General features: G+C 38.5%; 1 protein-coding gene across 3 annotated transcripts; it reads left to right on the top strand.

Annotated features, from left to right (window-relative positions):
* Positions 1-41,131: 41,131 nt before the first annotated feature.
* On the top strand, positions 41,132-129,529 carry MID2 (midline 2). 3 transcript variants are annotated; one of them, XM_016198494.2, is made up of 10 exons: positions 41,132-41,186; positions 53,544-54,259; positions 67,394-67,489; positions 107,342-107,449; positions 108,847-108,995; positions 117,952-118,079; positions 119,151-119,294; positions 124,502-124,663; positions 126,435-126,642; positions 127,014-129,529. In XM_016198494.2, exons 2-10 carry the CDS (start codon positions 53,600-53,602, stop codon positions 127,414-127,416), a joined length of 2,058 nt encoding a protein of 685 aa, XP_016053980.2. In that variant the 5' UTR covers positions 41,132-41,186; positions 53,544-53,599; the 3' UTR covers positions 127,417-129,529. The 3 variants fall into 3 exon arrangements, with proteins under 3 accessions (XP_016053980.2, XP_016053961.2, XP_016053988.2); XM_016198475.2 differs by having other exon boundaries at positions 119,151-119,384; XM_016198502.2 differs by lacking the exon at positions 67,394-67,489 and having other exon boundaries at positions 119,151-119,384.
* The last annotated feature ends 5,796 nt before the right edge of the window (positions 129,530-135,325 follow it).

The following is a 135,325-nucleotide window of genomic DNA, read 5'->3' as shown; positions in this document are numbered from 1 at the left end:
AACACTGGCTCTTGACAGGATTCCAAGATCAGAGATGAAAGAGGCATTTGGAGTTCACTATCCAGACCAGCAGAACTAAGTACAGTACCTGTGTTTTCAACAGACCACTGAAGATTCTTCAGTTTGATCTCTCAAAAGCCAGTCCTTTAGATGTGTTAATTTTCCTTTTCTCCTTTTTCAATGTATTTTCTTTTTTAATGATGCATTAATTTTCCCATTTCTTCTTCATTGTCTTTTTTTTTTTAATGTTCTTGGATAAAAGCCAGAAGAGGTAGTAGAATATGAAATTCCCTATGCATTGTGTAGACTTACAGCCTATTGAATTGTTTTTTAATTACAGTTTTTATGAATTCTCCTCTTGTTAATAATTATTTTATGTTAAACTTTATAACAAAATATATCAGCTCCATAAATATTTATTTAAGTTGTGTTTTGCTGGGGCCTTTTGCTTTTATATTTGCCTTAAGTCTCTTATCTTGATGCATAACCTTGGGACGAGGCCCTGGTGGAAGTATTTTCTTCTTGGCATTTGGCACCATTAAACTCAAGATTTTGTCCCCTTGACATTTCTCTTGTAGCCCTTGCTCTCAAATAGCATTGTTAATAATTCAGTACAACTTTGCATACTATATCCAGGTATTTGTATACAAAAGTGTGTGAAATGGCACTTTTATCAAGTTTCTTAATCTCGGGTGAGGGTCACTTTACTTTCCCCCATAGAGATTAATAAATGATTACCATTTTAATATATATATATATTAAAAGTAGTAGTAGTAATAGTATAAGACCCTGATACTTAAGAATCTCTAGCTTTTAGATCTTTAAATACTGATATATTTTACTATTGTTTGGTTTTCCATCCTCCTATTACAACTTGGATTTACTGTATTCAGAATTGACACATTTTTCTCTTAAATTCAAATACATCCCCTTGTGGAAGGATTCCAACTAAAATTGTTGACAGTGGTTACTTCTAAGGAGGGGGTGGGATTAAGTGTGGGGGAAAGAAGTGAAGGAGAGGGATTTTCTAATTTTTTAAAATTTATTTTATCTTTAACAGTATTACAGATGTCTCCCATTTCCCCCCCTTTGCCCTCCTCCACCCATCTCCTACCTCACCCCAAGCCTTCACCTGTCTATTGTCTGTGTTCATGGACTATTCATATAGGTGCATAAGTTCTTTGGTTGATCTCTTTCTGCCCTCCTACCCACCTTCTCTCTGAGATCTGTCTATCTATTTCATGCTTTCATGTCTGTGGTCCTGTCTTGTACATCAATTTATTTTGTTCCTTAGATTCCACATATAAGTGAGATCATGTGATATTTGTCTTTCTCTGACTGGCTTATTTCGCTTAGCATAATATTCTCCAGGTTGAGGAGAGAGATTTTCTAATTTTTTAATAAAAATTTTTTATTCGTTTTGAGAGAAAGAGGGGGAGAGAAACATCTATGTGATAGCAAAACATCTATCGGCTACCTCCTGCATGCCCCCACTGGGGATTGAACCAAAACTGGACCATGTACCCTGACCAGGAATCGAACCAGCAAGGAATCAAACCCCGCAACCTTTCAGTGCACAGGGCAATGCTCAACCAACTGAGCCACACGAGCCAGAGTGGGACTTTCTAGTTTTATCATCTGCCAAAAAATTAGTATGTTTTGCTTATATAAATTAAATGTCTTTATTACAAAAGTAATACAAGGTTGCTTTAGAAAATTGCTAATGCAGGATGTTATTATTATCCTCTGAATTTTTAAGAGTCTTTATTCTAGACCAAACACTTTGTAATACTGATGACAATAGCTAACATGAATGAATCTTTACTATATGCAAGGCACTATACTAAGGGGCTTTACAACTGTTTACCACTTATTCCTCATAGTAAGCCCATGAGTTGAACTTGTTTGACAGGTATTGAAGAAGCCTCAAAATTTACCTACAATTCTACCATTCAAGAGCAACTTTTATCTTAGTCTCTCTATAGAACCATTTCATAGAGGTCATATATTATTACACCCTAACTTCTACAGTGTTTTTTTCTGGAACTCATAGTCTGATATTTGAGTGAGTGAGTGTGTGTGTACGTGTGTTATGAGATAAAAGTTGTGATAGAAGGAAGCACAGGGTGGTGATAGGAGAAATGAAGAGTGAGCATACCTAACCCAGGTTAGAAGAGTCTAGGAAGGCTTCCTGGAAGAGGTGATGCTTAAACTGAGCCTTAAAAGATGAATTTGGAAGGCTGAGCCCATTTTCTAGTGCTTAGTAGGCATTCATCTAATGAGATGGTGGACATAAAACATTTAGTGTTTAACAGATAGTAGGAACTCAATAAATGATAGCTATCATTATTATTACCTACCACTTTCAAACAAGCTTGAATGACAATTTGTGTTTGCTATGAAGAATAAATGTGATATTGCATGTAAGGTACTTAAGATAGTGTCTGGCACATAAGTGCACAGTAAATAGGGCAGTTGATAGTGTTGTTGGTGGTGGTTTTATTTTTATTTTTTTAGATTTTACTGCACTGAGATAGAATATTCTGTTTCTGATTTTCTGGGTTGCCTGTTTCATTATTTCAGATATGATGTCTCCAAGTACGCTTGTGTTTGGAGCATCTTTTTATAATAACCATTGGCTCAATCATCACTACCACTATCACTCACCATGTGGTATACTCAAGTTGTAGTCTCCAAAAGCATATAGAAAGTAGAGAAGCTGATGGTAGAAGACATTAAGCAGAATCCTGGTTGCTTTTGAAAATAATTTCTGTGTAATGATGGGATAGACTCCGGCTTTTGAATCAGTACAGCTCCTGTATTGCTAAGCTGAAGACAGCTAGTAGAAGTGAATCAAAAGTTTCCCCAACTTTCTTGGCCAGGGTGGCTCAGCTGGATGGGCATCAACCTGTGCACCAAAAGGTTGCTGGTTCCATTCCTGGTCAGGGCCCATGCCTGGGTTTCAGGCTCCATCCCTCGTCGAGAGGCATGCAGCCCATATATCTCAATCTTTCTCTCTCCCTCTCCCTTCATCTCTCACTAAAAATCAATAAAGATATTTTTTAAAAAGCTTTCCCGACCTTTTTTTTAGCACTTTTATTGTCTGGATCATAGGGTATAGTGTATGTCGGCCACAAGTATGCTCCTTAGCCCAACCTCATCTCCCCACAAGAACCAGCAGAAACTCCTTCCCCACTAGCAGTTGGCAGTCATTTCCCTCCAGTTTCCCTAACTAGTGAACTCTGAGTCTTTGCAGAGCTTCATGGATATTTTATTATTTTTTTTATTTTTATTTTTAAAATATCTTTATTGATTTCAGAGAGAGGAAAGAAGAGGGAGAGAGAGAGATAGAAACATCAATGATGAGATAGTCATTGATTGAGCCCGCAACCCGGGCATGTGCCCAGACCGGGAATTGAACCTCCATTGCCTGGATCCTAGGTTGATGCTCAACCGCTAAGCCACACCCTGCCGGGCTTCATGGATATTTTAATGAGCATTTGGTGGGTATCAGACATTGCTAGCTTCCTGCCCTATAACCCAGAATTCCCTTGGATATAATTGATCTTCTCACTAAAAACTTCAGTGAGAAGGCACAAAAGTCCTTGGCTTTTCCATTGTCCTTTGTTACTAGCTTTGCATCCCTCTCTACCCTGGGGATCTTGTTTTCACTAGTCATCTCATTTTACCCAACAGAAGTCCTGTTCCTTTTTGTAAGAAAAAAACTGCATTGTACTTTCCCAAAGCCTTGATCTCCTCTGGAAAGATGGCAGGTAAAGGCAGAGGGAAGCTGACTGAACCTGGGGTCTGGCTATCAGAGTGTGAGGGTGAGGAAGATTGAGGGGTGGGGACGTTGCTTTCTGTTTTACTATCTGAGCTTAGAATTGAAGCAAATTGCAGAGAGATGGGCAGGAGGAAGGCAACCATCTTGCAGAGATCTCTTGTAAGGTCTTGATACTCTTTGTAGAACCCAGGCTGATTTACCTAATAAAATTAAAAAAATGGTCTGTGTTGTTGCTGCTGCTATTTTTAACACACGTATTGAGGTATATCTCCCTTCTTGTATTAACTTTTGAAATCTTGATGCTGAGCACTCAGATTGATCTATTTGCCCTAATTTCCATTCCTTGGAGCATTCTTATTTACCTTTCTGTCATCTCTGGAATTCTGGACTTGGTTTATCTATCCCTTTGTCACCACTCCAGTATGTTGACATCAGGCAGCCTCCAACTTGTACACAGGGTGAGATCTCAAAGTTCATTCTGAAGTCAATTGTTTGGAAGGTGACATGCATTTTTCCAAAGGAGAAAAAATTGTTATTAATGGTTGTTATATTTCCAGGCCAGCCCACAAAAGATTCCTTTTTAGCTTTGATGTACTAGAACTGTGGTCTATTTGCAATGAAAAAGTAAAAATCTTACTAATTCAGCAAAAACTGGAAGATAGGCCAATGGAATAAGAAATACTTTAGCTTCACTGCTGGCTGGCCCTGGAATTAAGGAAGCAGAATTGGATGAGGTAGATGGGGCTTTCATGGAGGCTCTCAAGGGGACTTTCATGGACTTCGGAAGGTTGGAGAGTCTCATAACACTAGTTCTTTATTATTTCTAACTTTACTTCAAAACTGATGGCTTTCATGAATAACAACTACTATATACTGAGCACTTACTGTGTATTAGGCATTGTGCCTGGCAGTTGACATACATGCTCCTCATTTCATCCTCACAACAGCACTATGAGGTAAGTACTGTAATGACCTTTATTTTTAGGATGAGGAGACGGAAGTTCAGAAAGTTAATGAGCTTGATGAAGTTTACTCTGATAGCACAATTGGAGACCAAGTCAGTGGTTTCCCACTCGCCTAACCCTTGCTTTACAATATGTACCCAGCCACATTTTCCTTTCTTTATCTGAGTATATCATGAGCAGTACTCATGGCTATCAGCCATAATTAGAGTTGTTTATTATTTCACAAAGGAAACAGATCAGAGAAATCAAGAGCAGTGGAAGGAGGGAGAAAAGGAAGGAGGGACAAAAAGGGTTTTGCTAGGCAAAAGTTCAACTAAGAAACCAGGTACAGCAGTGCTTCTCAGCTGTACTGTGCATACAAATCGCCAGATGTTTGTTAACATGCAGATTATTACTTGGCAGGTCTGGGGAGGGGCCCGAGATTCTGCATTCCTAACAAGCTCCCAGGTGGTGTTGCTCCTGTTGTTTCATGGCCAACCTTTTGAATAGCAAGGCCATGTGGTGCAAATGATAAATAGACAAAATATTTAAGCATCATTAACACCTCACTTCTAATTTAATCAGGATCAGCTTTTACACTAAATAGTCACTAATTATTCTCTTTTTTCCTGTAGGCTATCTCTAGGCCATTGCCTCTGCTTTGGGTCTGCCTATCTGCTTCAGCTTATGCTCAACTGCTCTTTTAAATATAGATGTTAAAGACATATGAGCATCTTCTATCACTCTGAGCTCTAAGCAGTCTCAATCAAACATTAGTTTCTCTTGGCACAAGCTAAATCTCTGGCCTTTGGATTCCAGGTCTCAACAGCTGTTCTCAGCTCTCTCTTTCTACCACTAGGAACATTCTTACGACATATAACACTGCTGTCTCAGCTCTTTTTAATTTCCTTTCTCAGAGCTACTGCCTTCATCTGGAGCAGGAAACAGCCGGCTTTTTAAAGAGTCCAGATCTTTATTTTTTCTGCATAGTTGAAATAATACCAAGCGTTAGTTTAAGGCAACCATTGAAAAGGTTCTTTGCAGAGTCCTCCTGTCAATTCTAGAGGGCCAGTAAAATTTGTTTCCTAGAAGGTTATTTGCTTTATCTTGCTACTTTCCTTTCTTCCTCCCCTTAAGATTTTGATTGTGATCATTTTGAGCCATTGGAGTTTTTCTTCTATTTTTAGATTTTCTGACTCATTCTTCCCCAATAACAAGAGTCAGGGAGGGCCTTCTATTCTAGCCAAGCTCTGCTTTTTAAAGTAGGAAATAGTCTCTCATAGTATCTAAGAATCAACTTGATTATCTGTAGCCCACAATGACTCGATTGCTTTTTCATTTTCTCTCTCTCTGTGGCCTTTCTAACTCCCTTCACAGGTAAGTGTTCATCCAGTCTCCTCTTGAATACGCTAGATAGATTCACATTTCATTATTGGATAAATAAAATACTGTGCTGAAAAACACTTGCAATCTTCTCTTTGTAACTTCTTTCCATTTATCTAATTTTTACCATATGGAGCAGAAGTAACTCTATAAATGTTTCACAACAGCTGTCATATCCTCCTTTAACCATCTCTTTGCTAGACCAAACACACCCAATTTCTGATCAGTACTTGGTAGTTTCTTGACCCTTATTTAGATGCACTATAGTTTGTAAATGTTCACTTTAAAATAAGGTCCTTAGAAATGGGCATCCTGCTCCACGTGTGGTTTGACCAACACTGAGTCCATCAAGACTGTTCCTTCCCGTGATCTTCTAATGCAATTTTATGATCATGTTGGCTTAAAGAGTAAGTCACTTCTTAACATTTATCCAGCATGTACTTTGGGTCAGATACTTAGTATCTACTAAGCAACCTCTCCAGAGGTTCAGTGGTAGAGGTTGTCTATTCTCTTACCCCGTGGGGCCAGGGGATGGTACAGTTACCCTCTTCCATTATTCCTAATGTTATCTGCTGTCCTCCAAGTCTCTCACTTATTGAGGACCTCAGCACCTCACTTATAGTCTCCCGAGCTCTGACCACCATCTTGAGTGACTTTAATGTTCTTGTAAATGAGCCATCTACAAGCTTCACCCCTTCAATCATTTTCACCTCCATTCCACTTCACCAACTTATTCCCATGATCCGATTTATTCTTGGCAGATGACCTCACCTCTTATTTCATTATGCAAATCTAGGCCATCAAATGCTAACTTTCATTTTCCTGCCCTCACCCCACCCTGCCACAGAGCTGTGTCCATACATGTCCTAACCTCCTTTCTCTTCATCTTGCAGGGGTAGGTATAACTTCTGTTCAAGGCTAATCCATGTATTTATGCTTTGGAGCTCATTGTCTCCCACCTCCTGTGGACCTTTCTCCATCGGTTATTCCCTCTCACTTGTATCTTCAACCACTCATTTAGTATGCTCAACTTTCTCCCATTAAAAAAAAAATTCTCTTGATTCTGTCCCCAACTGGTGCTCACCCTATTTGTTCCCTTCCATTATCAAGAAAGCTATTCAGAAGACTAGTCTATAATCACTGTCTCCATTTCCTCACTCTCCATTAAAAACTATAAGCCCTGCCCCACCCCCAGTCTGGCTTTTCTGACCCCAGAACACCACTGTTACTTATCTTGTTAAGGAAGCCAATGACATCCTGATTGCCAATCCAACTAACAAATTTAAGTGTTTTGTTACTGGACCTTTCTCTGCTTCATTGAACATAATTGATTACTTTTACTCTACTTCTGTCTTCATGCCTCTCTTGAAAGTGCCTACTCCTTGGCTTTGGTGATGCTGCTTCTCTCCTGGTTCTCTTCCTTCCTCTCTGGTTATTCCTTATTATGTTTCTTCGTGGATTTTCCTCTGACACCCCTTAAATGCTGGTCTTTCCTAGGATTTTTCTCATTCTATGCCTTTCCCCTAAGTTGTCTTATCTATTTCCATGGTTTTATCTATTACGTTTTTGATTCCCTAATATATATATATATATATATATATCCACAGTATGTATATATACACACACACACACACACACACACACACACACACATATATGTCCACAGACGTCTCTTGTGAGCTCCAAACCTGAATACTCAATTGCCACTAAACATGTGGGACATGGTATGTCTCATAGGTACCTCAAAAACAAACTCAGTATATCACAAATACATCTTCGTTACTCAAATCTGCCACTAGTCCTCTATCCACCTCAAAAATCTCTATTTTGGTGACTCAGACCTCTATCCACACAGTTGTCCAAGCCTGAAACTTGGGAATCATCCTAGACTCTTTGTACAACCAGTCACCCAGACCTGTTAAGTTGGTCTTCTTAGTATCTATCTGATATGTCTTTTCTTTGTGTTGCTGTAATGCATTAGCCCAGACTCTTCATCATGTCTTTTTTTTTTTTTTTTACTACTTAAATGGCTTCTCAAGTGGTCTCCCTGCCTCTTGTCTTACTCCCATTTAATCTATTCTCCCCACTCACGCTACAATTTTTCTGTAATGCAGATCAGATCACAGCACTCCTATGCTTTAAGCCCTATCTCCCCACTGCTTACTGGCAGAGTCCAAGCTGCTCCGCATGCCTTACAAGGGCCCTGCTTTCCCTTTCAGTCTTATCTCCTATTATCTTTTCCTAATCCTCTTATCTAAATAATATCAGACTGAACATACCCCATCAAGCCTCCATGCCTTTGTACACACAATCCTTTCTGCCTAGAATTACCCCTTGTCTTCTAACCAAACCTTAATTCAGCTTTTAAAATTGGACTTGGAGTAGGCATTGAAATCAGTATAGTTAAGCACTTTGCTCAGGGTCACATTGCAAGTAAGTGGTGAAGCTGAGATTTGAACTGAGGTCTTTTGACTTCAAAATTCATGCTTGATTCCTAACACTGATTAAAGGAGGCCTCTCCAGTGTTTGACAACTGGACAAGGGATACTCCAGGGTTGGCTTCAACCCCTTAGTGTCTAGTGCTCATTGTATCTCAAGGCAACCCATTCCATCTTTGGACTGCTCTGACCAGCTTAAAAGCTCTTGTTTGTAGTAAACCAAATTATAAAGGAGCTGAACAAGACACAGTTAAGAATAGAAACTTTTGGCTCACTGCTAGAACTTCCGCTCTAGTCTGACAACAAATCATTTGTTTAACTAGTTAGTTACAAACTCATCTCAACACACAGCTGAAGCATCTAGCTTATATTTTGCCATCTCAACTACAAGGAAATTATGGAAAACTTTGTGCAACGCCTGGATGAACTGATATCCACTATAGCTATCATATTCTCTGATCTGCCAATCTAGTAACTAGATTTTTTTAAAAAGGAAGTAAAGTCTGGGAGGGATATTTAATTTTTAATGGGACAATTTGTCAATGATTCAAAGTAATGAGTTTCCAGTGGTAGACTTTCAGACATCATTGACAGGCTGTCAGGAAGATCAGTTTTGGGCACTGGTCTTCCCATTGCTCTTCAAATGACATCTAAATAGACAGGGGCTTCCATTTTCGTTGCTATGAATTGCATAGCACTGTTGTTGGCACCTGGTTTTATTTAGGCTTCCACTTAAGTTTTCTATGCTTTTATTTTTCTTTGACTATGTTCTGCCCTTGCACATATTTTCTCTGTCTGGTCCATTCCCTAAATTTCTACACCCACCCCCAACACACACACACACACACACACACACACACACACACACACACACACACACACACACAATGTGTTTTGAGAATCAGTGCATGCACCACACTCTAGAAGCCTTCTCTGATGTCCCCAAGCTGAGTAATTGCTCCTCTGCCTGTAGGATGTAGTAGAAAATACCCACAGTGTCCATCATGAAGTAGATCCCCAGAAAATGTTAGTTCCCCTCTCCCTTTCCTCTATGTATATCTCTAAAATAGTGCTGATCATACCTTATTGTGTTTACTTGAACATCACCAATTCTGAACTCATGTGTTCATTCATTTAGCAGATATTTATTGGATATTTACTGTGTGCACAAGTCATTATTAATGTGAGGTACTGGGGATACAACGTTTTCTGAAAATTTTACTTTCAGTGTCTTTTTCATTGATATATTCATAGCACCTAGCATAGTGACTGGCAAATAAAGAGTGCTCATTAAATGTCTCTTAAGAGAAGTCTCCAAGTGTTGTCCTTGGGCAACTTGCAACTGGATCACTGAAGGGTGCAGGTTAAATTTTAAATGTAAGTTCTTGGGTCTTGCTCTAAAACTACTGAGTCAGAATCACTTAAGGGTGGTCTGAAAGAACCTGCACTTTTTCTAGTTCTGCAGGATTTTCTTTCACACTAAAATTTGGGAATCATTTCAAAATAGGAGAGGTGGGGGGGGGTAATGCCAATTTTTGAAAACTGTAGCTAAAACCAACTGAATCATTTTTAATGTCTCTGACCATAGTAGGAAAATTTAGTGATGGAAGTAAAGGACATTAGGTAAAATTCTCAGGAAGGTTTTTATTTTTATTTATTTTCCCAATTTATTTAATTTTTTAAAATTTATCTTTAATGTTGAAAGTATTACAGATGTCCCTTTTTTACCCCCATTGATCCCCTCCACCCTGCATCCACCCCACCCCCAGGCCTTCTGCAGACCAATGTTTGTGTCCATGGGTTATGCTTATAAACATGTAAGTTCTCTGATTAATCTCTCCCCACCCACTCCCCCATCCCCACCTTCCCTCTGAGATCCCTCCGTCTGTTTCATGATTCTATATCTCTGGATCTATTTTGTTCATCAGTTTATTTGTACTACATTCCACATATAAGTAAGATCATGTGGTACTTCTCTTTCTCTGACTGGCTTATTTCACTTAGCATAATACTCTCCAGTTCCCTCCATGCTATCCCAAAGGATGAGATCCTTTTCTATAGCTGTGTAGTATTCCACAGTGTGAATGTCCCACAGCTCTTTTATCCAGTCATCTACTGATGGGCAGTTGGGCTCTTTCCAGATCTTAGCTATTGTAAATTAAGCTGCTATGAACATAGGGGTGCATAAGTTCTTTCTGATTGGTGTTTTGGGTTTCTTAGGATATATTCCTAGAAGTGGGATCACTGGGTCAAATGGCAGTTCCACATTTAATTTTTTGAGGAAACTCCATAATGTTTTCCGTAGTGGCTGCACCAGTATGCATTCCCACCAGCAGTGTACTAGGATTCCCTTTTCTTCACATACTCGCCAGCACTTGTCATTTTGTTGATTTGTTGATGGTAGACATTCTGGAAGGTGTGAGGTGATACCTCATTGTGGTTTTAATTTGCATCCCTCTGATGATTAGTGACTTGAGCATTTCTTCACATGTCTCTTTGCCATCTGTATGTTCTCTTTAGAGAAGTGTTTATTTAGGTCCTTTGCCCATTTTTAATTGGATTGTTTGTCTTCCTTTTGTTAAGTTGTATGAGTTCCTTATATATCTCAAATATTAACCCTTTGTCAGATGTGTCATTGGCAAATATGTTCTCCCATACAGTGGGCTCCCTTTTTGTTTTGTTGATGGTTTCTTTTGCTGTACAGAAGCTTTTAATTTTGATGCAGTCCCTTCTGTCTAATTTCTCTTGCCCTAGGAGATGTATGGGCAAACATGTCCCTACAAGAGATGTCTGAGATTTTGCTACCTGTTTTCTTCTAGGATTTTTATAATTTCACATCTTATGTTTAAGTCTTTTATCCATCTTCAGTTTATTTTTGTGCATGGTGTAAGTTGGTGGTCTAGTTTCATTTTTTTGCATGTACGTGTCCAATTTTCCCAACACCATTTATTGAAGAGACTGTCTTTACTTCATTGTATGTCCTTGCCTCCTTTGTCAAATATTAATCGAGTGTAATGGCTTGAGTTGATTTCTAGGTTCTCTGTTTGGTTCCATTGATCTATATGTCTGTTCTTGTGTCAGTACCAGGCTGTTTTGATTATAGTGGCTTTGTAGTATAACTTGATATCTGGTATTGTGATCCTTCCAACTTTGTTCTTCTTTCTAGATTGCCATGGCTATTTGGGGTCTTTTTTGGTTCCATACAAATTTTTGAAGTGTCTGTTCTAGATCTGTGAAATACACTGGTGGTATTTTAATAGGGATTGCATTGAATTTATAGATTGCTTTGGGTAGTATGGACATTTTACTGATGTTAATTCTTCCAATCCATGAACACATATATTCTTCCATTTGTTTATATCTTCCTCTACCTCTTTTTTGCAACATCCTGCACTTTTCTGAGTACAAGTCTTTTACCTCCTTGGTTAAGTTTATTCCTAAGTATCTTAATTTTTTTGTTGCAATGGTAAATGGGATTTTTTATTTTATTTTTTATTTTCTCTTTCTGAGAGTACATTATTGGTGTATAAAAATGCCATTGATTTCTGGGTGTTAATTTTGTATCCTGCTACCTTGTCAAATTCATTTATTAAATCTAGTAATTTTTTTGGTGGAATCTTTAAGATTTTCTATGTACAATATCATGTCGTCTGCAAATAATGACAGTTTTACTTCCTCCTTTCCAATTTGGATGCCTTTTATGTTTTCTTCTTGTCTGATCGCTGTGACTAGGACTTCCAGTAGTACGTTAAATAAGAGTGGTGAAAGTGGACACCCCTGTCTTGTTCCTATTCTTAGGGGGGAAATGGTTTTAGTTTTTGCCCATTGAGTATGATGTTGGCTGTAGTTTGTCATATATGGCCTTTATTATGTTGAGGTATGATCCCTCTATTCCCACTTTGCTGAGAGTTTCTATCAAAAATGAGTGTTGGATTTTGTCAAATGCTTTTTCTGCATCTATTGATATGATCATGTTATTTTTGTCTTTCAGTTTGTTTGTGATGTATCACATTTATTGATTTGTGAATATTGTACCAGCCTTGCATTTCTGGAATAAATCTCACTTGGTTGTGGTGTATGAGCTTTTTAATATATTGCTGGATCCAATTTACTAATATTTTTATGAGGATTTTAGCATCTAAGTTCATCAGGGATATTGGCCTGTAATTCTCTTTCTTTGTAGTGCCTTTATTTAGTTTTGGAATTAGGATAATGCTGGCCTCATAAAAAGAGCTTGGAAGTGTTCCTTCCTCTTGGATTTTTTTGGAATAGTTTGAGGAGGATAGGTATTCTTATGTGGATGTTTGGTAAAACTCCCCTGTGAAGCCATCTGGACCAGGGCTTTTGTGTGCTCGGAGTTTTTCTTATTACTGCTTTAACTTCATCAGCAGTTATCAGCCTATTCAGGTTTTCTTACTCTTCCTGATTGAGTTTTAGAAGGTTGTATTTTTCTAGGAATTTGTACATTTTATCCAGGTTGTCCAGCTTGGTGGCGTATAGTTGTTCATAGTATTTTCTTACAGTCCTTTGTATTTCTGCTGGGACAGTTGTTACTTCACCTCTTTCATTTCTGTTTTTGTTTATTTGTGTCCTCTTTGTTTCTTCATGAGTCTGGCTAAAGGTCCATCAATCTCGTTTATCTTTCTTAAGAACAAGCTCTTGGTTTTGTTGATCATTTGTATTATTTTTTTTAGTCTCTATGTCATTTATTTCTGCTTTGATCTTTATTATTTCTTTCCTTCTACTTACCATGGGCTTTTCTTGTTGTTCTCTTTCTAAGTCATTAAGTTGTAGGGTTAGAGAGTCTATTAGAAGTTTTTCTTGTTTTTTTCTATAAGCCTGTAGTACTATGAACTTCCCTCTTAGGACTTTCCCTCTTAAGGCTTTCACTGTGCCCCATATATTTGGAGCTGTGTGTTCATTTTTATTTGTTTCCAGGAAGTTTTAAAATTTCTTTCTTGATCTTATTTGTGACCCATTCATTGTTTAAAAACATGCTACTTAGCCTCCATGTGTTTGAATGTTTTTGAGTCTTTTTATTATAGTTGATTTCTAATTTCATGCCATTGTGGTCTGAGAAGATGCTTGATATGATTTCAATCTTCTTGAACTTGTAGAGATTTGTTTTGTGTCCTAACACATGGTCTATCTTTGCGAATATCCTGTGTGCATTTGAGAATGTATATTCTTTAGCTTTGGGGTAGAATGTTCTGTAAATGTCAATTAAATCCATCTGATCTAGTGTGTCATTTAGGGACACTTTTTCCTTGTTGACTTTTTGTCTGGAAGACCTATCCAGTGAAGTCAGTGGAGTGTTCAAGTCCCCTAATATTACTGTATTGCTGTCAATCTCTCCCTTAAAGTCACCTAGAAGTTTTTTTTATGAACTTAGGTGCTCTTATATTGGGTGTATATATGTTTATCAGGGTTATATCTACTTGCTAAATAGATCCCTTTTGTATTATGTAATGACTTTCTTTGTCTCTCATTATGATCTTCATTTTGAAGTCTATTTTGTCCAATATGAGTACTGTAACCCCAGTTTTTTGTTGTGTTTTTTTTTTTTCATTTCCATTTGCCTGAAACATTTTTTCCATCCCTTCACTCTCATCCTGTGTGAGTCTTTTGTTCTGAGTTGGGTCTCTTGTAGACAGTATATATTTGAGTCATGTTTTCTTATCCATTCAGCTACCCTATGTCTTTTTATTGGAATGCTTAATTCATTTACATTTAAGGTTATTATTGATAGATACTTATCTTTTGCCATTTTAATTCCTTATGCCTATGTTCTTTTCTCTATTTCTACTTCTAATTACAGCAGTTGCTTTAGCATTTCCTGCAATGCTGGTTTGGTGTTGATAAAGTCCTTTAGCCTTTTTTTTTTTTTTTTTACTGGGAAGTTCTTTATTTCATCATCTATTTTGAAGAATAGTCTTGCTAGATAGAGTAGTCTTGGTTTCAGATCCTTGTTTTGTTTTACCTTGAACACTTCATGCCATTCCCTTCTGGCCTGTAGGATTTCTGATGAGAAGTCATCTGACAGCCTTATGGGAGCTCCTTTGTAGGCAACAGATTGTTTTTCTCCCCATTTTGGCTGCCTTTAAGATTCTCTTTGTCTTGCATTTTTGACATTTTAATTATGATGTGTCTGGGTGTGAGCCTCTTTGGATTCTTCTTGCTTGGGACTCTCTGTGCCTCTTGAACTTGTGTGAATTTTTCCTTCATCAGGTTAGGGAAGTTCTCTGCCACTACTTCTTCAAACAAATATTTCATCCCTTGCTTATTCTCTTCCCCTTCTGGCATTTCTATAATGTGAATATTGTTATGTTTCATGATGTCCCACAGCTCCCTTAAACTGTCCTCCTGTTTTTTAATTGTTTTTTCTTTCTTTTTGGATCTTTGATTGAGTGATTTTTTTCTACCTTGTCTTCTAATTCTTTGACCCAATCCTCTGCTTCCTCTAATCTGCTGTTTATTCCTTCCAATGTATTCTTTATTTCTGCTATGTTATTCTTAATTCCTTTCATAGTTTTCATATCTTTTTTCATGCTGTTGAGCATACCTACAATTAGTATTCTGAACTCTATATCTGGTAGATTGCTTATTTCCATTTCATTTAGCTCTTTTTCTGGAGACTTCTCTTTTTCTTTCATTTGGGGCATGGTTTTTTTATGTCTCCCCATTTTGGCTGTCTGTTTGGGTTTGCTTCTATGTATTAGGCAGATCTGCTAGGACTCTCAGTCTTTTTGGAGGGTCTCTTGTGTAGGCCAATTTCAGATGCAGGTTGTGACTGGCCCTGAGTACCTTGTTTGGAGCTATCAACAACCCTCGGCTTGAGGTCCCCCTTGATGGGTCCGGGTGTGTTTGGACAGGACCAAGATGCACACCAAAGTCTGCTTTTCCAAGGCCTGGGTCCAGAAGCAGATCAGGCAAAGACTCAAAGCACTCTGAGTTCTGCCGCTACCTGCTGGGTGATTAATCTGATCCTCTTAATGAGCCTCAGGCTGTAAAACTCTATGGGGTAGGATGAGAGGTTTTCCAGTAGGGTGGGGCAATTTCTTCCTGCCTCCTCCCAGGCAAAAGCTGCTTGGAAGGTAAATGTCTGCCTGAGAAAGATGTCCTCTGAACTATGGGGGAATGACTCAGCACAGAAATCCAGACGGGCACCTTCTGAGCTATATCTCCATAGCCCACAACCTTAGATTCTCCTCACACAGCTCCAGCCCACTCTTCCGTCCCTCTGCTGAAGCCCAAGGTGAGTGGCTGCACTTGAAACTTTGTGTGTTGGCTCTTTAAGAGGGTACCTGCATTTACAGTCTTCTCTCCCTGGCAGACAGAAACCCAGCTGCTTTTCACATCCATATGTTATGTAGGCAACTTTCTCAGTTCTGGTGCTCTTGGTTGGGATGTCTAGCCTGGGATTTAGACCCCAGAGTTCTCAGTGGGAATCCCTGACAGCTTAGATATCCCTCTGGACCTTCAGCTGCTGCCTGTGGGAGCCTAGCCAGCCATCTTGCATCTCCACGCTTTCTACCAGTCTCTACGTGGCCTCCACTTTTCTTCCTTGGTTGTGAAGGTGCTCTCCAGCTCATCTTCAGTTGCAGTTGACTATTCAGGATTTTTTTTTCTATATTTTAGTTGTAATTTCAGTTTGGTTCCAGGACAGTGTCAGTGTAGCTTCCACTCAGTCCATTGCCATCTTTAACCTCAGGTTTTTAAAGACAGGCTTGGAATATTCAAGTAATTAAATAAGAGTCCTTCTAATGTCTCATATGACAACTGGAATTCTTGCTAATAAAATCTAATCTTAATTTAGGTCAACTTTATGGTTCCAGAGAGTTTTCATTTTTATAGAGCTATTTGTATGCTTGATAGTATATTTAGGGATAGTATATGATTCCCATATTATAGACTTGAATTACAAATTTGTTATTTTAAATTATGAGAGAGTATGTCACAACTATATTTATATTTTGATCCTGATTATATATGTGACTTATCTGATGTCTAGTTCTTGATCAGAAATGATAGTAGTAGTCATTCTTCATGAACATTTGATCCATTTTTACTGTTTTCTGCCATATTTTCCAACAGCATCTTGTTATTAAATATATTCTTTGGTGATAGATTAGGTAAGTAAGATCTGAGTCAACCAAAGACAGCATAACTTCCCTTTCAGGAAGACTTGCAAAGCTGGATTTTATGACCATGTTACTGGGACCTGGAACTTTCCATTTGGGGTTTGCCTTAGCATGATCCTCCTGGTCAGGAGTTGAGGTGCCTATGCATTTTGACACAAACCTCTTAAGTATCAATGAGTTTTTATTGCTTCTTCTCTCTTTGTAACTTTATTTTTTTTTTAATTTTATTTTAGGGTTTTGTTGGTGTCACTGCTGCTTAGCTGAATCACGACCTGCTGCCCTCACAGGGCTTGCCAAGCACCATGTCCAAGGACCTGAAGATTTTGTGCAGTGACTCTTACCTGGAGCTGAGCAAAGACAGGAGCCAGTATTTCAGTGGCAATAATAGAGAGCATGAAAAATTATTGAAGGAAAGTTGCACTCTGTATGTGGGGAATCTTTCCATTTATACAACTGAGGAGCAAATATTTGAGCTCTTCAGTAGATGTGGTGATGTCAGGAATGTATATATGGGCTTGGATAAATTAAAGAAAACAGCATGTGGTTTCTGTTTTGTAGAATACTACAACAGAGCTGATGCTGAAAATGCCATGCGGTTCCTAAATGGGACCATCTTAGATGACCGTATCATCCACACAGATTGGGATCTAGGCTTTAAAGAGGGTAGACAGTATGAGTGTCGTGAAGACTTTGATGCTGGTAGAGGAGACTGAAAAAGAGGCTCAGACCCATGATTAGAGAGAAACCCCCTAATGAAAAACCTACAGCTCTAGCCCTTCAAAAAGTCTTTTAAAAAATAACCCCAGGTGAGCAAATACCTCATCACCTCACAAGTTTAAATTACTTTATTTGCTGACCAGAAACCCTTTTGATGTATTTTTCTCTCTGAAAAGTTAATAAATGGCATAAACATTCTTTTATTCTTGTAATTTTGAGGGTGGCTGTCAGATTACCAGTTTGACCATCAGGTAGACAAAAGTAAAATGTTATTCAGGAATAAATTAGGTATATAATATCTGAGTCAGCCAAAGCACAAATTCACTTTCAGGAAGACATCAGTTGGATTTAATGACCATGTTCCCAGGACCCAAAAATGATCATTTTTTAGAGCTTGCATAAAATAAAGGCAAATAAACAGAAATTCAAAAATATATATCAAAGGAATACAAGCACATTACTTTTAAACATAAACAATTTCAGGAGAGTTTATAATGAAAGCCAAAATCCTCCTGCCACCTTCCTACCCTAGACTTATTCCCTGGGCAATAACTTTCAATTTTTTAGCAGGTTTTTTGTTTGTTTGTTTGTTTGTTTCCTCATAGTTTCCTTTAAATTTCTAAATAACATGACTTTCTGTACTACTTATTTTCATTTTAAACATCAGCTATTGAATTCCTGCTTTCATAAGTAAGGATTTAGCTCATTTACACCTCCATTTGCACAACTCCATCATAATATAGTTTACAATACTTTACTTAGTCTATTGTTATATAATATAGCAAATGTTATGTTACAATAACAAACAACCCTTAAAGCCTCAATGGCTTAAAATCACTAAAGTCTGTTCTTCGAACTATATTTCCATTATCAATTGCCTGGGAGCTCTGTTCCATGCCACAATCATCCTACTTCTGGGGCCCAGTATAAATAGGTTATTGTAATTCCCTCCTTTTTGCTGGTGATTGTTTTCGGAATCCAGGCTTAAGCCAATTAGAGGTTGACAATCCCATGATTAGTTATTAATAAGTTCAGGGTGGACAATGACCAATGGGGACCCAGAAGGACTAAAATGAAGGATTTTTATTTTATCCTTGAAGTAGAGGTTGTCTCTCTCCTTCCCTGCATATGACTAAGTATGTATATAGTGACTGCTATAAGCAGCCTTCTTACAACTGGAGAAACCAGCGCTAGGATGAATTGAACACTTCAGATGGTGAAAAAAGAGACCAAAGAAACTGTGTCCTTCACAAAATTATCCAGCTGCTTAATCAACTAACCTTACAGCACACACTATGCCTGGATGTCCTATTATGTAAGATAATACAGTATTTGGTATCGGAGTGCTTTAATACAACTTAAAGCACTCCGATACCAAATACTTTTTCTTAATTTCATCCTTGTGTAAAGGATTTAAATTGCTCCCTTGTGAACCCAATCATACATCTCTAGGGTTCATGACTTTCCATCTGAAAAGTTAGATAAAGTCACCTTTTTACTCCTCACTCTTTCACCATGTGACCTGAAGTCTCTGCTCAATAAAAATCTTTCCTGGATAGGGGAGGAAAGGACATGCCAAATTTTATGGAGTGACTATTAGGTGCTGGGCACTTTGCTGGAGACTTTAAAACACAATCTCTGATGCACTGGATGTCTGTAGCTCTTGCCCCAGCAGGTGGTTCAGTTGGTTAGAGCATAGTCCAGAACACCAAAAAGGTTGTGGGTTCAACCCCCAGTCGGGGCACATATGGGAGGCAGATGTTTCTCACATCAATGTTTCTCTCTCTCTCTCCCTTCCTCTCTCTAAAATCAATAAAAACACATCTTCTGGTGAGGATTAAAATAATAATAATAAATAAATAAAACAGCCCTGGCCAGTGTGGCTCAGTAGTTAGAGTGCCAGCCTGCACACAAAGGGTTTTGGGTTCCATTCCCAGGCAAGGGCACATACTTGGGTTGCAAGTTCGTTCCCCAACCCTGGTTGGGGTGCATGGAGAAAGCAACCAATCGATGTGTCTCTCTCACATCAATGTTCTTTTTTCTCTCTCCTCTCTCCCTTTCTCCCATCCACTCTTTAAAAATCAATGGAGATCCTTCTTCTTTACAGCTGCATAGTATTCCATGAGGTAAATGTCCCACAACTTTTTTATCCTCTCATCTACTGATGGGCACTTGGGCTGTTTCCAGATCTTAGCTATTATAAATTTCGTTGTTATGAACATAGGGGTGCATAAGTTCTTTCTGGTAAGTGTTTCCGGACAACATGGATGGACCTGGAGAATATTATGCTAAGAGAAATAAGCCAGGCAGAGAAAGACAAATATCACATGATCTCACTTATATGTGGGATCTAAAGAACAAAGTAAACTGATGAACAAAATAGATCCACTAACATAGAAACATAGAACAGACTGACGAATCTCAGAGGGAAGGTGGGGGTGGGCGTAGGGGTGGGGGAAAGATTAAGCAAAGAGTTTATATGCATAAATGCATAACCCATGGACACAGACAATAGTGTGGTGAAGACTTGGAGCAGGAGGTGGGTGCAGGATAGAAGGGGTCAATAGGGGGGAAAAGGGGGACATCTGTAATTCTTTCAACAATAAAGATAAATTTTTAAAAAAATCAATGGAAAAAATATCCTTGGGTGAGGATTAACCAAAAATAAATAAGATTAAATAAATAAAACACCATCTCATTTATTCTTAAAAACTCTGTGCCCATTACCTAGGTGAGGTAACTAAGGATTAGATAGGTAAAGTCACCAACTAGTAAGTGGCAGAGCTGGGGGTCAAATCAAGGGAGTCTCTGTCAAAGTTGGTGCCCTTAATCGTGGTACTCCATCATCTCTTTCCCTTACCTTCAGCCAGGCCACTAGGTCTAAACCTAAGAGTTTTCTTTTTCTCAGGAAATTATCCCACTGACTATGTCACATTTGAACTCTCTCTCCTCCAGGAAAGTTTCTCAAGTATGTTTTCCTTTCTGCTTGGCCATTCAGGACCACTCAAGCTTCATATCTAATGTAACCCAGCCATATTTATCTTTACTCATTGAAAGAAACAAGAGCATCTGGCATGTATTTCTGGCCAATTTAGCTTACTAAATTAGAGCAATAGAGTTTACTAATTTCTTAGCATTTTCCCTTTGCAAATTCCCTAAAATAGAAGAAAATAGACTTTAAAAGTCATGGAATTAAAGTGTGTTTTTACCATAGGATGTTTCTGAAGGAGTACCTTGACATTCTCTCAACCACTCCTTTGATTAAGCTAATTGATAAGGAAAACAAGGACATGAGAATAGAATTTTGGATTTCTTTAGTTCTTAGCAAAGCAGTAAACAAGGTCTTTCCCAGAAACCTTATTTTACTGACCTTTCAGTGTCATTTAATACTGCTGTTCTTTTTTTTTTTTTTCCCCATGACACCACACTTTCCTAGTTCCCTTCACACCTCTATGACTATTGTTACTTTGCTCTTCATGAGATCCTCCTCCCCCATCAACATGTGGTTGTTGACAAAGATTTCATCCTAAGTCCTTGGTTCTTCCTATTTTCTTTTTTTTAATCCTCACCTGAGGATATTTTTTTCCATTGCCTTTCAGAGAGAGCAAAAGGAAAAGGGAGAGAGAGCAATAGAAACATCAATGTGAGATAGACACATAAATTAGTGCTTCCCACAGGCACCCCAACCGGGACCAGGGATTGAGCTTACAACTGAGGTACGTGCCCTTGGCCGGAATCAAACCCGGGACCCTTCAGTCCTCGAGTCAAACTGGCTAAGGCTCTTCTCACTTTCAAATTCTCCCAAATGGTCCCATTCATTCTCATTGTGTCCATTTTACATCTTTACTCCGAAGGCATCAAAAACTATATCTCCAGGCAGAACTTTACCCCAAACCTGAAAAATCCCACAGGTACCTCAAATTCAACATATCCAAAACCAAACTCATTATCTCCTCCCCAAACCTATTCCTTTTCTTATGTTTCCTGTCTCAGATAGCATCATCCAGTCATCCCCACACCAGAGACCTGCTAGTCATTTTGCCTCCCTATTCTTTTACTTCCCTCATAGCTAAACACTGACCCAATATTGATGATTTTACTTCTCAAATATTTCTCCATTCATGACATACCTAGTACCTGTAACCAACTCTTAGCTGGCCTCCCTGTTTCCAGTTTTGACCCTATCCAACTCTCCACACAGCCATCAGAATTAGCTTTTTAAAGAGCAAATATGATCATGTAACACCCCATTGTCTACAAGATGGAGTTCAAGCTTTGTCAGGACCATACAGATCTTCTCAAACTTCCCAGCTTCATCTCCCAGCTTCACGTCTCACTCACAGCTAATGTTTTAGGAATACCAAACTGCTTGCAGCCTTGCATTTCTCTAAACACTTCTATTCATTTAATCATGCTGCAGCCTCAGCTTTGAAGCACATACCCTTTGCCACTGTTTACTCCTCCATCTTTGCCTGGCTGACTACCTATCATCCTCTCAGACTTAGCCCCAAGCATCATCTCCTCAAGGAAGGTTTCCCTTAACACCCCATCCTGGACTGGGTTCGATGCCTCTCTTCTATGCTTTCAAAGCATCCTGAACTTGCCTTTATCACAGCACTCGTTACCATATTTTTCTTGTCTCTTCACATGCATGTATCCCTCATTAGACTATGAGTTTCCAGAGGACTATGCAGTGCCTGGAACATAGTAAAACTCTAATTAGTGTTTGATAAATTGGTTATTTTGTGGCCATAACACACTGTCAGCTCATTGAGTTTAGCACTGGTAACACCATTATTACATTTTTCATACAAACAATTATTAGATAGTGTGGTAAGTGCAACGATAGAGGTAAAACAGAAGAATAGAAATGAGACTTCTAACGTGGTCTGAGATAAGGGGAGACAGAGAAAGTGTACTAATTCAAACTTAAGCTTCAGTGATAGAAATAGAGTATGTGGAACCAGAGAGGAGATAGCTTGGATGTATTTTGCATGGTCAAACTACGCCTGCACAACATTTCAACCAGTGAGCTAAGTTAGATTATTCAATAAATGCCAGTGGTTTCGAAAAAAAAAATAAAGCTAAACCTCAGGAATGGTTGAAGGAACAGGAAAAGTTTAGGCAGGATAAAGAAAGACTATAAGGGTTTAATGGTTTTCTCCAAGTATTTGAACGGCTGTGTTATGGATGGAATTGTGTCCGCAAAAAGATATGTTGAAGTCCTAACCCCTGGAACATCAGAGTGTGACCTTATTTGAGTATGGAGTCTTTGCAGATGCAATAAGTTCAGATGAGGTCATATTGGCATAAGGTGGGCCCTTGATCCAATATGACTGGTATTCTTATAAGAAAAGGGAAATTTGGTCACAAAGAGGGAAGACTGCCATGTGAAGACAGGGGCAGAGATTAGGATTGTGCTGCCACAAGCCAAGGAACAGGAGCCCCTAGAAGCTAGAGTAAGGACAGATTCTCCTCTAGAAACTTCAAATGAAACAGCCCTGCCAACACATTGATTTCAGCCTCCAGAACTGTGAGACAATAAATTTCTGTTGTTGTAAACTACCCAATTTGTGATACTTTGTTCCAGCAGCTACAGGAAACTAACACAGGCTGTTGTGGAGTAGAAGCAACAGATTTGTTCTGTGTAAGACCCAATGGGTGGAAGACACAGAGAGACAGAAATGCTTCATATTGAATAGAAACCTCATAGTCATGCTATCCAAAGATAAAATGAGCTGCCATGGGTGCTAGCAAGCTCCCCATCACTGGGGGTCCAAGATGAAGATTTGTCTGACAAAAATACATAATAATAATAATAATAATATTATAACTTCCACCCTTATCCTGATTTTAACAAGCCAACTTCAAAAAGATGTTTAGCCCGGCCGGGCATGGCTCAGCGGTTGAGCGTCGACCTAACGTCCAGGCGATCGGGGTTTGATTCCTGGTCAGGGCACATGCGCGGGGTGCGGGCTCAATCAATGACTCTCTCATCATTGATGTTTCTATCTCTCTCTCTCCCTCTCTTTTCCTCTCTCTGAAATCAATAAAGATATATTTTTTAAAAAAAGATGTTTATGAAACAATTGGAGATATGTGAATGCTGATTGGATATTTGATTATATTATGGATTTACTGAAAAAATTTAGGTGAAAATAATGTCATAATATTTATTAAGAGAGAGAGAGAGATTGAGAGAGAGAAGGAGACACCTTATCTTTTAAAAATTCACACACAATAAATGATATGGTGTCTAGGATTTGCTTTAAAATAACCTGGAAGAGGGAGAGATGAGTTGGTGTACAAATGAAACATGATTGGCCATGTGTTGATAATTGTTGAAACTAAATGATGAATACATGGAGGTTCACTTATACTATCCTCTCTACTTTGTGTGTGTTTGAAATTTTCCATAATCAAATATTTTTTTTAAAAAAAAATAGCTATTGGCTATCATGTATTGAGTACTTATGATGTCCAGAAACCATGCTAAGTGCTTTTAAAGCATTATTTCATTTAATTTAATCATAGTACATAATACAGACAAATAAAAAGTGACATAATATATTCTTGTATAGGAAGGCACAGTGTTGTAAAGATGTTATCTTTGAATTATTCTGCATAATCAAGATGAAGAGAGTTTAATTTGTTTGGATTGCTTGAATTTTTGAGAGAATATATCTGTATCAATTTGTTCAATTAAAAGAAATCTCCACAATTGTCCAATGAGACACTAATGTTTCAATTTTATGAATGAGGAAACTGATGATCAGAATGTGAAATAAATTGCCTAAGTAGGATTTAAACTCAGATTTCTCTGACACCACTGTTGTGTGTTTTTAATGCCCGTGTTATTCAAAGTGTTGCCCAAGAACCAGTAGTATCTTATCATAGGAGGGTTTCCTAGAAATGCAGACTCTCAGCCCCCTACCCAGGCCTACCAAATGAAATTCCACAATAAAGTTTTAAAAGAATTGTGTATACTACACTGCTATCCAGGGCATTTAAGCACTGGCAGGATGATTAGACTCAATCAAAGGTTCTAAACCCTAGCTGTTCATCTGCACTAATTTAGGAAAATTTTAGAAATGCTGTTCTCAGATTGTACTATATTGTATCTCTGAATGGGGCCTGAAAAATCTATATTTATAAGCACCCACAGATGAGATATCAGGGTTGGTAAACACTGGAAAATGAGACCTATAAAGATCTTTTTCAACTCTTAGATTATCTCATTCCTGATAAGTTTGCAAAGGAGAATGAAGAACTCAATTATGTGCAACTGTGGAAAATTACTTACCAGTTCACTGAAGATACTCATTTATAAGGGACTTTAAGTTTTCTTCTAAGGAAATACGAACTTCAAGGAGTGAAATGGAGTCCAGATGGACAGAATGATGATTAACAAATCTATAAAAATACTTGACACTTAATATATAAATCTTATATTTTATTTCAATGAATTGTCAATGTATACATATACAATGATATAAGGTAGAAACCTGTGACTACAAAGCAAATAGGTTGGTTTTCATTTGTGCCTTATGTAAATCAAATTCATTATACTAGAGTTTAGTTTTTCAGTGTATCTTGAGCCCCTATCATCCAGGAGTCCATAGTCTAGTAAGGGAAACATAAGTGAACAATTACAATAAAGTATTATAAAGTACTGAGCTATGATAAATCCAAGCTGCTGCAGAGCATGTAGGATAAGATCCTAATAGGTAGTGGAAGTGGGAGAATGATAGACAGGAAAAGATGAGTCTTAAAAGAAGAGTAGAATTTATTGAGGAGAAGGTGGGTACTTGAAATATCAGGGGGATCACTTTGCAAAGTATATGATTGTTTAACCACCATGCTGTGCACCTGAAGCTAAAACAAAATAATATTGAATGTAAACTGTATTTTAAAGATAAAATTAAAAAGAGAAAAAAGAAAGATGACACAGAAGCCAAAGGGAATATGGTAACTTCAAAGAACATATAATATTGTACGCACATAGGCTCAGTGTGGAGTAGAAGGAAGAGTCTGATGAGGTAGTCTGAGGAAAGATCACAAAGGACTCTATATGACATTCCAAGGAGTATGGACATTATCCATAAGCTATAAGCAATCTTTGAATGGTTTTAAATAGGGGAATGACACAATGAAATTTGTATTTTAGAAAAATTACTCAGGTAGCTATGGAAAGGGTGGATTTGAAAAGGTTGAGAGGGAAGTAGAAACGTTGTTGGGAAACAATTCAATATGTTAGGCACAGAATAACAAGGAGAGCACATATGTGAGAGATTTGGAAAGCTGAATGGAACTTTGTGACAAAAGAACTAAAGGAGAAGGAAGAGTCAGGTTTCTGGTTAAACTTTGCCCTCAAGAAGCCCAGTCTAATGCATAAGGAGGAACAAGCTTCAGGGGAGTAATGGGGATAGAGAAACTTGGGAAAAGAATAATGAGATCAACTGAGACATGTTAAGTTTGAGGAGTCTATGGAACAACTAGGTGGAACTGGTGAATAGACAAATGAATATGTGGATGATGAGCTCAGAAGAAAGATAAGGACTGAAGACCTAAATGTGGAAATCATGAGATGCACATTGGAATTGTGACAGCAGGTATATTCACCTAGGAAAGGACTCCAGAGTGAGGTGAGACATGGGCTGAGGATAAAATCCTGTGGACCATTAACATTTAAGAAGTTGCAGAAGAAGAGAAATCTTGGAAGGAAGAAAGAGGATCAGCCAGAGGCAGGAAAAGCAGGACAGTTCAGCATCATGGAGCCAAGTGTATTCGTTTTACATTGCTGCTGTGTCAAATTACCACAAACTTAGTGGCTTAAATCAACACAAATTGATCTTATATGTCTGAATGTTAGAAATAAAAAATCAGTCTAATTGGGCTAAAGTCAAGGTGTCAACAGGGCTGGTTCTTTCTGGAGGCTCTAGGGAATAATCCATTTGCTCACCTTTGCCACCTTCTAGAGACAGCCTGCCTTGCTTGGCTCATGGCTTCTTCCTTCATCTTCAAAGCTAGCTGCATAGTATTGTCACATCTTCACTGTCTCTGCCTTTGTTGTCACATCACCTTCTCTGACTGCTCTCCTGACTCCCTCTTATAAAAGACCATTGTGATTACATTGGGTCCACCTGAATAATACAGGATAATCTCCCCATCTCAAGATCCTTAACTCAATCATATTTGCAAAGTCTCTTTTTCCATATAAGACAACATATTCATAAATTCCAGGAGTTAGAATCTGCATATCTTTGGGGAGCATTATTCTCCCTGTGGCACTAACATAGTGGGGATTTGCAAGGAGGGTTTTCAGCAGAGTCAAACACAGAGGAGACATCAAGAAAGAAAAGGGCCAGAGTAGCCTTTGGATTTAGCAAGTACAAAAGACTGAGGTCTTGGAGAGAATAATATTGGTGAATTTGTAGAACTAGAGCTAGAGTATAGTAGATTAAAAAGTGAAAATAACATATTGTGGATACTGGTAGTCAGATTTCTCACTGTTGGTGAAGAGACTTAAACTATGAAAAAGGGTAAGGGCAGAATAAATCCTGTGGCGTTGAATTAGAAATGGAGGATCAGTGCGAATTCATCAGTTTTAATATAAATATAGAGAGAGACAGATACATAAGTAGATATAGATGTATGTGGGTGTTCTTTTATGCATATATGTATATGTACCTATTCACATGTGTGTAAGTGCATATACATACACCTATTTCATAGCTTTGTCCACTGAGAGATTCTACAGGCAATGACCACCATAAGAACATGGTTTCTAAATGCCATTCACCACTACAAGGAACACAATTCTTGGAGAAATGGTTGATGCTTGCACCAGGTCAAGGAAAGTACAAGATGAGTCTGGGATATCTTGTTTGTGCAAGAAAGTAATAAACTATTCAAAGAATGATTGGGACATATCAAATGGATATAAGAGCCAGCATGAAGAGACTTCCACTGGACAAATCTGGAAAGTTTGAGCATTAAAATAAAGAATCATAATAAAAGATGATAACCCTTTCAGTAATATAAAAATCTATAAGTAAACACTGATAGAAATCAACAAATGGAAGAGAAGGGAAAGCTCATCTTTACAGTAATAATAAATACAGAAAAGCTGGTGAAATTAGAAAAAAACATTGGCCACCATCCTAATAATAATTGAGATAGGCAGGAATCATCAGTAGATGCTAAAACTAGTGAATGAAAGTTTGAGGGGTAAAAAGACATTTATATAGTCTCAGTCTTGGATATCTATTAGTAAAAGAGGAAAAAAATAATAACTTCATAGTGGAGAAACAGAGCAAACAGAATCTTAACCAAGTGATCAAAGTTAGAATAGCCAGTAATGGGAAAAATCAACATCATGTACCTACTGAGAACGCAGTACTTTTGTGATGTTCCTTCCAAAAGTGCATATATGAATTTAATCATAAGGAAAACTCAGAAACACTTGAATTTAAGGGCATTCTACAAAATAGCTGGCCAGTACTCCTCAAAATTATCAGTGCCATTAAACACAAGGACTATAAAAATTATTCCAGATTAAAGGAGATATAAAAGCTGAGTGCTATTCATGAACCAAAATTTTCTTCTGCTATAGGGAATACCATAGTGACAATGAATTCAATGAAATCTGAATTAGGAATTAGATCTGTAGATTAGTTAATACTGTATCAAATGTTAATTTCCTGATTTTGATCATTGTGCTAGGGTTATGTAAGACAGTGTCCTTATTTTTAGGAAATACACTCTGAAGTATCTAAGGGTAAATGGCTTCATGTCTGCAACTTACTCTCAAATGTTTGAAAATGAGAAAGAGAGCAAGTGCTAGTATTTGGGGAATTTGGGTGAAGGGAAAATTGGATTTTTGAAAACTCCTTTATTTTAATTCATTCACAACTTCAAGCTCTAACTGTATTCGTAAGATCCAGTTATTAAAGGCTGGAGAGGGCCAGTTGGCCAAGAATAAACAAAATAAGCATTAAAAAACTCTTATTGGAAGTTTTCTGTAAGCCTGAAATTATGTCAAAATAAAAAGTTAAAGAAAAAAGTGATTCTGAGATGAAGTGGAACAGAAACTTCTTTTCAACCAGTTTACTTTCAACTTCTTTCAACAAATTTGCTTGTGAAGGCAAGTTCAGAGGAAGGACAGTGGTAGTAATGGTTGTATCTGTACCTATTGTACAGATGGTACAGATTTGTACCAATTTATAGCCTCAGAGGGATCATCAAGTAGAAATAGGGTAAAGATACAGGAGAGAGGGAATATTGCTGGCATGGAGCACATTGGTGAAGCTCCACATTGATGGAGCATTAACCTTAGAAGAAAGGATACATTCCCACATAAGAAGGAAGAAAACATGGAAGTGTGCATATGTAGGTAAGTTTGTATGTAAGGGGCTGCTGAGAAAGATTTCACTCCTGATGGCCTATTTTCTTGTGAGTAGGAGGCAAAATCACCTATGAAGTGTGAAGAGAGAGGTATGTAATTTGGAAAATAGTACATAGCCAAATAGTATACAGTTCTGAGAAATAGAGGAGGGAGCTAATGAGGAAATTTTGAGTTACCTAGTATTGTTGAGAGCACAGCTGAGGTTTGGGGGAGTTAAAATCTAAGCACTAAACTGGCCTCTTGGCAGAACAACAAACACACTGATTGACACACTGTAGATGACTTTGCCTTCTGCTCCACAAAGTTAGTGCTTCAGCATTTAGATGCATTCACCACTGGATTCTCAGTTGCTTGACCTATTTATCTCCTATGATCTTTTACCTCCACTCCAACTCAGCCCCCTACTCCCTTGGTTACATTCTGGACTTGATCATCACCAAAATTCTATGCCATTTTTATTTGAAACATTCTACTCTTCTGACACCCACCCTTATTGCCAGCTACACACACACACACACACACACACACACACACACACACACACCTCCAATCCATTGATTATCACTTTTCTCACTATCCAGCAGCCTCTTTTCTGACTTCATTTAATTCCTTAACCAGCCCTGAATCAATGCTTTATCTTTGCAAATACACCCAATTTTTTTGGCCCTCTCTCTCTCTCTCTCTCTCCCCCCCCCTCTGCTCTACTGGCAAAACTACAACCCTTAATAAACTCTGCCACTTGCTTCCTTGGTGCCTGTACCCAAGCGACTGAATAATGCAGGAAAGTATCACAATATGAAACTAATTGGTTGCACTTTTAGTTCATGAACTTAAACCTCAAGAGGGCACTCAGTCCCTCCATTGTGCTCTGAATCCAATTCCTTTTCCTCAGGGACTCTTCTTCAGTTATCTCCTTTCTCTTCTGAAAGATCAATCTCTCCATCTCATTTGTCATTTTTATCAGAGTTCAAACATGCTCTGGTACTGCTGATCTTAAAAAAACAAACACTCTACCTTGATCATATATTTACTTCCAACTTTCATCCCATTTATCATTCCCCTTTATAGCCAATTTTTCATATCTAGAGCTCTTTACATATGATGTCTCCACTTCCTGCTTTCCCATTCAATTTTTGATCTATTGCAAGCAGACCTCTACCTCTACCATTCTACCAAAACAGCTCTTGTCACCAATGACTTGGATGTTGGCAGATCTAATGGGCACGTATCTGTCCTCATTTTACTCACCGCTCAGCAGCATTCAGCACTGTTGACCACTCCTTCCTTTTTCCCCCCAGGTTTTATTTTTTTAATTATTTTTTTCTTTTTTTGTGTGTGTTTATTTTTGTTTAAAATATTACAGATGTCCCTTTTTCTCCCTAATGACCCATTCCACCCTTTCCCAACCCCCTTCCCAGTCCCTCTCCACACCATTGTCTGTGTCCTTGGGTTGTGCATATATGCATATGAATTCTTTGGTTAATCTCTCCCCTTCCACCCACCCACCCTCCTCTGTCCCTCTGAGATTCGTCAGTCTGATCCATGCTTCCAAGTCTTTGAATCTATTCTGTTCATCAGTTTATTAAGTTCTTTAGATTCCACATATAAGTGAGATCATGTGATGTTTGTCTTTCTCTGCCTGGCTTATTTTGCTTAGCATAATATTCTCCAGGTCCATCCATACTGTCCCAAAGGGTACAAGATTCTTCTTCTTTACAGCTGTGTAGTATTCCACTGTGTAAATGTCCCACAGCTTTTTTATCCACTCATCTACTGATGGGCACTTGGGCTGTTTCCAGATCTTAGCTATTGTAAATTGTGCTGCTATGAACATAGGGGTGCATATATTCTCTCTGATTAGTGTTTCAGGATTCTTAGGGTATATTCCTAGAAGTGGGATCACTGGGTCAAAAGGCAGCTCCATTTTTAATTTTTTGAGGAACCTCCATACTCTTTTCCATAGTGGTTGCACCAGTCTGCATTCCCATCAGCAGTGTACTAGGGTTCCCCTTTCTCCAGCCGGGTATTGGTACAACTACAGATATATAGATCAATGGAACAGAACAGAGACCCCAGAAATAGACTCATGCCACAATGGTCAGTTAATATTTGACAAAGGAGGCAAGAACATACAATGGAGTAAAGACAGTCTCTTCAATAAGTGGTGCAGGGAAAACTGGACAGATACATGGAAAAAAATGAAACTAGACCACGAACTTTCACCATACAGAAAAATAAACTCAAAATGGATAAAAGACTTAAATGTAAGTTGCGAAACCATAAAAATTCTGGAAGAAAACATAGGCAGTAAAGTCACAGACATCCCACATAGTGGACTTTTCACTGATGTATCTCCTAGGGCAAAAGAGACAAAAGAAAAAATGAACATATGGGACTACATCAAACTAAAAAGCTTCTGCACAGCCAAAGAAAACAGCCTCAAAATACAAAGGAACCCCATGGTCTGGGAAAACATATTTGCCAAGGATGTATCTGATAAGGGGCTAATTTCCAAAGTGTAAAAAGAACTAATACTACTCAGCAAGAGGAAGACAAACAACCCAATTAAGAAATGGGCAAAGAACCTGAATAGACACTTCTCCAAAGAGGACATAGAGGTGGCCAAGAGACACAGGAGAAAATGCTCAACATTGCTAATCATCAGAGAGATGCAAATTAAAACCACAATGAGGTATCACTTCACACTGGTAAGAATGGCTGCCATCAACAAATCAACAAATGACATGTACTCCTTCCAGTTTGAAATACACATTTCTTTTGGCCTTTCTTGACACCACAATCTCATTGTTTTCCCCTTAATTTCTTAGCCATTACTCATTCTCCTTTGCTATCTGCTCTCCCTTTAGCTAATTTTAAAATATTGGTGTTCTTCAGTGGTCTACCCTATATCCTCTTCTCTTTTCATTCTATATTCTCTCATTGGGTGATCTCATCCAGTCTCATAGATTTAAATACCATTTTTATTCTGATGAGCCCCAAATTAAATCTCCATATCAGAATTCTCCTGTGAATTCCAGTTGTCCTTGACACCTATAAAGAGATATATCACAAAGATATCTCACTTTATATACCCCAAACTGAATTCTGAATTCACCTCATCATCTCCTTACTTTCAGTAGAGAGCACCACCATCAATCTTATTGCTTAAGCCAGAAATCTAGGTGTCACCTTTGATTCTTCCTTTTGTCTTATCTAGTCCATATCCTACTTATCGGCTTGCTATATCTTCATAACATAACTTCAAGCTAATCATTCTTCTCCATCTTCATTGTCATCACTCTGACTTTGCTACTTTCAACTCTAACCTAGATTGCAATATGACCTAATTTCTCCACTTGCATTCTTGCCCCCTCTAATCCATTGTCCCACAGCAATAAAAATTACCCTTTTAAAATGAAAGATTATGTCACTACACTGCTTAAAACCCTTCAGTATATCTAGAAAAAAATACAATTTCTTTACCAATTGGCTAGAGCTGGTATAATCTAATCTATCTATCTCTCTGGCTTCATCTCCTTTGTTTTAACCCCCACCCAAGGTCTCCTTTAAGTGCTTGAAACACACTAAGCTCTCTTGAATCAGGGTCTTTGCACTTGCTCTTCCCTTTGCTTAGTACACTCTTACCACCATTCCTTTATATCCTTTAAGTCTGAACTCAAATGTCAGCTCCTTAGAGGTGCCTTCCCTGGCCAGTCCACCTAAAATATATTCCCTATGCTATTCTCCTTCCTAGCTTCTTGGCTTGTTTCCTTCATAGAACTTTCTATAATTCATAATTATTCTATTTATTTACTTTTTTGATCTGTCTTCTTTTGGGGCAGAGTTCAGTGGAGATGGCTCATCTCTGCTCCACATAGTATCAGATGAGGCAGCTTGACTGATTCTAGAGGATCCAAGATGGCCTCACCCACATGACTGGGGCTTTGGTGCTGGCTGTCAACTGGGACACCTTAATTCTTCCCCTTGTGGCCTTTTTCTCCAGCAGGAAAGCTTGTACTATATATAGCAGCTGTGTTCCAAGAGGGTGAAAACAGAAGCTGCAAGACCTCTGAAGGCTTAGCTTTGACGGTTATAAAGATCATTCCTTCCCATTCTACTGGTCAAAGCAAGTGACAGGGCCAGCCCAGATTCAAGGAAGGGGGGAGCGCCACCTGTTGATAGGAAGAGTAATAGCAGTCACATTATAAAAAGGGTATACTAAATGGGAGGAATTATAGTCATACAATCACCTCAAATATTCAAATGGCTCACTGCTTAACCTCTTAAAGATTTTTGTTCAAGTGCCATTTTCTCAGTGAGGTCTTTCATGACCACTTTATATTACACTATAATTCCACCTGCACATTCCTTATCTCTTTTCTTTGTTTTATTTTAACATTATGGATATTATCACCATCCAAAATATATATTTTGCTCATTTATTGTCTGCCTTTTCTTTCTAGAATACAAAGTCCCAAGAAGGCAGGAATTTTTATCCATTTTTTTCATTGCTATATTCCCAGAACTTATGGAGTGGCTGGCACATAGCAGGCACTAAAGTGAAACCACCTTTTTTCAAAATATTTAGATATCTACTACGAGCATAAAAAGGATTTCCAACTCATTAGTTTTCCCTCCTTTTCATTTTCGTGATTTCTTGGTGAGCCTTGAATAACTTGTTATCTGCATTTCCTTTCTTCCCAACAGCAAATAAACCTGTATGATAAAGCAATGAGCTATCTCATTAAGGGAGTTTTGGGGGAATCCTATGAGGTGAGATGCAAGGCCACTTTCAGCTCATTATTTTGTACCTTGTGCCCAATTAACACCCACTGGGAACAGCTAGTTGAAGTTTCGCTGGGATTTTTTTTTAATCCGGGAAATTGGTGAAGATGAAAATTTCATTGGCTAAATGCATAACATAAATCCAAAAACATCAAGAGGACAGAGAAACTGTCTTTCAGAGAGGAGGTAATCTAAAGGTAGCATTATATAGCCAGTCCAGTTATCCCTGAATTAAGATCAGAGATTTGTCCAATGCCGTAACCTTACCCAAACACAGAGACAGCTCCTCTAGGAAAGAACACAGCAAAGAATACAAATATCTGAATAAGTGCAATGGAAATAATTAAAAGTGGGAGATTTGAAAGCAAGTAAATTCAAAGTTACTTTAATTTGGATGGTGTACTCAAGACAATAATGTTGGAGTTGAATGCTGAACAAAAAGGAATGAGCTATGTGACTATCTTGGCAAGTACCCTTCAGGTCAGCCAGTTATGGCCCTTGGACCAAATCCTGTCCACAGCCTGTGTTTGTAAATAAAGTTTTATTGTTTATGCATTGTCTATGGCTGCTTTTGCAAAGAGCTGAGTAGTTGAGACAGAAACCATATGGCTCACAAAGCCTAAAATATTTACTGTTTGGCTAGTTACAGTAAAAGGTTGCCCACCCCTGCCCTAAGCAGAGGGAACAGCAAATGCAAAGGTTTTATGCAGATATGAGCTTGGAGAATTCGAAGAACAGAAAAAAGTACTGAAATGGGTAAAAGGAAGAGTGCTATGAGTCTTGCCTCAGATCAACATTAAGCCCACTGGTCTGTAGTGTGCAGAATCTACCTTCTTTATTCTTTTGAAGACCATTTATCTCAATCCTTTGGGGATCTGATACTGGTACTTCTCCCATGTGTACAATTTCCCAGGATCACTGACAGTGGTTCATTGATCTTATTTGCAGGTTCTCAGTAGCCTAGGGAGTAAGTAATTCAAGCCAAAAGATTTGAACTAATTTAAAGCAGCACTGTAAACCCATCACAGGCCATTATCCTCCTAATAGGATGATATTAATTGAAGGTGCTATCTCCAATGAACGTCTTATTTTAAACTTGAATCTCACTTGACATCATTTCACTAATATCTTTTAGTCAGAATTTATTATCATGGATCTTAAGTTAAACCTGATTAATGTCCATTATATAGATATATATCTAGCCATACATATCTATATATATGACAGTGTTTCCAAAACTATATTTTGAGAGACACACTAGTATCCTGTTAGATATTAATAAGAGTAGAATATGAAAGTTCCATGGTCAAATATATTTGGGGAAATGCCAAACAAGGCTAACATTGGTTTTGTTTCTGGCAAGACTTCTTAAAGCCTTAATATGCTAATGAGTGCTGTGCTGAGAGGGAGATCCATGTGCAGCATTTCCTAAACTTATTTGATCAATTATTTTTTTCTCAAAATACCAGTAAATATTTCGAGGGACACTAGTGTTTCTTGAGTCAGCTTGAAAATTGCTAGCATATAGGCAGTTGAGTCCCTGAGTAATGTGTCTGGTCTCCCAACATGAATCTGCTATAAATACACTAGTTATGCCAAGAGGTTCTTTTCTATGTGTATTATTCTCATTTTAGAGTGAAGACTGGGGTAAACCATTCATTCAGGAAATATTGGTACCCACTTTGAGCCAGGCACTATTCTAAGTGTTAGAGATACACCACTGACAGAGACAGACAAAGTTCTTGCCCTCGTGGAATGTATATGCTAGCATGTGTGTGCATAGTGGGGCATATAATAAACATATATAGTAATTTTGGCTAATAGTAAGTGCCCTAAAGAATGTTATGTTAGAGAATACTGTGAACGGGTTAGTTTAGATGGGATGGTTAGGGAAAGCTTCTCCAAGTAGGTGATGTATAACCTGAGGGAGTTAACAGCTATGTGAAGAGTGAAAGGACAAGCACTCTTACAGAGAGAAGAGAACATGCAAAGTTTCTGGGGTGGCCAAGAATTTCTGGTTCAAGTGGTATCAGAAGTCCAGTATGTTTGGATTGCAGTGAGCAAGGAACAAGTGATCAAGTACAGCAAGAATGAAACAGGATGAGATTGAAGAGGCAAGCAGGGGCCAGATATTGTTACGTCTTATAGAACAGTTTAAGTAATTATTTGAATTTTACTTTAATGGCACTGAGAGAAGGGAGTAAAATGATCATTTCCATATTGAAAAAAATCACTCTGGCAGCAGTATTGGTTGCAAGGGAGAAAAAGTAGAAGTGGAGAGACCAAAATAAGACTCGATAATGGACTAAATGTAGCACTTTGGGGAGAGGAAGGTGTCAAGGATGACATCCCAGTGTCCGGTATAAGCAGTGGATGGTGCCAGTTAATGAAATTGGGAGGAGTAGAAACCAAGAGCTCTCTTTGGTCACATGATCTTAGCGCTGTCTGCAAAACACCCAGTTGGAGATATTAAACATTCAGGTAAATATGCAAGTCTGGACTCAGCATGGGGAGTGCAGAGGAGGTCTGAACTGGAAAGATAAAATAGGAATTGTACTTAAAACCATGGAACTGGAGGAGGTCACCTAGGGAGTGAGTGTAGATAGAGAAGACAGACAAAGATGGAGCCTGGGGCACCCCAACCTTGGGAGTTAGAAAAGTAGTAGCAGGAAACAAGAGTCTGAATAACAGGTAGTGATTTGGGAGAAAAACCAGGAGGATGTGGTGCCTCAGCAGCCAGACTCTAAGTGACCTGATGTGCTGGTTAGGAAGGCATGGCCAACAGGTAGGTTAGGCTTGGATCTGAAGACTAGTCAAAACTCCAAGAAAATATTTACCAATGTAATATAGATATCCAACATACGTGTTTATTGTAACAAACAGAGCAATTCAGATAAATTATAAAATAAGTAAAAGCAATACCAAAACATAATCAAAGGAGAATAAAAAGTACCTGGGTATACCATTTCTCCATACTGGGAGCATATTTATTTTGAACCACTGTCTCTTAAGTAGCCCACATAGCCTGTTTAGAGCAATGTCTTATTGATGAGCCCACGCCAAAAGTACTTCTCACCATCTTGCTAAGAGCCCCCTGGTTAGAAAAGACTTCAGGTCAACCTCTGCATTTCAGACAACTAACTGCTTCTTTTAAGAGCAGTATGAAGATTCCCTTCTGCAGACTGAACAATTCTCTTGTGCAATAAAATATCCCTTCTGTGATTTTTCCCCTCTGAAACAGACTGGGCTCTGTGCTTCCCTCTGTAGAAAGTATCTGGAGCCGTCCCCCCTCTCCCTCCCCTCTTCTTAGCTGGAAAAAAAAAAAAAAAAAAAAAAAAAGAGCTCATGAGCTATCCCTTTCATACCCTAGGACTATGCTGTGGTGAGCCTGCCTCAGATTAATTCAATTAAACACCTCAAACTGAAGCTGTCAAACGTCTTTTTTTCATGGGCCAGATTTATTTTGTTAATAGGATCAAAACATGTTATATACAAAGGTAACCATTAAATAATTACAAACAAATAATTTCATCATGGACTCCAGGCCCATTTTGCATCTCCTGCCAGATACAAAACATTTACTTTCATACATTTACAGCAATAATTTGCATAAAACCACTGAAAGTGAGGATGAGTTCAAAGCAGCTGCTTATGTGATGTGATTATAAAAATCTTGCCACCCCCCATCCCCACCCACACAATTATTCATTCCTACCAGTTAATATATTGAAGGCCTCTGTAAAATTAAAACATTATCTACTAATATAGAGAAAAACAAAGCTATTAACATTAAGCTCAAATTAACTAATCCTTAATCAGTAAAGTCCTTTGTGAAAAGGACCCAGAAGCAGTTAAGTTTTGAGGAGGGAAAGGAAAGGTCCAGAATATGGGTTGCTGCCTGGGGAAGGAAGGTGGTGTACAGCATGCTGTAGTGCTCTGGTAAGCCAGGGACTTGTTTAAAAAGATAAAATAGGAATTGTACTTAAAATCGTGGGACTGGAGGAGGTCACCTAGGGAGTGAGTGTAGATAGAGAAGACAGCACTGGCAACTCAGGTGGAGGGGACACTGCTAAAAAACTGAAAACAAACAAACAAAAATAGGTAGTTTTTAAAGGACAATAAACGCCATTAAAAGAAAATCTCTAAGTGCCAGTTCTGCCAAGAGCTAGCTACCTTGGTTTGGGTGTGTCTGTGATGAAAGTGGTCACTTCTTTATAGTTTAGAAAATTCTCCAGCTCATATCAAATGAGCTTAAAGAATTCTCAGGGATCAATTGACTCAACTTTGTGGGGGTTTTTGAGACATAACTTTTTCTACAAAAGAAAGTCTCACTGTAGAATATTCAAACAATTATAAAATGTATAGGATCAAACCTGAAAGATCCCCCTCAACACCCACCAAAATTCCAGGCTCAAACTATTTACAGTGTGCCTGCTCCCCCAGGTTCTTTTCTAAGCATTTACCGGCATATACATATATCTAACATCTTACACAAAAACAAAAATCTCTACCAGTTTTGTAAACCTCCTCATTCTATTTCCTTAAAATTTGTTTTATTGTAGAAACTGTACATACAGTAGCCTCCCCTTATCTATAGAAGATATGTTCCATATATGCCTGAAACTGCAGACGGTACTGAATCCTATATATACTGTGTTTTTTTCCTATACACACCTACCTATGATAAAGCTTAATTTTTAAATTAAGCAGAGTAAGAGATTAACAACAAAAACCAGTAATAAAATAGAACAATTATAACAATATACTGTAATAAAAGTTATGTGAATGTGGCCTCTCTCTCAAAATGCCTTAATGTATTGTACTTAACCTTTTTCTTGTGATGATGTGAGAAGATACAATTCTTAAGTCATGAGATGAAGTGAGGTGGAATTTTCCATTTAATATTTTTAGACTGTGATTAACCTTGGGTAACTGAAACCATGGAAAGCTAAACCATGGATAGGGATGAGATCTACCCTAAAATTTACCATTTTAGCCATTTTTGAGTGTACAGTTCAGTGGCATTAAGTACATTCACAATGTTGTGTGACCATTCCCTTTATTTCCAGAACTTTTAAATCATTCCAAATAGAAATTCTGTATCCGTTAAACAATTAAGTCCCCATTCTGTCCTCCTTTCAGTCCCTGGTAACATCTATTCTACCTTGTTTCTATGTTCTTCCTTCTTTCAAAATTGTTTTTGAAAAGGTAATACACAGACATTATAAAAAATTCTAACAATAAGAAAGGACATGTACAATGTTAAATACTTTTCTTTTCTATGCTTGAACCCCAGGCAGCCAGTGTAATCAATTTCTTGGGTATCTTTACTGAAGAGTCTATGTATATAGAAGCATAAATGGACATATACCATTCTCCCTTTTTTTTTTACAAAGTAGTAGCAAAGCACACACAGCTTACTTTTTTCACTTAACAGTATCTGACATGTACATGTATATATAATGCATATTTATAATATGTATATATAATATGTATAATTCTTATTTATCCACTTTTCTGTTAGCTAGGATCAACTTACTTCTGCCTCATTAACATTTAAAAAAATTTTATTTTTGCAAAAATCACATAACATAAAACTCACCTTCCCAACAATTTAAAGTGTACAGTGCAATATTGTCGACCACATGCACATTGTTGTGCAACAGATTCTCCAGGACTGCCCACCCCCCAACTCAATCCTGCATAACTGAAACTCTACACCCACAGAAAACAAGTCCCTGCCTCCCCTCCCCCTAGCTCCTGGCAAACACCATTCTACATTCTGTTTTTTATGAGTTAGACTACTTTAAATATGTCCTATAAGTGAGATCATGCAGTGTTTATTCTTCTGTGACTGGCTTATTTCACTTAGTATATTATCCTCAAGCTTCATCCATGTCATAGCATATGGCAGGACCGACTTTTTTAAGGCTGAGGCCACATTTTCTTTATCCACTCATTTGTCAGTGGACATTTAAGTTGCTTCCAACTCTTGGCTATTGTGAATAATGTTGCAATGGACATGGGGGTGCAAATATCTCTTTAAGAGTCTGCTTTCAATTCTTTCAAATATATTTCCAGAATTGAGATTACTGAATCCTATGTTAGTTCTATTTTTAATTTTTTTGAGGAAACTCCAGACTCCTGACTTTTTTCCATAGTGGCTGCATCATTTTACATTCCCATCAACAGTGTACAAGTGTTCCAATTTTTCCACATCATCACCAAAACATTTTGTTTCTGTTTTGTTTCATTTCTTAACAATCACTACTCTGACAGGTGTGAGCTGATATCTCATTGTGGTTTTGATTTGCATTTCCCTGATGATCAGTGATATTGAACATCATTTCACATGCTTCTTGGCTATCTATATCTTCTATGGATAAATGTCTATTCAACTCCTTTGCCTATTTTTAAATTGGGTTATTTATTGTTTTGTTATTGGGTTGTAGGAGTTCTTTATATATTCTGGATATTAACCCCTTATCAGATATAAGGTTTACAAATATTTTCTCTCCATTCTTGACTTTTTAGTCTATTCTTTTGTTGCTCAGTTTTCAAGTTTGATGTAGACCCATTTACCTATTTTTGTTTTCCTTGACTGTGTTTTTGGTCTGACTCATTAACTTTTATTTCTCTTAGGGCCAGACTTTCATCAGGATAGCCTGGTTGTGATTTTTGCCTTACTTTCCATCTCAGTGCTCTCTAGCATATTGTTTAACAGGGGTGTTGCCTAATTACTACTGGTTGCCTGATGGGATACACCCAGAGGTACCTTTACTTTTCTGGACTTGTTCACATGCACAGTAATGGGAAGCTTATGTGAGGGGGGGATGTTTCCTCCCACCTTCTACATTCTTTCCCCTTCATCTCTCCTTTTCCCTCAAGTTTGGAAAAGAATCTCCTCGGGGCCTTCTGTGAGTGGGGCAGTGATCTCTGAGCCAATGACAGGTCAGCCAAGAGACTGACTTCAGATTACTGAAGGTTGGGGGTTTCCCGATGAACCAATTAGTTTATTAGGGGCATTGGATATCTGGATAGCTGGCACCTGTTCTATTTTCCTCTTAGTAAGGGCACACTTGTTTTGCCCATCAAGGATTTGAATGTGCACTAGAAACCCTACTTTGTTTTTTAAATTTTGATGGCTTTAATCCATCCCCACAGCTTTTGACCAAGGCCAATAAAACACAGCCATTCTCCCTTTGTAAAAAGAAAGAGGGGTTGGGTTTCCTTCAATTGTCTGCCCTTTTCTGTCTCCTCCACTATTTTTGTTTTACTCTATAGTTAACTTTGCATAGAGCAGCTTCATCGAAGGACCTGTGAGGTGGACCTGGGCTCTCATCTTACTGACGGTTGCAAGGGCCTTTTCCTTGTTCTAACCTGGGGGTTTGCGGGACCTGGGGATTGGTGGGTGGGAGAAGAGTTTGGCCATAACCTGCTTTCTGCATTTCACACATATTCTTCCCCCAGTCCCCCTCCCCCCCCCTCACTCGCACGCGCGCGCACACACACGCCCGCTCGGCCCCTCTCGGTGTGTCTTCCTTCAAGATGACTGGGCGTTGGAGAAAAGGCTGCTGGAATCAGCTGGTAGGTACAGTAGTAATCCGAACCCCACCCACCCGCTGCCTTTGCTTGCTCAGGTTTCTTGGGTCACTACTGCCCAGGGAGAAAACAAGTAAACGCGCCTCCAGAGGAGGAGCTGGGGGAGCTGGGAGCCGCAGAGGCGGCGGAAGGTGAGGCCGGGAAGGTGGCTGAGTGTCCGTGCTACTGGGGCCCTTCCCTGTGCTCCCTCGGGGCCTCAGCCCCAGCCCTGTTTGTCCCCACCCCACCCCCCTTTTCAAAGGGATTGCCTTTTTTCCCATCTGCGGCGGCGGAAATGACAGTGTGGTGCTGCTTTGGTGTCATGGTGCTGCTCCTGGATTGAGGGGGTGAAAACTCTTAAGTTTGGCTCTGGGGACCCAGGCGCGGGAGCGTCGCGGCTGCCTTGCTGTCCCTGGCAGGGCGCGCAGGCGGGCGGATCCCGGCTGCTGCGCGGCTGCAGCGGCGAAGGCGAAGGCGAAGGCGAAGGCGAAGGCGAAGGCGAAGGCGAAGGCGAAGGCGAAGGCGAAGGCGAAGGCGGGCGGCGGCCTAGAGGGGCGGCGGTAGCGGCGGCGGCCCGGGATCTCGCGCAGGAGCCGGAGCCAGCTCGCGGCGGAAGCAGGCGAGCACCCTGCGCTCTAGGGAGCGCTCAGGAGATGGCTGGCACCTGGGAACACTCTGGGTAAAACGCGCCCCTTCGCCACGGTCCCTGTGGGCCGAGCTCCCCCGCACGCGCAGGGCTGGATCCCAGCTCTGGCCGCCTCTCAGGTGTCGCCGGGGCCCGGCGCGGGCTCCCGGGTTCGGCGGGGCAGGGTGATGGGGCCCGCGAGGCTCGAGGCGGCGGCTGGGGTCCTGGCCCAGCCCTGCCACCCCGTTGCGCCATTGGGGGCCCAGGGGCTTGTCACTGCTGCCCTCATGGGACAGAGTTTGCACTCCCGGGCGCGGGCGGGGGCGGCCCGAGGCCTCCCACACAACCCGGCCGGGCCCAGTGGCCAGCAGAGCGGCTCCTGCCCGTGAGTGGCTTCCCACGCTTCAGCGGCCGGCAGCCTTGGCCCCGGGCGGCGCCCCTCGACCGGCAGTCTGCTGGGGGGTGACTGCTGTGGCAGCCAGAGATGCTGCGGACACCCTGCCCACAGGGAGGGCAGGCAAAACTTAATCCCTTTTCTGCCAGGGGAGTGATCTTTGAGTCTCTGTCTGGGCGGTTCCTTATTTCTGGCCTACCTCTGAGACCAGCTCAGTGGGGGAGAGGGGAAACTTACTTATGTCCACTGGACTGCCTGCGACTGAGTCTCAGAGAGGTAGTGTTTTTCTGTTCTTGGCTCGAAAGAATTAAGTAAATAACTGCAGAGTAGATTTACAGAAACATCTTTGGTGATGATAAGGTTTAGGCTACTTAGCACTTTGTGTACAGCACCTTATTTCTTAGAGGCTTCTCTTGGAGCAGGAAATTGGAATCCTGCGGTGGTTGTGTTCTTCACTGTGTCTCTTCCACACTTCCCAACCCGACTTCGCACTCACTTTCCTTCTACGTTATCACACACCTACCTGTCCACCCAAATCTCCCACCAGAACCCACCCATCCCTCCATCGGCCTGTGTACCCCCAGCTTTCCAGCCATGCAGCCTCTTGCTTCTCAACCAGTTTGTCATTTTCAGGATTTCTGAGTGTAGGGCATGTGTTCAGTGATGGTGTGTCTCTGATGAGGAGCCCTTACGAAAGAATATATTACAGACTGTAGATAGACAAATGCTGTCTGAGGGTTGATTCCTCTGATTCTCAGGTTGGCCCATAAGAGCTGCCCTTAATATCATTCTTTTCCCTCCCAGTACTCTAACCAGTTATTGGGCCATGTTCCAATAGAAGGGAAATGCTGAAGAGAGAGTCCCTCCCCTACTTCCCACTCTACCCCCAACCCTCTCCACTCACCATGCCCTGAGAGGGAAACAGTCTACTATTTTTATATATTCCTGCCAAATCAATTAACTTCATAGAGATATATAATGTGAATTAGATATTTTTTTCTGATTGTTCCTCACAACTTGATTTATGTGGTTGAAATACAGGTCTAGGAGCTGAGATGATTAGAGAATTCATCCCAAATCATATGTTGCATTGTCTTTATGGCCTTAGGACATTCCTCTGACCTTTCTTTCATAGTTGATGCACTTGTGTGAAAGGCACATAATATTGTGTACTGAGTAGTGTGAGCCTTCTCTTGGTCTTTTGAAGATGGAAGGGCTCTATAAACCCTCAGCATTATGCTTTTCAAAGAAAGTGCTTCATTTACCTTTTTATTGGTATAATAGATTGGGTGTAAGTAGGAACCCTAGTTTCTGGAAACCTTAACTTGCAATTATTAGCCCCCTGAGCCAAATCTATCACTGTACTTAGGTCCTAAGTCTGTTTTTCTCCCCTAATGCACAAACAACTGAATGAAACATAAATAAAACTAGACATACAGAGTAATGGTGATCATTTTAAGTCGAGGCTTAAATCATATCTAATGTACTCCAACCTAACAATCTGATTCAGGCTCATTTGAAAACCTCACCCATTTTTAGCCTTTATGGGGGCAGTTAATTTCTACTGAAAAGTGGCATAAATAATTTTAGGCATGGCAATATAAGTATGATTAGTATCTAGCAGAGGTGAGTCAATGATATTTATTAAGTGCCTACAATGTGCAGAGGCCTCCACTGACTGGACTGAGGCCCGAGCCTTGGCCTAGTATTTTGGCCTCCTGCTTGTTTGAGGCCTGCTTCCTTACTTGCAGCTGCAGGATTAGGACAGGGAGGGGCTGTGAGGGGTAGGGTAGAGGCTAGGGACATGAAGGGGCAATTGTTTCTCTGGTTTACTTTCTTGACTAGTAGACTTCTCATCTAGCATGTTGTGCCTTGCATGCCCCCTCCCCCCCCCAGAAGTACTGCCTCAAATCAGAGTGACTTGATTGCTTTGCAAATGTATCATTTGAACAGTGCAAATTAATTTAGATGAAGTTGGTTTAGTTAATCCCTCCTCTTTAAGTGCAGGGCAACCTGCTCCAACTTGCAGATCCTAAAACTGTGCCAGTGGAGTCTCATAATTGCATCCAAAAATTGCTCTGGGTAGTGAGCCTATCCATTTCCTCATCCCTCTTCCCATAAAATATGCTGACACCATGACAGCCAAGAAGGAAACTGCAGGAGGAGTATGTCTTTACCACTCACCAAACCTCATTGGCTTGGTGAAGCGGTGAGAATGTCTTCTTTTCACTGTATCCCTTGGCACTCAGGTTCTCTCTTTACCAACTGGGACACAGAGCCCTAAAAAGAAGGTAAAGACAAGTCTGAGACACAGAATGTGTCTCAGATGGCTGTTCTCAAAGGTACCTGCTTGGCCTCATGTGTGTCTGTTGCTCAGTCTTTATGGATTTTGGTAACTCCGAAGCCATCAAGCCATGGGATTTGGATGCTAGTGGAGACCAGTGGGTGCTGCATTTCCATTTAACATTAAGTGTTTTTCTTCTGTGCAAAGGGGAACATGAGGTAGTATGTTTGCAAAATAATTCCTTAACCTGGATATCTTGACTTAGAGCCTTGCATCATCAAAATATGACATGTAATACATTGATACTGGATATATGATGGATCAGGAGAGTTCAGTTTTTCACTTTTTGGTGAGTGAAATATTGCATTAAGATCTATATTTCTGGTCTCTCAAAACATCTAGTTCATCACTGAGCAGAGTAGAGAAAAGAATAGAAAAGTGTTTCTCAACCATTGTATTGAATAATGCTAACAAGTCTGAGAAGACCAGATAGGTGGTGTTGAGACAAGAAATTTATTTCATTTTTATTGAATTTATTCAAGCAACACTAGTTAACAAAATTATATAGGTTTCAGGTGCACAATTATACAACACATCATCTGTACACTGTATTGTGTGTTCACCACCCCAAGTCAAGTCTACGTTCATCACCATTAATCCCACCTATACCCTCCTCCACCTCTTCCCACCCCCTTCCCTCTGAGACAAGAAATGTATATCCAATTATTCCCCTGTGCAGGCTGCTAGTCCTCTTTTTATTTTCCCCCTTCCCCAAGGATCAACATATGCTTCTCTTTTCATTTTTCATGAAGTAAAAGTCTGCTAAGAATCTTCCATGGGCACTGGAGGTCTGGCTATTTCTACTGTTTGTCTTTTTCCATCTTCCCCTTCTTGATGGCCATAGGCCGACATCATTTTTCAAAAGTCAATCTCCCAGCTTCTCCATTTTCCTTAGAAATCCTATAGGCTGGTAAAACTACCTTATGTTTAAAGTATGGGTGGTGAAAGGATTTTGAGTAATGTGCCAAAATCCCACTACTCCGTTCTCCATGCACACTAGGGTGTTGGTTCAACCTAAGTGGGTTAGCAAAGTATCCTTAGTAAGGCTTGTCCTACTTGGGTTCTTGTCTCCCTGCAGAGCTCTGACTGCCTGACCTTGGGCTTTGTCTCAGCCTCTTTCCTGTAGGTCAGACTCCTCTAGTTGATGAACAGAACAGTGTCCCCAGGCTCTGGCTTTCCTCTTACAGAGAGCAAATGGTCTGATAACAAACTCATTATATAATCTAAATTCTCATGCAACAGAAAATACCAGTATTTACAATTTGCTGAGTTAGGAGCATAATGTATGGGCATGGTAGATAATGCTAATACAGGACAGTGAAGTATCTGAATGTATACAGCCCAGAGATAGAAAATGGTTTATGGTCTAGAATCCTTGATTGCTTTGTCTATAGCCCTTTGTTCAGTGTTGCTAGGATCCATGTTGTTCCTAGGGGAGTAGAAGCTTCATTTCAAATAGGCTTCTGTTCTCCATCCCTTGTTTCTGTCCTGAACTTGGGGTCCTCTCAGCCTAACATTCAACAGCATGCCCTATATACCTATATCGCCAATTTTATTCTGTGGAAGTAGAGGTGCCTGTCCATTCAGGTGTGCCACTGAACATTTAAACATTTACAGATATTTCATTGGGTAACAGAGATTGAAAAAACAGTCTTAGAATAAATGGAAAGCTATACTGGTAGCAGTGGTTAAATTAAGTTTGTTCTCTGTTTGTTTCCTAACCTTGCAATTGCCAGTGCAATCTGCGTTAAGGTAAAAGTGCTATGAATTGTACTTAAGATTCCTGACAATTATCATGTGTTACCTTGGCAAATCTGTTTCTTAGTTACTTAGATTATATCTCTTGCAGTTGCAGCAGATTTAGGACTTTTAGTTCTACTATTGTGATATTAATTTTAATGTCTTTGATGACTATATTGTATAAAATAACAAATGGTTGGATTTAGGAGCTAATTATTATAAATATTAAATCCACATACTATAAAATATTAAGTAGGCTTTAATAACCTATTAGACAGTAAGTGACTCTGGCACACTGTCATTTGGTAATCAACCTCCAGTCCTGAGCTCTCTCTGTGCATGATGAAAGCTTAAGAGAAAAGAAGAAAGGCATTTCCTCCCTTGGGGAACTCCAGTCTAACAGGGGAGACATATGAGTATAATGAATACCACAATCAGATACATGGTCCTCCAGAATACTTGTGGGGGAGTGTGATTGTCCTCTATTATGTCAACCATATATTTGGGATGAATTTTCAAAGGAGACTTGACTTAGGGTGATGAACACATAATATAATATATAGATTATATATTGTAGAATTGTACACCTGAGTCCTATATAATTTTATTAACTAATGTCACCCCAATAAATTCAGTAAAAATGAAATAAAATAAAACAAATGGTAGGGCATTTATATTTATTATAAATGGCAATAAAAATTGTTTTTCCAAATAATAAAAATTACTGCTTTCTTTAATAACTTACTTTGTATCTATCATCTGTGAATGTATGATGAGAATATCTATATTTGTAAAGCAAATTAATTCTTTTATCCTCATCATATCCTCACAAGAGCTTGTGAGATGAGTAGGGCAGGTAGTTGTCATTTGACAGATGAGGAGGCTATGGCCCAAATAGTTTAAAGGTCTTACCTAGAATCATTCAGCTAATTCAGTTTAGAGTCAGGACTACAACCAGGCTTTATTATGAGGATCAAATGAGATAGTGGCTTTGGAACCACTTGAAAAGTATAAAATAACACACAAATGTAAGATGACTGTTACTGTTAATTATACTTATTGACCACCTAGCCTCTTTTTTTTGGGGGGGGGGGTGTTCTATTTTCACTATTTATCCTTTTAGGGTGAGAATTCTATGCATTGGTTTCCTTTTATGTTCCCAAATGATCTTTTTTGAACTTTAAGAGTTTTTTTCCTATTACTAGTATTCTAGGATTTTCTTGTCTTCTTTTTCAGTTTCAAACTGTGTTCTCACTCATTTATACTCCTATGTGACTCCCCTCCCTTTTAGTTGTCCTCTGAAACACCCATTATATCTTTCTTGAGGTACAGCAGGCAAAGCCAGCCACTGCCCTCATCACCTTGGCTTAGCCAAGGAAAATTAATGCATTTTGTTTATTTCCAGTTCCTCTTATGATGATGCCCATTGCTTGTCAGCCTTTCTAGTCACACTAATAAATAAGAGTTGTGTTTTGAAGGGCTAGTTTTCAGTAATCCAAGGTGTCATTCCTATGCGATAACAGTTAGCAAGAGCTCTGTAATAATAGGATACCAGACCTGGGCAGCATCTTAAAGAGATCATCTGGTGATTCTCATCCAACTTGAATGATATTTTATAGTTAAGGAAGCATCAGACTAAGCCAGGACTTAATTGCTTATTCCCCAAATCAAGGAGACAGTTTCTAGCATTTTAAGGAAGAGCTCATAGGACATTATGTTAATATCCTAAAGAATGTTTACTTTATATTAATTTGTCTTTTAAACAAATCCTACAACTCAGCTCAGTCTTTATTCTACAGCCCAGAGGTCAGGCTTTTCTCTGAAGAAGGAGGGACCATGGCTCAGGGAGGTAGTGAGAGCCCAGAGCCATGCTCTGCAGATCTAAAAGATGAACACTAGATGGAATATAAACTTTTGAAATAAGTGGGCATTTAATTATGTTCAAATAACGTTTGAAATAATAAAATTCTGCCAAGTGCAGATCATGAGTTGTCTCTCTGATTAGAGTTAACTGAATGCTGGGTTTGAAGGGTGATGCAGACATCAGTCTTTTCATTTTGTGATGTAGAATGTATTTTTATCTTAATCACCTGCTTTTAAACTCCTCTTTTCTCTTTCTACCTACTCACACAGCCTTATACCTTCTTATAGTTTATTCTCATCAATGTTTTCTTCAGGGTGAAGATAAGCCATGTATAAACAATTTTATAATAGAGCAAGGGCAGATACATGAACATACTCATTTGATGACATGGAATCAACTAAATGATATGGAAGGGAACAAATAAGTGTATGTGGACGTGGACATTTGTTTTTTATCATGACAATTGGTCTGCTCTCCCAGATATTTCATCAATGCATTTTTATGACAGACCATTGTGTTTTCTGGGAAATGCTTCATGATTACCTGTCATTGGATTGCACCCTATCAGGTTAACACCCTGTCTTTATGCTTAGCAAATACTCTAATTCTGCATTGATTAGTGATTCACAAACTTTTAGAAGTTGCAACACTCTGCCACTGTTTTATTTTTGTCATACCATACCCCCATACTTCCTAAAAGTATTTTATGATATAGGAGTAAAATAATTTTAAGAGTTTTATATTTTTTAAATGAATAAAATTGGGAACTGAGAATTTTGTGACACCCATTAGTCATTAAAAATATCCCAGGATATTGCAAAACCTAGACAAGGAATTGCTTACCTAGAAAAATAATAGAAAGGTATAAACAATCCAATAGTTTAGAAATACTACATAATTACATGGTTGACTATAGTATAGTATAGTATAGTATAGTATAGTATAGTATAGTATAGTATAGTATAGTATAGTATAGTATAGTAGTATAGTATAGTATAGTATAGTATAGTATAGTATAGTATAGTATAGTATAGTATAGTGGTTAACTTCACACTCTGAGGTCAGATCTGGGTTTGAAACTTTTTAAAATTGAGGTAGATATAATTCAGTTATAATATTCACCATTTTAAAGTATACAATTCATTAGCTTTTAGTATATGCACAAAGTTTTGCAACCATCACTACTATCTAATTTCTGAACATTTTCATCATGCAGAAAAGAAACTCCATACCAATTAACAGTAACTCTGTATTCCCCAACTCCCCCAACCTCCCAGCCTTTGGCAACCACTAATCTATTTTCTGTTTTTATGGGTTTGTCTATTCTAGATATCATAAATGGAATCATACAATTTGAAGCCCTTTGTGACTGGATTCTTTCAGTTAGAATAATGTTCTCAAAGTTCACCTATGTTGTAGGACATACCAGTACTTTATTCCTTTTTCTTGCTGAATAGTATTTCATTATATGGATATACCACATTTGTTTACCCATTCATCACTTGATGGACATTTGGGTTGTTTCCATCATTTTGATATTATGAATAATGCTGCTATGAACATTGTGTACAAGTTTTTGGGTATGTCTTGAATTTTTCTGGATCATATGGTAACTTTACATTTAACCTTTTGAGGAATTGCTGAACTATTTGCCAAAGCAGCTGCATCATTTTACATTCCCACCAACAATGTATGAGGGTTCTTGTTTCTCCATATCCTGGTTGACACTTGCTATATTTAAAAAATTATAGCTATCCTAGTGAATGTGAAGTAATATTATAGCCAGCCTAGTGGGTATGAAATGGTATCTCAAAGTGGTTTTGATTTGTATTTCCCTAATGGCTAATGATGTTGAGTATCTTTGCATATGCCTATTGATCATTTATATATCTCCTTTTGAGGAACATTTATTCAAATCCTTGCCCATTTTTGAACTTTTTGTCTTTTTATTGTTAAGTTGCAAGAGTTATGTATATTTCTAGATACTAGACCTGTATCACGTATATAATCTGCAAATATTTATTTTTCTCATTCTGTGAGTTGTATTTTTAACTTTCTTGATGGTGTCATTTGTAGCACAGAAATTTTTAATTTTGAAGTTCGAGTTATCTGTTTTTTCCTTTAGTTGATTGAGCAGTTAAGAAACCCTTGCTTAACCTAAGCTCATGAAGAATTACACCTGTTTCCTTCCAAGAGTTTTATACTTTCTGCAATTATATTTAGATCATTGATCCATTTTGAGTTGATTTTTATGTATGGTGTAAGGTAGGGCTCTAACTTTATCCTTTTGCATGCAGATATCCATTTATCCCAGCACTATTTGTTGAAAAGATTATTCTTTCTCCCATTGAATTGTCTTAATATTCTTGTTAAAAGTCAATTGACCATAAATATATGAGTATATGAGTTTATTTCTGGACTCTCAGTTGTATTCTGGGTCTGATTCTTAGCTTTGCTACTTGCAAACAAGTGTGACCCTGGATAATATGACATACACAGAACATTTTTCAAACAGTTCTAGAAGATTCAGGAATCCCTGGTTAAAAATCCTATTTTGACCTTATCTAAGGCAATCCTGAACCATACCATACTTTCCCAAGCTTAATTTCATAGGTTCAAGTCCACACTTACTTGGGAACAATTTCAGGATTCTAGGAAAAATTAATGAGCTTTTCCTCAGTACAGAATTTATACAACATCATCCTAAGACTTAGAAGACTTACGGTACTCTATTTTATATAGTTTTCAACACATAGACATGTCTTTCAGCAATACTCCTAACCAATTGTCATTTTGGTGAGAGGCGTACTTGACCCTCCCAGGTAGCTTCCAACACAGACATTGAGGAATGCAGACATGCAGTTCTGGAAGAGGCAGTTATAGAAATGCAATGTGAGATGGAGATAGGCCTAGAAGAAAGAGATACAATTTTGGAAGATTCTCGGAATGGAGAGGCAGATTCAGAGAAATTCAGAGGGACACAGAGACAAAAATAGAAGCGGAAATATGCTGTTTAGAAACCCTCTTGTAAATAGTCAAGATAAACTTCAGTGAAGGAGGTGAGATGATTGAAATAGAGGTGTAGGGAAAAGAGCACAGGCATTGTGACACAGTACTCTGGGTATGTATGTTCCTGGTTGATTTACTTAATGCTGAGCCTCAAATTCCTAACTATAATACAGATATAGCAGTAGTACTTCCTCACAGGTTTCTTCATAGAATTTAATGAAATAATGTGTGTAAAGTGGTTAATACAGGACTCAGAATACAGGATGTGCTCTATAAATGCTAAGTCCCTTTCTAACTTCTTCTACTTTAAGGGATTCTTTATTTAACAATTATTGAAATACCTAGTGTGTGTGAAGCACCATGATTTGAATAAACTATGAAATAGTTGATGCCCTCAAGGAACAGAGAGAGTTAGCTGGAGACACAGATATGTAAATGAAATAAAACAATGTTCTGAAAGCTACCAGTGGTTGAGGTGATAAACATGTAAACAAGAGAACTCCTAGTTTTCTAAGCTTGGATGGTGATATTAACCAGATAGAGAAAACTGGAAGAGGAGCAGGTATTTGTTTGTTATTTCCAGGGAGGGGAGAATAACAAGTTCACTTATGGGCATGTTGAATTGAGCAGGGAAGCTATCAAAGGCAATATTCCTGCCTTGAGTGGAAGTTGGAATCTATCATCTCCAAAGTTTCTTCCAGTTCTAAGATTTTATGATATATGTATATTTTAATTATTTTACTTTATCTCTGTAGGTAAATGTTGATTGTTGTTATAAGGTACAGAATACTAGCCAACAATTTTCAAGCACTTTTAAACTGTAAAATAAGAATACTACATGTCTCATTTTTTAAAAAGTGGTTATACAAACATCTGAACTTAGCAAACTGAGAGTGACTGTTTTACAAAAAGATTCTTTGCTTTTAAAGTTCAGTTCCCTATAGATTTCTGCAAAATAGCTAGTTTTTTTCAGAGTAATTAAGAGGTTTGATTTAGAAACAGCTTTTAGGGATAAATCTATTGTACTTTTTCAGAAAGTGTAATTGTACTCAGTATTTAAGTATCCTGTGAGAAGGCTATTTGGGTATCTCTGATAGATGACCAAATCTGAACAAATATCAGTGGCAGAATTAAATTCTCAAGCCCTGATGAGTATCTCCAATGATAGTGAGATGATGAATAAAAGTTGTTCAAAAGCAAAAGGATAAATAGGATTAACACTTTTAGTCAGTAAGATATTTTACATTGCTCCTTAGTTAAGGCTAGCTTAGAATATTCATGTGTTGATTTTAATTAATGGAAAACCTGTGGCAGCAAGTATCTATATGTTCAGCTCAGAAATGTCTATGAGAGAAGAGATAGATTGACCAAGAGGTTAGTTTTTTTTTAGTTGGGTGACTTCTTTTATTCTGATGCACACTAAAATGAAGATTACCACATCTGAAAATTTCTGGCTCCGCACTTCGCTAATTTATATCTAGATATTAATTTGCATCTTGTTATGTTTTAGGAAGTATGAAAAGACACATGGGGAGGTGAGCTTCATAGCAGACTTGTGCTAGTTCAGCAGGTGTTAAAACCAACTGACGCCACAAGGTAATATGTCTTAATTATTGATCAGCAACTATTGCTGAGTAAGTTGAAAAGTTGAAATCATAGCTCATTTAGTTTGATGAAATGAAGACTTTTCTGGAGGTGAGGGAAGAAAGTGAAAATGAAAACTATCATCTTTTGTCTCTAGTACCTCAGTTTACTAGAAATGGGATGGAACAGAAATTTCTATACGTGTTAGTAAGAAGCAATTCAGATTCATACTCTTAAGAACTTGCCATCCTGTAAGCAAGAACTACATATTTTAAAGCTCTCTCTTCTTTTTATGCAGGCTCCCAGAATGGAATCATTTCAAGAACTAGTGAGTTAGTTTGGAATACGGCCTTGTTTTCCTTCCACTATATGTGTAATAGGAGCAGCCCCTATATTTTACCTTGAAGTAAAATAGAGAACAATATTGGAAAATGGAGATTGAGAATTTTGCGGGACCTCAGGCTCGTCATAGTTGAGGACAAGAAATGTCAGTGGAAGATATGTGAGAGAATGATGCATGCCAATGTTGTGAGCTGGAATAGTAATGTTAATCAGTAAACCAGGATTCTGAGGTGGCCACTATGTTCTATTTATTAGTGAAGGAAAATAAACGGAGGCATTTGTCAAAAACAAGGTTTGAAGGGGGAGAAAGGCTTTCTAATTAATTCCCAAATTGCTTTTCTATTACTCCAGCATCCCTGGGGAATCCAGCATGTAAAGTCTCCATTGGTTAGTGAATAATTATACTACATTCACTTTTCCCTTGGAAATGCTTAATGACTCTTGCTTTGTATTCCTTGCAGGTGACATCCCAGCCTCTGTGGTTCTTAATGCCTCAGCAGGATTATTTTCACTAAAGATGGAAACACTGGAGTCTGAATTGACATGCCCAATCTGCCTAGAGTTGTTTGAAGACCCCCTTCTGCTCCCTTGTGCTCATAGCCTTTGCTTCAGCTGTGCCCATCGCATCTTGGTCTCCAGCTGCAGCTCTGGTGAATCCATTGAACCCATTACTGCTTTCCAGTGTCCTACGTGCAGGTATGTTATCTCGCTGAACCACCGGGGCCTGGATGGCCTCAAGAGGAATGTGACTTTGCAGAACATTATTGACCGCTTCCAGAAGGCTTCAGTCAGTGGGCCCAATTCTCCAAGTGAGAGCCGCCGGGAGAGGACTTATAGGCCCAGCACCACCATGTCTAGTGAGCGAATTGCTTGCCAGTTCTGTGAACAGGACCCACCAAGAGATGCAGTGAAAACATGCATCACGTGTGAGGTTTCCTACTGTGACCGTTGCCTGAGGGCCACACACCCCAACAAGAAGCCTTTCACCAGCCACCGCCTGGTGGAACCAGTGCCAGACACACATCTTCGAGGGATCACCTGCTTGGACCATGAGAATGAGAAAGTGAACATGTATTGTGTCTCTGATGACCAATTGATCTGTGCCTTATGCAAACTGGTGGGGCGCCACCGAGACCATCAGGTTGCGTCCCTGAATGATCGATTTGAGAAACTCAAGGTAAGGGATCTGGGAAATATCCCTTATACAACTTTGTCTCTTTATACACAGTTATATAGGTAGCAAGTTCCCTAATTAAATGGGTCACTTTTCTTATCTAAAAAGTGAGTTAACTCCAAGTTGTTCTCATGAGGAATAACCTACTCACCTGCAAGCTCTCACTGGAATCTATTTCATATGTTGCATAAGCCTGCCTGTGTCTGGCCAATTCTGGGGGATTTGGCCCATGGCCCACCACACCAGTAGTCCATCTAGGAAAACAGCACCCTCTTTCCTCTTTCAGTGACATATTGCACACTGCATATCTTTGCCATGATCTTTCCACCCCTTCTTTTAAGTATGTGAGTACCTGTGTAGGTATGCTACAATTAGCATTTGCGCTGATTTGCATATTTGTGTATAGCAATGGGAAGGCTGGGTGTGTCTCTGTGTAGGTGTGGGTGGAGGTGTACTAGTAGGTGAGAGATTTTTGTGGAGGACAATAGTGTATGTTTGCACACTCAGTACTCTAAAGAAAAAATGTTTGGCACTGGCCACTACAAATTGCCATTAAGCTCTTAACACAGGGCTAATTCTAAGCCTACTTTAAAAAACAACAACAAAAAAATTAAAGTAAACAATAAAAAACAGATGAAAAAGGAACTTCAGTGTACCTTGAGGTCAGGGGGAATGATCAAATACCTGAACTAAACATTTAAACCGAAGGCCATAAATATTTAATTCAATATCAGATTTTGTGCCAATGTTCATTTTTTGTGGTTTATTGACTGAAACACTTGTTTGCAGTCCCTGCCTTGAAAATTCCTAGTCTTTCATTTGTGTTCAGTGGACAGTTTTCCGAAGTTGTTGGGCCATATAATATTTATGTGCAAGTCTAAGTGCCTATTTTTAAAGCCCTACTACCTCATGTTGATGTTAAAATATCATATCCAGCAAATTGTTTTATTCCCATTGCCTGCCGAATATGTGGTTTATCTTCTCTTTAAAAGGGAGCAACTTAGAATTTCCAGAAAAATAAAATGTGTAAATGAGTGAGATTACCACTGCTAAATAGAGCCTGAATATATAAGCCAAGCTCTAAGGAAGATCTAGATATGATAAAAGGAGGGCAAGAAAGGGGTGGAGAGTTTCCTCTTGCTGTGCTCTGGAAAAGTCAATGTAACTTAGGTAAAATTTATGACATTGGTGAGGGCAGCAATACTCAGAAAAGGATACATGTACTCTCCTGTAATTTGTGCAAGCAATATTGAGAGTAGTCATATTTACAATGCTTTGTGCCTTTTTTATTGTTATTTATATCTAATATTTATAAATTTGTACATAGTTCAATGATTATGTTTATTTCATGCAAGGTGATATTATATTGAGTGGAGTAAGCCAGTCACAGAAAGGCAAATATCAAATGATCTCACTTATAAGTGGAATCTCATGGACATAATATACTGATGAACAAAATAGGTTCAGAGGTATGGATGCAGGGAACAGACTATCAGATATGGGGCGGGGGTAGGGAGGAGGGAGGAAGGCAGTGGAGACAGGAAGAGATTAACCAAAGAACTTATATACATATATGCAAAACCAATGGACAGAGACAATAGTGTGGTGAAAGCCTGGGGTGGGGCAGGTGCTGGGAGGAGGGAGACAAAGAGGGGGGGAATTCGGGAACATCTGTAATACTGTCAACAATAAAAAAAGACTGTAGGGAAGAATAATCTTATTAACTTCAATTCTTAGAGTCATAAGAAGTTAGGCCTTGATCTTGGCCTAGTTGAAGGCCAACACTACAAAGTGGTATAAACTAAGAGTATGATAGGTTAAGCAATTTGGTCAAAGTCACAAAATTGGAACCGGAACTCAGCTTCTAGACCATGAGTTCAGGATCCTTTGTAGTGCAACCTGCTGCCACTTTATTTTAGACCACTTTTCCCCATGAAATGTGATTTTAAACTAAACATTATGCTCCAGCAATTACATATCTTATGGGTCACAGATAGACTATTAACAGCATCAAGGAAAGGACATATTGTATAAACTTACAGCTCCATAATGGCAAAAGATGGGGGGTTTGCAGGAAGAGTGGGGGATATGAAGAGGATGGAACAATCTCTGCCAAATATTTGCAGGTGTTAGAACTATAATAAGGCCTTGAGAAATATTCCAAACAGAAAAATCTGTATCCATATGTACTATTGAGATAACAAAAGACTGGATGGAATAAGCCTGTATCTACAGGACACCAGCTTTTTGAAAACATCCAAAAACATGAAAACATTGAATGATGGATTAGACATTTGGCATCGTGAAGCTATGGCCCTCGTTTCCAGGGATGGATGGAACACAAAAATATTTTACCAAAATATACTTTAGTCTGTAACTAATCAGTAATTTTCAGAGTAAGAAAGGCCAGATTTTGAATCGTTCCCCTTTAATTTTTGAAGGAAATGTGCAGAAAAATCTGATTATAAATTAAGTGGAAACTTTTTTTGCTCATTTTTGGACAGAGAGTGGAAACATATGAATCATTCCCAGCCATGTGGTTTGTTATATTGCCTGGAACATCTTGAATTTGGGGAGGGAGAGGGAAGTACTGCTTGTGTGTGTGTGGGGGGGGGGAGCACTTTGTTTTGGTGCCAAGTGTAAAAGGATATTAGTACTCCACATAAAGCAGAGAGAAAATCTGACTTTCAGTGTCACATGTACTCACTTTTTTTGAGTTAATTTTAATTTAGAAAAGCATTTAGGATTATCCCCTTAATCTACTTGATGCTTCCCCAAAGAGAAAGGAGAAAGCTGGCTGTCAGAAGCTATGGGGGAGATGGCCTTGAGCATACTCTCCTCGCCCTGAGGGGAGCACTGCAGTCCTACAGGAGAAGGGGAAGAATGGTAGCATATATATATGTACAGATATATATGGGTTTGACTTTCTGGCCAGTAACTGATACAACATTTATTTGTACTTTTTCCTTCTGGAGCTTCATTCTTGGCGTTTATAACTCTCCTTTGTACAAACATCCCTGATTAGGATCAGTATTTGGATCTCTAATATTTATTTGTTCAATAAAGAATAAACAAACCATTATGTAATAGATGCAAGGTCAGAATAACCAGAAGCTAGTCTGTCTTCTTAGCATGTACTCAAAATGGATTAGAGAGTTTGGGATACTTAGTATAGTTTATTATCCTTATTTAGTTGTCTGGTCTACTGACATGTCCTTCAGAAGACTACCAATGGTTTAATTAATTCTTCAATTTCAAAGAATACTTGCGTTCATGACAGTTATTACAATAGTAAGGCCTATCAAAGTAGTTATTTTCTTCATTACCTCTCTTTTTACTTACTATTCACAGTATATAAATTAATTCATGATATGTGCTGCCTCTCTATAAAACCGCTTCACATTTTAGAATTTTCACTGTCACATGAATTTATCCCCTTAGAAAAGATTGATATTATTGTATTAGTAAATGTTCGCTTTATAAAAAAAGATCAATTTCAGTGGCTCTCTATTGGTGATCGATTCCAACTTGATATTCTGAGTCCTGTAAACTTGGTCCTTATACTGCCCTTCTGTCTTTTCCCCACTACCATTCTCAAACATGCTACCTTCATCTACCCAGGGTAGCCTCCTAACTGTCTGCTAAACATACAATTCTCTTTCCCAACTCTTAACTTTCACTCTCACTCATGTTCTTCTCTTGGCCAGCTTAGGAATCCAACCTATTCTTTAGTGCTCAGTTGAAACCCCACAAGGCCACTCCAACATACGCCAACCATACCATAAATTCTTTGAGGTGAGGTACAAGGTCTTTTATTTCTTCAGTATCCTCCTTAGTGTCTAGCACCCATGGACTTTGCTCAAGAAATACAAATGAATTAAATCTTTGTAATGGATTTGCAGGAAGTATACCAGTATCTAAAGCTTGCTTTGGTTCTCATCTTATAAGATATAAATCTGTCTTGCCATTACGATTTCTTTATAAGTCTAAAAAAATATCCTATGAACTAATGATAATGTTTAAAACCAGAGTTTTAGCAAAAGTATGACATGTCCTTAATTTTAAGTGCCTATTCATTTTGATTGCTGGATTTTCCAACTGCCTAACCCTATGGTGACATCTGTATAAATCAGATGTGATTATTATAATTCTCTTTGAGAGTGATGTCTTCACATTTCCAGCCCACAGCCTGCCAAAAATATAGCTGATGAAAACCAGAGGGAATAGAGGAATTTCCTGAAAGGAATAAACAAGCACATTTTCTTTTTCTCATTACATTTCCACAAATTCATTACTACCAATAATTCTTAAATGGAGTTACATTTACACATCAGGGATCTTGTTGTTATAAAATATTACTTAGCATTAGGATTAGCTTTTTGTTATGGGAAGGTAAACCATGCACACACACACACACACACACACACACACACACACACACACACGAAGAGAGACTGAGACAGAGAGAGCTAAAAAGTGCCAGGCAAAGAAGGAAGATGTGAGACTTGGAGAATGTTCAAAGGGAAGCCACAGTGAGAATTAAAAGGTTGGAAAATATGATATTCTGGAATCTTATCATAGTTGATTGCTTGTCCTTCTTCCTACTCACTCTGTCATCCACCCACCCTTCCTCTCTCAGCCACCGCCTTCTCACAGGCATTTGTCTACTCACCCACTTAACACCCACTTCTGTCTGCCAAGACAGATACTCTCTCAACATACCTGCCAATGGGCATGTGACTGTTTCTGAACAAGTGTGAGTATGAAAGAAAGAGAAATGTCTTTATGAGACTGAGTTGAGAGAGGGTATATTTCCATATATATGCATGTGTCACTATATACAAGGGTGTGTGTTTTTGCATGGATGAGTGGCTGAGGATGACTCTGTGTCTATGTGTATCTATAAATGTGTGTCACTATGTGGTGGAGGAGATAATGTCTGTGTTAATTTTCTGTGGTTATCTGTAGATAAGTTGGATATGAGAGGACCATGAGTGTAACGCAGGTTTTCTGTGGCTACCCTAGGGAGGGTTAGGACCTCAGTAGAACCTATCTTGATACTAAGGATCGCCTTAATAAATGAGCAAGTTCATATATTCTCATGATAAGAAAAATCTCCAGGGGACTGTGGCAGGTTATCACAGGTGAAGGGATAAAAAAGTTGTTTCTCACTTTCACTAACTTAGGTACTAAATCACAGTAGCTAAATATAATGAGAGCAAAGAATCTGAGTCCAGATTTGTATTCTCTAAGGTATGGTGTGGACAAGTATGTATGGGGGTGGGGGTAATATCTGTCATAGGGTGTCTCAGCTAAACCAAACTTCAACTCACTATTGTAAAATCATTCTTGCTTGTAGATATGGCTTCTCTGTGGTCTCTTAATTGTCCAAGACTTCCTCCCCATTACTTATAATGTGTATAAATCTGTACATGTTTTGTATGTGTATGGGGGTAAAAATGCATTTTATTCCATCTCAAACTGTGTCTTAAGACTCATTTGAACCTTTATTCTTTTTCCTCTCATAATTATATTGATTCTCTGGTTCTGTTCTCATGTAGCATTAACAGGGCCATGTGTTAAAAGATGATTTATTTTATTTCTTAGGTTTGAGAGCAAGTTTAGCAAGTAGATACTCCAACTATCTGTGCTCTTATCTTTCTGTTTTTCTGTTACTTCTTTTGTCCTAAGTCTTCTCAGCATCTGAAAAGACCTAACAATTGTTAGTCTGAGAACAATTTACAAAATGTTGACTCAGAGGTTGTTCTTAGGTGGGTGAAAATCCTGTCTGTTAATATTAGGCAAAAGAACACTTCATAGAAATATAATATAGGTGAGGAAATATTAAGGAAACAAGAATTATTGAACCAAAAGAAGTGAAGTTTAAAGGGGAAATATAATGGCATTCAACGTCATAAAGGTTGATAAAATAAGTTAATGTTAGTTAAACAGTAGCACCAGGGGTTTAGGCCAGGGTTTCATTCATTCATTTACAAAAAATTAATGAATGCTAATTTTATTCATTGTCGTAGGAGCTGGGAACACAGTTTCTGCCTTGAGGTGCTCTGAGCTTAGTAAGTAAGGGAGATAGATACATACATAGAAAATTCTAATTAAGTATGGTAAGTGCCTTGATGGAGGTTTGCACAGGATGCTCTGAAGCACAGAGGAAGAGTCAGGGAACGGAAGTCATTGAGCTCAAAAATGGAATCATGAATGGATTTGTTGGAGAAAAGGGCAAACTGGAGAAAGACTGTGAAGAAACAGTTGATAAGATTTGGCGAATGATTATAGTGGTTATAGACAATAGAGAGAAAGAATTTAAAACATGGTCTTTGAGTAGATGTCTTGAGTAATGGTGGTATCAGGGACAGAAATGGGGGAATTAGGAAGGGGCTAGCAGTTTTGGTGGGATGACTTGATTTTAGATTTGAGTTTGATGTGATTGTGGGTAACTCAACGTTCACTCATTTATCAAACATTTACTGAACACCTATTAGGTGCCAAGCGCCAGAAGAGATATAGAGGTTACAATTATAAAGACACCATAGTCCCAACCCTAGTGGAGCTCTCAGCTTAGTGTGGGAAAACAGACAATTAAGAACACAATTATAAGACAAGGTGGTGAGTGCTATGACAGCAGAAGCACAGGGGGCTGTGAGAGAGCATAGGACCAATATCAACATAGACTTTGGGTGGGTTTTTGGACCCCTTGTTGGGTGAAACGGCTGCAGTAAGGGACAGGAAGTGCTCTAGTTAAGATAAAATAGTTTTTTCAAATACCTGGAGGAGAGAAAGCATGGGGTACTCTTAGAACTGAAAGGGCAAGTGTTCTAGAAGGCGTTGAAATTCAGACCTTTATGGTGGCTGAAAGATCAGGTCTAGAGAAATAAATTTGGTGTTTTTAGCATGGAGGTAGAACTATGCAGTGGTGAGCTGAATGAGGGCTCAGGATTGAGCCTTGAAGCACACTAATGATCTAGAAGTTCGACATGAAGAAAGAGCAAGAGGAAGATGTGTAGGAGAGGAATAGTGCAAGTGGAATACAACATTGAGGCCTCCAGCAAAGTAGGGTTGACTTTGATTCACTGTTCTAAGTATTATCAAAATAAACACTAGATTTCGGTTTTTAGTACAAGTTTTCATTTAGAAGATCCAACTAATAATTTACACATATAAGCTATAGATTAACAATATTATGCACCTGAAGAGAGGGGAAAGAAAAGAATGTGGGATGGTTTGTGTAGCATGTCTGATAAGGTGACTGAAAGACTGTGAGTCTGCTGGATAATTTCAGAAAGTTCTGAAAAGAAGAGGGATGGCAACCTGTTTCACCGGGCTTGAGGACTGGTCTGGTTATCTCTTACAAGCCTCAGGTAGAGTAGATCTATTGCATCCAGTATATCACATGCATCTCATTCTGGGACATAGCTCATGTCTATATAGCAGCAAATAAATGTTTGGGGAAGGAATAAAACTCTGGCATAAGGGTATGGGTTTTCATTTATGGAACAGATGGTATGTTCTGCTGTTGAAAGGACATATGTAATTGATACATAATGTGACAGACTGAAGCAAAAGCAAATTATGTATTTTAAGGCAAGCATTTAAAAAAAAGAAGGCAGAATGTGACCTCCAAAAGTGTGCTAAGATTTTGGCTTTTATCTTGTGGAAAAGCTGGGAACACCTGTGAATAGACAGAATGTCAAAAAAGAGCATGCCAAGGAATAGTAATGGAGTTTCTGGCTCAGGTTATTTTTAAAGATGAAGTTATCTTCTGTCAATTGAGAAGGCTCAGGTTTGGAATGAGTTGGCCTTTTTTATCCCCCTTTCCTTCTCTTTCTACCCTTCCAAGGTTCAGTTCCCACATACATCAAAACAGTTGAGATCTTGTTTAGGTTTAGATAATGTCCCCCTTGTACCTTTTATTTTATTTTTAAAAAAATTGACTGGTGGGCCCGGCCAGGTGTGACTCAGTGGTTGAGCACTGACCTGTGATCCAGGAGATCATGGTTCGATTCCCGGTCAGGGCATATGCCTGGGTTGCGGGCTTGATCCCTAGTCAGGGGCGTGCAGGAAGCAGCCTATCAATGATTCTCTCATCATTGATGTTTCTATCTCCCTCTCTCCCTCTTCCTTCCTCTCTCTGAACTCAATAAAGATATAATTTAGAAAATTGACTGGTGGGCCCTGGCCAAGCAGATCATTTGGTTGGAGTATCATCCTGTGCACAATAAAAGGTTGTGGGTTTGGTTCCCGGTCAGGGCACATAACTAAGTTTTAGGTTTGATCCCCATTCGGGGAGCTTATGGGAGGCAATGATCCATGTTTCTCTCTCACATTGATGTTTCTGTTTCTCTCATTCTGTCTCCTCCCTCCTCTCTCTCTAAAATCAATTAAAAAAACATATCCTCCGGTGAGGATTGAAAAAAAAAAGTTTTTAAAAAAATCAACTCTGGTGGGATTTGACCCCTTGTACCTTTTTGAAAGCCAGAGAGCATACAGATACTTGGTGGTGAAAGTACATGTTTCCATAGGACAGAAAGCTCCACCCCTTTTTAGGCTTCAAGTCTTGCTGTTTCAGGTAGGTATCTGTAAGTGTGCTCATAGTGTGTGAATACATTTGCCTTCATAGAGCATGACAAATGGAGATCATCATCAAGTGTATGCCATCAGGGGAATCGCTCTGGCTTTAATGAAAAGCTGATGTTTTGATGTATAGTTAGGTTTCTTGAGGGAGCCAATGAGAAAGTAGCCAGAAATAACCTGTGTCTAGAGAACTGAAAAAAATGAAAAACAGCAATTACTTGAGAGGTTTAGAAAAGCTGTTTCTTTTTATGGCATGCCGTCTGGAAAAAGAATAGCTTGTGCATGGCTTTCTCAGAAGTGGCAAAACATTTTCCTCTTTGGGAAGGGTACAAAAGAAGACAAAGAGGCAGAGTCTATATGACACAAATGAAGTGGAACTTGGGTAAAAATTGCATCCATGTAGGAGACTACCAATTTAGCTAACTTGGGCCTTTTAAAATCTCAGTTATGCAAATAAACCTAATCTTCTCCTCACTTTGTGTGGTTTAGTCATATGTACAATTTTGTGAGACCGCTAATGATGTAGTCATCTGGAGGGGAAGGGAGTGTGTTTCGTAGCTCAAATGGCTTCTCTAGCCCTCACACAGAGAAAGCACAGAGAACCTAGAGGTAACCTCCTGCAGCAGGAAATGGGAGCTTCATCCTGCTACCCTTGCCAACCTCCTGTCCCTGTTTCCTCCCAGCAGATATCTCCATTCCAATCTCCCTGCCACTTTGGCTCTCTCTCACCGTCATGGTTCAACTGTTCTGAGAAAACTGCATTAACTAGGCTTAGACAGAGGGAGCCTGGCCCAGTCATTAACAGGACTGCACAAGAAAAGAGCAAAATTTTCAAAGCCAAACAAACAATAAAGATACATTTTTAGTTTTATATAAGATTTTGTGTATACATATGTGTGCATGTGTGTAGACGTACTTACATATACACATATTCTTTTTGTTTAATCAACCAAAGTATAAACAAGATAATTACTTGGCTAAATCAGTAAAACCTAGAGTGGCCCAGAATATCTAGTTCTAAATGGTTCATTAGTACTAGGCATGAGAAGTAAGGGTGAGGAAATAGACTGCATAATTGCATCAGTTCTCCCTTTCCCTGTGCATATGTTCATTATTGAGAATCAATTCCAGTGTCAGAGGAGATTTTAATTCCTTGTAAATGAGTAGGAAGTTAGTAAGTAAATGCTCAGTGTTTTCCTCAAATTATCTCTCATAATACAAGAAAACAGTGGCAAAAAGCCATCAACAGATGGTGTTTTTATTAACCAAAGATTTATTTTTCAAAGCATTTTCATATTAATGAAGTCAGGTTGAAATTAGAGTCATCTTGTCAGTTGTAGTTGTCTGTTGTAAAAATGTGCTGGCCTTCTGCAAATTGCTAGGGGGACCAAACAAAATATCCATTTGCCATAATTTTGTGATGGTAGCCCAAGGTCCATAATCAGACCCCAAATTATGTGCTCAGACCTAATTTTTGTTTTCAGTGGCTTTACGGAAGCTATGAGTCTCAGCTCTGGGCCATAAATGAGGAACACACGACAGGGATCTTAGTCCTGTTCTGCACTATGAATAATTTATAAGATGTCAGTTTCATGACAAGTGTTGCAACAGGTTGCATGTACTTGTTAGAAAACATTCTCCTCATGGCATCCTATGTTTGAATCGAACCATATTGTAGTTTGAAACACAGGTTTCTAATATTATATCCATTCTGAGTTTATCACTCTACATTAAGTTTACCTAATATGCTGATGTAGCCATTTGTGATACATTGGGTTTCCATTGATCTAGGATCGGATTACTCTGCTAGGGGTAATCACAAACTGATTGGATCCATTACCAATGCCCACTCTCTAACTTAAGCTGGACCTTTTCATCAAATTACAACTCTGTCATATTCATTTTACTGTCAAACATTTTAAGAGGAGCCCAGTTTTGGAGCCTCTACTTTATCACTACCTCCATATTTAACCCTGTAGAGTTTGGCATCTGCTTCCAAAAGTCTACTGAAACTCATTTTTTCAAAGATCACCAGTGACCTTTCTTGCACTCTCTGCATATATGACAATGACAAATCCTTGATTGAAACATGTTTCTCTCAATTATCATATTAGGTTGGCCCAGACCTGCATTCCCAACTGCCTTGAAAACTGCAACTTCCTCCTAACCAGTGTCCCTGTCCCCAGGCTTCCCTGTTTCAGTCTGCCCCACATATTGCTGGTAGCTTGATCTCATAACTGCAGCCCTGATTATATCATTATCTTACTCAGAAGCCTTTGGTAAGTCCCCACTGCTTAAAAAAAGAGGTAAAAACTCCTCACCTAGGCATTTAAGACCTTCATAACAGAGCCTTGATCTCCATTCCAGCCTTGCCCCCCACTACTCTCTTGTACCTTCTGTTCTAGCCAAACTCCAAGTCTCTTCTCTGAACGTGTCCTGTACTTTATTCCCTTTTACTTCTGTCATGTTACTCCTAGTGCCTGGAACACTCTGCCCCACTCCATCTCTGTCTATTAAAATCCTACTTATCCTTCAAGACCATCTTAATCTCACTTCTTTATCTCCAAAGTCACTGCCCCTTGAACAGAGTAGGTGTTCGATACCTTTTGTATTAAATCTCTGAACTGTCACTTCTTTTTTTCCTCTGACATCTACTTAGCTTAGAGATCATGCCTAAATCAATGATTGCTACGCTTCTTTTTTCCTTCTTCACTGTCTGTCCATGCTAAGAAGGCCACATTTGAGATGGTCATGAAGTTTAAAAAGGCCAGGGGAGAAACTGTGCCCAAATCATAACAAATGGAATAAATTTTGAGAAGTCACTTCCATGGGAACAAAGCCAAAGAAACCAAGAGAGATCTGGCAAAAAGGGAAGCAAAAATTAAGCTGGTTCTCATAATCCAGTTTGAGAACAAGGGAAATCAAACTGCCTGTCCTAGAAATACACATATACAGAGGAATGCATCTTTTGGGATAGATTCATTGGACAGTGCCAAGGATTCTAAAAAGCAACAGCTCCTTAGTAGACAAGGGGCCAAGTACATGAGTCCTCTCCCCTTTCCCCACTCCCCCTTGCTCACCCCCCAAACCCCTGCCAAAAACATGAACTTTGAGCTACAAACCATAAAAACTATAGAGACAGCAATGAACCAATGAACACAACCAAGGGAGAAAATGATAGCAGAACAAGGGCCAGAAAGTTGGGCTATTGCATTTGGAACAGACTTTGTGGGTGAGAGAGGAGTGGATATCCTGAGGTAGAAGCAGCCACCAGAGCTGAAGATTTGGGAATGGGAAGGAATAAAAAGCTCATTATCAATCTAGAGTGAATAACATTCTATTTTTTTTATATAAGGAATGGAAGAGAGTAGCTTGCTCAACTGAAACTATGCTGAGTTCTGAGTACTTTTGAACTATGTTATATTAAACAGATTTGCAAAGTGCTTCTAATGTGTACCTAAAAGGATCTATATAGAAATAAGCAGTGATAAGCAATGGATGGCCTATCTCCATGGGCTCTTCCTTAGTGCTGAAGAAGGGAAATTGAGATATGTTGCTAGATTTTGATGACTCCCACACTTAAAATACCATCTTTTTTTCCTGAAGGAATCTACTGATAAATATAAATGTTATCAACAACAACAACAAAAAAAACCCACAAAAAATAATGGAATTCTGGAGCAAAGCTTTGACTGAAGTCTACAGACTGAGTTCCAGCCTTAGCTTTGTCATATACTAATTATATGACTGTGCAAAAACACTTTACCCCCACTCTGAAGCTCAGTTTTCTCATCTGTAAAATGTTGACATCTCCTACTTCATGGGTTGTTATGATTATTCAATGATATATATGAAAATGTCTAGCATAGTGTGTGGCAAGTAGTAATCATTCAATAAATTATAGTTTTCTTATTCTACTCATCTGTAAAAGAGATAATAATACATGCTCTCCCTATGTCACAGGTATACTATGAGGGTAAAATGAAATGTTGACTATGAAATACTTTTAAAAGTTAAAAATATTACAGAAAACAAAGTGGTTTTTCATTTCTTTCTTTTTTTTAAAAAATATGTCTTTATTGATTTCAGAGAGAGGAAGGGAGAGGGAGAGAGAGAGAAACATTGATGATGAGAGAGTCATTGATCAGCTGTCTCCTGCACGCCCCCCACTGGGGATCGCGCCAACAACCCGGGCATGTGCCCTGACCAGGAATTGAACCCTGATCTCCTGTATCCTAGGTCGATACTCAACCGCTGAGCCGTGCTAGCCAGGCCAAAGTTGTTTTAATGTCAGTAAATTCCTACATCCACAAAGTCATGAATGTCAACTTTCCCCGACAATGATAATGTACCAAATGTACAACATTATTAAGTAGCACCTAGAAGAGCGCTTAGCCCAGAGCAAATGCTCAGTGAATCTTTGAAATAGTGTATTTGCCAACTGACTGACTGATCTCCTCATGATATTGGTTCTCAAGCTCATTAAATGTTTGTTCTTTTTTTCCCCTCTTACCCTTTTCCCTCTTGCTACACACTCTGCGATGACAGCAAACTCTAGAGATGAACCTCACCAACCTAGTTAAGCGTAACAGCGAATTAGAAAATCAAATGGCCAAGCTAATACAAATCTGCCAGCAAGTTGAGGTATGTAACAGAAATATTTGTGATTCCTTCAGAGGACCTGTATTGATTCTCTTGGTGGGGTCTTGAATTATTCATTCATTCATTCATTCATTCATTCATTCATTCATTCATTCATTCATTCATTTGCTTAATCCCTTCACCTTTTTCACCCAGCCCTGCAACCCCCTCTCCCTTCTGACAGCTGTCAGTATCTTCTCTGTACCAATGAATCTATTTCTATTTTGTTTATTAGTTTATTTTGTTCATTGGATTCCATGTATATGTAAAATCATATGGCATTTGTCTTTCTCTGATTGGCTTATTTCACTTAGCATAATACTCTTCAGGTCCATCCACGCTGTTGCATAAGGTAAGATTTCTTTATTTTTTTATTTTTTATTTTTTATGACTGAGTAGTATTCTATGGTGTAAATGTACCACAGCTTTTTTTATCCCTTCATCTACTGATGGGCACTTGGGCTGCTTCCAAATCTTGGCTACTGTAAATAACGCTGCAATGAACATAAGAGTGCAAGTATTCTTTCGGATCAGTGTTTCAAGTTTCTTCGGATATATTTCCAGAAGTGTAGTTGCTGAGGGGCTTGAGTTTTGTCAGAATGTACCTCATCGTGGTTTTAATTTGCATTTCTCTGATAATTAGTGACATTGAGCATCTTTTCATGATTATTTGCCATCTGTATGTACTCTTTGGAGAAGTGTCTATTCAGGTCCTTTGCCTATTTTTAATTAGATTGTTTTTTTGGTGTTGAGTTTAAAGACCTCTTTATAATTTTTGGATATTAACCTCTTATCAGATATATCAGTGAATATGTTCTCCCATTCAGTGGGTTGACTTTTCATTTTGCAGATGGTTTCATGTGCTGTGCAAAAATTTTTAGTTTGATGTAGACCCATTTGTTTATGTTTTTGTTTTTCCCCCTTGCCTGAGGCGATATATCAGAAAAAAAATATTGCTATGAGAAATGTATGAGATTTTACTGCCTATGTTTTCTCCTAAGATTTTTATGGTTTTGAGTCTAACATTTAAGTCTTCAATTAATTTTGAGTTTATTCTTGTGTATGATGTAAGAAGGTTCTCTAGTTTCATTTTTTTGCAAGTATCTGTCCAATTTTCCCAACACCATTTATTGACTAGGTTATCTTTACCCCACTGTATGTTTTTGCCTCCTTTGTCAAATATTAATTGACCATAGAGGCATAGGTTTATTTCTGGGCTCTCTATTCTGTTACATTGATCTATATGTCTGTTTTTATGCCAATACCATGCTGTTTTGATAACTATGGCCTTGTATTATAGTTTGATATCAGGTAGCGTGATTCCTCCCACTTTGTTCTTCTTTCTCAAGATTGCTGTGGCTATTTGGGGTCTTTTGTGTTTCCATATAAATTTTTGGAATATTTGTTCTAGTTCTGTGAAATATGCCATTGGTATCTTGACAGGAATTGCACTGAATCTACAGATTGCTTTGGGTAGTACGGACATTTTAATGAAGTTAATTCTTATTCATGAACACGTTACATGTTTCTACTTATTTGTATTTTCTTCAGTTTCTTTCTTAAGTGTCTTACAATTTTAGTAGTATAGATCTTTTACATCTTTGGTTAAATTTATTCCTAGGTTTTGTTTTTTCTTTGATGCAATTGTAAATGGTTTTCTTAGTTTCCCTTTCTGAAAGTTCATTATTGGTGTATAAAAATTTTGGGATATTTATTTTGTATCCTGCTACTTTACTGAATTCGTTTATCAGTTCTAGAAGTTTTTTGGTGGAATCTTTAGGGTTCTCTGTATATAGTATCATGTCATCTGCAAATAATGACAGTTTTCCTTTTTCCATTCCAATTTGGATGCCTTTTATTTCTTCTTCTTGTCTGATTGCTGTGGCCATGACTTCCAGTACTATGTTGAGTAAGAGTGGTGAAAGCAGATATCCTTGTCTTATTCCCAATTTTAAGGGAAACGCTTGTAGTATTGGCCATTGAGTATGATGTTGGCTGTGAGTTTGTCATATATGGCCTTTATTACATTGAAGTATGATCACTCTATTCCCACTTTGCTGACAGTTTTTTTTTTTTTAACCGAGAAATCTTTATTAAAGACATTTCTGCAAAAAGAAGACAAGTAGCTGTATAAAGATAAGCATAGACTCTAAAGAGAGGGATTTTTCAGAAGATCAAATTTTTCTCTACAGTCTTGCAATTAGTAATCTCATAATCAAAAGATTTAACACAGGTTGTAGCACAAAGTGTTATAGAAAATTCTGTGTGATGTAATAAGATGCTGGGTTTTATCAAATGCTTTTTCTGCATCCATTGATATGATCATGTGGTTTTTATTCTTTATTTTGTTTATGTGTTTTATCACTTTTGATTTGCCGATCTTGTTCCAACCTTACATCCCTGGAATAAATCCCACTTGATCATGGCATATGGTCTTTTGGTTGTATTGCTGGATCCTGTATTTTGTTGACAATTTTAGCATCTATGTTCATCAGGGATATTGTCTTATAATTTTCTGTCTTTGTAGTGTCTTTATCTGGTTTTGGAATTATGATAATGCTGGCCTCATAAAATGAGCTTGGGAGTCTTCCCTCCTCTTGAATTTTTTGGAATAAGTGTCTGGATAAGTGTTAGCTCTTTGAATGGTAAGATTCACCTGTGAATCCACCCAGTCCAGGACTTGTGTTTGTTGGGAGTTTTTTGGTTACTGCTTCAATTTCAGTAGGTGTAACCTCTCCAGATTCTCTGATTCTTCCTTATTCAGTTTGGAAGATTGTATGTTTCTAGGAACTTATCCATTCCATCCAGATTGTCCAATTTTTTTTGGCACATAGTTGTTCATAATATATTCTTATAATCCTTTGTGTTTCTGTTGTGTCAATTGTTACTTCTCTTTCATTTCCAATTTTATTTGGTTCCTCTTCTTTTTTCTTGATTAGTCTGAACAAAGATTTGTCAATCTTGTTTATCTTTTCAAAACCAGGTCTTGGTTTCAATGATCTTTTGTATTGCTTTTTTAGACTGCATATCATTTATTTCTGCTCTGATCTTTATTATTTTCTCCCCCTTACTCACTTTGGGCTTTGTTTGTTCTTTTTTAAGTTCCTTCAAGTGTAAAGTTAGATTGTTTATTTGAGATTTTTCTTGTTTCTTGAAGTTGGCCTGTAATGCTATGAATTCCTCTCTAAGGACTGCTTTCACCTTGTTCCATAGCTTTTGGGTTGTCGTGTTCTCATTTTTATTTGTTTCAAGGTATCATTTGATTTCTTTCTTGATCTCATTTTTATCCAATTTATTTTTTAGTAACTTGTTATTTAGACTTTATGTCTTTGTGTGTTTTTCAGTTTTTTTCTTATGATTGATTTTTAGTTTCATACCATTAAGGTCAGAGAAGATGCTTTATATGATTTCAATCTTCTTAAATTTATTGAGACTTATTTCATGTCCTAACATGTGGTATATCCTAGAAAATGTTCCATGCACACTTGAAGAGAATGTTTATTCTGTTTCTTTAGAGTGAAATGCTCTGAAGATATCAATTAAATCCATCTGATATAGTGTGTCATTTATGTCCGCTGTTTCCTTGTTGATTTTTTTGTCTGGAAGATCTATCCATTGATGTCAATAGGGTGTTAAAGTCCCCTACTATGACTGCATTATTGTTAATATCTCCCTTTATGTTCATCAACATTTGCTTTACATTTTTAGGTGTTTCTATGTTGGGTGCATATATGTTTACAAGGGTTATATTCTCTTGTTGGATTGCTCCCTTCCTCAATATGTAGTGTCTTTGTCTCTTACTATAACCTTTGTTTTAAAGTCTATTTTGTCAAATATAAGTATTGCTACCCCAGCTTTTTCCCCCTTTCCATTTACATAAAGTATCTTTTTCCATCCCTTCACTTTTAGTCTGTATGTATCTTTTGTTCTGAAATGGGTCTCTTGTAGACAGCATATATATGGGTCTTGATTTCTTATCCATTCAGCTACCCTATGTCTTTTTTTAAAACTATATCTTTATTGATTTCAGAGAGAGGAAGGGAGAGGGGTGAGAAAGAGAAACATCAATGATGAGAGAGTTGTCATGATTGGCTGCCTCCTGCATGCCCCTGACTGTGGATTCAGCCTGCAACCCAGGCATGTGCCCTGACTGGGAATTGAACCGCTATCTCCTGGATCTTAGGTCAATGCTCAACTCCTGAGCCATACCCTGCTGGGCTACCTTATGTCTTTTTATTGGAGCATGTAAGCCATTTACATTTAAAGTGATTATTGATAGGTATGTATTTATTGCCATTTTATTCTTTTAACTATGTCCCTCTGTTCTTCTTTCTCCTTCCCCTCCTACTCCTCCTCCTCTTTTTCTTCTTTTTCTTCAGTAAGGCCCCTTAATGTTTTTTGTAATGCTGGTTTCATGGTATCAAACTCATTTAACTTTTTCTTGTCTGTGAAGCTGTTTATTTCTCCTTCAATTTTAAATGATAGCCTTACTGGGTAAAGTAGTCTTGGTTGTAGGACCCTGTTTTCATCACTTTGAATATTTCATGCCAGTCCCTTTTGGCATGAAATGTTTCCATTGAGAAATCCACTGACAGTTTTATGGGAACTCCCTTGTAGGTAACTGTCTTTTTGTTTCTGCTATTAAGATTCTCTCTTTGTCCTAACCTTTGCCATATTAATTATGATGTGTCTTGGTGTGTGCCTCTTTAGATTCATTTTGCTTGTGACTCTCTGTGCTTTCTGGACTCGTGTGTCTTTTTCCTTCACCAGATTAGGGAAGTTTTAGTCATTAATTCTTCAAATAGATCTTCAATCCCTTACTCTCCTTTTTCTGGTATCCCTATGATGTGGATGTTGTCATGCCTCATGTTGTCCCAAAGGTTCCTTAAGCTATCCTCATTTTTTTAAATTCTTTTTCATTTGCTGCTATGATTAAGTGGTTTTTTTTTCTAACTTATCTTCCAAATCAATGATATGATTATCTGCTTCCTCCAACCTAGTGTTTATTCCTACCCGTGTATTCTTCATTTCTGACTGTTCTCTTCTTACTGTTTCCATGTTATTTTTCATGCTTTTGAGCATCTTTATAACCATTGCTTTGATCTCTATATCTGATAAATTGCTTGCCTCCATTTTATTTAACACTTTTTCTGGAGATTTTCCTCATTCTTCATTTGGGGCATGTTTCTTTGTCTCCCTATTTCGGCTGCTTCTTTGTGTTTGTGTCTATATATTAGATTGATCTGCTATGACTCCTAGTCTTGATAGGATGGCCTTATGTAGTAGGTGTCCTGTGGGGTCCAGTGGTACAGTCTTCTTGATCACCTGATCTGGGTATTGCAGGAATGCCTCTTGTGTAGGTTATGTGTGCCCTCCTGTTGTAATTGAGTCTTGATTGCTATTGGCCTGTTTGTGTGTGGGATTGACCCTGAGGCTTACTAACTGTGAGGCTCAATGCCAACCACAGCATGCAAGCTGCTCTGCAGGTGCTGACCACACAAAGTGGAATTTATCTCGGCAGGGTCTTGTGCCTGTCATGATATCTCTTTAGACATGCTACTTGTGAAGCTTATTGGGTCCTTCTCTGGGGCTTCCTGAAGTTGGCCACTGAGTGTGTTGATTCTGGGGCTTGTGGTAGGGACTCTGGTACATACCAATGACAAACACTGTCTGTGACTGGCCCTGAAACTACAAGCAATCCACAGTTTGTGATTGCCTCTGCTGGACCTGGGTACACATGGGAAGTACCAAGCTGCACACTAAGGCCAGCTTTTGCCAGGGCCAGGTCAGAATGAGCCCAGGGGCAGGTCAGCAAAAGTTTGAAGGCATCCCCAAATCCACCTCCACCTGCCTCCACCTGCTTGCTGCCTGTTAGGCTTAGTCACTGAAAGAGCCTCTGGCAGTACTCAAGTTTCTTGAGGTAGGTTCTCAGTGAGTCACCAGGTAGGAGCAAGTGGTGTTCATCAGATTGGTATAGGTTCAAGCTCGTTATTAGTGCTGGATATTAGGGCACTCAGCATATGTCCCTGTTTACACCAAGTCTAGCTGCCACCCGCTGTGTGAACACACACCTTTGTATTGGGTCCAGGTGTCAGGGAATCATCAGGGTGAGGCCACCAGAGTTTATTGGGCCCAAACAGCTCTAGGGAGGGCTCTGCACTGGTTGGGCATATGAGGGAAAAATGACCCCTGTCCTAGAGCCACACAACTCAGTTTGTCCTTGTTTCTGCTGGGAGGAACCCAAGCTCAGCAAGGTGGAGCCTCCAGGAGTAGGGAGGATGAAGCTTGTGAATCCTGTGAGTGGGAGGTATCGGTCAGGCTTCAGGGAAGGTGTGGGGTGTGGCCCTTCCTCATAGCCACACAACTCAGCCTGTTCTGAATTTTGCCAACTATTCAGCAGGGTCGAGTCACTGGGCAGGTGGGACCACTGAGAGCCTGGAGGGTGGGGCTAGTGATATCTCCTGGGGGGGAAGGGCCAGTCATGTTCACTGAGACTGGGGGGATTGGCCCCTGCCCCAAAGCCATACCACTCTGTTGTTGACAACCCCTAAGTCTTCCCAGACTTCTACATCCTGGCCAAGGCAGCTGACTCCTCAGCACGGTGTAAACTCTGCAGGGTGGGGTGAGAGGCAATCCAAAGGGTGGGACTATTGGTTCCCCTCAGGCTGATGCCACATAGAGGGGCATGATCTACCCCAGAAAGATGGCGTATGTGGTATGCGAGAAGGACTCAGCACAGGGGTCCTGGTGACTGTCCCTTCAGCTCTCTCCCCAGAGCCATAAACCCCAGACTCTCCCCATGCTGCTCTAGTTTGGTACACCCTCCCTCCCAGAGCCCAGGGTGAGTGACTGTGAGCGAAATTTTGTGTGTTAGCCCTTTAAAAGCGTGCCTGTTTTTCTAGCACACTCCTCTCTTTACCTGCCAGACTGAATATGTGCTTATTTTCACAGCCAGATGTTATTACGTGGGTGCCTCTTCCCAGCTCTGGTGCTCTGGGTGGGGAAGCCTGCCTTGGGATTTAGACCCCATACTTCTCAGGGTCTAAACCCTGAGCTAGGGTCTAGACCCCCAGCTGAGATATCCCTCTGGAACCTCAGCCGCCACTCATAAGAGTGGGCCAACTCTTTTTTGTATCTCTGCCTTGCCTACCAGTCTTCATATGGCTTCTTCTGTAAATCCTTTGTTATAAGACTTCTCTTCATCTAGTCTTCAGTTAGTTATTCTGGATAGTTGTTCTATAATTTAGTTGTCATTCAGTTTGGTCATGGGAGGAGGTGCGTGTTACTTCCACTTACACTGCTGCCATCTTGGATCCCAGCAGTCAATCAAGTATTGGGTTTCCATTTTTTTAAATATGTTTTTATTGATTTTAGAGAGAGAAGAAGGGTGAGGGAGAGGGAGATAGAAACATCAATGAGAGATAACATCAATCAGCTCCCTCCCGCATATCCCCTTACTGGGGATTGAACCCACAACCTGGGCATGTGCCCTGATCGGGAATCAAACCAGCATCCTCCTGGTGCATGGGTCAGTGCTCAACCACTGAGCCACACCAGCCAGGAAAGTATTGAGTTTCTTAAAGTAGGGTATACTTGTATGATTTACTTGTATGATAATAATTTAATCACTGCTGCACACTCCATTTGTGGAAGAGAGTGGTGCTATATGTAGAATACATAGGATACCAGTTAAACTGTTGCGAGATTGTGCAATGGGGTCTGGAATTTAGGAAGAAGCATAAGGAATGGAAAGAAAGAATACTGGAATATAAACTGGAAAACTGGGTTCTAGACTTAAGTCTGCCATTAACTGGTAATATAAACTTGAATAAGTCATTTAGCCTCTCAGCTTCAGTGTCTTTACCTATAAAGTGAGTAGTTGAACTGACTGCATGACCTTTGATGTCTCTCCCAGATTCCACAGGTTAATGGTTACTTTATTTTCTTCTTTCTCTTTTCAGTCTCATCCTTTCCAAGGGGGGGGGAATAAAATAGAAGGCATTTTAGAGTGGTTTTCAGATAATCAGAATCATAGAATCAATTTGATACTATGTCCCACTGTATCAAAGTTTCTTATTATGCTGTTAGATTACAGTATAATAAACCCACACTGGTGAAGAGACAAAGAAGTGTTGTAAGTAGGAGACAAGATAAGGAATCCTTTGGTTTAGAATTTGCATGATTGAGGGTGAGGTAACAGCTAATAGTAGATAAATTCTGGTTAGAAATTATAATAATCACTTTCCTCATTCTCATCAAAAAGAGTATTAAGTATAGAGCAATTTGTAGTCAAATTAGCAAAGTAAGCAATTTATTTTCATTATTTGTTTACTTCAGGACCTTTTCAACATCTTATCCTACCCCTGGGAGTCTTATCACTCTATCCAGCTTCACCCAAACGTAGCCCTGTAACAACATTTTCCAGCCCATTGCACCAATCGTACCTTTATATTCAGAACCCTTCTCTTTTCAAGCAGCAAGGAGCTAGTCTCATAAAACAATTCATCATTGTGTTAATAGAGGAGGACTCATTCTTACCCTTTAGGTAAGAGGTGATGTTTTAACAGAACCTTTCTGAAGTTGGTATTCCTGCTTAGCCTTCAAGGGATGACACTAGTGCTTATAAATGTAAGCAAAATAGAAGGGAAGAGCAGCCCCATCATGAACCAGCAAAGGAGGTGTTTAAGAGGCTCCCTTAGGGATGCATATTAAATTAATCCTGTAGGCCATTGTCTGCTCTGGCACACAAAAGTTCACCTTTTAATAATAGCTGTGCATGGCATTGTACCAGGTACAAAGAAAAATGGCATAAACATAGTATTTACCTTGGAGGGCTTACAAGGTACCCAAATCTACCCTGATATGGATACACATGTGCAGGAAATACAGATAATGGAATAAAAATGTTAACAGTTGGGAAAGAATTGTGAGGTGCTAGCATTGCATGTCAAGGGCAGGAGTATATTTTGGGAGTTAACTTCATGGTCTATTCAGTTTAAGATGCTGTGTTTGATAATGGATCTACAGGATCACTTATGGAAGACCATGGCTGTCCCCTATGACATCATCCCTTCTGAAAAGTTAGGGATGAGCCCTAAACTTCCCCGTAATAATAGGGTGAATCCAAGGTACTTATTATGCTCATTCAACACAGAGCCTGTGTGTCCAGAAGGCTTCAGGACAAACCCCAGCATTAGAAATGCAGTTAAAGAAAGAACTTGAGACTTCATAAATGGTTATAAATACTTTATAAATGAAATAAATAATAGCATACTGTCCATCATGAGAGCCAGACATTGAGGGGTGATTTGAAAGTTTTTCCGTTTATCTAATCATGATTTGTCTACAGCAAATGATTATATTTATAGTGTAAACCAAGCATTTCACACAGGGCGGGGGTGTAGGATACTAGCTAAGGCACTTCTGAGAAAACTGAAAGAGGCTATTTTCCTGCCAAACCTGTTCCTCTTCCTTATTGTCTGCAAATGTTTTTGTCACAGATTGCCTTTTCATAAAGGGACCATAAATACTGCCTCCCTCTCCTGGTTCTTTTTCCCTGTTCTCTATTCTCCTCAGAAAGTAAACAAAGCTGCAGTCTTCCTATTATTACAGAAACAGAGATTAAGATCACCACAGATTTGTTAGCTGAATTCTTTGGTAATGCAGCCTGTCATAGATGCTGCCCAGCTTTCAGAATTCAGTGAATAGACAGTTGGAATTTTTTCTTTTGGGGCTGGAGAGCATGGGACAGAGGTCAAGGCAGACCCAAGACTCCATTAATTTAGTTAAGGAAGAACATGCTTTGACGTTGCTACTCTGGCCACTTGATCTCTATATATAGTTCTTTGTCCTGTCTCATCAGGCATCCTTTGTTTACATTTCCAAAGGAAATCTCTGTTTAATGCATAGCCAAAGCAAAATGTATACTAACAGATGACTGTTTCCTTTTGGCTTCTAAGACTGAACAGTTTGGTGAGTAATTAGCATTCCTAAAAATATTGAGGGGAAGAAAAATAGTAAGTACTTCATAATCAGTCAACATTTCTTGACCAAGCACTATGTGCTCACTGTGGTGAGCAGTTTGAGGGCTACAAAAGAAACATTTCTGATGGCCTCCAGGAACTTTTACTTTAGCTAGAGAAAACACAGTGTCTAGTGAAAAAAAGTATTTATAAAGCCCCATGCAGTACAGTGTGGAGTACAAATGAATGCAGTGTAGCTCTTCCATTTTTACTTAGTTAGTCTTACTGTTAATGTTCAGGGCACTGGGCATATTAAAGCACTTTCCTGGATATTTTATGTGTCATCTGTTTCTTCTACTCTAGAACTGCTACAGTACCATGGGTTAGTCCATCCCAGAAGCTCCATGGGCAGATCAATTTCTTTGGCTCTTCTCAAGCCTTTTAAGGAGCTGGGTAGCACTGCTCTTTAGCATTAAGAGAAAGAAGAAAGAGGAGATGATCTGGAAGAGAGGGAAAGGCTTTCCATAATTTGGGAGATTTCAGCTTTCTGTCTTGCCACCAGGTTTTAGCTTCAATAGCTTTCAGAGGTTCTTCTCTTGGAGTTCAAACTGTACGTGGCTTGGTTGTCTCCCTTTGTGCTCCTATTGCTCACTGAAAGGGATTTGGTTTGGGAAAAGCAAGAATTGAGCGTGATTGCTTCACCAAGCATAAAATAGGCATTTTAATAGAAATTAATTTAAAACAATCTTCTAATGGATGATTTCAGCAGATGATCCTTAAATATTTTAGAGTGGTCCAGCTAAAAGAAAGAATAGAATCTAAATCATTAAAGCCCAGCCCAGCTGGACATTGCTCAGTGGTTGAGCATCGAACTAGGACCCAGGAGATCGGGGTTCAATTCCCGGTCAGGGCACATGCCTGGGTTGTGGTCTCAATCCCCAGTGGCAGGCTTGCAGGGGGCAGCCAATCAATGACTCTCTCATCATTGATGTTTCAACTCTCTCTCTCTGTCTCCCTTCCTCTCTCTGAAATGAATAAAGATATATATTTTTAAAAATAATAAATCAATAAATAAATCATTAAAGCACAAATATCTTTGTTGAAGGAGTCTTTCCAAGCACTGAGGACTTGGTAAAATGAAGGCATAATTAGAGTGAAATAAATGTAACCAGGTAAAATTTAATAAAGAAAATGCATTTTAACCAAATGTTGGGGGAAAAATAAATTACTCTTTCTGCTGAGACAAAGAGCAGAGGTATTAGTGGAGGTAGAAATGAGCAAATTGTTTGGGCAGAATGGTACTCTAAACCCTGGGCATATACTAGATATATAGAGATAAATAGGAATGGTCCCTGCCCCCAAAGAACTTACCTGACAGATATGTAATGTGAAGTGATAATTATTGTAATGAAGGTAAGTGCAAGAGGGCAAGCTAGCACAGAGGAAAAAACACCTCAGTCTTCCTGAGGTAGTTAGGAAAGACTGCAGAATGGATATGAAAATCGAGTTATTTTGAAATAAAAGTAGAATTTTGCCAACAAAAATGATATAAGGGAATGAAGGGGACTATATGCAAAAACACAGAAGGGCAAACAGCATATAGGTGTTCAGGGAACTACCAGAAGTTTGGTTTAGCCAGAATGTTAAATGTGAGAATCATTGCATGAGGTGAGTGTGGAGTAGTTATGGCCTAGATAATGAAGGGCCTTGTGTGCCATGTATAGGTGTCCAGACTTCATCCTGAAGACCCCAGGAAGCCATGGAAGGATTTAAAGCAAGTGAATAACTGGATAAGATCTGCATTTCAGGATTGCTAGCTCTTGTCAAGTCTTTTAAGGAGCTGGGTGACACTGCTCTAGTAATCCTGAAATGGACACATGTGGAGCAAGGTTCAGGGGTCAAAAGTGAAGGCAAAGATAAAAAAGCTGTGGGACATTTACACCATGGAATACTATGCAGCTATAAAGAAGAAGGATCTCTTACCCTTTGGGACAGTATGGATGGACCTGGAGAGTATTATGCTAAGCAAAATAAGCCAGGCAGAGAAAGACAAATATGACAGGATCTAATTTATATGTGGAATCTAAAGAACATAGTAAACTGATGAACAGAATAAATCCAGTGCCATAGAAGCATGGAACAGACTGATGGATCTCAGAGGGAAGGTGGGGGTGGGTGGGTGGGGCGAGATTAACCAAAGAATTTACATGCATATATGCATAACCCATGGACACCGACAACAGTGTGGTGAAATCCTCAGGGGGAGGGGGAGAGAGTAGGCATGGGGTAGAAGGGGTCAATGGGGAAAAAGGAGGGATATCTGTAATATTTTCAACAATAAAGATAAAGTAAAAAAAAAAAAAAAGGTGAAGGCGAAGAGACCATTTATGTGGGAAAGACCAAGGCCCAGCCTAAGGCAGTACCAGTAGGGTTAGAAAGGAGGGGATAAATTCAAAACACTTCTAGAAGTGGAATCAATACTACCTGGTGATCAGTTAGATGCAGTGGGTGAAGGGGTGAGAAAATAGTAAGATGATTCATAGGTTTCTGGCTTGGGTGACTGAATGAATGTTTCACTTTTAACTAGGTTAGTAAATGCAGAATTCTTTTAGACATGTGTGGTTTGTTGTGCTGTGGGTCAGAGAGTTAGGTAGGAAATGTCTAGTATGCAGCTGGCTAGCTAGACCTGTAGATCAGGAGAGAGGTCTGGGAAAGGAAAGAAGACTTGGGAGTTATCAGCATCCAAGTAGCACTTAGAGCCATAGAGAATGTGTAAAATGATAAGAAAGCCTAGGACAGATCAATACAATTATTTGTCAAATTGACCTTCCATGGGAAGACTGTGAAGCCTTCTATGAGATTACTAAGGGATAGTGTGCATTTAAAAAAATTGAATATCAGAAGTAAATTATTGATTTGTGGAAATAATCAACATTTTAGAGACTACCTTTGTAAAGACTTAGTGATGTTTAATGAAGATTTTCTATAGTCTAGGATAAGCATGTTATATCTGTTAACCCATTTAATCCTCATAACAACTATGTAAGGTAAATACTGTTATTACTCCTGCTTTACAGATAAAGATATTGAAATACAGAGATTGAAGTGATTTGCCAAGGTCATGCCACTAGGTAACAGAGTGGGAATTTGAATCCAGGCACTTTAACTCCAGAGCCAGCACTCCTAACCATCCCATTGCACTTCCTTTTGTAAAGTTAAGGTACACATCACTTGGATGTCCCTTGTTCATCACCAGTGGTTTCTGACCCACCCCATGAGGATGACTTGTAGTGAGTAAGGGGTATGAAATAGGGATGTGAATTCTGGAGGAGAGCAAAAGAGAAACAGAAAGAGCAGAAGGGAGGAAGTAAACCAACAAAACAGAGGATTGAGATGGCAAAGGAAGAGAAGCCTTCAAGGTGTAGAAAGTTTGATAGAGTCCACTGGAACAGGGACATCATACAGGAAGATATCATTAGTGACCTCTGAAGGAGAAGGTTCAGTGGAAAAGTGAGGATGGAAGGTAGATTCCAAAAGCTTAAGGAGAAAGTAAGTTGTAAGAAAATGCAGGCTGCAAGAAGTTTGATCATGAAGGTGAAGAGAAGTAGAGTGGTAGTTATTATCTTTTTGAAGTGCAGAACAATCAGACTCACAAACACACATAGAATATCTCAGTTTATTCTGTTACTGGGTAGCTAACAATAAGAGTCACTAGATCCACTGACTCAGAACACACATGCTTCATTTCCCTTACTTGGCTTCTAGCTACATCTGCAGTCCAGGATTCTTCCCAGCTCCAAAGCCTCAGTTTCTACAACTTTCTCCTCCTAGAAATGGTATATAGGTTCTGGAACTCAGTGTGCTGTGGCAACTTTGGAGTTGGGCAGACAGGAGTCATGCTAGCTGTGTAACCTTGGGCACATAACTTCCCTGAACCTCAGTTTCATCATGTATAAAACTTGGACTAATTATACCTTGAAGGAAAAGGTAGTACATGTTAAAGCACTGCTGCTGTGTCTGGCATATATAGCTGAGGCTCAATAAATGGTGGTAGTAGTTGTAGCAGCAACAGCAGTGATAGTAGGAGTAGGAGGAACAGTAAGAGCAGTTGTTAGTAAGTAGTACTAGTAATATTTCTGGGCACCACACCTTTGCCAGAGATTCCTAGCCCTGCCCTCAGGATTTCTAGAAGTATTGAGAGTTATTTCTGAGGGCGGGGAGGACAGTCAGTCATTCCCCAATGCTCACAATCAATTTCAAAGTTAACATATATGAACTAGAACTTTTCTTGGGAAGGGGGAGTGGTGATGAAATTGCAGCACTAAAAATGTTGGGAATCTTAGCCATATTACCCTATTTAAAAACCCACCAATAACTCTGCAAAGGTGATACACTAAAAAGGTTATATTCAATAAGCTGCTAGTTTTCAGTTACTAATTTAAACAAATTTTATTTAGTAAGGAAAGTTCACTGCCCTTCTGCAAGAATATCTAAGGAATTCTTTAACTTAATACTTAAGTAAACTTGCCTATTATCCTGCCCAAATCCTCTTGATTACTGCTACTAAACAAAGGCAAAAGTTTTAGGGAGGGATTCATGCTTTCATTTCTAGTGTATTTAAAAAGAGAGGTTTCTTTGGGATTTTTAAATGTTTATTAGCCAAAATGTTCTGTAAATATTTTTTTTGTGAGAGATGGAAGAACAAGAGGAGTAGACTTAGCCCTGGACAGTTTGGCTCAGTGGCTAGAATATCAGCCCATGGACTGAAGGTTCGCGGGTTTGATTCTGGCCAAGGGCATATACCTTGGATGCAGACTCCATCCCCGGCCCTGGTTGGGGCATGTGTGGGAGGCAACCAATTGATGTGTCTCTCACATCGATGTTTCTCTCTCTCTCCCTTCCAGTCTCTCTGAAAAAGCAATGGAAAAAATATCCTTGGGTGAGGATTTAAAAAAAAAAAAATTAAGTTAAAAAAAAAAAAAAGAGCAGACTTATGGGCTCCCGAGGAGGATTTGGGTGAGAATGAAATAGATATTTTGAAACCAATGTGGAAATGTAGGTGGAGAAAATTGTTTTCATGAATAATGGAAAATAAGTGTATGGTGACCTAGTCAATTTATTCATTTAGACTATTGAAATGACTAATTCAGAGTATTACATTCAATTCTATTAACTATATGGCAATTTACATTTAATATAGATGAAAAACCTAAGTTAACTGCAATCTGAAGTGTGAACATAGCCTATTTTTATACTAGAAAAGAAAAGGTTTTATTTTTTTCCAGACACCTAACGCATTCAGTTCTTTTTCAAAAGTGCTTTGTGACAATTCTTGATATATTCCAGTGAAATAAAAACTTTTAATTTACTTTTTATCAAATTTATTGGGGTGACATTGGTTAATAAGATTATGTAGGTTTCAAGTGTAAATTTCTATGATATATGAACTGTATCTTGCATTGTGTGCCCACCACCAATGAAATAAAGTTTTTGAGGAAATTAAATATTGCATTTGAAACCTGTGGAAAGTATGGACACATGACAGGGTTGTAAGGATAAAATGAGTTAGGATTAATATTGTTTCCCTTTCCTCCTCTCCCACATCTATATGGTATTTAAGCTTCCCATTTTGGTCATGTTTTCATAGTCAAATCAGTTCATATATTCATGCACCCTTGCTCTGTTTTTGCACTTTCTTTAGTGCAATGAAGCTCATTTTATAGCCCCATTTCCCATCTGCTGCCTTCCTCCTCCAGTTCCTGTTTCTCAGTGTTCAAATTCCAGGTTATTCACTCAATGACCAGAACACTTGCCTAATTTTATACCCTCCTTCCTGCTTTACTCTTTGCATAGTCCACCCAAGTTCCCCATTTCCAGTGTGCTCTTGGAAAGTTAGTGGCATTCTAATAATTCAAGCTAAAGCCCTATCAAGCATACTTTTTGTGCCTTTAAATGTTTCCAGTTCTACCATACCTCCAATCTCTCTTGCCACCAACCCGAGCAAAAGAAAAACAAAACAAAACAAAAGACCAAAAAACCCCTAAAACTAAAATAGCCATCACCACTATAACAGACATGCACATGCCCTTTCTGTCTCTGCTTGTCTAGAGGAATCAGCTATGTAATATGATAAGTAGGAGTTGGGAGTGGGATAGAATCGTGTTTGAATCCTATGTGCTGAGCACTGTGCTGGAGATGTTTTTGTTTCTAATCTCACTTATTGTTTATGACAACCCCATGATACTACTGGTGATATTCCCATTTTACAAATGAGGAACCTGAGAGTGAGAGAAATTAAAGGACTTAGGGTCACACATAGAGTAATCTGGGGCTCATTCCTGCATTTTTTCTACTCCAAAGTCCATGTTATCTCTACTATACTGTGCAGCCTACTGGAGATGTTGTTTGTTAACTTGCCACTGAGTGATTTGTGTTCAGATAGAAAGGAGCCAGCTTAGGGTGCACACTGTTTTTCTCCCTCATTAAACAGCTCTAGAAGAATAGATGGTCTTTGGGGGCTTTGTATTCCTGACTCCATGGTAAGCCTCTTATGTATCTATTTTTTATAGTCCAGAGTAACTCTCTGTTCTAACAAACCTTAGTGGGATAGGGAGCACAGGAGCGGATTACTGCTATAGTTTGCAGAGGGAAGCTGTAGTGCCCCACTATTAAGGTACTTATTTTCTCAGATAATTTTTGTGCCGTGAGACCCAAGTGAGGAGTGAAAATAGAATGGGCATCTCCAGGTATTGACACTGACCCCAGCTGTACAGTCAGTTTACTGTGAGATATGCACTGCCTTCCTGAGACTGCCTTGCTGGGTCCTCTTTCTAGGGTCCTGCATGAACTTGTTATAAGGCCAAAGTAGTCTTGATGCAACACAAAGTTTCTTAACAGGCACAAAAGAGTAAAGATTTACTCTCAAAAGTGTACTTAATCTTATTACATTTAAACATTATAAATAATACATATAATACCACAATGACTGCAAATATATATGTATATACATACATATATATATATATATTTCTGATACATATATCAGAAAAAGAGTAGATACACCCCACCATACACACCATAAGTTACTATTAATGGTGGACCCATGTCCTTTGATAGAATGATTATTGAGGAGTGCATGTAGGCCCAAGGAATAAGCTATTTACTACTTTAAGACAGAAAGAAAATTCCATACTTAGCCCATTTCCAACACCTCTCCTCCCACCTAAGTTACATCTTGAATTCAAGTTTACCCCATCTCAAGTTCTAGGAATTATCGCTACTCCTAAGAGTAGTTCATTTAATCCTCACAATAACCTATGCAGTTAGTACTATTATTATTCTCATTTTGCAGGTGGGGAAACTGAGGCACAGAGTAAGTAACTAATTTGTACACACACAGGGAGTAAGTGGCAGAGTGAGGGTTTGTATCCAATTGGACTCTAGAATCCATGCTCTTAACCACTGTGCTGTATTAAAAGTGAAGGGCAAACCTAACAAGATTCATCAATCAATGGCTCTATGTGTAATGTTTTGTAAGTTGCTGATTATTATGCCAATTGTATGGGTAAAAACAGATGTTTGTCTGTATAGCCAGCCTTAGTGTGTTGTGTTAGTGTATGCTCATGTGGAAATGGCACAGTGTATATCTAGAGCAGTATTTGGGCATGCCTTTCTTTGTAGTTATAAGCTTTCTATAGAACATATATCTTAATGCCCTTACACATGCTATGCATCTGTTTCATAGATGGCTGCTTGTGTGTTCATCTCATATGTATGGTGGGGTGTATTGTAAAGAGGGTATATGTGGAAAGGAGGATATATGTCCAGTGAGAGAATTAGTGTTTAAACTGGGTCATGAGGACTGCTTTGACCCTTGGTATTTTCCACATATAAAGGGAGAAACTGGGACATAACTGGAGGAGGTTCCCTTTTGTTTCCTCTGATTGGAAACATTGTCTGTGTTCAGAGCACGTTTTCCCCCTCTTTTCTTCCATATCCCAGGCCTATTGCAACTTCTCTTTAGTAATATCAAAGGCACAAGATAATCATTGGTTTTGGAATCATTTGTAAACCAATAAAACTTCAGCTAAAAGATTGTATTGTACCAACAGAATTCCATGTCACCTAGAACCACACGGTTCCACCTTTAGCTCCTGGACTCCCAATCTATACATGGCTAATTGTGCACTGGAACAGAACATCAGGGGTACAAGTGCACATAGATATCTTCTTAGAAACACCTCAGGTGGAGGGGCAGGCACAGGGCATGAGGAGGATTAGACAAGAGAGTGAGAGGACTCAGCAGGAAAGGATCATAATGGTCGATGGTGAGGAAGCATTTGAAAAGTAAGGGGAAAACAATCACAATATGCCAGTTTACTATATAGTGCACATACAACAAAATTCTTGCCAAATTTATGGGGTGTTTTAGCATCTGAACAGCTTTGAATCTTCTAGCCTCGTGGGGCTATTCTGGGATTCTGATTGTCACCCAGTCATCAGCCAAGAAATCCAAACCATTAGGTTTCTCATATTGTGTTTATAGTAAATGTGGCTGGTATCTTTTTATCTTTCTCTGTGGGTTTCAATAGTTTAAACAGCATGGAACAATTTTTTCTGTAAAGAGTATGGAACTCGTCTCTAAAATCATCTGAACTTGGAGTATTTAAAAAAATTATACCTATTTAATCACCTTTCCAATCTGAACTAAAGTTATCAGTGTCTTGAGGTTTTGTTACTTTGGGGAGGGGATAAAATTAGGTAGTGTTTAATTGATTTTTCAACTGTGTGACATAGGTTGCACATAATATTACCATATAATTACTTTTATATCTACACAGTGGATGTGCCAGGCTAGCTCACCACTTGGCACATTTCTTCCTATCTTTGGGTTTAGTGACTGTACATTTGTAGCTTAAAGTCCACCATAGTGGGAGTTTTTACAGAATGGAAGTCAGCAAGTACTACAAATGGTGGCTTTTTTGAGAGCCAATTGTTAAATGTTTACCAGCACACTGTTGTCTGTATATATTTTCCTGTGCTAGTATTGTATTGTTTTGTTTTGTTTGTTTTGTTTTCTCTCCTTTTCCTTAACCAGGGTTTTCAAAGAACCCACTTTTGATTTTAATTATCATTTGATTGTTTCATTTTTATTTCATTAATTTCAGCTTTTTAAAAATGAAATTCTTCTTTCTGATTTTTTTTTTTAGTTTATTTTATTGTCCTTTTCCAGTTTCTTAGGTTGAAAGATTAATTCATTTATTTTCAATCTTTAGACATTTTCCTGAGTAGAGCTTTAGGTGTATCCTATACATTTTATTAAGTGTGTGCCTTTTCATTATTTTCTATAAAATTAAGAATTTCAGTTTTAAATTTTTCTTTAATTCCAAAATTGTTTAAGAGTATGTTTCCTAATTTCCAAGTGAATAAGGATTTAGGGATTCATATTTTTTTTTTATTTTCTTCCTTTTTTACAGGATTATGATCAGAGAAGGTAGACTAAAATTTCTTCTTTTTTGAATGTATTAGTATTATTTCCTACCAGAAATGTACAAGGGAGCAGATAGAGCTTTCCTATATTTTCCTCGACCATGCTGTTGCAGAATGCTACTGAATTCAGTCACCTACATCTAGCTTTTTTGGTCGCTATAAGAGAAAGATTCTTAGATGTCAGGCAGTTGTTGAGAGGAGGAACCCCCATTGCTTTAGGGTTAGGGTCAACAAAACTGATGGATATCATCCAGTAAGTCTAGTACTCCTGTTGCAAATAAGATTTTTGAGCCTTTGTGGCTTGGCTTGATTCAATACAGAAAGAAATCAGAAAACCAGCAGTTTTGATTAAGCAATTAAACATCCCCTTATTGGTCCTTAAGTAGTTCCCTCCACAATTCCTGCTGCTCCCTCCCTTGCAACCACCAACTTTTTCACTCTTTGTTCTGCCCAGGCATGACTTTTTCTTCTCTCCAATATCTCCTTCAAATCTTCTTTTCTGGGACACCAAAATCTACAATCCTTCATGAATGAATGAAAACTGCTTTACAGAGATCTGCACTTTTATAAAGGACATACATTTCTGAAGGTAGAATTTTAAGGGTCAGTAATTAGAGTGGAAGTAGTACATAATATGGCTGGAGTTTTTTATTTTTATTCACTGTGAAACAGCAGTATTTAATTCTTCAGTAGAAATATACATGGCCTTTGAAAACTGAGTATTAAACTCCTCTTTATAAAGTAACTACTTCAAACAAATCAACTATAAAACTACATTTTTATATAATTGGGAAAATTTAAATATGAAACAAACATTAGATTAATGATATTAAGGAATTATCTTAACCATTGTGTTTATGCAGTGAAATATCCTTTTTTTAATCCTCATCTGAGGATATGTTTATTGATTTTAGAGAGAGAGAGAGAGAGAGAGAGAGAGAGAGAGAAACAATGGTGTGAGAAACATTGATTGGTTGTCTTCCATATGCACCCCAACCTGGGATCAAACCTGCAACCTAGGTATGTGCCCTGACAAGGGAATCAAAGCTGCAACTTTTTGGTGTATGGGAGGATGCTTCAACAAATCGAGCCACCCAGCTAGGGCACAATATCCTTTTATTTTTGAGATGTAAACTGAAGTATTTAATAGTAATATATAACTATATAAATAATATAATGTCTTGGATTTGCTTTCAAATACTTCAGCAAAAAAGGGGGAAATACATCAAACAAATATAGCAAAATGTTGACGGCTATGAAGCTGGGGAATGGGTACATAAAATTTCATCATATTCTCTAGTTTTAAATATACTTTGAAATTTTCATAATCAAAATGTTTAAATGGTAATAGTGACATATGTTTGCTGCAAGAAGTAAAACAATGCTAAATTGTATAAAGAAAACAATTTAAACTTTTTCCTACCTTCTCTTCAGTCAAAATCTTGTATGTCCTAGGTTATTTTTTGTCTCCTAAATCCATTTCTGTCAAAGTCCTATATCCCCACTCTTAGGACCAGAGGAGTTTTCTCCAGGTCCAATTAATCTTCTTCTTCTTTTTTTGTCACATTGTTTGGAGCTCTTCATTGAGGAGAAGGTGACAACAGGGAAAGATCCAGGTGCAAAAACCAAACCATGTTATTGTCCAAAGACAACCCACAGGAATTTGGCCGCTAGTAAATGCATCCTTTCTTAGAAAATGCATTTGGAATCTGGTGCTGGAAATGTGAGATCTGAACTCTAAGAGGTCATAGACCTGAATTCCTGTAGTATATTCAAAACAAAGTTACTGAAAAAATTAGGTTACTATCTAAATAACACCAACTCAGCCTTTTAGGTTCAAGATGAGATTAAGAAGAATGATTTATCCAGATTTAGAGAATGGAAGTAATTTCCGAGTAATAACTTAAGCCTTTAAATGATTTAGAAACACATTCTCGTGTGCTCACATACATACTTATAAGTTATAAGTTCCAAAACTATCTTGCTTAATCAACAAAAAGTTATGGAAATATCAGTTTTAAACAATAAGCCATCAAGAGTTGAAATGCCAGTCATTATGTTTTTCAGTAAAGCGAGTAAATATAGACATTAATCAAAGCCTGAATTTAAGCTTTCTGGGAAAGAGGTACTACCTGTTTCCAGCCTAGAGTACAAGTTGGGGTGGGGGAGGGGTGGGAAAGGCTATTAAATCCTATTTTGTTCCAGTTTCTGTGCTAAGACTTTTATCTTTGTTATCTCATTTGATTCTCACAACAACCTGTGAGATAGGTAATATTGTTTCTATTTTACCTGTCAGGAAGATGGGTTCAGAGATGTTAAGTAACTTGGCCCAGGTCACTCAGCTTGTGAGTGTCAAAGCTAGAATTCAGACTCAGTCCTGCTTGACTTCATATCCAGAGCTCTTTCCACTCTACTTTGCTGCCTTCTAGGAGGAAAAAAGGCTGAGACGAAATGGAAACTTAGCACATGAAAATCCTCAAAAAGAAAAAAAAAAAAAAAGACGGTGCTTTTTGCCTCCAAAAATAGTTGTAGTTACAAAGAGAATAATCAAAGGGCAGGATTCCTTTGATGGTTAGAATGAAACATGGGAAATCTGAAGGAGCCCTGGACTTGGAATTAGAAAGCCTAGTTTAGGTTGTAATTCCATCACTTGATGGCCTATATGACTTTGATAATTTACTTTATCTCTCTGGATGTTGGTTTCCTCATCCATAAAATGCAGACAGTAATGTCTGCTCATAGGGTTGTTGTGAAGATCAAATATGGAGATCAAATATATCTGAAAGCACTCTCTAGCTTAAACCATAACAACTCTACAGGTATAATAACTACACAACTGTAATGAATGAGTTTTTTTATTAACAGTAACAATGTATTAAGATGATCAGCTCTTTGGAATTTCCCAGCAAGTTGAGATTCTTTCTCCTTTGCTGTATATTTTCTCCAGAAGCCACTGGACTTCCCAAAGGAACTGAGCTCTGATCCCTAAGCAAAAAGTAAAGATCCAAAGTAAATCACACTTCTGCCCCCTAGTACCCTCACCATCTATGTATAGGTAAAGCAGGTTAAGAGAAACATCAAGGGCAGACTTATAAGGGAATAGAAGTACCAAAAAGATAGCCCTTTGTCTGAGACGGTGTCGGAGTAAAGGACGCAGACCTACCTGCTTTACCCTAGTGACAGTGGTAAGAGATTATGAATTATAGGCACACAAGCACTCACACATATGTGAGCCTCTGGGATTTTCACCATAAGGCAATGACCATCAGGATAGGATCCCTGGGTAAGCCTTGTAACCAAGGGCCATCTCTGATTCTAGTAATACTTTCCTAATACTACCCTATGCTCATATTTTTGACAAATGCCTTTCATCCTTCCTAATCAATCAACAGACAGGCCAATTGCTGGATTCCCTGCTCTGTAGAGCAGGAATTGGAAGGTGCACTTGGATCAATGCATTAACAAGTATTTTAATGAGCCTCCAATGTATAGAACTCAACTTTTCTGGGAGCTCAGAGTACAGGACAGATGGGGTCCACTCCATCAGGGAGGAATGCTGAGGAGACTAAAATGTAATATAATTACAGTATTATATTTTTATAAGTGAGGTAATGTGTTAGATAGCTTCCTTGCTTACACACACCTATTTCTTCTAGATTCAACCTAATATCTTTTGAGATCTGAGCCTGGGAGATTGTGTTAATTATGAGGAAGCCTGGAGCAGAAAATCAGAGCATAACAAGCTCGGGCCAGCCAAATTCCTTCCCAATCAAGGATGTGAAATGGAATCAGTGTTTTGCCAGAAATCAGAAGTTGGCCTCCCTCCTGGCACCAGTCTCCTGCTCTGAATGGAGGGAGTAGGTGCTAGTCTGGCTCATGGTAGGAAGAGAGGCCATCTTACCTTCAGAGGCAGGAAGAACTCTGTGTAGCAGTGTTAAGGTAATGGGAATGAGGTCTAGGTGCTTAGGTGTGGGAAGAATAAGAAAAGGAACATGGTGATCTCATATAAAAGCAAATCATGACCCAGTATGTTCCAGAAAGCAAAAGAGACACAGAAACTGAATAAAAATAAGCCAAATGATAAAACTGTGCTTGCTTGTTTGTTCTGCAGAAAACCCCAAAAGATATGGTGGTTATAGCAATAATAGTCATAGTCATTGTCATCATCACAGTAGTAAAAACAAAGTAAAACAAAAACCAAATATTTGACTACCTATCATATATCAGAAAGTGCATCAGGTGCTTTAATTCTGTTGTTTAATTTAATAAACATTTACAAAGTCCTATGAGGCTAAATACTGATATCATCTTCACTATAGGAGAATAAACTTGGACCTTTTGTTCAAAATCAAACAGAATCAGGAGGTTCACCTGGGGCTGTCTGACTTCAAAGCCCATTCTTCTAACTATTTCCAGTTTTAATTTTGGTTTTTGGTTCAGTAAAGATAAATACCCTCTCCAGGTCTCCCAGGATCCCTTCCCACAGATCCCCTGCTCTATCTCTTCTCTCTTTCCCAACCCATCCCCACAAAGACAACCTTACTAAGGGCTCTCCTCAGGACCCCCTTCCTGCATTGGGTTTTCCCCCATAGAAACTCTTTAGTCTCTCTCCTGAATCATGAGGTAGTTGGGACCCCTGGAAATATTCTCTCAAGACATCTTTGTTATCTAGTCATGGAGTTGGGTATTTTTCTGGGCCTCTTTTCCCACTGATGCTCTCATACAGAATTCTTTAGATCCTTGTCTTGGGGCTCTTTCCTTGTACTTCTCCATTTTCTTTCCCTACCCCACACTCCTACACCCTACCCTCCTCAGCTTAAAAACAGCATAGGCTCTTCAGGTATTTTTACTCTTCCACTTGGGCCCTTCTTCTAGTGACCATCTCCCTTTTCTGAACTTGGAGCCAGTTTTCTCCTTCTGTCATCCGAAGTCCCCTGTCTCAGAAAGAATCACACTTATTTATCAAAATGATGTCCTCCCTCACTTTAGCTGTCAGAGTGTGAATTTCCTTGGCCCTCCCATTAGAGATCCCTTACTCTGTATGTATCTACAGAGTATCAGGATGCTAAGCCATCTCTGAGAAACAAAGATCTTGGGGAGGGATGCTTATGTCAGGCTTGAGTACAGAGAGGGGATAAATGTTCTCCACAGTCTAGTCTGAGGCAAAAGAAAGCATAATCTTTCAATGGATTGCCCTGCTCTCCTTTCCTTACATAATTCTGTGGTTATGAAAGGCAGTGAAAAAGAGGGCTTGGGGAAAAGCTGTGGACTAGGAATTAGCAAATCTATGTGTACCTCTATTACACTTTCTATTCTGCTGTATTGAAATTACCTGATTATGTCTCGTTTCCTTCGTTGGACTATAAGCTTCTTGAAGACAGTGGCCTTGACAATGCCACATTCATTCTGGAAACCGCAGTTCCTAACTGGTCGCTCTGACTAATCCACTTTACATATTTCTATGGGAATGAGCTTGCTGAAATGCAAAGCCCACCTGTCACTCCTCTACCACAAACCCTTCAAGTGTTCCCCATGACCATTAAAATAAAGATCTTTAAGATCCATCATGATCTGGACCCTGCCTACCTTTCCAGTATGCCTTTTAACCAGCTGTACTTTATACTTTGTTCATTCATTCCACAAATATTTAAGCATATTTCTGCCTTGGTCCAGGAATTGGGAATATAACATGAACATGGTCCCCTGCTTTCAGAGAACTTATACCTCCTCTTTTCTGCTGGCTGCCTATTGCTTATCTCTTAAGACTCAGATCAGGCATCACCACCTCCAGGAACCTATTACCCATGCTTTATACCTCTGTCCCTCTCTCTCTAATCCTGTTCAGGGGTTCCTCTCCTGTGTACCTGTAGCATCCTATACATACTTCCATCATAGCACTTCTTTTTTATTAAATTTATTGGGGTGACATTGGTTAATAAGATCATATAGGTTTCAAGTGTACATTTCTGTGATACATGATCTGTATATTGCACTGTGTGCCCACTGCACAAAGTTAGATCATTGTCTGCAGCCCTATATTTGACTGCCTTTACTATCACTCACACCCTTTCCCTCTGGTAACCACCATACTGTTGTCTGTGTCTGTGAGTTTTTGTTTCTCTTGTTTGTTCATTTGTTACTTTCAGTTTTATATCCTACATATGAGTGAAATCATGTTTTTTGACTTTTTCTGTCTGACTTATTTCTCTTAACATGATATTCTCAAGGTCCATCCATGTTGTTGCAAATGGCAGTATTTCATCTTTTCTTATGGCTGAGTGATATCCCTTTGTATATATGTACTACATGGTACTTCTATGTACTGATTTTTCCCTCCACCAGACTGTAAACTCCAATAGTAGGTACTGTGTCTTATCCACTTTTTTATACCCAGCACATGGCTTGGTACATAATAGTTATTGAGAAAGGATAATTGAATGAACAATACCCTCTGGTGGCTAGCTGTTTTAAGTATGTTTTATGCATCATAAGGGTGAATAAAGCATAGCCAGTTACCCAGGAGAGGTTACTTTATCTTTCTTTCAACATTGGGTAAAGAACCACTTCAGAACATGTGGTCTCCTAGGACCTAAATTATTATTCCAACATCTTTCCAAATCTTTCCTAATGCAGCAAACAATATGTAAATGACAGAACAAAATTACCAGTCTGAGTAATTGTGTAAAAAGAAAATGTAACAGAAATTGGTCTCATGTAATGAAGAAATGTAATTTAGTATACAATTTCTCATTGTGCTTTTACTTCAGGGCCAACACACTCACATTCATTCAACACATATTTGTTGAGTACTTATAGTGTTCCAGGCATTATTCTAGATGTTGGAGATGCAGTAATGAATAAAACAAAGTCCTTAACCTTAAGAAGTTTACATTCTATTTGGGGAAGAGACAAAAAAAGCTATATTTTTATTAAGGGTTATAAGTGCTATGGATAAAAATGAACTAGAGTATAGAGTGAGGTGTGAGGTGAGATACCATTGGAGCAAAATCCTGAAGATCTATTAGTTGTAACTTTGGAAAACTATATAAATGTTGGCTCACCAGGCCTGCCTAAAACATTATGGGACTTCTGGAGTTTTCTTTTTTTTTTCCTTTTAAATTTTGCAGTAAGTTTAATCTTACATAAAAGTTGCTAAAATAATACAGAGAGTTCCCACATATCATTCATTTATTCTTCCCCAATGTTAACACCTTACATAACCATATTAACTATCACAACCAGGAAAGATGTCATTGGCACAATATTTTACTAAGCAAACAACACGCCTCATTTGAATTTCACCAGTTTTTACATGTACTCAACCTTTTGTGGTGCAGGGGAGGGTACATAGATCCACAAATTTTATAACATGTATAGATTCATCTAATCATCACCATAATTCAAACAGTACAGCTTCATCACCCCTAAAAAAACTCATTTGTGCTACTTCTTTATAATCACATCTGCCCCCCTGGCAACCACTGGTCTGTCATTCATCTCTATGATTTTGTAATGTAGAATGTCATGTAAATGGAATCATACAGTATGTAGCATATTGTGATTTGTTTATGTCACTCATCATAATGACTCAGAGATCCATTCAAGTTATTATGTGTATCAATAGTTTTTTATTGTTTTATTGCTAATGTTCCACAATTTGTTTATCCATGCCCCCCTCCCCACCAAAGAGCATTTCGGTGGTTTCTCACTTTTGGCTAATACAAATAAAGCTGTTATGAACATTCATGTAAGATTTTTTGCGTAGACATAAATGTTCTTATTTCTAGGATATATACTCAGGGGTATGATCCAGAGAGTTTTATATCTTTAGAGGGGTTTATAAAGCAAGAGCTATGATTCACAAAACAAGCAGTAGCATGGAAAAAACATTGGATGGGGAGTCAAAAGATCTGACACCAGCATTGCTCTGTCATTGATCAGTAATATAATGTTGGGTAAACCCTTCTCTCTGGGTCTCACATTTCTCTATATAAAGTGATGGGTTAGGTGATTTCTTTAGTCTTTTCTAAATCTAACAATTCTGTGGTTCTGAAGGGATAGAAAGAAGGTTTCTGCCTCGTCTCATGTAGGATTTATAGCTATAGACATAGAATTCCAGGTGAAAACCTAGATTATACCTCTCCTACTTTTTTCCTTGCATGTTCTAAACAGTTATATAGAAAGAGAGTATAGGGGAAAAAGTAACAAAGGCTTGAAGATCTGATCCCTGAGGATAAAAGACTCTAAAACCAACACAGAATTGCCACATGGTACAGGGCCATTCCTAAAGCATGTATATGGAATAAATTGTCCTCTCCCTCTGTTGCCAATATTTTTATTAGTTAGACTCAGGGTAAAATAAACATGGAATATGTATGTGTGTCCATGTACATATGTGTGCATTATATGTTCTCTAAATATTAAATTATATGCATTTATACACTACATATTTTTTAAGTCAGGAAGAAATTACACAAAATGTTTGCAGTGATTAACTAAGGAATGTAATTATCTTGAGAGGCAACTCTGAGAGGAAAAGAAGTATGTCTGTGAGCACAGTCTTTCTGCTTCACTGTCTCTGTCTCTGTCCTTATCTCTCTGTTTGTCTGTTCTCTCTCTCTCTCTCTCTCTCTCTCTCTCTCTCTCTCTCTCTCTCTCTCACACACACACACACACACACAGTGGCTAAAATAATGGGCAAGAGCTAAATTGCTTGGGTGAAAATCCTGGCCCTGCCATTTACTAGTTATATGACCTTGGGCAATTACATAACCTCTATGTTTCTTAGTTTCTTCTATAAAATGACAGCAATAATAATAGTGCTACCTTCATAGGGTTAATAAGAAAAGTAAATGAGTTAAAATATATGAAACAATTAGAACAGTGTCTAGTGCATCATAAGCACTCACAACCCGACAGAAATGGGTCTGTCGGTCAATGTCTATGTGTGTCAGGAGGCCTCCCACAGCATAGATTCCTGAGCCCAATATACTAAGATTCTTACACTTCTAGAGATGGCCTGCTCGCCACCTCCCCATGCACACTACTTTTATAACTTCAACACCCCTATCCCCCACCTACCTTTACCTTCTAACCCCTCGCCCCCACCTCTGCCAAAAAATAAACAGGAACTGAATCAGTAAGTTGTTCACCATGTCTCAGCTAAGCTGCAGTTACTTCAATACAGGAGACTAAAAATCTTATCAATAACTTTACATATCCTTTATTCCTTTAAGTGACCACCCTCTCCAACAAATCTAAAGATACAGATAAAATCCATTTAAAGAAAAACAGCCATATTTGATTTAGTTATTTTTATGTAAAGCTGAAAGGACCATCTTTAATATGTTGCAGTGTTTTGCTTTAGAAAACAAAGATTATCTCATCTTCCTCTCCCTTTTATACATTTGAACTTTCCTGATAAAAAGGGTGTTGGTGTTGGTGTTGTTGTTGTTGGTGGTGGTGTTGGTATGTATGAGATACTGCCCTTTAAAGCATGATCTGGATTAATAACTTAAATGTTGCCACTTGTAGTAAATTAATAACTTAAATGTTGCCACTTGTAAATATATATATATTTACAATCTAGTGGGGAAGATAAGTGTGAATTCAGCTAATTACAATTTAAGGAATAACAGAACAAGTAATATAATAGAACACAAACAAAGCTCCATGAGAACATGAAGAAGGGAAAACTAATTTTGCCTATGGAAAAGGACAATCAGGGGATTAGAGAAGGTTTAATATAGCTGAACTGCTCTTGAAGGATGAGCATTTACATATACAAATGATGACCACAACAAGGTTAGTTAATACATCCATCACCTCATAGTTACCCTTTTTTGTGGTGAGAACATTTAAGATCCACTCTCTTAGAAACTTTCAAGTATATGATACAGTATTGTTAATTAACTATAATGAAGGAAGCTAAAAAATTTATAGAAACAGAGAAAACATTGTCTGCTTGAATGCATTGTTATAAGAAAGTAATGACTTTGCTGCCATTCAGTAAGGGGACAAAGCTGTTCATAATTCCTTGATAATCCCTCAGATGTTCAATTTACTTCTCACTTTTCCTTCTCATCTCCTTTGCACAGAAAGTGACTGCATGTTGAACAAAGCCCACCTTAACCTCTTATTTCTGATGTTGTGGAGTCTGAGAAGGTGGGATAGTGGTCACTTGAGTGGTCCTGGGCAATAACGGGAAGTCAGAAGTTTGTTGTGTCCTCCCACTTCTTTGAGTATTCTGCCTACTTTTTCTCTCCACTTTGTTCTCAACTAAGGTGTTAATTAACAGAAGTTAAGGTGTTATTATAGTGTTAAGATCCTGATATTTTATCCAGGTACACTCAAAGTCTCAAAAGGACAGTGCAGTTGTCCATAATATGTCTGCAACCTCCATTTCTAGCTTTATTTTCTTCCCTTGCATCTGTCAGGCCGATTTGCTTTACTCAAAAATGTTCTCTATTTTCCTGCCTGCATTTTTGCTAATGCTACTCATATCATTCTCTTTGCCTGGAATTCTCTCCCCTTAAACGTCATTCTGTGTGCCTAATCTTTGCTCATCCTTCAAGAGCAGTTCAGCTATATTAAACCTTCCCTAATCCCCTGATTGTCCTTTTCCATAGGCAAAATTAGTTTTCCCTTCTTCGTGTTCTCATGGAGCTTTGTTTGTGTTCTATTATATTACTTGTTCTGTTATTCCTTAAATTGTAATTAGCTGAATTCACACTCATCTTCCCCACTAGACTGTAAGTGCCTTGAAGGCAGAAACTGAATTTTTTCATCATTCTGTCCCACTTTAGGAACCTGTGTAGTGCCTTGTATGTGGTGTAGGCACTCAAGAAATAAAAACTTCCCTAAATGATCTTTAAAAATGGCATTTCAAGCCTGACCAGGCATGGCCCAGTGGTTAAGCATCAACCTAGGATCCAAGAGATCGAGGTTCAACTCCCGGTCAGGGCATGTGCCCGTGTTGTGGGCTCGATCCCCAGTTGAGGGCATACAGGAGACAGCCAATCAATGATGACTCTCTCATCATTGATGTTTCAACTCTCTCTCTCCCTTTCCCTTCCTCTCTCTGAAATCAATACAGATATATTTTTAAAAAATAGCATTTCAAAATCTTCTAGGTGGAAGGGGACTATCAATTTGGGCAGAAGGTTTTAGTGAATAAACTAAGCTGGCATTGACTGTGTAGAGTGGGGACCCTGGGATGGAGATGCCAATGAGGAGTTGTATTACTCCACAAATGAATTGCATTTGAGTGTGGGTATAGGGCTCATCCAGTACTTCATACATATAGTTCCACCCGAAAAGGAAATCTCAGTTCTTTCTGAACTCTTGTGCAGTGATCTACAGGACTGATGAATGTAACTGAGCTGAGGGAAGGGGATGAATGGGGAAATTTCTCATGGGGGTGGGTTAGAGGGAAGGCTGGTGAACTTAAAAAAAAAATTTTAATCCTCACCCGAGGACATTTTTACTTTGCTTTTTCAGAGAGAGTGGAAGGGGGAGAGAGAGAGACAGAAAGAGAGACAGAGAGAGAAAGAAACATCAATGTGAGAGAGATACAGCGATTGGTTGCCTCCTGCACCCTCCCCAACTGGGGATGTAGCCTGCATCCAAAGTACGTGCCCTTTACCAGAATTGAACCCGGGACCCTTCAGTCCTTGGGCCAGTGCTGTAACCACTGTTAGAGCCAAATTGCCCAGGCAAGGCTGGTGAACTTTAAACCTGGGAATAAAAGACCTATAGAATGTGTGTGTGGGAGACCTCCCAAGAAACTAACAAATAAGCTGTCTGAAAGAAGCAAGGGTAAAAAGGTCTAGTTTACATTTCAATACAGAATAGAACCAATTACCAAAATAACTTTTTGCCATCTCTTAAACCTTTGTATTGTGTGGCTTTTGTAAACGCTTATATATTTATTTTCTCGTAGTGACCAGCAGTAAAATCCTTCAGAGGACGTGTGCGTTTGTGTCAGGGAAGGGTAGAAATTGGGGAACACTAGGTCTAACTCTGGGTTTAATCTTTGGCCTGGGAGGTAGGAAAGAGCTTCAGGAAATAAAGTAGGGTGGGCAGTTGGGAAGAAACATGAAAGTCAAATTCTTGCTGCCTTTGGGAAGAAGGAAAAGAGCATAGAGAGGAGAAGAGGACCTGGACACTTCACAGGATTGCCAGTGTTCCCTGGTGCTTAGGCCTTAGAAGACTGGCTCTGAGACTCAGTCTTAAAATCAGAAACTGCCCCAGAAGTCTTTTGGGGTTGGGAGATTTACACAAGTAGGCTGCCAAGATTTGCATAATAGCATTTTCAGGCAGCATAGAGTTTTCCATAGACATAAAGCCATTTAGTCAAACCCACTAACCCAAAACAAAAAACAAAGGCCAAATAAAGAGCTAGAGTTTATAGATCAACCAACCAACTAACTAACCAAGCATGCTTATCAAGATAATCCCAGTAGTTTTCAACTAAAGGTTAATAAGCAAGTAAAATACCACACTGTATATTCAAAGAAAACTGTAGACAAGGAAACTACCAGGGCTTTCAAGTACCTTCCAAACAATTTGAGATATTTTATTCACATCATGAAGACAGTTTTTCCCTGGAGTATTTCTTGTTCAGAAAACACTTAAGGACCCTGCTCTTTTGGACTGCTTCTTGACATGGAAAGATTTTAATGTCACTGCTTTACCTTTTGTTTGGGATGTTTGCTTCTTCAGCCAACTTTCTGCTCTGCTCTCCTAGTTGTGCCTGGCTGTTATATCTCACCCAGTGCAACTGTCCAAACCTCACGCTAAATCCCTCACTTCAATCAACGTTTTCTCTACAAAATACATTTACTATAATATTTTTCTAATGTTTGTCTTTCTTATCTAGATTTTTCACTTTGCTAAATCAGTCAGTGAAAGTTTAAGTGTTTGTTGTGTGTAAGGCATAGTGCCTGTAACAGTGAGAGAAATGAAGTGGCATAAAATTTTTCTCACGAAGCTTGATGTGTAATTGAGGATTGTCAGGAAACAGAATTCATCTCATATTTGACCTTTCATTTCTGTGCCTGTTGCCCTCCTTGGCTAAGCCTCATTCAGATTACACTAGCCTCCTAAATTGTCTTGAAGCTTACAATTACCCCCAATCAAATCAATCCCAGTATATCTTTAATTTTTTTTATAACTTTAGTAATGGAATAATATTTTTGACTACCAAAAACATTAGTTTTATCATAGTTATAAAAATGAAAAAGAATTTAACCTTATAAAATGTTTTTAACTCTGTTCACCTTTCTAAGATAGGTTTTGCAAAAAAAAAAATTATTGAAGGCCAATAGTGGCTATTATTTTTATAAACTAAAAATTAAATATTTATTTTTTAAAACTTTTTACTGAATTTATTGGGGTGATATTGGTTAATAAAATTATATAGGTTTCAGGTGTAATTCTATAATACATCATCTGTATACTGTACTGTGTGTTGACCACCCAAAGTCAAGTCTCCTTCTGCCACCATTTATTTATCCCCCCCTTTAACCTCTTCTGCCTCCCCCAACTATCTTTCCCTCTAGTAATTGCCATACTGTTGTCTGTGTCTATGAGGTTTCTTTTTGCTTAATCCCTTCACCTTTTTCACCCAGCCCCCCAATTCCCCTCCCCCCTGACAGCTGTCAGACTAATCTCTGTATCTATGAGTCTCTTTCTATTTTGTTTGTTTATATTGTTCATTAGATTCCACATATAAGTGAAATCATATAGTATTTGTCTTTCTCTGATGGGCTTACTTCACTTAGCACAATACTCTACAGGTCTATCCATGCTGTTGCAAAAGATAAAATTTCTTTCTTTATATGGCCAAGTAGTATGCCATAGTGTAAATGTACCACAGCTTTTTTATCCATTCATCTACTTTTGGGAACTTGGGCTGCTTCCAAATCTTGGCTAATGTAAATAACTCTGCAGCAAATATAGTGGCGCATATATTTTTTTAAATCAGTGTTTCAGGTTTCTTCAGCTATATCCCCAGAAGTGGAATCACTGGGTCATAAGGCAGTTCCATTTTTTTAAATAGATCTTTATTGATTTCAGAGACAGGAAGGGAGAGGGGAAGAGAAACATCAATGATGAGACAGTCATTGATCAGCTGCCTCCTGCATGCCCCCCCCCCCCCCCCCCGGGGACCAAGCCCACAACCTGAGCATGTGCCCTGACTGGAAATCGAGCCAAAAACTCCTGGTTTATGGGTCGACACTCAATCACTGTACCACACAAGCTTGGCATCAGTTCCATTTTTAATTTTTTGAGGAAACTTGGCACAGTTTTCCACAATGGCAACACCAATCTACATTCCCACTAACAGTGCTCATAGGTTCCCTTTTCTTCACGTCCCAGCCAGTATTTATTGTTTGTTGATTTATTGATGATAGACATTCTGACAGGTGTGAGGTGATATTTCATTGTAGACATAATTAGCATTTGTCTGATGATTAGTGATGTTGAGTATCTTTTCATATGTCTATTGGCCATCTGTATGTCTCCTTTGAGAAGTGTCTATTCAGGTCCTTTCCCATTTTTTAATTGGATTGTTTGTGTTTTTGGTGTTGACTTGTATAAATTCTTTATAAATTTTGGATATTAACCCTTTATGAGATGTATCATTGGTGAATATGTTCCCCCATTCAGTCTTTTCATTTTGTTGATGGTTTCTTTTGTTGTACAAAAACTTTGTAGGTTGATGTCCCATGTGTTTATTTTTTCTTTTGTTTCCCTTGCCCAAAGGACATTTCAGAAGAAATATTACTAGGAGAATTGTCCAAAATTTTACTGCCTGTTTTCTTCTAGCATCCAAATTGGAAAGGAAAAAAGAAAATTCATTATTTGCAGGTGGCATGACACTATATATAGAGAACCCTAAAGATTCCACCCAAAAACTACTGGAACAGATAAATGAATTCAATAATGTAGCAAGAGACAAAATAAATATCCAGAAGTCAGTTGCATTTTTTTTTAAATCCTCACCCGAGTATATTTTTCCCATTGCTTTTCAGAGAGAGTGGAAGGGAGAGGGAGAAAGAAAAACATGGATGTGAGAGAGACACATTGATTGGTTGCCTCCCACACCAGCCCTGACTGGGTCCGGGGATCAAGCCTTCAATTGAGGTACTTGCTCTTGATTGGAGTCAAACCTGGAACCCTTCAGCCTGAGGGCTGATGCTCTATCCACTGAACCAAACCGGCTAGGGCTCCGTTGTATTTTTATACACCAATAATGAACTATCAGAAAGGGAAACTAAGAAAGCAATCCTATTTACAATTGCATCAAAAAAATACCTAGAAATAAATTTAACCAAGGATGTAAAAGACCTGTACCCAGAAAATTATAAGACACTTAAGAAAGAAATTGAAGAAGATACAAATAAGTGGAAGCATGTACCATGTTCATGGATAGGAAGAATTAACATCTTTAAAATGTCCATACTACCCAAAGCAATCTATAGATTCAATCAATCCCTGTCAAGATACAAATGGTATATTTCATAGAACTAGAACAAATATTCCAAAAATTTATAAGGAACTACAAAAGACTCAGAATAGCCATAGCAATCTTGAGAAAGAAGAACAAATTGGAAGGCTCATATTACCTGATATCAGACTATACTGCAAGGCCATATTAATCAAAACAGCATGGTACAGGCATTAAAACATATATATATATAATGGTTTCAAGCCTAACATTTAATTCTTTAATCCACTTTGAGCTTATTCTTGTGTATAGTGTAAAAGGGTGAACTATTTTCATTTTTTTGCACATATCTGTCCAATTTGCCCAATACCAGTTATTGAATAGACTATTTTTACCTCATTGTATGTTCTTCCTTCCCTTGTTGAATATTAACTGACCATGAGGGTGTGGATTTATTTTTGGGCCCTCTATTCTTGTCCATTTTGTTGAGGATTTTAGCATCTATGTTCATTAGGGATATTGGCCTATAATATTCTTTCTTTGTAGTGTCATATCTTGTTTTGGAATTAAGATAATGCTGAGCTCATAAAATAAGCTTGCTAAGCTTCCCTCCTGTTGAATTTTTTGGACTAATTTGAGAAGGATAAGTGTTAGTTCTTCTTTGAATGTTTGTTAAAATTCACCTGTGAAGCCATCCAGTCCAGGACTTTTGTTCGTTGAAAGTTTATTGGTTACTGCTTCAGTTTCACTAGTTGTAATATGTCTGTCTTAATTCTCTGATTTTTTTTCTGATTCAGTTTTGGAAGATTGTATGTTTCTAGGAATTTATCCATTTTGTCCAGACCTCCCAATTTGTTGACGTATAATTGTTCGTAATATATTCTTACAATACTTTCTATTTCTGTGGTGTCAATTGTTACTTCTCTTTTTTCTGATTTTATTTATTTGGGCCATCTCTATTTTTTCTTGATGAGTCTGAATAAAGGTTTGTCAATCTCGTTTATCTTTTCAAAGAACCAGCTCTTGGTTTCATTGATATTTTTATATTGCTCTTTTATACTGAATTTTGTTTATTTCTGTTCTTGGATCTGGACCCAATACATCTTCTTAAAAAAGTTAACTATGGTCATTCTCTCCTTCTCCCCAAAAAATACTTCCCAAAGTTACCATATTAACTAAAGAACAATGTTCAATCGTGTTAGCTTGGCTCAAAATTTTCCTCCTTCTTTCCTTTTAATATGTGGCTATCCATCTTTCAGGCTCAATTCAAGTCATTTCTCATTCAGGCAATTTTTCTCTACTTTCCCAACAAGAATGATCTTTCTCTTTAATTTCTGTAAATTAAAGTCTACATCACTCGTAGGTATTTATTTTATGCTACCTTGACTTGTTTGTTTTATATGTATGGCTTTTCACTAGCCTGATTGCAAATTTATTGAGGGCATTGCACAAAAAGCGTGCTTAATAATGTATGATGATGAAGATGGTGATGATTTTTTGTTTGTTTGTTTCTGGGTATAGGATGAGGCAAAGGAAAGATTCTGGAGGTAAGGGGATGAATTAATGAGGTTTTTACACTAATAGTCCAAAAGGGTGATAAGAGCTTCAGCTGTTCCCTTGGCTCAGAGCCTCACTGTCTTACCAGAAGAACTTCAGTGAAACTAAAAAGGAGGGAAGGACTTGGGACTGCTATGGATTTATGTGGGAGATGAAGGAGAAATAGAAGTCACAGGTAACTGAACCTGAAAAACTGCAATAATGATAGTAACATTAACAAAAAAAGGGGAAATTGGGACTGGAAGCCAGATTTAGAGGGAAGATGATGAGTTTGTTTTTAGACATACTGAGTTTAGGGTAACTTGAGTAACCACGTGGACATGTTTAGCAAGCAGTGAGATACATTTCCACTCTCATTAAATTCAATTCAACAAATATTTACTGAACATCTACCATATGCCACTCACTATGCTGGCAAATAAGACACAACCCCTGCCTCCAGAGCTCATGTTTGAGCAGAAAAAAGAGACTAATAAATACCTATTATATAAGGTAATAAATGGTATAATTGACTTACATATAAAGCGTTTTAGGAATATAAATAAGAGACCAGTTGTTTTCAAAGCAGGTGAGAAATAGTTGCAGAAGTGATGATCTTTGAGCAGGGCCTGGAAAGATAGGTAAAAGTTTGTTCAATAAACAGAGAAATTACTTAAGTGAAAGGAGTGTCCTGAGCAAAGGCACAGGACATGGAGGTGTAAGAAGTGCAGGGGAACAACAAGTTGTCTGAAATAACTAAAGAGAATGGGATGACAGAATAAAGATGGATGGTGCAAAAGAGGTAACAGTGATCAGAAACTGAAGATAAGGACTTTGTTACAATCGTCTTGGGAGGAAGTATAGTGTGATGATTAAAGGTGTGGACTCCAGTTGGATATCTAGATACCATCTCTACCACTTACTAGGGATGTGGCTTGAGCAAGTCACTTTGTGCTCAGGTTTCCTCATCTGTAAAATGAGATTAATGGTATTTACCTCATCAAGTTGCTTTGGTGACTAAGAGAACTAGTACAGTTGTATCTGTAGGGGATAGATTCCAGGACCCCTCACAGATACCAAAATCTGTGAATACTCAAGACTCTTATATAAAATGGCATAGTATTGGCATATAACTTACATACATCCTCCTCTATACTTTAAATGATCTATCAATTATTTATAATACCTAATACAATGTAAATGCTATGTAAGTAGTTATTATACTGTATTGGTTAGGGAACGATGACAAGAAAAAAGTCTGTACATGTTCAGTACAGACGCAACTGTCATAGGCCTAACTACATAGTAAACATCAGCAACAATGTAACATTTTTAAAAATATGCTTTTATTGATTTCAGAGAGAGGGAGAGGGAGAGAGAGATAGAAACATGATGAGAGAGAAACATTGATTGGCTACCTCCTGCACTCCCCCTACTGGTGACCAAGCCTGCAACCCTGGCATATGCCCTGACCGGAAATTGAACAGGCAACCTCCTGGTGCATGGGAGGACACTCAGCCAACTGAGCCACACCAGCTGGGCTACATCATAACATTTTCCCCCTTGAATATTTTCAATTTGTGTTTGGTTGAATTCAAGGGTGCAGGACTGGCAGATATGCAAGGCCAACTGTATATGTAAACTGATTAGGACAGTACCTGGCATTTAGTGAGTGTTATGTAAAGGTTAGACCAATGCCTAAATTATAAGAAACAAGACGCTAAACAGTTGTATACTACACCATCAGCAGCCTCAAAAAGAAACTATAAATAAGAATGGTTTAAGTCTCCAGATACTCTAAGCACGGATCCAGGGAACACTAGATGAATCTCTTATTATCAAATGAGTAGGAGTTCTTTGAGAGGGTGAGATTATTTCCTTGGAAAGGTAGATCCAATTTAGGGCAAGGATGAGGAGTCAGAAAAAATTAGAATGGCCAGAGTGGGACTGTTCATTCAGAATAAATGGAAGCTCTCATTTTAGCATTCCCCCTGGAAAATGGAAATAAAACAAAATAAGGTTGAAATTCAGCAAGCATATTTTATTTCAGTTAAGAAAGAAACAGAAAATTGGCCAATTGGGGACCTTAGAGGATGAGAGAGGAGGCAGCATAGTCCAAAGACAGGTATTTTTCTAGGCTTGGAATATATAAAGGAATTCTCTGAAGAGAGCTAGCAATTAGAAATGCAGCCCTACCTTGGTAATAAAGCACATCTGGCCCTTTGAGATTTGATGCTCAAGTAACCCATTGTCTGTTCCCTAGCCTTCTAGAGCTCTGCTTGAGTGATCCTTGAATAGACTCTTGGAATGATTGTGCTTCCCTGTGTGACTGCTCTGTGTGCTGCTGAAATGGAACTGAACCTCGTCCACCCTCCCAGCCAGCCCAAGGGTCTCACTTGACAGAGCTCGGTTTGAATTCTGGTTTTACCACTTATTAGCTATGTGATCTTGAGCAAGTCACTAAAAGTCTCTGTGTCTCAGTTTCCCCATCTGCAAAATGCAGATAAAAATGGCTCTATATTATAAAGTGTTTGTGATAGTTACATGAAATAATTTATCTATAAAGTAATTGGTACATTAAATGTTTAAAAGATGTAAGTTGATTTCCCCTTCCTTCCCCTTTACCCCTGGGCTGCCCAAAGATCCCCTGCTCTCATTTAACCCTTCTGGGAGATTCCTACCATCTAATGTTAGTAGTAGTGGAAATGGAAAGAAGGAAAAATAAGTACATGGAAAAATAATAAACAATGATGGCTTTTTTCCCCAATCCCACTCTGATTTTTCAGTGGAGATACTTTGATGTAGCAAGCATCCCATAATCAGAAAGGTATTCAGATACTGGACAGCTCAAGGTGAGAAATATCTACTAAGACATGATGACAACTATGTGAAAATATACCTACACACACATGTATTTAATTTGAAGATATAGCTGCACATTCATATATTTTAAAATTAGAAGGGAATAAGGAAAACTGAAAACATTTTTGTTAGGATGGTAGAAATATGTTGTTGTAATATTATCTTAATATTATTGCACCTGTGAAGAGGGATACTCTTTCCATGACATACTTAAATCTCCTTACCCTCTTTCCAAAAGAACAGCAGGAGGACAGGGTGCTGGAGTAAAGGGAATTGCACAGTGGGAATAACATGCCCCCATCTCATCTGTCCTTCTGCCCAGCCTTCCATTAATCATCATGATCTACCAGAGGCCAGAGAGTTTCCTGTCTGTGGTGCTTCAATGCCCTTGCATCATTAATATCATCATCTCTACCCTTCTTCTAGGAGTGGATCTTATGAGGGAGGTATGGAAGAAGTTGTGCATGTTTAGCTGTCAGTCTGAACCTTTCAGAGAGCCAGCAGGGGACAAAGGCAGCCATCACTGTGTAATATTCTGGACTTTCTTGGCAGGTGAATACTGCTATGCATGAGGCAAAGCTTATGGAAGAATGTGACGAGTTGGTAGAGATCATCCAGCAGAGGAAGCAAATGATTGCTGTCAAAATCAAAGAGACAAAGGTAAAGCACAGCGCTTCAGTGAGGCAAAGGCAGAATTGACCTTACAAATGTCAAGGTGTCATCCTGAAGATTCCAGTTTGAATTTGGATCATGAAAGCAAGAAGAAATGAGGTTTTAGGGAGGGAAGCAAAGAAGCAATGTTTGGCTTAGTGATCTGAATCCCATAAAAATGCTGGCAGTTCTGGGGTATTGGGAACATTCTTTATCTTGACTTGGTTTCTGGTAACATGGGTGTATGTATATGCAAAAAATCATTGAGTTGCACACTTCACATTTGGGTGCTTTGCTGTATGTATGTTATAAGTCAATACAAAAAGAAAAAATAGTGGTAGGAATGTGGGCCAGAATTATGGAAGTACCATGAATGCCAAGATAAGGACTTTGGGCTTAATTTGAAAGGCATAGATAGCTAAACTATTCTAGTTTCTTAGGAAGAGAGAAGACTGATTAATATGGCAGAGTTGTGCAGGGTATATCAGAATGGGATGATACTGAAGTCAAGGAAGCAAGTTAGGAAACTTATGGAATGATTCTTGGTATGAGTTCATGAAGACCTAACCCAGGGAAGTGGCAGCACAAGCTGAAGGGAAGAACATAACAGGCATCTTAGAAAGGAAATTATGGGAATCATCAGCTGATTAGATAGAAAAGATGAAGGACACAGAGAAGACTTCTAGGCTTTTAGCTTGGAACTGAAGAATCATGATCAAGAAAGTCAGGTATGAGCCTCCAAACATCTATATGGTTTTAGGCTTGTTGGTCTGCTGGTCAGCATAGTGATTAAAACCTCATACTGTGTATGCAATGTGAGATGTTATGAGAGCCTAGAGCGATGATCAATACTTTATGCCATACTGGGTGGTTCCAAATAACACAGGAACTGAAGTTTTTGAGAACACAGATCTGTGAACACATAGGTATGTGTAAAGATACTTAGAGAAATATATACATAGAAATGTATAGCCTCATAAAGAAAAAGGAGGTACTTTTTATTAAACATGTATGTGAAAATATATTGACAATAAAATGTAAACAATGGTGATCCCTGGGTGGCAGGGTTTCTTTTTATACTTTTTATTTTCTAAATTTTCTATGTGAATATGCATTGCTTTTATGACCAGAAAAATTAATGTTATCAATAAAAAGAAGAGGTAGATAACCTAGAGTACATGACTGTGTTGCAGGGTAAGTAAGCAGGCTGTAGGTGGGACGAGCTGGCATGACAGACATAGAAGGTAGGGTGAGAAGATGAATGGTTAGTAAAGAGACCATTGGATATTAATGTTAATTGTCCTTATTTTTAGAGTCACTGAAGCAGATCTCCTTCTTGTTGTTTTATTGTTTTTAATTAAGCACTGGATGTTTTCTCTTATTTTTCTGTTGCTAATTCCTTTAAGGTTATGAAACTGAGAAAGTTGGCACAGCAGGTTGCTAATTGCCGCCAGTGTCTTGAACGGTCAACAGTCCTCATCAACCAAGCTGAGCATATCCTGAAAGAAAATGACCAAGCACGGTTTCTTCAGTCTGCAAAAAATATCGCTGAGAGGTGAGTTCCTTATACTATTTTGACATGCCTGCTTTTATGAAAAGCAGCCATCTTAAAGTCATTTAATTCTGTTTAGGCATGTATGTAGCAGCTGTCACCTGAAGATTTTACCAGCTAGTTAGTTACTAAGCCTCAGTGATAGATTGCCCTGTGGATTCCTCGCACCTTTCTCTTCTCTATAGCCTACCAGCTCTCTATTTGCAAAGAATCTGAGATCTGAAGTGAAACATTGTTCATTATAGTCACTAAGGCTTCAAGGGGTTATAGTGGTCCATTAGGCCAGATTTTATCTCCTTATATCTCCTTCTCATTCATTGAAGACTTTGGCTCCAGGTTCACAGTATTCTTTTCTATTGCTTCTGCCATTATTCATGGTGATGTTAGCAGCATCCACATGGATGACGCATCTAATACTCTAGCCATCTAGTCTCCTAGCTTCTTGCCATGCTGTCTTCAAGTGATCCTCACTTCTGCTCCATTTCACCCACCCACTTCTATGGCCCACATGCTAAACTTCACCATCACTTATAATTACACTTAAATCACAAATAAAAACATTCCGCATTCTAACTACAACCTCTGTACTTAAATTTGTCTGATTTTCTTCCAGTACATCTATTCTTCAACTTCATTGGGACCTCTAAGTTCTGACTCCAACCTACCAGCTACGTACTGTCTTCACAACTGCCTTCACTTCTTTCTTTGGCCTATTTAGGATCTGTGATTTCTCACATTAGCTACTCTCTTTAATATCCCCAGTTCCCTAGCCCCACTGTCTTCTTATCACACCAGCCTGATAATAGTCCAACCCAGCTATTCCCACCTTTTCCATGACTGTATTTGAGGTGCAAAATCCTGCTGGAGAAAATCATATAACCAAAGAGATTGGTAGGTGCTACTACACCACAAATTCATGGCCTCTATTCTCACTTGAGCCCTCAGTACTGACCTGAAATCCTTCTGTGTTGCTTTGGTCAGCTGTCTTTTCCCTTGTTTCCATAATGGCTATTTCAAATTTTCTGTGCTCATCTCAAAATTCCAACCCTGCCATCTTCCTGCTCATGCTCAGCAAATGACTTTACCTCCTATTTTACAGAGAGAGTGGTATGTATGAAATGATAAATTCCTCAACATCTCATACCATACTGCAGGGCATACCTACAACCACATCTATCACTTTCATCTTCCTTCTGGTTATAATGGAAGGGATTTCCCTTCATTTGTGCTTTGGTCACATGCCTCCTTTTTTTTTACTTCAATTTCATCACCACTCTAGTAGACCTCACATATACTTTTAAACTCATTCATGTCTCTCCTATCAAAAAAGTAATAATACCCACAACCCTCCTCCACCTCCAGTTCCTGTAGATATTGCCCTATCCCTATCCTTTCCTTCACAGTAAATGTCTTGAAATATTTTCCATTTCCTCACTTCTAATTTGTTCTTAGACATTTAAAAGTTATTTATATTAAAGAAATACTTGTATAGTTAAATAAGTCAAATATTACTAATAGTCATATTGTAAGAAATAACAGTCTCCTCCTCACCCAATTTCTGATCTCCATCAATTATAATACTGAGCATTTACTTGTTGCTGGGCATTATTCTAATTCTTTGTAAGTAAACTGAACCCACAGAAACCTTTATGAGATAGACCCTATTATTATCCCTATTTTTAAAATGAAGTTGCGTGACTTCCCTAAGGTCACCCAACTAGTAAGGGGTAGAAATAAGATTCAAACCCAGGAATTCTAATGCCATAGTCTATACTTTTAAAACAAAACCAAGTAATTTTAGCTCTATTACCTCTTTCTATTGGTTCTAAATAATATCTTTATACTGCAATTTTTATTCGGTTTTGTTAATTTGAGAGGGAGAAACATTGATGTGAGAGAGACACATCAATTAGTTGCCTCCCGCACATGCCCCGACTAGGGCTGTGGATCAGGCCTGCAACCAAGAGGTATGTCCCCTTGGCCGGAATTGAATCTGGGACACTTCAGTCCGAGGGCCGACACTTTAATCACTGAGCAAAACCAGCTAGGGAAATTTAAATTTTTTATTGAATATATTAGGGTGACATTGGTTAATAAATTTATATAGGTTTCAGGTGTACAATCCTATAATATATCAACTGTATATTGTATTGTGTGTTCACCACCCCAAGACAAGTCAGTCTCCTTCCATCACTGTGTATTCTCCTTATACTCTCTTCAACCTCCACCCACCCCCCTTTCCCTCTGGTAATCACCATGCTGTTTTCTGTGTCTATGACTTTATTTATTGCTTAATCTCTTTACCTTTTTCACCTAGCCACCCAACCCCCCTTTCCTCTGATAGCTGTCAGTCCATTCTCTATCTATGAATCTGTTTCTATTTTGTTTGTTAGTTTATTTTCTTCATTCGATTCCACATATAAATGAAATCATATGGTATTTGTCTTTCTCTGACTGGCTAATTTCATTTAGCATAATGCTTTCCAGGTTCATCCATGCTGTTCCAAAAGGTAAGATTTCCTTCTTTTTCACTGCTGAGTAGTATTTCATTGTGAAAATGTACCACATATTTTTTACCTACTCATCTAATGATGGACACTTGGGCCACTTAAAAATCATGGCTATTGTAAATAGCACTGCAATGAATATAGGGGTGCATGTATTCTTTCAAATGAGTGTTTTGGGTTTCTTTGTATATACTCCCAGGAGTAGAATCATTGGATCATAAGGCAATTCCATTTTTAATTTTTTGAGGAAACTCCATACTGTTTTCCACAGTGGCTGTACCAATCTGCATTCTCACCAAGAGTGCACAAAGGTTCCCTTTTCTCCACATCCTGGCGAGCACTTGTTCTTTGTTGATTTATTGATGATAGCCATTCTGACAGGTGTGAAATGATATCTCATTGTGGTTTAATTTATATCTCTCTGATGATTAGTGATGTTGAGCATCTTTTCACATGTCTATTGGCCATCTGTATGTCCTCTTTGGAGAAGGGTCTATTTAGGTCCTTTCCCATTTTTTAATTGGGTTGTCTGTCTTCTTGGTGTTGAGTTGTATAAGTTCTTTATATATATTTTAGATACTAAGCCCTTATCAGCCGTATCATTGGCAAATATGTTCTCCCATTCAGTGGGTTCCTGTTTCATTTGTTGATGGTTTCTTTTTTTGTGCAAAAGCTTTTTAGTTCGATGTAGTCCCATTTGTTTATTTTTACATTTGTTTCCCTTGCCCAAGGATATATATCAGCAAAAATACTGTTACAAAATATGTCTGAAATTTTACTGCCTATGTTTTCTTCTAGGATTTTTATGGTTTAACAACTTACATTTAAATCTTTAATCTATTTTGAGTTTATTCTTGTATATGATGCCAGAAGGCAGTCTACTTTCATTTTCTGCATGTACCTGTCCAATTTTCCCAGCCTCACTTATTGAAGAGACTGTCTTCACCCCATTGTATGTTCCTGCCTCCTTTGTCAAATATTAATTGACCATAAAAGTGTGGGTTTATTTCTGGGCTCTCCATTCTGTTCCATTGAGCAATATGCCTGACTTTGTGCCAATACCATGCTGTTTTGATTACTATGGCCTTATAGTGTAGTTTGACATTATGTAGTGTGATATCTCCAACTTTGTTTTTCTTTCTCAAGATTGCTGTGTTTATTTGAGGTCTTTTGTGGTTCCATATAAGTTTTTGGAATATTTGTTCTAGTTCTGTGAGATGTGCCATTGATATTTCAGTAGGAATTGCCTTGAATCTACAGATTGCTTTGGGTAGTGTGGACATTTTAATGATGTTAATTTTTCCTATCCATGAACACAGTATATGCTTTCGCTTATTTTTATCTTCCCCAATTTTTTTCTTCAGTCTCTTATAATTTTCCAAGTACAGGTCTTTTACCTCATTGGTTGAATTTATTCCTAGGTACCTTATATATATATTTTTTGGTTGCAATAGTAAATGGGATTGTTTTCTTAGTTTTCCTTTCTGATATTTCATTATTGATGTATAAAACTGCCACTGCTTTGTGAATATTAATGGTGTATCCTGCTACTTTGCCTAATTCATTTATTAAATCTAGTAGATTTTTGATGGAGTCTTTATGGTTTTCTACATACAATATCATGTCATCTGCAAATAATGACAACTTTACTTTCTCCTTTCCAATTTGGATGCTTTTTATATCTTCTTCTGGTCTGATCACTGTTGCTAGGACTTCCAGTAATATGTTGAATAAGATCCGTTTCTTTGAAAAGATAAACAAAATTGACAGGCCTTTAACCAGACTTATCAAGAAGAGAGAGAACCCAAATAAATAAAATCAGAAATGAAAGAGAAGTAACAACCGACACCACAAGGCTTCTCCTGTGAAGCCCTGTCTTGTTCCTGATATTAGGGGAAATACTTTTAGTTTTTGCCCATTGAGTATGTTGTTGGCTGTGTGTTTGTCATATATGGCCTTTATTATGTTGAGGTATGATCCCTCTATTTGCACTTTTCTGAGAGTTTTTATCATAAATGGGTGCTGGATTTTATCAAATCAATGCTCTTTCTATATCTATTGATATGATCATGTGATTATTATCCTTCATTTTGTTTATGTGATGTATCATGTTTATTGATTTGTTAATATTGTACCAGCCTTGCATCCCCAGAATAAACCCCACTTGATCATGGTGTATGATCTTTTTAATGTATTGCTGGATCTGATTTGTTAATATTTTGTTGAGGATTTTATCATCTATGTTCATCAGGGATACTGGCCTCTAATTTTCTTTCTTTGTAGTGTCTTTATCTGGTTTTGGAAGTAGGATAATGCAGGCCTCATAAAATGAGCTTGGGAGTCTTTCCTCCTGTTGAATTTTTTGGAATAGTTTAAGAAGGATAGGTGTTAGTTCTTTGAATGTGTGGTAAAATTCTCCTGTGAAGGCATCTGGTCCAGGACTTTGGTTTGCTGGAAGTTTTTTTTATTGCTGCTTTGATTTCGCTAGCTGTAAACTGTCTTCCCAGATTCTCTGATTTTTCCTGATTCAGTTATGGAAGATTGTATGTTTCTAGGAATTTATCTTTTTCATCTGGATCGTCCAATATTTGACATATGGTTATTTGTAATATTTTCTTACAATTCTTTTGTGTTTCTGTGGTGTCAGTTGTTACTTTTCCCCTTTCATTTCTGATTTTATTTAATTGGGTTCTCTTCTTTTCTTGATGAGTCTGGTTAATGGTTTCTCAATCTTGTGTATCTTTTAAAAGAAACAGATCTTAGTTTCATTGATCTTTTGTATTTTTTTTTTTTTTTAGCCTCTATGTCATTTATTTTGTTCTAATCTTTTTTTTCTCTAAAATATATCTTTATTGATTTCAGAGAGAGGAAGGGAGAGGGAGAGAGAGAGATAGAAACATCAATGATGAGAGAGTCATTGATAGAGCCTGCAACCCGGGCATGTGCCCCTACCGGGAATTGAACCCCAATAGCCTGCATCCTAGGTCAATGCTCAACTGCTGAGCCACGCCCGGGCGGGCTGTTCTAATCCTTGTTATTTCCTTTCTTCTACTTACCTTGGGCTTTGTTTGTTCTTTTTTTTTTTTAGTTCTTTTAGGTGTAGGGTTAGATCGTTTATTTGAGATTTTTCTTGCTTCTTGAGGTTCACCTGTAATGCTATGGACTTCCATCTCAGGACAGCTTTTGCTGTGTCCCAAAGATTTTGGGTTGTTGTATGTCCGTTTTCATTTGTCCCCAGGTAAATTTTGATTTCTTCCTTGACCTTATTGTTAACCCATTCATTATTTAAAGACATGTTATTTAGCCTCCATGTTTTTATAATGTGTTTCAGTTTTTTATTGTAATTGATTTTTAGTTTTATACCACTATGGTCAGAGAAGATGCTTGATATGATTTCAGTCTTCTTGAATTTATTAAGACTTATTTCACTTCCTTACATGTGGTCTATCTTTGAGAATATTCCATGTGCGCTTGAAAATAATGTATAGTATGCTGCTTTATCAATTAAATCCAACCGATCCAGTGTGTCATTTTAGGTCACTGTTGCCCTGTTGATTTTTTGTCTGGAAGATCTCTCCATTGATGTCAGTGGGATGTTAAAGTCCCCTACTATGACTGTATTGCCGTTGAACTCTCCCTTGATGTCCACCAAGATTTTCTTCATATATTTAGGTGCTCCTATGTTGGGTGCATATATGTTTACAAGAGCTATATCCTCTTGTTGGAGCGATCCCTTCAGTTACGTAGTGACCTTCTTTGTCTCTTTTATGACCTTTGTTTTGAAGTCTATTTTGTCTTATATTAATATTGCTACCCCAGCTTTTTTTTAAATTTCCATTTTCTTGAAATATTTTTTTCCATCCCTTCATTTTCAGCCTATGTGTATCTTTTGTTCTGAGGTGGGTCTTCACCTGATCTTCCTCCAGAGCCATCTGAAAAAAACTGTAGGGTGGACCCAGGCTGGCTGTGACCCAAAGATCCTTCCACAGGCACACGTTCAGTAGCTGAGGCCAGCAGAGTTGGGAAGACTGGGCTAGTTGGTCCCCTTCACGGGAGCCGCATGGTCATGTACTCAATGGTGGGAAAATGGCCTACTCCAGAGCCATGCCATTTAGTCTCTTCCAGAGTCTCCAACTCTACCTCCCTCAGGAGGAGTGAGTCGCAGGTTCAGGTTTTGTGCAGCCAGCTGTCCCCTCTTCAGGAGCAAACTCAGCAGGGTGGAGCCTCTAGGGTTCCAGAGGACAGATCATATGAATCTCCCTTTGAGGTTGGTGCCAGGCAAGTCCACAGGAGGGTGCCAAGCACTTTGTCTTGGTCGCAGACAATAGCCTCCAAGGGAGACACACTCCAAATGTCCCAGCTCTGAGCAGCACGTTCTTCACCCCCTCAAGAAACTGAGCTCAGCATGGTGGAGCCACTGGGACTTGGTAGGGTAGATCCAGTCTCCTGTGGGGGGTGGTGCCAGCAAGCCTGTAGGATGGGGACGGGCATTTCTTCTCCTTCCCAGCAAGAGCCTCTTAGGCATACCTGCACCAAAGATCCCAGCTCCGAACAGGACTCCGATCCCCCCACATGACAGTTCACATAAATGGAAAAACTGTCTATCAGAAAGGCAGGTCAAATGAATCTCTCACTGGGAAATAGTACAGGCTGAGCTCACAGGGGAGATAAAATTGGCCCCCTTGTGATGTAGCCACACAACCCAGTACCCATCTGTCTGATTCTCAGACAAAAGCCTCCCTGGGAGACACACTCCAAAAGTCCCAGCTCTGCATGGCAGTCTGATCCCTCTACCCTCTATGGGACTGAGCTCTGCAGGGCAGGGTGGCAGAGTGGTAGGGTAGTCCAAGTGATTCAACAGGTGTGGGGGCAGCACCACCAGTGTGGTCGAGGTGGGGAAGAAATGTCCACTTTCCAAAGCTACACAGTTCAATCACAGTCTGAATCTCTGTCAGGAGCTTCTCCAGAAAAAGAACTCCCTGAAGTTCTCTGCTGGGTGCTGCTTGCAGACCCCTCTGCAGGACCAAAGCATGGCAGAAGGGAGTTGCCAGTAGTTGAAGGACAGGGCAGTGCACTCCCTAGGTGGCTGGTGCTGTAACAGTAGGAGTGCTCGACCCTGGGAAGGTGACATCTGGGACTCTAGCAGGCTCCTTTCTCTCCCAGGTGGAGTGAATCCCCACTGATTTTCACCACCAGATGCTATGTGAGCTCCTCTTCTCATCTCTATTGCTCCGGGTTAAGGATCCCAGTACAGGATTGAGAACCCACGCTCCTGGGGAGAGGGAATTTTACAGCCGAAATACCCTTTCTGTGTCTCAACCCTTCTTGTAAATCCTTGGTTATGTCAGTTCAGCTAGGCTTCAGTTGATTATTCAGGTTGATTGCTCTATAATTTAGCTGTAAATCTTGTTTGGCACTGGGAGCATGTAAGTGTAGCTTCCACCTGCAGCCATCATTGGAATCCATACCTGCATTTTTTTTTAAAAAGGAATTGTCTTAAATGGTTAAGGGTATACTATTGAGAAGCCAATGAATGTGGGTTCAGTTATATTTTATATCTTTTTTTTCCCTAACCCTTACTGGTTGTGTGACCTTGGGGAAGTTACTTAATCTTTCTATGTGTCAACTTTCTTATTTAAAAAATGGAAATAACATTTACTACACAGGGTTATGGTAAGGAATAAATTAGATAATGTATATAAAGTATGTGTGTATCTATGTATATACAGTGTGTATGTATGTATGTATGTATATAAAGTATGTATGTAAAAATATTAAATACTCAATAAATGTTAGTACTTGTGTTGTTGTTCTTAGTCATTCAGTTATTCAGCAATTATTTATTCACCATGTGTTCAATACTGTGTTAGGGATCATGGAAGATATGAGGTACAAAATATGAACCCTGCTCTTAAGATGCTTAGAATTAGTTGAGGAGATAAAACTAGCACAACATTATACAATTAGAGATCAATACAGTTAAATGAAAATGTTATAAAAGATCAAATAAAGTACAGTAGTTAGGGGAAGGCTTTAACTCAGCTCCAGTGTGCTGGCTTATTGATTAGCATAAAAAATACATGGGGAGAAAAAATATCTCTCAAACTGCTCTTACCAAGCCTTCAGAGGTCTAGTTTTGATGCCTCCTGCCAGATAGAAATTGATGCGGGTGGGAGGGGGAATCCTATATTTATTCTCAAAATTAAAACAAGATGGGGGAGTGTGTTTGAGAAGTAAACATATGTGAATAAATATGGTATAACCCTTAATTGGTTCCTGACGATTAGCATTTAAATGGTTTCCGCTGGCAAAGCACAGCTATGATTATTTTTCACTTAATGAATCAAGCCCTACAAGTCATTTATTTTCACCTTGTTAAACCAGAAATTAAACACTAGGTAAAGATTACAAACTTATTTTGATGTATAATAACGTACTTTTTTCTTTTGCAGGGTTGCTATGGCAACTGCATCTTCTCAAGTTTTGATTCCTGACATCAATTTTAATGATGCCTTTGAAAACTTTGCTTTAGATTTTTCCAGAGAAAAGAAATTGCTGGAGGGGCTAGATTATTTAACAGGTGTGAAAATACTGTTCATTCTTTCCTATTTTAATTTTTTCTTTTGGTGTGTTTATACTTTAAAATAATCTGAAAAGGACAATATTTATAATGAAAATGCTTTTATAATCTATGAAATGATACATGTATCTTACCATATTTTAGTTCATGTAACAAAAAAGAAAGATGATTTGTCAAATATTTCTGGGGCAGAATAGGTATAAAATCCATACTTACAGATAAAAAACAAGAAGTTGCTGAAGAATTTCTCCTTATGAGCCTATCAGTAATATATTGTCACTTGTTATGGGGGTAGAACTCAGGTAGCAATTATGGAATATTAGAGAATGTCCCACATGGGTACAGTTACCACTCAAATGGTTTTAAGGAAACTTAAGAATTGGCAGATTAGGAAGAAAAATGTAAGAAATGCCTGGCTTGCAGACAATTTTAGAAAATGAGAGAATGCAACCAGCCTTTGAAAAATGCTGGCTACATTCAGGATTATTTGAATGATCATTTCATGAGAAAAATACACACACATAATAACTTTGCATTTGTGGTTATTTTTGTTAATATATTAAAATAACTGTCATTTATTGAACATCTACTTTATGCTAGACACTGTATATTAATTTTATGTCATGAGTCCTTGCAACAAATCTATGATGTAATTATCATATTTATTTTACAGATGAAGGAACACATATTATTTTGCACTTTGGTATACTGCCAAACATATATAGTAAAACTTACTTTGAAATAAAAAGTAAAAGTTGAACGTCGTGTAATAAGAAAACCGTGTGACTACTTTGGTCTAATATTACATGTGTTTGCAGAATAGACAATTGGTCATTCATTTCAATAACTTAGGCTTATATCTGCATAAAATATCTTTATCATTGAAGCAAAGGTGATTTGGGGGAACTTAAGGTCTTTGCCCTTTGCTTCAGGTTCTGTAGTATGTGAAATGTAAAGCTTCCTATTAAAATCTTACAACAAGATGTTGTGTTGGGCAGCAAGAGTAATGATTGTAAAATTCCAGAACAGAAAGTGTGCTTTCCTTACTTTCTTTTCCACCTTTTCCTACAGCCCCAAACCCACCATCTATCCGAGAAGAACTCTGTACTGCCTCCCATGACACCATTACAGTCCACTGGATCTCGGATGATGAGTTCAGCATCAGCTCCTATGAGCTTCAGTACACCATATTCACTGGCCAGGCTAACTTCATCAGTAAGTCATGGTGTAGTTGGGGCCTGTGGCCAGAGATAAGGAAATGTAAGGAAGCAGTAAGCTGCTCAAGATTGGCCGGGGCGCCACGAGGCAAGTGTTTGTAAGACGTGTTAGGTTGTTTAGAACAGTGTTTTGTAGACAGTGTAAGTTCCCCCAGGGCATTGCAAAGGGCTTACTGAAGCAAGTTGTGTATTTCTTTGCTGGGCAGTCACTGGGGCCACTCCCATTTGTTCATGTAATCCTTAGCCTTTCCTCAGTTAATCCATGTCAGTCCAATCTCCCAAGTCAGAACAGAGCTCATAATTCGTTCCTAGGTAGCTAAGCCACCATCATTGCTGATTCTATGTGTGTGAACATCTCTACCCTTGACTTCTCTTCCACTTCATTATCATAGTAAAATACATTATGTTCAAAGACTACTACTTCCTTTACCATACCCATTTGTACCAGTGACAAGCTTCCTGCCTCTGTCACTCTTCCCTTTAACCCTTCTCCCTTTCCTCCAAGAACTACACCAAATATAAAAACTTGTCAGTGGGCCACAAAATGAAAGATGTTCAAAAAGCAGTCATTTAGCTCTCCTGTTATGGTTTCACCTTCTGAAGAATTGGAGCAAGACAGGGCAGAGTAAGACCTTAACTCATTGATTGCCAGGCAGGAGGGTTAGAGTGCAAGTTCCCCTCAATGCACTGGGGGGAAATGGAAATGAAAGTAGAATTAAAGCTAGATTCAACACTAGAACTGATTCCCATCCTAAGGTTGCATGTGCATAGCTTCTAATTAGTATTTTCTTTTACCTGTGCGTTTGTGCTTCTGTTTCTGACTTCACAGGCTTTCATGAGAGGAGTTTTTCCAGTGGAACCCTCCTGATAGGCTTCCTTTTCCTGAATTGTGACATTTTGGGCCACATAGTGGGGTGGAGAGGTGAGAGGACATTTGGGGTCAAGCTCTCAAAAACACTTGCCTCGTGCAGCTCCAACCTAAGCTACTTGGCCCAGGTAGCTGTGATCTTGGATGTTCCTGGGTGTTTCTTTAGTTTGTGAAGTCACAAACTCTAAGGCCTTCCTGACATGCTTTTCTGCACTTGTCTCTTTTGCTCTAGAAAGTCTTAGAGCCAGCAACTATGCTTCTTCCAGATATGGAAAGAACAGTGGTCTCCTGGAATTGAGAATAAGTCCAAAAAGTGGCAAAGATCTAAAAGCTGTCACCTTTATTTTCAAGGATATATAATCCTTTGTAAAGAAAAGCTTAAAGGATAATTCTTAATAGCAATAGGATCACAGCATCTTAGAATTCAAAGGGAGACCTTAGAAGTCTTCTATTCTAATCCTCTTTCGTTCTACCAGCCTCCTAGTAGATGATTATCTTGTCTCTGATTGAACATTTCCAGTGATGGATATCTCACTTCTAACAAAACAGCCTACTTAATTGTTGTGTAGCTGTAAATAATTGTCAATGCTTCTTTATAAAAGGTCTAACACTTTTTCCTAGTAAATAATAATGACAATAATAATTTATGTGTATATTATGTTTTGCCATTTACAAATGCTCCCACATATGTTATCTTATTTAGTCCTCATGAGTTCTTACTTAGTCTTATGAAATAGATGATATTAATTCTACTTTATAGATGAAGAAACTGAGGCTCAAAATGAATTGCCCAAGGTCACAAAGCTACAAACTGATGGAGTCAAGATTTAAACCCAAGCCTGTCAGACTTCAAGCTTAATGCTCCTTGTTTTAAACCACAGCTACCAATTTGTCCTAGGCCTGTCATTTTATGCCTCACTAACAAACCTAATCAATCTTTGACATCACAGTTCTTCAGATAACTTTAGGTGGTTATTGTGTCCCTTCTAAATTTTCTCTTTTCCAGGCTAAACATCCTCAGTTCTTTGAATTGCTTCTCACATTTCAGACCCTTTACCAACCTAGTATTCTTTTTATGGACACACTGCTATTTATCAAAATGCTTTATGAAATGTGCTATCAAAAAAAATGAATACACCCCAAAAGTAGTCTGACCAGTACAGGGGAAAGCTAGATTATTTCTCCGGTATATTAGCTGATGTTTCCCTGCTTGGAACCTTTTCATTTTTTTCTTTTTTTTAATGAATAGCTGCATTGATTACTGAGTGTTAGCTGAGCATATGGTCAGTTGACATCCTTAGGAATTTCAAATCCTATTCCTGTTCAGTTGATTGTCTAAATGGAAATACAACACCTTGAATTCATCCCTATTACATTTTATCTGGTTAGTTTTGATTCCTCATTTCAGCTTGCCAATATCCTTTTGAATCCAGTTTTTGCTCCCAATACATTTACTTCCCCTCCTAGCCTGCTTTCCATGTCTTCCTCTGATCATTGATAGAAAAGTAGAATAAGACTAGGACAAGGACAGATCCTGAAGCAAACTGTTTTATGACAGTGGGCAGATAAACTAAAACTATTTTACTAGGAATAAGTATTCATGAAGATTCAAGGTTCTAGTCCTACCTGCCAGTCTGCCTGCCACTGTTGACTGAATCTTGCTTCTAAGAGCTACTATGCCTTGAGGTTTTTCCACATTTTCTCTCTTTTTAAACCACTTTATTTAGGGAGAGAATGGTATTAGAGACCAAGATCTGGAGACTAGAAATACACACATCCACCCATGTAAATATACATATAAATACACCTACAGTATATATACACATATACTTAATATATGTGCACATATGTATGCACATAAACATATATATATCTATACACACATACATACATATATATATATATATATATATATATATATATATATATATATATATATTTTAGATATAATGAGTTTCTACCAACACCTCCAATTCCAGTCCGTCCCCACAGGTTCTTTCTTGCCATATTTGTATGTTCCTACTTCCACAGTGAGAACCCTGGCTCCTAACATTAATACATGTACTCATTTGCTTACTTCCATAATATATCTACAATAGTTTCAGAATTTGCTTTGCCCTACCACTACAAAACAAACAATAGTTCAGGACTTGTTTGCAATTCTCTTCCTGCCCCCATCCCTTTGGTGTGGTTATTTTTCATTCGAAATGCAGTTGGTTTTCATTTGTTTCAGTTTGCCTTCAATTTTAGTACTCACTCTTCCCAATCATATTAATTTCATTTTAATTTTTAAATTTATAAAACAACATGATTCCAAAATGGAAAACTGTACAAAAAAGGTATACTGAGAGAAGTATCATTCTCTCCCATATCCTTTAAATCCTGTTCATTCACCCCCATCCCTTGTAAGTAAGCAACTTCATTATTCTCTGTTTTTTTCTTCCTGTTGTTATTGTTGTTTTATAACACCAGGCAAATCTATATATGTTTTCTTTTTCTTTTTTAAAATATATCTTTATTGATTTCAGAGAGAGGAAAGGAGAGGGAGAGAGAGATAAACATCAATGATGAGAGAGTCACTGATCAAGCCCGCAACCGGGGCATGTGCCCTCACCGGGAATTGAGCCCCGATCGCCTGGATCCTAGGTTGACGCTCAACCGCTGAGCCATGCCTGGCTGGGCTATGTATGTTTTCTTATTTGCCTTTCTTTCTTGCAAAAGGTAGCATATTATATATGCTCTTACACAATTTGCTTTATTCAGTTAAAAATATACCCTGGAAATCACTCCATATCAGTTCATACAGGTCTTCCTCATACATTTTTTCAGTTGCATAATCCATTGTGAAGTTTGTTTTGTTTTTTGATTCGCATTGTTAGAAGTATGACTGGAAGATCATATATTTCCCTCTTTGTATTATAATTTCATGTGCAGTTTATGATTCATACTATGCATTGGTATGTAGACAGCCAAGCATTGTCCCTGGCTCTTATCCTTTATTATCTTTTCCTAAGAATCACTAATCATTTCTATTGATTATTATTCTTTCTATAGCATATCTTTTTGCCTTGCATTGTGCTTCTTTTTCTAGTTTTAATTTAGACTTTTTCTACCTTCCCCCCCAATTAATTAGAAACTCTCCTAATCAGATCACTTGAAAAAAACTCATTGTTTTTTATTTTCAATCTCACTTAAACCCTTTACTACAGCTGAATAGAAGTGACTAAATTCACCACTCATTTTCCTTGCCCTTTCCTTTCCACCCTTTTGTATAATTGTATTTAAAAAGCAGTAAACTGACTGAAAAGAAGATAACAGAAGAGAGAAACATAGGTAGTCCACAGACTAGAATGTTGATCCCTCTTTTATTAAAAGTTACACAAATACATGTTTTTAATTGTGTACATTTTTCTCTGTTTAAGTCAATGTTTATGGTCTAAAGAGTTTCAAAAGCAGAAACCTAGATCTCTGAATCTTTTCCCTACTTGGGAGGAAAGAAGGTGCCAGACAACTGTGTTTCTGGGCTACCCAACCTCAAATGAATATTGGAATCAGAAGAGGAAAGGATAAAACTGTAGTGTCAAGTGAGGGGAGATTTTGCTTTGGTTATCATGTCACCTCCTTGGCTTCCCTATGATACCTTGGAGCCCAACTAGTCTTGGAAATAAGAGTGAGGATGCGATGGGAGAGTTGAATCATAAGCCCTGAAAGAGTTGCTACCTTACAGAGACAACAAAACTTGTTCACCCTGTGACTTGTGATGTAGTGGAGAGAACACTGGACTAGGATTAAAGAGACCAGGGTTCTTCTGCTCTCAGCACCATCAACAGCTACCTGTGGCCTTGGGCAAGTCACTTTTCTTCTCTACATCTCAGTTTCCCATTTGCGAAATGAGGGAAATATGGTGTCTATGTCGCCTTTCGGCTTTGAGATTCAATGTTCCTATGCTCTGCACAGGACTGCTCCATCCATACAAGGCCAGACTCAGTTCTCAGAGGATTGGACGTGGACCTTCGGGGTAAAGATCTAGAGGCTCCATAAAAGAGATGATTCTGTGATTTTGTAGAGTAGTTTTTCCTATATTATTTGGAAGAAAATTGAAGTAACCTAACTTTCGCTAGTGGTTACATTCAATTACCAGAAGCAAGGAACTAGACATGAGCGTAGCTCCATGGGAGGAAAGAAGCAGAGGAGATTCATCTCACTATGTCTTCCAAGACTTACAAGAAAACAAAATAAAATTCAATTTTGGGAGGTTTGTGATGAATTTTCAGTGTGCTTCTCATCCTATTTCTATTACCTGCTGGTTAATGTCCTTGTCTTTCCCCGTGTTACAGGTCTATATAATTCAGTGGATAGCTGGATGATTGTGCCCAACATTAAGCAGAACCATTACACAGTACATGGACTCCAGAGTGGGACACGCTACATCTTTATTGTTAAAGCCATAAACCAAGCAGGCAGCCGGAACAGTGAACCTACCCGACTGAAAACAAACAGTATGTTATGGTGATTCTGAAAGGAGACATCAGTTTTCCCCCTCTGTGCCAGGGAGTATACTTAGCCTGAGGAGACATCAGAGGCCCCGGGTAGAGGAGCTTTACTGTTGTATTTTGTGCTTTGGTCAAGGGGTTGTTCAAGAGTCTGAAAGATATTTGGACACAGATATACATAAAATAGCTGGTGGCTTGGGAGGATGTTAGTAAAGAGTTTTTCTCTGCACCCCATCCTCATGCTTGGGAGCAGTCAAGTAAAAGACTACTACTTAACAATGTGGAAACATTCTGAGAAATGAATCCTTAGGCAATTTCGTTGTGCAATCATCATTGAGTGTACTTACACAGACCCAGATATGTAGCCTACTCCACACCTAAGCTATATGGTATACCACTCTCCTATATGTGGCCCATCACTGAGCAAAACATTGTTTTGTAGAGCAGGACTGTATTTGTGATACTCTGATAAAATCCTACTGCAGAGAAACCATACCTGTTAGGAATGCTTTTGACCACAAGTGACAGAAAATTCAACTAACTTAGCTTAACAAATAGTTACTTGTTGGTAGCTTAAACAAAGTATTGTTTTTCTTTCTCTAACATAGCAAGAGGTTTGAAGGTAGGCATTTCAGGGCTGTTGCATCATTTCTGTGACGTCGTAAAAGACCCAGGCTTTCTCCCTTCTGTATTGGCTTTTTGCCATATGGTCACAACATAGCCAATGTAACCTCTAGATGTCATATTTTCTTTCAAGATAGGAAGAAGGGGAAAAGGGCTGGTATACATGGTGGCTGTCCCTTTTATCATGAAAACATGTACTTTCTTAGAAGGTTCTCACACCCTGTCTCATTTCTGCTTCTAACTACTTCCATTTTATTAGCCACTCTTAGCAGCAAGGGAGGCTAGGCACTGGAGTATTTAGCTTTTCTGGCCTCTACAGTGAGACTGGGTAATGGAAAAAAGTAAGGAATGGATGTTGTGTTCACCAACAGTGTCTGCCACAGACAAATTTTGTATGATATGGTTCTTGCCATACACAGTAAATGGTGTTGTTAGTACCTGGTTTTGTCATATGACTATAAAGAATTATTTGTTGTGAATGATCCTACATAACATATTTTCTCTGACCATCGATAATGCAATAGTTACTCTAATAAAGTTACCTAATTATATTATTTAGATCCCAGTTGTAAGAAGGTAAAAACATTGTCCTGTTGCTGAGTTATTTTCAGTTTTGTTCTGTCAACAAGCAGCAATTATCTCATCAATTCCCTCACTGTCTTACCTCAAACACTCCTTCCCCTAATATCTGCTCAGATACCAACCCACGTACTGAAAAAAAGCAAAATTAAAAACATATTTGAGATCCTAAGAGTCCCCTTTTAATTTGATAATATATGAAAAGGGGGCAGCATATTCTTTTTTTTAAATCCTTACCCCAGTTTCTTTACTGATTTAGAGAGAGGAAGAGAGAGAGAAAACAACAACAATTGGTTGCCTCCTGCACATGCCCTGGCCGAGAATCAAACCTGCTACCTTTCTGTGTGTGGGCCAACACTCCAAACAACTTAGCTACACTGACCAGGGCAGCATATTCTTATTTTGTTGAAAATGGTGGCTTCTGGCCTGCTTCCTTAATATAATCCAACAGGAGCCAACTTGCATTGACCCAAAAATGACCTTCATATCAAGGCTCCTCTGCTAGTGATGGTTCTGGAGGACAAAGAACTCATAAATATTTCCTCATGCATTTTCTTTTTTCTACTTTTTTCAGGCCAACCCTTTAAACTGGATCCCAAAATGACTCACAAGAAGTTGAAGATCTCTAATGATGGATTGCAGATGGAGAAGGATGAAAGCTCTCTGAAGAAGAGCCATACCCCAGAGAGATTTAGTGGCACAGGGTGCTATGGAGCTGCAGGGAATATATTCATTGACAGTGGCTGCCACTACTGGGAGGTGGTCATGGGTTCCTCAACATGGTGAGTGGATCTCACTTTTCTTTTCTCCCCCCTGTTGTTAGGTTCCTGGGAGATCCAGTTCTATAACACAAACATAATACCAGTAAGTCAAGGTTAAAAGACATGTGATGAAAACCACTCCTCGAAAAATGTGCCAGCTTTTTAAGATAAAATCATGAAAAATATACTGAGCTCAGAGTTGGAAACTACTACACCACTTCTAATTGCTAACTTTTAAAAGTTCTAGTTTAAGTTTTAAAAAGTTCAACATTATGGACCTAAACATAAACTATTTAAGGAAGAAACATGTATTCTATCATATATCCTGTATGGTATCTAGCACAACTCAGATCATTAATAAATATTTATTTCTCCTTTCCACTGTTTCACAGGTATGCAGTTGGCATTGCCTACAAATCAGCTCCCAAGAATGAATGGATTGGCAAGAATGCCTCATCATGGGTTTTCTCTCGATGCAATAGTAACTTTGTAGTGAGACATAACAACAAGGAAATGCTGGTGGATGTGCCCCCACAGTTGAAGCGTCTGGGTGTCCTTCTGGATTATGACAACAACATGCTGTCTTTCTATGATCCAGCTAACTCTCTCCATCTTCATACTTTTGATGTGACCTTCATTCTTCCAGTTTGTCCAACATTCACAATCTGGAACAAATCCTTAATGATCCTGTCTGGCTTGCCTGCCCCAGATTTTATTGATTACCCTGAGCGGCAGGAATGCAACTGCAGGCCTCAAGAATCCCCTTATGTTTCTGGGATGAAAGCTTGCCATTAAGTTTCAAGAGAGCATATAGTTCACTGGCTCTTCACTTCAGCAGTTCTTCCCCTCCTAAACTTCAGTTAGTGTCCAATATACAAGATACAAAATAAAGTTCATTTGAAGCATCCAAAATAACTAGATATAGATTTAATTTTTGTGCATTAAAACTCATATTTGAATTAATGTTTTGAGTTTCTCAGAACAAATTATCTGAGTAGTCTGGGTTCAAGCTATTGGAGAAGAAATTTAGAGAATGCCTCTCTTGTCATTGGAGAATTTCAACATTCCCAGAAATTTAGAAGTATAAATGATATTGAAAGGAATTAAGGTAATTCTAAGTAATAAGGTAGAATGATGCTCTGAACAGGGGCTAGCGAGCTGGAAAGGGAGCATGTCAGCTTTTCTAGTACTGGCTAATTTGGCCCAGTAGAATTTTGAAGTGTTAAATGATTGCATATTATATGTAGCCTATAATAAAAATCTATAATTAAGGATTTTTTATGAAGAAAACATGTATATATATTTATAAAATGAATAAATGCTGTATATTTATTCATTTTATATATTTTATATACATAATTGACTTTTTAATTCGTTCATTTGGGTGAAAAATATACTGGAAGGGGAAATAAGTTATACGATTCATTTCTGTCCCCTATAGGAAACATCAAAATTAGTCAACATTACTCCCCTCCCTCCATTCATCCCTTTTTTCTTTCCTACTGTCACACATACACATTCACATGAAGTAATGGCATAGATGGTAGGAAGAACTCTAGGTTGGATTAGGAGAGATTGAGGGACAATACTGCACAGTGATACTATCACTAGATAGCAAATTGATCCAGATAGAAGTGTTACATGTAGCACAGTTTCATTGATGCTATCTAATAGAGTAAGTTCACCTAAATTGTTAAAAATTGTGTCAAAGAATATTTCAAAGAAATAGTTTTTTTAATTCTCAAGTACATACAGTCACTAAAATTATGCCAAAAAAAAAAAAAAAATAGTGGAGGGTCTTTAAAAACCTGCTTTGTTTACTTACTCAGAATGGAGTGTTATAGATACAACTATTTGCTTGAATTTTCTTAATACCTGAGGGGGAAAAAAAAGAATGCCCAAGAAGAGTTTGTTTTCTTAAACAGGTTAAATAATCATTCCTTTTGCAGTCTTGTTTGTACTCTATCTGCTTAGCCAACCCTTCATTGCAAATGCACTTATAAACTTTATGCCAGTCCTCATCACTATCCTTGAAGGGAATCAAGCTTTAGTCTGTGCTTTTGTCAATTCCACTGCAGGGATGGGGGATGTCAGACCCAGAGCTTTCTCCTTTTCAGGAGCTGAGCCTGCTTCAAGAAGTCTACTTTTTGGGAGTTGTAAAAACATTGCTGTTGTACAAAATGGTAGCTGTAACAAGCCCTGAGATTGGAGCCTTGAAAGAATGCCAAACATTCTTCCCTGTTCTTTCTACCACTTGGTGAATGTTCATTTGTTAATCCATTCAAGAAACTACTAGATGCCAGGTACCATCCTGCTGCTGAAATACTGATAAAACCCAGTCCCTGCTGTCAAATGGCTTACTATTTTGTAGGAGAGACAAAGTATCTATATAAATCCCCTAAATGACACTTTTGTGTTGTTTTTTCATCTAACATAGAAAGCAAGATGGAGGCAGATGGCAGACTCAAACTTACATATCTAGTGGCAAAATGAGATTTTGGTTTAAAAATCCATATGTACTTACTGCTAATCAGGAAATGAGCAACCTCAGTAAGATTCTGTAATGCTGGGAAATAGCTTGCTGTAATGGAGAGCTCATAGCCTTTGGACTAAAATAATCCTAGTTCCTCTGCCATTAACCAGCAGAATGACCGAGGGCAAGCACTTCATTTCTCTGAAACCCTGTTTCTTCTTTTGTAAAATACCTACCTAACAAGGCTTGTTGCAAAGATTTAAAAAGCACACATTGCCCTGGCCATTTGGCTCAGAGTGTCATCCTGTACACCAAAAGGTTGTGAGTTCGATTCCAATTCAGAGCACATACCTAAGTTGTGGGTTCAGTTCCCAGTTGGGGCTCGTACTGGAGGCAACCAATCGATCCCTCTCCCTCTCCCTCTCCCTCTCCCTCTCCCTCCCCCCCCTCCCCCTCCCTCTCCCCCTCCCCCTCTTCCTCTCTCTCTAAAATCAATAAACATATCCTTGGGTGAGGATAAAAAAAAAGACAGCACATGTAAACTGCTTAGCACAGCCCCTGGCATTTAGTTAAGTGTATAACGAATATTAAGCTTCTCTCCACTGCCTTGCCCCTGCCCTGCCCCACTAGAGTGTAGCAGTGCTTTAAAATATATGCCTTTCATTTCTAAGTTACTCTGGTATCTCCTTTATGGTCTATCCTCCAAAACTTAAAACAAATGATTTTTCCCCTTCATAAAATCTTCCACTGCCCTCCCCTCCCTAGTATTCAGTAGATGGTCCCAATTACTTAGAGTTTGGCTTTTCAGGCCCCAGTGTGTTTTCCCAGCTTCATCTTTTGTTGCTTTCCCCATCACACTGGTTACCCTAGCCAAGCTTAACTATTTATACAAGTTGTTCTATGAGCCTGGAATAGAAGCATTATCACAATTTTGATGCCCACAGGAAGTAAACAGTAGGAACTGTTCTTAAGAAAATTGAATTAAAATGCTAAAAGTGCAAAAGCCATTCCACCCCCACCTCAGTCCAGTTTCCTTTACTGTGTCATTCGGTCTTCCATACTGTTCATTTTTTTGTGCCCTTTGGATTTTAGTGCCCTGAGACAAAGCTTCAACTTCCCCCATCCTACTTTTTACCCTAGCCTGGACTACCTTTCCCCATCCTCATCCCTCTTAATCAGATTAACTCTCATCCTCTAGACTGGGTTATGTTCTCCTCTTTGGAGCTCCCATGGCACCCTGAGAATCCCCACCCCATCCACCTCAGTAATAATCACATTGGATAGCAATGCTTTTCAGAGTGTGGTACTTAGACCACCAGTTAGAATCATTTTTGGTATTTGATTAAAAAATTGATTAGTAGGCCCAACCCCTGATCTACTTAATTAGAATATATGGACACATGGGTGGAATTTTACATTTTAACAAATTTTACATTTTTAAACAACCTCTCCAGGTAATTCTGATGCACACAAAAATTTAATGTATAACAATCATCTTCTATACTAGACTATGAATATCTTGAGGGCAGGGACTGTGTCTTTTGTTTTTGTTGTTGTATTTTTAACACCTGACAGTGTGTGGAACAGAATAGTTGCCTGGATAATGTTTATTGAACAAATGTATGAATGAATGAATGATCAAAGTTTCCCTGTTGTATTCTGATATCCATACCGGTGTTTGTTGTTTCCTGGACAGAAAAGCTTGGTTACATCTCCATTTGGGCTATACTGATATTATTTTGCAGATGTCCCAGGACTTACATACATAAATGAGTATTGCCCTCCTCAAAAACTCTTTGGAAGTTGACTTGAGGAATTGTGTTGAGCATGTGACACCATTCTTTTCAATCACTTTTCAGTCTTTTTCAACTTTGTTCTTTGAAGGTAGATTTAAGTTTTGGTTACAGCCAAAATCCACTCAGAGCTAAGCCTACTGAATAAAGTAGGAAATGAAACTGTGTTTAGGATAAGCAATGAAGGTTATGAGCCAGATAATGAAATGAAAATTGCTTTCCAAGAAACAACATGGTAATAAAGTACTCAGTGGGGGTGTGGTGAGTCCCAGATACTTACTTCAGTAAACTTAAGACTTTCGTAGGATACTGGCAATGCTAGGGACCTTAGCAGAAGTAATTGATTACCTTTAGCTGAACCCAGTTGAACAAAAGGGATAGGACCTGTGTTTAACATCAAGGAACATAACTCCATAAGTTTTTATTGTTGTTGCTCTATTCAATTTATTCTCCCACAATCCTTTCTGCTAGCAAATTGTTCTATCTGTCTGCAATTTATGCTTATTTCGACTTTTATACTGTCTTATTGAAGAAAGCACAAAAATAAAAAAAAATAAAGTTAAACCTGTTTTCAGTATATGAAAGAAATTTTAATGCCACATTGGAGGTCTGGCTACTTGTAAGTAAGAGTAACTGCATCTGTATGTGTTTTTATCATGTAATTCCATTGTGTAAATTTGGATGCAGTGACATTAAGATTGCAGTAAAATCATTTACATATTCTTTTCAGCTAAAATACACTAGGTGAATTTTCTAAGCTTCCATGGTTTACATATTTATATATGACTACCTGGATGGAACAATCCATAGATGGACTTTTTGATAAGCTCCAATATTTAATATCCTTTTCTCCACAGAGTGGAAAATATGAGGCTGACAGATAAGAACCACTCCCACAATTATTTAAGTTCCCAAAGCCAGTTGCAGCCTTGGAGCCATTGGGCTGTATTGGGCTGTGTATTACAGATTGGCCAGGTAAAACTACTTTTTATGGTCTAATCTGCCAGCTTCAGACATACACTGTGTTGTTGTTGGCTAAAGTATTTATTAGGCTATGGTTGGGATATTTTTTATCAAATATTTTACCCCTGGCTTGCTGTACGGGGAGCTCTGGATCAACAGCATCTCTCCTAGTGACAGAAATCTGAGCATCTGTGGATTACACAACCTCATCCCTCTTAAATATCCCAGCCCATCCAAAATGCTATATTATGAATTAAATAAATATATACGTATTGATGAGTTCTTGATTGTCTCTCACTGGAGTTTAAATTGGAGGAAGATTAAGAGGAAGATTAAAAGAAAGATAACCATGAGTTACTGGAATTGTCTAAATGATTTGGGGAAAATAGGTGCAGATTTGGGCACAGAGGATGCAGGGCATATGAAAATTGAGATCCAGTCATGAAAACTTTGGTTTCAGAAGCAGTATCCTTTTAGGAAGACTAAAGAAATTAAGGTATAAAGCCCAAGGAAACATGGCACAGTTTCAGGGGTTGGGGGAGAAAGCGGGAATTAAGGAAGAACAAAGAAAATCCCAGTGCTGTAACGTATTGATTAAGGTCAGGGTAGGGCCAGAAGTGAACTGACTTGGCTATATTCAACTACTGTCCTGTAGGGGGCACCTGGGAAGGTTAAGGCTCTGCCTCAGAGCTGAGTTAAGGAATACTTTAATCAGAGTTGTGGTTGCACTGAGTCTAAAGGGCATGTACTGTGAAGTGAAGCAGGCCAGTCAACGGCAGCAGCTGGAGAAGTGACTTGAAACAGGCTGTCAGACCAAGGGCCTATAGGAACTATAGCCCAAAGGCAAGAAGAGTAAAATTCAAAAGAGTCTAGAATTTGGAATATTGGGGTTAGTGGGTCTAACTGAAGAGCAACATGGGCAAAAGCCAAATATGGGGCTATTACTCACAGCTAAGATTTTATATAATTTTGGGGGTCTGATGTTTGGAAAGTCTGGCTCCACTTAATGTGCCAGGCCAGAGCACATTGGGCCCTTTGTGTTCCCCCACGTAGGGATAGGGTTGGTTCTAAAGCCTCAGAGAAGCTGAACCTGTAGGTGGGAGAGAGATGGTCTGTTACAAAGGTTAGGAGTAACAGAAGCCAAGTAGGTTGTTACATGGATATTGCAAATGTATATAGCATAATAGCTAATGAGCATGCCTCTCCACTGAATTTCCAGGGGTGAAAGATCAAGGTGGTCTTCCTGTAACTGTTGGCACAATATGCAAATTGCAGTTGTGACTGGTCTTGCCTGGTCATTCAAGAGGCATTTATTGGTCACTCTTTATGTTCCCAGTTCTGTCATTTCTGTGGGGTCATATTAAAATAAAAGTATTCCTAACATTTGTAATCTAATGGGGTACCCAGTGTAATAATTCTTCCCAAGTAGTTTTTGATCTGCGAATTTGAGTTATTAGTGGTAGCTGAAAATGGAAGCCTTTATTGGAGATGTAGGGATGAGAATGGAAGCTCTTACCAGGTTGTACATAGGAGATACTTAGTTAATGCTGGTCGAATACAATTAGAACCTGATAAGCAGAACGACAGATGGGCCACCTCTTACATCATGAGGTTTGTCTTAGGTGAACTCCACACCACCACTCCTATAGTACCCCTCAGACACATATCCCTGGTCTAGAATCCCACAACTGCCACTTGGTAAGAGGCTGTTGTTCTTTAAGGCCAGTCTGCTTCAAAGAAAACAACTAGAAGAATTAATTATCAATAATGTAGTCACCGTGTAAGTCCCAGAAAATAGAATTTGCGCTGACTTTCTCTTTGATGTACACTGACAGGAAAAAGCCATTATGATCTACATATCTTTTTTAAAGATACAATTTTAAAATTTTACTTTTCCATTATGCTTGACATTCAAAATTTATTTATACTAGTTTCAGGTGTACAGCATAATGGTTAGACAATTGTCTACATTTTTGTCTAGCTCAGTGCCCTCAGTGATGAGGGAGGGTGCTTTGATTACCAGAAATGTGAAATCCATAGCAACCAGCTGTTAAGCACACAAGGCAAAGTAGAGTCCAAGGCCTGATTGATTTAGCAGGTAAAGATACAATAAATCACTTTTAGATTCAGTTTATTATTTACACAGTGAAAGATAAAGTAGTTAGTGGTTCCTGCTTCTAGTGGTCCTTGTCCCAAACACCAAAATAGATGATGCTTTAAACAAAAGGGATCAAAGGACTGCAATGGTAGTTGTGGGATAGTCTGTTGCTAAGAAGTCAATTCTAGACTGAGCTAAATGGCTTCATATTCTGTAGCTCTATTCTGAGGGGATGAGTCAGAAAGACTTTTATCTCACCAGATCCCAGCAAGTGGGAGGCTATGAAAAACCATTTCTTGACAGTCTCCCAGGGGAGAAGCCGGTAAGGAGGGGAGTGAAAGATGGCCTTGAAGCAAGTTCTTGCCGGCCTCCCATCCTCTTGTGCACTCTTGGGAGGTTCACAGGTGTTCTGCTAAGACTCAGATTGGCTGCACTTCAGGCATTTGCCTGTGGTGTTTATGTGGATAGAGTAAGGCTGCCAGGGTACCATGAGGAAGCCTTTCTATAGCAGTTAGCTGAATGCCCAGCTATCTTCCCTGGGGGCTGGTAAAAGGAAGTGAAGTAAGGTCTATTGAGGAACTTCCTTTCTCCATACCCTCTGCTAACCTTCTATTCCTGTTCTTTTATTTTTCTAAGACACTTTGGGGTTGGGATAGTGTGGTGCAGGGATTAAAAGAGTAATGGGACACACAACTAATTCAGGCCTTGCAAGATTCAGTACAAAGGCCAAAGAATCCCAAAGCCCAAGTCCTTTGCTAGTTTGATTCTTAGTTTTTCAACTACAAATGTATGAGTAATTTCTAAGGTCTCTTCTAGCTCTAACGGTATTAATTTCTATATATGTAAATTTGTTGAATTTAGTGGTAGGAGCCTAATCTGCATACCTACCCCCAAAATGTTGAGACATCACAGTAGATCATCAAAAACCCTATGACTAGAACAGAGAGGTGGATAACATTATTGTTACTTTAGGACCTCCATCAGGATCCCTTTCTGGGGTGACTATACTCCTCCATACACACTTCACTTCGCTAGGAACACATTTGCCACCATTATTTTTGAGCTTTCCACTTCAGCCCTATCCCCCATCTTGTTTTACCCACTAACTGCAAAAGATGCAAATACTGCTCTAGCCTTCCATGTCTGTTTCAAATTTCAGGTCAGTTGTCTGACAGTTTTCAATGTGTCAGTTTAGAAAATTGCCAGAGACATTCCATTTTCCAAGGGTAGAGCAAGTAACATATAGCAAATAACAAAGGTCCTATGTGCCACCTTTCCTACCTTTCCTCAAACCTACACAAATGCACCCCCTACATGGCAGAGGAGAGGGCCTTGGTTGACATAGCCACTAGTCCATTATTCAATCACTCATCTATC

This window comes from Miniopterus natalensis, chromosome X, assembly GCF_054644295.1.
Source record: "Miniopterus natalensis isolate mMinNat1 chromosome X, mMinNat1.hap1, whole genome shotgun sequence".
Classification (NCBI taxonomy): domain Eukaryota; kingdom Metazoa; phylum Chordata; class Mammalia; order Chiroptera; family Miniopteridae; genus Miniopterus; species Miniopterus natalensis.
The sequence above is the reverse complement of the archived record's forward strand: the minus strand, read 5'-3'. Positions and strand labels throughout refer to the sequence as shown.

Excerpts from the sequence above, each read along its gene's own strand:
- MID2 (XM_016198475.2), top strand. The coding sequence starts at position 53,600 with ATGGAAACACTGGAGTCTGAATTGACATGCCCAATCTGCCTAGAGTTG. Across the intron at positions 67,490-107,341 it reads AAATCTGCCAGCAAGTTGAG|GTGAATACTGCTATGCATGA; the intron begins GTATGTAACAGA and ends CTTTCTTGGCAG. Across the intron at positions 118,080-119,150 it reads GGGGCTAGATTATTTAACAG|CCCCAAACCCACCATCTATC; the intron begins GTGTGAAAATAC and ends CTTTTCCTACAG.